The sequence below is a fragment of the Pinus tabuliformis genome, chromosome 7 (genome assembly GCF_031772625.1).
Source record: "Pinus tabuliformis cultivar Carrire ecotype Pingquan chromosome 7, CPIR1, whole genome shotgun sequence".
Classification (NCBI taxonomy): domain Eukaryota; kingdom Viridiplantae; phylum Streptophyta; class Pinopsida; order Pinales; family Pinaceae; genus Pinus; species Pinus tabuliformis.
Genome location: NC_142293.1, coordinates 865574378 through 865718556, shown reverse-complemented (window position 1 = coordinate 865718556; position 144179 = coordinate 865574378). Strand labels below are relative to the sequence as shown.

At 35.7% G+C, this 144179-nt stretch overlaps 1 protein-coding gene and 2 pseudogenes across 1 annotated transcript; 1 reads left to right on the top strand and 2 right to left on the bottom strand.

The window, feature by feature from the left end:
* Positions 1-87822: 87822 nt before the first annotated feature.
* LOC149250359 (abscisic acid receptor PYL3 pseudogene) lies at positions 87823-88191 on the bottom strand (annotated as a pseudogene).
* A 509-nt stretch (positions 88192-88700) lies between these two features.
* Positions 88701-89847, top strand: LOC149250358 (cysteine-rich repeat secretory protein 38-like). The gene is made up of 2 exons (XM_089453629.1): positions 88701-88783; positions 89019-89847. The coding sequence occupies exons 1-2, from the start codon at positions 88701-88703 to the stop codon at positions 89845-89847; spliced, it is 912 nt and encodes a 303-aa protein (XP_089309755.1).
* A 3414-nt stretch (positions 89848-93261) lies between these two features.
* Positions 93262-137115, bottom strand: LOC149250357 (glucan endo-1,3-beta-glucosidase 11 pseudogene; annotated as a pseudogene).
* Positions 137116-144179: the final 7064 nt, after the last annotated feature.

Here is a 144179-nt window from a genome sequence, read left to right as displayed (position 1 = left end):
TTCAAAACCTCTAAAGAGGGTAGTAATTTGTATAGATACTTTCATCATTATGACTTAAGAATCATCTTCTATACAATAACTTTCCTTTGGAAGGTTGCATCTGAGAAGAGGAAGAGGAATAGGAGGTATGAATGAGATAGTCATGCAATCATAGCATTTAAATTCACCACAACTAAGGTATATGGTGACAGAGGTGCAAGCTCATGTTACAAGTCTGTTGAGAGGGAAACACTAAACATAGAAACTTGGAAGAGAGTGGCCCAATACAACTCAAGCCCTGTTATTCCAGCCTCTTTGCTCTCCCCTACAAATTGGAAAAGCTGGCGTGTAATTTTCTCCAATGTTAACCTTTCTCTAGAAGATATAGTAAAATGAATAACATGCTCACGAAAATGGGTGTCGAAAACATGCCCAATCAAAATTCTGGCAAAGATCTTTTTAGCATGTGAAATTATCAATTCACGAGGTTCCCTAGGGTATTGAATGTGAAATTTATTTTTCTTTGTATAATATTTACTAGGATTAGCTGCCAGCTAGCAGAGGTATACCTATCTAATTTGTTTTGTTTCTATACTACAATATTTAGCACAAAGGGAAGCTACTGGGAAAGGTTATGACTTACATGAAACCTAGTGCAACAGACCTGTTGAAATGATAATTTTTCAAACTGCAGATCTTTTCTGCGATGCGATCTATGCGATGCGATTTATCGCATATCGCAGATTTCCCTTGTCACCCTTTGCTACATGCATGTATTGTATGCGATGCGATATTTGCGATGTGATCGCATATCGCAGATCGCATGATTTAAAGGTGATAGAGGCGGTGGCACATCCTCTCTTCCTGCGATGCGATGGTATGATAAGCCATGCATTAAATTCCAGCAAGATATTTTCAAACGTGTAATAAATGATATTTACTAGGGTTGGTAAATGTAGGTGAAATCTTAAATTTTATTATTTTTTTATTTTCACGGAAGCAAGGAAAAAGCAACACGTATTGTAAAGATATTATTGTGTTGTTCATTATATATAAACAAAATGCAAGAGCAGAGACGTATGTAGAGCGAGGAGAATATTTAAAAAGAAGAGTTCTTTCTTCTCTGCAACGCACAGCAGTGCTGAACCTTTTTTGTGATAAAATTAGTTTTTGGAACTGGAGCGTTCCTGATGTAAATCCCTCTGTAGAGGAAGACAATTCTGTAACAGTTTTTATTATTGTTTTATAATAAAGATCCTGTAGAAAAGCAGAGAGTTGTTCTCTGTGTTATTTATTTTTTGTGTGTTTAAAATCAACAGAAATTTCCAACATGGTATCGGAGCTAGTCTAGGCACTCGGTGATTCAAAAACAAGAGTTTGTTTTTTCACTGTAGGAGCTGTAAGAAGTTTGTTGAGCAGATTTTTCCCAGCAGAGAAAGTTTTTTGCTTGTTTTCAAAATACAGTCAGTATCTTTTCTTTACCAGTACAAGTTAAGATGGCAGATGCTGGAACTGGTTTGACAAATCCCCAACTGCCACAGTTTAATGGGAAAAACTACAGTTATTGGTCCATAACAATGAAAGCATTGTTTGCTTCTCAAGGAATATGGGAGCTGGTTGAAACTGGCTATGCTGAACCAGCATATGCAACAGCGTTGGCTGCTTTGACAGCAGCAGAAAGAGACCAGTTGAACAGCGACAAGAAGAAGGATGCGAAAGCCCTCTTTTTCCTCTTCCAATCAGTACATGAAAGTGTTTTTCCGCAGATTGCAGCAGCAACAAAATCCAAGGAGGCATGGGATATTCTCAAAACTGCCTATCAAGGCATGGAGAAAGTGAAGACTGCAAAGTTGCAGATGTTGAGGAGAGACTTTGAAAATCTCAGCATGAAGGAATCTGAAACAATAGATTCATTCTTCACTCAGGTTATTGGCCTAATAACCCAGATAAGATCTCATGGTGAGATACTTGAAGATAGAAGGATTGTAGAGAAAATCTTGAGATGTTTACCCTCAAGGTTTGAATCTATTGTGGTAGCAATAGAAGAGACAAAAGATCTCTCACAGTTCACGATAGATGAGCTGAGTGCTTCACTTTTGTCTCATGAACATAGACTAAGTAGAGGAACAGATTCCTCATTTGAGCAAGCATTCAAGACTCAGATGTCTTTTGGCCAAGGAAAAGGTCGAAGCAGAGCAAATAACAGAGGTCGTGGAAGAAGCCAAAACAGAGGCAGAAATTATCCTGCTAGCACAAGCGGAAGGAGCTGCAATCAAAACCAAGATGAAGGTTCAAGCAAACAGCAAGCTCATGGACAAAGGTATGACAAATCCCAGGTCCAATGTCATTATTGTAAGAAATATGGGCACTACGCCAATGAATGTAGGAAAAAGCAAAGTGACATGAATAATAGGCAAAATGCTAATTTTGCAAATGAAAAAGATAAGAACCCAAAGAATGTGTTGTTAACATGTAACATAGCACAAGACAAACAAGAAGATTTTTGGTTCTTAGACTCAGGTTGTAGTAATCACATGACTGGAAATATTGAAATGTTTGCCAATCTGGATGAAAATGTGAAATCTGAGGTAACAACAGGGACTGATGATACGATATCTGTCAAGGGTAAGGGCAGAGTCAGTATCCGAGCAAAAAATGGAGAACAGATGATTGTGCCAGATGTATACTATGTACCTGGTCTGAAATGTAATCTTTTGAGCATTGGACAGCTCATAAACAAAGGTTACAACGTGTTCTTCAAAGATGATTTGTGTACAATCAGAGACATACCTCCAAGTAAGAAGATCATTGCACAGGTGCAGATGACCAGCAATAGAATGTTTCCTCTCAAACTCAGGGCAGATTTGAACGAAGGCAGAACTATTGCGGCTGTAACACAAGAAGTCTTTCAAGAACAGGTGAAAGATGTGAATTGGTTATGGCATTTGAGATTTGGACATCTCAATTTCGGAGGCCTGAATCTGTTGCACAGAAAGGGAATGGTAAAGGGATTACCATTGATCGAGAAACCAGAGAGCCTTTGTGAAGGCTGCATCTTGGGCAAGCAACACAGAGAAAGCTTTCCAGCAGGAAAGAGTATAAGGGCAAAAGCACCATTGGAAATTGTTCACTCCGTTGTGTGTGGCCCGATGCAAACACCATCATTTTCAGGAAATAAATATGTCTTAACTTTCATTGATGATTACACCAGAAAGGCATGGGTGTATATGCTGAAACAGAAGAGTGAAGTGTTTGAGAAATTCCGCCACTTCAAAACTGTTGTTGAAAAGCAGAGTGGGCATTATATCAAAGTGCTCAGAACAGATAGAGGAGGAGAGTACATCTCCCAAAACTTTCTGCGTTTTTGCAGAGAGAATGGCATACGAAAGGAGTTTACCGCAAGGTATACACCTCAGCAGAACGGTGTTGCTGAAAGAAAGAATAGGACCATTCTTGACATGGTCAGAAGTATGCTAAAGGCAAAACACTTGCCGCATGAGTATTGGGCAGAAGCTGTTACTTGCGCAGTTTACATCTTGAATAGGTGCCCAACTAAAGTTGTCATGAACAGAATACCAGAAGAAGCATGGAGTGGTCAAAAGCAAACAGTCACTCACATGAGAGTATTCGGTTGTGTGGCATATGCACATGTACCGGATCAGCTAAGGAAGAAGCTTGATAGTAAGGGGGAGAAGTGTGTCTTTATTGGCTATTGTGATGAGTCAAAAGCATACAAACTCTATAATCCATCCACCAAGAAACTAATAGTAAGCAGAGATGTGCAGTTCATTGAAGATGAAGCTTGGGATGGAAGCTTAGAGAAGACAGTGAATGTGAAGACAATTGTGTCTCACGAAGAAGAAGAGGAAGGGACAGCAGCAAATAATCCTTCCTTGGTGGCTCCTCTTACACCACAGCAAGTACAACAAACCACACCACAATCTGGAATCCGAACAGCCTTAAGAAGTCAAGGAAGTGCTTCTCCAAGCACACCACAGGGATCAGAAATACCCTCAAGTTCAGATGGAACTCCAAGCACACCAAGAAGACCAAGATTCAGAAATCTGAATGAGATTTATGAACAAGGAGAGGTAAGTAACAATACCGGTCTGAATTCATTATTCGCTTTATATTGTCATGTTGATGACCCAGTCCATTTTGAAGATGCTGTAAATGAAGATAAATGGATTGAAGCAATGAATGAAGAAATTGGTGCAATTGAAAAGAGTAAAACATGGGAGTTAGTGGATCTCCCTGTAGGCAAAGCTGCCATTGGAGTTAAGTGGGTCTATAAGACCAAAAGCAATGCTGAAGGCAAGATTGACAGGCACAAAGCAAGACTTGTTGTGAAAGGCTACAAGCAGCAACAAGGCAAAGACTATGATGAAACCTTTCCACCAGTAGCAAGAATGGAAACGGTCAGAACAGTGTTGTCTATTGTAGCACAACACAAATGGAAGATTTATCAGATGGATGTTAAGTCTGCATTCCTGAATGGAGTATTGAAAGAAGAGGTTTACGTTGAACAACCTCCAGGCTATGAAGTTGAAGGCCAAGAGCATAAAGTTTGTAAACTGAAAAAGGCTCTTTATGGGCTGAAGCAAGCTCCAAGAGCATGGTACAGCAGAATAGATGCTTACCTGATTGAGAATGGGTTTGACAAGTGTGATGGTGAACCCACACTCTACGTAAAACAGAATGACGGTAAGATTATTATTGTTGTTTTATATGTAGATGATCTGATTTTTACAAGCAATGATGCTTCTCTCATTGCTGATTTTAAAGCAGTCATGAAAAGTGAATTTGAAATGACTGACTTGGGTTTCTTAAGATATTTTCTTGGAACTGAAGTAGACCAAAGTGAAAATGGCATTTTCATTTCTCAAGGTAAATATGTAGAAGCAGTGTTGAAGAGATTCAACATGCAGAACAGCAAAGCAGCTGTGACTCCAACTGTAATGGGGTTGAAATTGACCAAAGAAGACGGCAGTAAGGATTTTGATCCAAAATTGTACAAGAGCATAGTTGGCAGCCTTATGTACTTAACTGCAACTAGGCCGGACATTATGCACGCTGTGAGTTTAATCTCCAGATTTATGGAAAGACCGAAAGAGACTCATTGGCAGGCAGCCAAGAGGATTCTAAGGTATGTGAATGGAACGAAGGGGTTTGGTATTTTATACTCCTCTTCTGAAAGTTTCATGTGGACAGGTTACACTGACAGTGATTGGGCTGGAAGTGTTGATGATAGAAAAAGCACATCGGGATATGTGTTTCATATGGGATCGGGAGCCATCTCATGGGCTTCCAAGAAGCAACCAGTTGTGGCTTTATCAACAGCAGAGGCAGAATATGTGGCAGCAACAGCAGCAGCATGCCAAGCAGTATGGCTGAGAAGAGTTCTCAGAGATTTGTGTCATGAACAGGAAAAGGGCACAACCATTTACTGTGACAATAGCTCGGCAATAGCATTGTCTAAAAATTCAGTTTTTCATAAAAGGACAAAGCACATTGACACCAAATTTCACTTCATACGTGAATTAGTTAACAATGGTGAGATTGTTTTACAGCACTGCAGAACAGAAGATCAGTTTGCTGATATCTTAACAAAACCATTGCCAAAGAAAAGTTTCGATCATTTCAGGAAATGCCTGGGTATGCAGAAAAACCCAGCAGTTGAAATTAAAGGGGAGTGTTGAAATGATAATTTTTCAAACTGCAGATCTTTTCTGCGATGCGATCTATGCGATGCGATTTATCGCATATCGCAGATTTCCCTTGTCACCCTTTGCTACATGCATGTATTGTATGCGATGCGATATTTGCGATGCGATCGCATATCGCAGATCGCATGATTTAAAGGTGATAGAGGCGGTGGCACATCCTCTCTTCCTGCGATGCGATGGTATGATAAGCCATGCATTAAATTCTAGCAAGATATTTTCAAACGTGTAATAAATGATATTTACTAGGGTTGGTAAATGTAGGTGAAATCTTAAATTTTATTATTTTTTTATTTTCACGGAAGCAAGGAAAAAGCAACACGTATTGTAAAGATATTATTGTGTTGTTCATTATATATAAACAAAATGCAAGAGCAGAGACGTATGTAGAGCGAGGAGAATATTTAAAAAGAAGAGTTCTTTCTTCTCTGCAACGCACAGCAGTGCTGAACCTTTTTTGTGATAAAATTAGTTTTTGGAACTGGAGCGTTCCTGATGTAAATCCCTCTGAAGAGGAAGACAATTCTGTAAGAGTTTTTATTATTGTTTTATAATAAAGATCCTGTAGAAAAGCAGAGAGTTGTTCTCTGTGTTATTTATTTTTTGTGTGTTTGAAATCAACAGAAATTTCCAACAAGACCAATATCCTTCATGTTAAATTCATTGGCCAATTTCTTCCTACACGATAAAGTGAGGTGGTCAGGTGGTCAGAGTTCCGTGTAATGATAAGATCATCTACATATAGGATCAATACAGGAGCAAGACAAGCAGAGATCAAATTTATCAAATAAAATATAGAGATTATACTCTACACAAGTCTTCGAACAACTTAACTTAAAAAATACTCCTTGATCCTCGAGTAGCATGCATGGGCATACAATCTGAGACATGGTATAGTCTCCACTATATTCAAACAAATCACTATAACTTTCCTTTCCTCGCACATTTGAACTAGAATCGCTAGCTTCCATATATTAACTATAATAAGAAGGTGGAGACAGTCCAGTGTTATTTCCCTCATATCTTCGTGGTGGTGTGTAGTTTGTGAGAAACTTGATTCCATTTCCATAATCGATTCCAGCTCCTTAACTACTTCCCGCATTGAGCGTCGCTCGGAACCTGATTCCTCAACTCAACTCAATGCCATGCCCAAGAATCGCTCAAAGCCTGGTAGAGGATTGATATCAACAGATTTTCTTAATAATGGATCCATTAACTCCTCCTGCAAACAACTTATTCCCGCTCTCTCTAGGGTCGCCCTCACCAATATGACCATGAATTTCCCGCCCTAAATGGGGGACCTTGCTGTAATGAGCTCCAGCAAAACAATATTGAAACTAAAGACGTCAGTCTTATCGTTGATCAGCAGTGCTGTGAAGTACTCTAGATCCAGGTACCCTTGCACATACACATACACTCTCAATGTTTTCCAGCAGAGATAGATCTACCAATTACATGGTATAAAAGTAGCATAAAATGATTACCATTGTCCCTTTAATTTGGGTTGAGACATAGCCTTTGCCTCCTGCCTCAGCTCCTCCATCAATAATGAGTTTGGAAAGACCAAAATCTGCTACCTTAGCAGTCAGATTCGCGTCCAACAATATGTTAGCCGATTTGATGTCTCTGTGTATTATGGGTGGATCTGCAAGCTCGTGCAGATATGTCAATCCCCGAGCAGACCCTAGTGCTATACAAACTCTTCTTTCCCAGTGAAGTCGAATACCCTTTTTACCTATTTTTCATTCTTGTAAGATCCAATGGAATATTGATTGTTTTACCTATTTTTCATTCTTGTAAGATCCAATGGAATGTTGATTGTTTGAATTTTGAGGTAATATATATGGTGCCCATAGTAGAAATCTTGTCATATATGTTGCCCATAGTAGAAATATTGTCATATTTCAGAATTGAGGTTTATGTGAGTTGAATTATGATGAAATTCATTATTTTTTATAAGGATCTTGAATGAAATTCATCATTATTATTATGCTGCTCCATCACGCAATTAGTTTTAGTGTCCATGTTTAGAACATAAACATCTGCACTAAAACTACTTGTGTGATGGATCAGTAAGAAGAAGTTCATCTTGTGATATTCTAAAAATAGGGATTTTCTGAAAGTTGTGATGTACTCGTCGACAACCATTTGTTCTTCTTTCTCAAAGCAAAAAATAATGAGCTCTGTCAGGTTCTTATGGTGAACTCGAGACAGGAGCTCGACCTCGGTTTTGAATTCGGATCCACCCTGCATCAACCATTGTTTATTCCTTTTGATGGCCACCGTTTCACCTCTGTCTAGCATTCCTTTGTACACCTACAAGTTCCATTGAAGAGGATAAGGACTCTCTCCATAATTATTTGAAGTTCAATCAACTATACTCTGTTTGTACTAAACAAATTCACTTCAAGGACTCCAATGCCCTTATAACGCTTTAGTCTAAGGTAATCCACTCCTATTTTCATTTCCCTTTTGAACCAAATAATTTATCTTTTTTAGAGAAGCATGGAATTGCTATGAAAGAAATAAGACTTATGCTGTTTTTTTTACATCGAGGCGTCTCTAGCTAGAAATTAATAAGAGAATCAAAAGAAGATTGATCACATCTTATATTAACAGATTCTCAGATTCCAAGTCTAAGAACAAGGATCATATGGGATTGTTCAACTTGGTTTACCCAAATGAGAAAGAAAATAAAATATCAATTATTTTGTAGGTACATTACTATGTATTACTAACAACAACATAAGTAATATTCAATGTCACTAGAATGGAATTTTCCTATTCACAAGTCCCTATTTCTATGGCATGTGACATATGCTTAATGTTTCTCTTGCTTCCTCTTTTTACCTAATAAATATATATCATGAGTAATAAGTCACCAGCTGTAAGTGTGGTTTTGATGGTTTTCGTTCTGTTTGTGGGCACTTGTTGTAAGTGTGATTTTTCTCGTGAAAAATCATTATAGAAATCATGGTTGTGGTAAAAGGTGGGCGCCAGTTTCCCGGCAGGGACTATCGTTGGACGCAACACTTGTTTTAGAAGCACTTGTTTTAGAAAAGTGGATGCTGGTGAGGAGTGGCATGCCTCTGCAAAATTCATTTTAGCGTTGATTTAGTTACGTAGTCTGGATCTAACAGCACGTGTAGTGTGTGCAGTTTTAGACTCATTTTGGATGTGTGAGGGAACAACGAAATTTTCAGCGGAAATGAAAATGAAGTACCTGGCGATGAATTGTTCCCAAGGGAGTAGCACAGATTTAGGGCCTACAATATAAAAATATTTTTCCTACAAGACTTTACACTAAGTCGTCGATAGCTTACACTACTTTACACTAAGTCGTCGATAGCATACACTATAGAACAAGACATGTAGATACTCCAATCCTTAATAAACTAATCGTCGAATTAATTGAGGGCCGGGTTTAAAGGAAATGGACTTCCACAGTTAAGATCAACTTTCTTTGAATTATTAGAGCTCACATCACTCACTAGCACAATCACATTTATCAATGTGATTGATATATATAGATAGACTTATATCAAACACATTAATAATTATTATGGATGTTTTTTTAAACACCAATTATTTATGATTATAACTGTATAGATAATAACAACCATATTATTTATATATATTATTATATTATTATATGATTATTATATTAATATTATATTATCGTTATATTTAATATGATAATATAATTATTATTATAATATTAATATAAAATTATAAAAATAATAATAACAATTATATTGTATTAAATTATAATAATAATATATATTTATTATTATTATTATTATTAGTTGTTTTTATAATTATATTATAATTATATTATATTATTATAATTATAATAATAATGCAGATGCAGAGCAGGGAGACTTCACTCAGACTCAAACTTCTCAGACTCTCTAAAACTCTCCAAAAACTCCTTGCCCAAATGAACTTACAATGCTAGTATTTATAATATCCTAGCAGGTCATCCGGTGAAAACTTTTACCGGGAACTTGAAACCAGAAGAATCAAACTTTCGGCTAGAACATCATGCAAGATGTCTATCACGAAAGGACTTTGTACAAAAAGTAATGAATAGTTCTAAAGATTCGGGCAAGTGGGGACAACCACTTGTTATCTCGTCCCTTGGAGGCTAAGCCATATGGGGACCGAATCATGACATATCTAAAATGAAAAGATGGCCGGAATCTAGGACATCGGCTCTTATATAAAAGTAATTACACAGTGGAGATTTTATTCGGACTAAATCCCACGGAAACCAGAGAACAATATATGTACAAATAAAGTAGGATATGAAAGGATTTCTTTTGATTGATCCTTATATAAAAGTAATTACACAGTGGAGATTTTATTCGGACTAAATCCCACGGAAACCAGAGAACAGTATATGTAGGATATGAAAGGATTTCTTTTGATTGATCCCTTCAATCAGTCGCTGTTAGCTCTGTCATCATAATCATGTGCATGAGTATCTGGGACAACTGGATTATTATGGCCAAGTCTGATTTGGTCCTGTTCTACCAATTCATCAATTAATTCTTCATTATTTGGAGCAAGCACTTCGTATGGGATAGATTCATCTAGCCAATATGGTGTTGTATCTCTGGTACAACAAAAGAATGGGAATGTGAACATGAATGTTGGCCTGTCTTGTTCGTCCACTGATATCAATCCTCTGAATCTGACAGAAAGCTTAAAGGACTCATCTTCTTCATTAGGAATGACAATTGTGTGTCGGTGGATGAACTCAAACTCTAAGACATAATCATTCTGGACAGCTACATGCATTTCCCAATGGAAAATTCTGACAAACTCAGCAAAAGTCCTATCAAAAATATTTTTAGCTCTAGGCAAATACCTAAACATAAATAGCTTAAACCATGGACTCCACCAATTGTTAGAGGGATCGATAGCTGCTGCATAAAATATGACCTTAACCGAACCATGTATCCTAGCTCTCTGGTGAATAGAAAAATAGTCTGACCATGTCCAGTCAGTATTTTGAATACATCCAAAATAAACAGGATCTGGTTCCCTAGACAATGCATAATAAACACGCCATGGCCTAATCCTATATGGTAACTCTTTTGTATATGACCATCTAGACTCCTCAGAGTCAAACCATTTTTGCAGAATGATTTGTCTCAGGCATAATGGTAAGACTTGGAACTGTTTTGATAGACATTCTAGACAAAACTCATAATGACAGTTACTACAGACTGTGACATACTTGACTCTTTTAGACTCGACATGACTGGACTGACTTGTAGAAGCTTCATGTTGATTAAGTGGTCTGAACATCTTGATTTCCTTGATTTCTTGAGCACCTTCTCTGGTAAGCATGTCAGCAAGATAATTTTCAATTCTTTTCTTCCATGCTTTTGTAACAAAACTGCAACCCAAGTGTGATCAGAAGCATCTATTTCAAGTATAAAAGGAAGATTAGTATCAGGAAGCTTAAGTTTTGGCAAATCATTAAGCTTACTCTTAATACTAATTACTGTTGCTGTCATTTCATCTGTCCAACTGACAACTTTCTTTTTTAGTCTGTTCAGCAGTATCTTTGTATCCTCTGATTGTTTGGCATAAAAATTCCTTATATAATTCAGACATCCAAGAAATCTCTGCAGTGTTTTCACATCAGTAATAATATCGGGAAATTTCAATAGATGGGTTAGCACATGTGGCTGAAGTTCTACATGTCCTTTTTCTATGTGTAGACCCAAGTAGTCAATCTTGACTTTCCCAATTTGAAATTTTTCTTCTGTATCTGAAAGTACCAAGCCATGCTTATATACAAGTTGGTAGAACTGTTCTAAATGGACCTTGTGCATATTTACATCTCTACTAAATACAAGAAAATCATCAATATATATAATAATCTACTCTACCCCACCAAAAATATCTTCCATTCTTTTTTGGAATTCAGATGCAGCATTTTTCAGACCAAAGGGCATCACAGTCCATTGATATTGGCTGTGAGGAACAGTAAAAGTTGTTTTATATCTGTCAGCAGGAATAATACCAATCTGCCAAAATCCACTTTTAAGATCAAACTTGCTAAACACATTAGCATTAGCAATCTTAGCAAGTAACAATTCCATGTTAGGCAGATGATATCTAATAGGAAGAACAACATCATTCAATGCTTTATAATTAATCACAAGTCTTTTCTTACCTATTATCTGCTCATTGTGCTTATTGACATAAAAAGAAGGGCAAGCCCAAGGGCTCTTACAGGGTTCAATAAGCTTCTGTTCTAACAGCTGTTCAATTTCTATTTTGCACAATTCTTGTTCTTTCAGACTCATATGATTTACACTAGCTTTTTGCAGCCTAGGAACATATCCTTCTTTGTAAGGTAGTGCGACAAAATACTTTTCCCGTACCCAAAAGGCATCTGGCCTGCTCGAAGTACAATCTGCATGAAGCCTATCAGAAATCTGTTGCAAAGTCTTGGGACCATGTAACTCTGCATTTTTGACAATCTTATTAATCTTGGTCAGATCTTGTAGACTATACTGGAGAGGATCCTCATCTTCAGGCTGCACATTGATTTTGTAGTCACTAGAAGCAGGGATTGTGATAGGACCAGCAGTGGTGGAGAATATACCATAATCTTGTCCAAAACTGACTGGAAAATATTTCTTCAGAAAATCTTTTCCTAACAGAACATCAGCACCAGTATCAAAACTATACAAAGTGACAAAAACCTGTACATCATTCAAGAAAATAGGAAATTCTGGAGCTATATGACTTATTTCCATTAAATCACCAATGATAGCCTTGAATTGGAGCTTAGTAGGTTTCCAATAATAATGGGGAATGGATTTATATTTGCAGCAGCTACTCATAGCACCAAAATCTATTTGAGCATCCAAAGTATAAGATTTAATGCTAGGGACCTTAATTCTTATTGGAATAACCACTCTATCTCCAATGCCCATAACATTAAACAGCTCAAGATTTTTCTTTGGGGATATCCCTTCAATAACTGAAACATTTTTTATCAGTAAACTTGTTAATTTAGAATTACAATCATCATAATCAGAAATAAGTATTTGAAGCTTGGATGACAACTGTATCATTTCTGACCTTGTATGATGAATCGAAGATTCCAAATCTGTGATCTTCTTTTTGAGAGTATCAATCTGATTCAATTTGAGAGTAATATAATAGTTATTATATTACTATTACTAATAATAATTATATTATTTTATTATTATTATATTATTATAACAATAATATAAAATAACCACAATTATATTGAACTATTATTATAATAATAATATTAAGTCATAATAACAACCACGATCCAATAATAATTAGAATTGTGATAAGGGAATTATTATGTGTAATTTTTTTATAGACAAACTATTTGTGGTTATTAAGAACTATATAAATAATAAAAACGATATTTTTATATATTTATATATTTATGACTATTATGATGATGATGATGGTTAACGTCCACTAAGACCCAACTTTGGTCTATCGGATGTAAAGAAACGAATTATTTAGTTTGATTTAAGATTTTATTCATATGCTCAAAAAGCTTGGAGAGAAGCCTCCCGAGCTCACTATAATTTTGACATCGTAAAAGGCTAGGAAGGTCAGTGTTGCAACAAATATTATGAAACTGAGATCTTATGTGGTTGTACGTGGGGCACTCTAAGAGGAAGTGATTTTCATCCTCGATGTTCATATTCTTTCAGAGATGGCAGATCCTTTCCATCCAGGGTGTTTTAGGAACTGCCCAACGACTCATTTCACTATGGAGCTCATGAGAGTTCGTTCTAATCTTGGCTCTATTAATTTTGTTCTTTGAGCTAGTTAAAACGGAGAGATACTTTTGATATTCTAGGGTGTGGTTGATGACCTCCTTATAATATCTTAATTTTCTTTTAGCAGCTAAATCTTTCTCACACCATAATTTTTATTTGAACTTAAAAATAACAATATTTTTAATGTTATTAACGTTTTGCAGTGCAACATTCTCGTCGATTCCCAATTGTTTAATTAGGCCCTGGTGTCTTTATACCAACCTCGTTTGAGCCTCAAGTGGTTTTGGCTAGAATTTAAAGCTAGCTTAGGAAGTCTATCGTCTCCTATGTTATTGAGTTTGTGCTTGTACAATAGAAGCCTATTCATAGCTAGGCTCTCGATAGGGGAAAGACCCACTTCTATAAGGAGAATAGGATAGGGTGTATTTCTTTTAATTTTGAGGTTACACGTTATAAAACGCTTCTAGATTTTATCAATCTTTCTCCAGGATTCTCTAGAGATGTTGTAACCCTAAACGTCACATCCATATAAGATAACATGAGTGACTAAGGTTTCAAAGAGGAACTTCTTTCTACCACACATTATGATGTTTTCCATTTTACAATTATTTTCAAGACCAAAATAAGCTTTCCACGCCCCATTAATCCTTTTCTCAATGCTATAGTTTCGGTTGAGCTTGTGATGAATATGAATTCCTAGGTACTTGTAAGAAGACATTTTGTCCAAGTTACTATTTTCATACATAAAATTAGCATAAGTGTCCTTCTTGGATTTGATAATCATAACTTTTGTTTTGTGAGTGTTAACAGTCATACCCATGGTAGAACAGAAATCCTGAAGAATTCTAAGTTGCTTTGCAAGATCAGATGGGCACTTTGCGAGAAGAAAATATCGGGAGCATAGAGAGGAAGGATGATGACTATCCTAGCTAAGATCGTGCCAGCACAACCTGCTTCCTCTAACCAACCTTCTAGCTTGTTGATGTAAATGCCAAATAGAGTTTATATTATTATTAATATTATTATAATAATATAAAATCATAATAATATTAGTAATATTAATTAATAATAATTATTATATTATAATTCTTAGGCTTTATTAATTCAACCATGTTTATTTTAGTATTTTTAATATTTATCTTAGGGTTTGTATACATTGGGTTTATAATATGAGTCCCTTTTGTTTAATATTATTCCCTCGTGTTCATAATCCCTTGGGTAATAATAATATAATATTATAATAATAATAATAATATAATAAATATATTATATAATAATAATAATAATAATAATTATTATTATTATTATTATTATTATTATTATAATAATAATATAATATATATTATATTATTATAATAATAATAACAATTATATTGTATTATTATTATAATAATATAATATATTTATTATATTATTACCTAAGGGATAAATATTAAAAGCCTAAGGGATCAAGAAGCGCAAGGGATTGATATTACAATCACAAGAGATTAGTAAAACTCACCATGATTGATACTATAAACCCAAGTTAATAATAAACCCAAAGGACTAATACTAAAACTGCAAGGGACTATGAACCCATGGAAATAATATTAAACCCAAGGGACTAAAAATTATAAACTCAACATTGGTAAACCGTAATATAAATATTAGAAAGACTAAAATAAGCATGGTTTATTTTCATGGTGAGACAATCCTTGTCACAATGTGACATTCAAACATGGCTGGCTATGATTGTCAATGGTTGACCATGATTGATATTATAAACCTAAGGGAATAATAAACCCAAGCGATTGATATTATAAACCCAAAGGAATAATAAACTCAAGGGATTAATACTAAAACCCCAAGGGATTATGAACCTCAGGGAATAATATTAAACCCAAGGGACTAATATTATAAACCCAACATATATAAACCCTAAGATAAATATTATAAACACTAAAATAAACATGATTGACCATCATTGATTTTCATATTGAGACAATCGTTATCACAATTCCATGTTGGACCATGGTTGACTATGGTTGACTTCATAATAAACCATGGTTGACTGCGGAATAATAATAATAATAATAATAATAATAATAATATAATAAATATATTATACTTTAATAAATTTTAGTTTAATAATAACAATTATATTGTATTATTATTATTATAATTTAATATATTTATTATTATATTATTATAATAATATTATTATATATTATTACCCAACGGATTATGAAGCTGAGGGATTAATATTAAACAAAAGGGACTAATATTATAAACCAAAGGAACCAATAAACCAAACCATTTAATATTATACACCCAAGGAATTAGTGAACCCAAGGGATAAGTATTAAAAACCTAAGGGATCAAGAATCGCAAGGGATCAATATTACAAACACAAGGGATTAATAAAGCTCACCATGATTGATATTATAAACCCAAGTTAATAATAAACCCAAAGGATTAATACTAAAACCCCAAGGGATTATGAACCCAAGGAAATAATATTAGACCCAAGGGACTAATATTATAAACCCAACATTGGTAAACCCTAATATAAATATTAGAAAAACTAAGAAAATAAACATGGTTTATTTTCACGATGAGACAATCTTTGTCACAATGTGACATTCAAACATGGCTAACCATGGTTGGCTATGATTTTCAATGGTTTACCATGATTGATATTATAAACCTAAGGGAATAATAAACCAAAGCAATTGATATTATAAACCCAAAGGAATAATAAGCCCGAGGGATTAATACTAAGAACATAAGGGATTATGAACCTCATGGAATAATATTAAACCCAAGGGACTAATATTATAAACCCAACGTATATAAACACTAAGATAAATATTATAAACACTAAAATAAACATGATTGACCATCATTGCTTTTCATATTGAGATAATCATTATCACAATTTCATGTTGGACCATGCTTGCCTATGGTTGACTTCATAATAAACCATGGTAGATTGCAGAATAATAAACCCAAGCGATTGATATTATAAACCCAAAGGAACAATAAACCCAAGGGATTAATACTAAAACCCCAAGGGATTATGAACCTAAGTGAATATTATTAAACTCAAGGGGATAATATTAAAACCCCAAGGTATATAAACCCTAAGTGGAGACAATTCATTTCATAATTTGAGATTAGACCATGATTGACCATAGTAGACCATGGTTGGTTATGGTTCACCATGATTGATATTATAAAAGAAGTTATTAATAAACCCAAGAGATTGATATTATGAACCCAAGGGAAACATAAACCCAAGGGATTATGAACCCAAGGGACTAATATTAGAAACCCAACATCGGTAAACCCAAATTTAAATATTACAATGACTAAAATAAACATGGTTTATTTTCATGGTGAGACAATCTTTGTCAATATGCGACATTCAACCAAGGTTGACCATGGTTGGCTATGATTGAAAATGGTTTACAATCATTGAAATTATAAACCTAAGGGAATAGTAAACCCAAGGGATTGATATTAATACTAAAACCCCAATGGGATTATGAACCCAAGGGAATAATATCAAACCCATGGGACTAATATTATAAACCCAACATTGGTAAACCCAAATATAAAAACTACAAACACTAAAATAAACATGGTTTATTTTGGTGGTGAGACAATCCTTATCACAATGCGACATTCAAAGATGGTTGACCATGGTTGGCTATGATTGAAAATGGTTGACCATGATTGATATTATAAACCTAAGAGAATAACATACCCAAACCCAACATTCATAAACCCAAATATAAATATTACAAACACTAAAATAAACATTGTTTATTTTCATGGTGAGACAAACCTTGTCACAATGTGACATTCAACGATGGTTGACCACAGTCAGCTATGATTAAAAATGGTTGACCATGATCGATATTATAAAACTAAGGGAATAATAAACCCAAGGGATTGATACTAGAAACCCAAAGGAGTAATAAACCCAACAGATTAACATTAAAACCCCAAGGGATTATGAACCCAAGGGAGTAATATTAAGCCCAAGGGACTAATATTATAAACCTAACGTATATAAACCCTAAGATAAATATTATAAACACTAAAATAAACATGATTGACAATTTTTTATTTTCATATTGAGTAAATGCTTATGACAACTCCATGCTGGACCATATTTGACATCATAATAAACCATGGTTAACTGGGAAATAATAAACCCAAGCGTTCGATATTATAAACCCAAAGAACAATAAGCCCAAGGGATTAATACTAAAATCCCAAGGGATTATCAACCCGAGGGAATAATATTAAACAAAAGGGACTAATATTAGTAACCCAAGGTATAAAAACCCTAAGATAAATATTGAAAATACTAAATTGAACATTGTTGAATTAATAAACCCTAAGAATTAATATATTAAACTCAAGGGATAAATAAACCAAAGGGATTATTAATATTATAAACACAAGGAGAAATAAACCCAAGGCATTAATACTAACGCCCCAATGGATTATGGACCTAAGGGAATAATATTAAATCCAAGGGAATAATATTATAAACCCAAGGTATATAAATACTAAGTGGAGATAATGTTTTCCATAATGTGAGTTTGAACCATGATTGGCCACAGTTGACCATGGTTGGTTATGGTTGACCATGATCGATATTATAAACCCAGGTTAATAATAAACCCAAGGGATTGACATTATGAACAATTGGGAAACATAAACCCAAGGGATTAGTATTAAAACTCAAGGAATTATGAACCCAAATGAATAATATTAAACCCAAGGGACTAATATTAAAAAGCCAACATTGGTAAACCCAGATATAAGTATTACAAACACTAAAATAAATAACGTTTATTTTCATGGTGAGAGAATCCTTGCCACAATGTGACATTCAAGCACGGTTGACAATGGTTGGCTATGATTGACAATGGTTGACCATGACTGATATTATAAACCTAACAGAATAATAAACCCAACAGATTAATACTAAATCTCCAAGGGATTATGAATCCAAGGGACTAATATTATAAACCCAACGTATATAAACCCTAAGATAAATATTATAAACACTAAGATAAACATCATTGACCATCGTTGATTTTCATATTGAGACAATCCTTATCACAATTCCATGCTCGACCATGGTTCACATCATAATAAACCATGGTTGACTAGGGAATAATAAACCCAAGGGATTAATACTAAAATCCAAAGGGATTATGAACCGAAGGGAATAATATTAAACAAAAGGGAGTAATATTATAAACCCAAGGTATAAAAACCCTAAGGTAAATATTAAAAATACTAAAATAAACATCGTTGAATTAATAAACCCTAAGAATTTATATATTAAATTCAAGGGATTAATAAACCAAAGAGATTATTAATATTATAAATGCAAGGAACAATAAACCCAAGGGATAATATTAAAGCCCCAATGGATTATGAACATAAGGGAATAATATTAAAGCCAAGGGGGTAATATTATAAACTGAAGGTATATAAACCCTAAGTGGAGATAATTTTTTCCATAATGTGAGATCGAGCCATGATTAAGCATAGTTGATCATGGTTGGTTATGGTTGACCATGATTGATATTATAAACCTAGGTTAATAATAAATCCAAGGGATTTATATTATGAACCCATGGGAAACATAAACCCAAGGGATTAGTACTAAAACTCAAGGGATTGTGAAACCAAGCGAATAATATTAAACCCAAGGGACTAATATTAAAAACCAAACATTGATAAACCCAAATATAAGTACTACAAACACTAAAATAAATTGGATTTATTTTCATCGTGAGACAATCCTTGTCACAATGCGACATTCAACCATGGTTGACCATGGTTGGCTATAATTAACAATGGTTGACTATCATTTATATTATAAACCTAAGGGAATAATAAACCCAAGGAATTTGTATTATAAATAGAAAGGAATGATAAACATAAGAGATTAATAGTAAAACCCTAAGCCATTATTGTAACGCCCTCCACACACATGTACCCAAGAAACTGGCCAACCCAGGTAAACATGCGACGAGAGGCCACTATGATAAGATTCAAAATCCTTCGTGACTTTAAGGAAATGAAATCTACGGAACATCACACATAGTCATCCAACATCATTTTCTCGCCTGAGGGGGTTTGACCCAGGTTCGGAGTTATTTAGGCAAACAAATCCATACACTACTGGCCCTTTCGGCATCAGGGCACAGAGCGTGGACTGAACTCTCACCTGAAGCAGTATGGGGGGATGATGCAACCAAGTTTCCACACCCTTGAGATGTATGAGATGTCGACTTAGTCCAACTAGATCTGTCTTCGCGCAGGTCGCTTCATGCACTTGTTCCAGCCTTCAATACCTTCGTGATCTATTATAATCATCTTCTGCGCAGTGCTAATCAGGGGCTGAGATGCTTCTGCACTGCTAGGGCAGCGAACTGCACTATCTCCCCAAACTACATTGCGTATCTTACTTATCTTCTTACATATGTTAGTTAACTTTGTGTAAGCAGCTATTCTATTTCGCATTCACTTAATCAACATAGTCATATATATTCGTGCACCATATAAATAGTAGAAGTGCAATTTATACCCAATATATTCAATGCATAAAACAGGAAATAAATACACAGAATTAATATGAAACTTCTCTTTAATAATACTTTCAACTGTTACATTCTTGACTCATGTTGCGCACTCAGCTGTAGGGTTCCACGCACTCAATTGCAGACTACTATCCTCTACGCACTCAGCGGCAGAGCCTTATCCTACTCTATGACCCAAAACTAGACTGTAGTCTACAGATACGACTCAAATCTTCATCCTTCTTCTGATCTGATTATATTAGATTTGATTAGATGCTTTAACTACTTAGAGGCTCACTTTTTTTATACAATCCCATGGTCCACGGACCATGGGTAGATCTCTACATCCAACATTACATTAACAAAATTGAGGGTAGAGAAACCTATGATTCTTTTACAAGTTATGTGCTCCGCACCCACAAAATGCAGAGTCTTTACATTGGAGTTACTATTTTTGACCAAAATCTGGGCTCTAAGCCCCAAAACTTCCCTTGGGGGATCTCGTGCCCAACAGGCCCCCAACACAAACTTCGTGACTCACCCTCAAGTCACTCTATCGGTGCAGAGATCTTTGCGTGAAGACCTTCCAATTCTACTTGGATAGCTGTAAGATCGGTTCGCACTGAGCGACTGCCTGATGTACTGCCTTGATGCATTGTTCAAAGACTGTTGTGGCTAAACTACTGCCCTGAACCTTTTCTTGTGTTGCTTGTAGTTGCGCGAGCTTTTCTTCAATGGAGGCGGTAATGATATATGCCTCATCAATCCATGGCTATAAGCACACCTTCAAAACTGCTTCCTTATGTCGAGCAACATCTACCTATTCCTTGAGTGCTTTCGCCTGCTGCATCCTTGCGAGCCTCTATGTAAGGGAAATCATCTGCGCAGTCCCTTTTACTTCGTCATATTTCTGTTGTAGCTTGTGTGCCTCTGTCTCTAGGTGATGTATGTTCGAGTCCTCCTGCAGGGTGGTGAGAACCTTGAACGACTGCTCGAACAACTTTGTGCAGTCTGTCACTACACTATTAACCTCAGCTACTGCTGCCGTAATCATGATGGAGTGTTGTTCCTTAACCTCCAGTGGAGTTGAAGGCAACGCCTTCAATTGTAGTTCAACTATCTTAAGGTTCAGCTCCAGCTGAATGTTGGCCATTTATTCCTTTGCCTCGCGCACCCCTGCTGCTAATTTGTAGACGCATGCGTCCACTGGTTCTTCTATTTCGATGGCCAACTCCGGGACCATCTAGTAGGCTTCCTCCACTACCTACATGATCTATCTGTTCTGTGCCACTACCTCATCATGTCACACGCTCAGTTATTCCATGTTGATTCGTTTCTCGCTAATTACCTTGAGTGCATGACCCGCCCTGGCTCATAGTTCTATAGTGATTCCATCCTCGAGAACATAGAGCGTCTCCCGAGGGAGCGCAGCCACATTTAACCTGATTCCCTTCAAGCCACTGACCATAGACCTGTTGGCCTCATTTTCTGTAACGAGTGCTCCATCTGGTAGCACTATGGTGTTGGTCATCCGGGTGCACAGCATTTCCTTGGCCACTGACGTGCCTACTATGAGGTTAGTTGATACAGTTCTAGCCCGTGGAGTGCGCACCTACAACTCCTATATATATGCCCTAATGGCCCCCAACAACCTCATCCACGTGACACTTCCGCACAACCTTTCCTACCAATATCTGCATCACGAGTTTGACGAAGGGTTGTTGATGCTGGAAATGGCGTACCCTCTCTTCTTTTTCCCCAGCTTAAACTTCTTCTTCATGGCCTCTGCAATGGCCAAGTCATCACTCTTGCCCTCAGAGATGTTCATTGGATCCTCCCCTTTGCAAGGGATCCGGGTAATTCTATGAATCAAATGGTCTGTGATGGGGATGGGCTCCCCTGACCACAAGCACCGAGCATGCACCAAGTAGAGCAGCTGCCTGATGGGAAAAATGGTCACTAGGGTGCGATGGTAATGCAGAACCCAGAGGAGGTTTAGCAACCCTACTTTCACAACTCCTCTAAGTCATTTACGCATCTCCAATTCTATGATTCCGACCGATGCATCTTTCTTCTAGCGCATGAGCTGTGCGGTTGTGAGATGCGGGAACTTCTCATGATCCATGAGATGCCTGTTTTCAAATTTTAGTACAAGCACTCACCCCAGGTGCGCTCCTTCAAAAATAATGTCATCAGGGAGTAGCAGAGTCTGCAGAGAGCTTTTTCTCTCATCTATATCTTTGGAGACCTTTGCGATCTGCGATGTTGCGATCACTGCGATATTACATCCTTGCGATTTGCGATGGTGCGATTTGCTATCACACGATATGCGAGGTTACGTAAGCAAATCATAAATCACTTCATTACGAATCCTTCGGGCACGCCATTCAAAGAAAAGCCACTTACCATAATCTGACTCGAAATCATGCGCTTTTAATGATAGCAAATGAATTAGTTGTCAGTTATTAAATGGATTAAAGACGCGTGCCTTGGTAGAGATTTACTTCACGTAAGGTGGCATATCTGATATATCTGTTGCATTTAAAACTCTCCCATCACCTTTCTGGATCAGTCATTTCCATTTCACTCGTAATCTGCAAGAACAAAGAGCTAAGACGATTCAAACACAAACGCAGGAAGAAATGGGAAAGAAAAACAAAGCTCAAAGCTCCGAAGCGAAGGAAAGGACGAAGGAGATGGCGTCTTTGTATACAAACACAGCCTGTAACAGAGATGCAGGGATATCAACATGGGAAAGCATGTACAGGCTGCTAGAAGAGGAAAATCCTAGAATAATGAAGGTTGCTGCTGTCGCGGGTGCACAACGCTCTTCTGAGGCGTCCCTAGAGGAGCTAGCATGTTCATTTCTTCACAGGATAGTGGCAAGACCCAAAATTCTACCATATACGGATATGATCAAGTGGATACTTGATGATGCAGACATGAACAACAGACAATTCAAAGTTCAAGGACACGGGCTCATCGGATCATTTGTTGCGCAAGATTTGAAGGTTATGTATCGTCTTCCTGAACCGCGGGCGACTTACAACGCACAATTCGTTAAGAAATTCGCGGCAGAGAACCCAGACCTATCAGAGACCACCAGAGATTGGTCTAGAAAAGAGGAGCCTCTCAAAAAGGACAAAAACGGTATGTACAGCACTGGTTACCTCACCTCTCCATATTTTTTTGCTGCGGCCATGCTTTGTAGGTTATTTGGGATGCCGGATATCAATAAGTTCTCGTCTGAATGGCTACCATTAATTGATGCTGCCACAAGCGCCGATATTATAGATTGGGCCAAGATCCTTTCTGATAATCTATACACGGCTGTTATCAATTACCGGTCTAAAAGATCCTCTTCTCAAAGGATCTATCCTCCTTTTTATCTGTCTGCATATGTTATGGATTCTATTTGTCTTGTGTCTAAATTCCCCACTATGGGTTGGAAATGGACTACCCAGGACCCATTGCCTATCCATGTTTATCATAAGGTGTTATGGGATTCTCAGTTCATCCCTCACTTCTACCAGATTTACCACGGGCTTATTTTGCCCTTGTATAGAATAATGTATGATAAAGACCCCCCGAGGTGCTCTTCCGAGGCACAAATTGACATCATCCCCATCACGAGATGGTTCGGGGAAGAATGGTTTACTTACGTTAGAGTTTTTGGAAGCACTGTACCTCCACATGTCCTACCTCTATATATCCCTGATAAACTTTTGGCTCGGGAAATTGCCTACCAAACCTGTTCAGAAGGGGGCCTGACCAAAGACCTAAAGGACAAGAAGAAGGCCATATGGCCTCAATTTCCTATAGCTTGTGGGGCCTTGTCATTCTTCGATGTAGGACACGCTTTCGCTGAAGTGGAGAATGTGACGTGTCTTCAATTATTTAAATTTCCAGCAAGGCCATTTGACCCAAATGATGTTGCCCAAGAGTTCACAACGAACGTCAAAATAAAAGTGTTCTCTGGGAAGAAAGATTTGTTTGATGATTTGTTTCAGAGTAGAAGCTCACTCCAAGAAATTTTGTGGGAAGCTCGGTCGAGGTTGTCTCCAGATGATCTTCAAAGATTCATGTTATACAGAGAAAGAAGGTTGGCCTGTATTCCTCTAGAGAAGCTGCGACTGCCTGCTAGAGAGCCAACTCCAAGCATTAGCCTCAGCGAAAACTCTAGCTCTTCCAGATCTAAGTCCAACGCTGCGCAAGGAGTACCTGAGCATCCTAAAGAGTCTGGATACGACCAAGGAGAAAACGAAGAAACAACTAATGATACAGCTCAGTCAAGTGCAATGTCTCAACAGCAAGTTATCGCCTCCCCGCCAAGAGATGTCCCCCCTCCTGTCATCGAAGCACCACTCATAACAACAGAACTGGACAAATAATGGGAAACCTTCAATGAATTGATCAATCTTGAAGGGCAAGCCCCGAAAACACCTGTGAACAATACACAGGTAGAGCAAGAAGTGGTTCCGACCATAGTCAGCAGTGTCACAGAAATGGAGCACATTGCTATCGCTCCACCTTCTGAGCTTCTACTTAATGTAGAAGAAATTCCCCCACTGGATGTATTCTATAGTCCCCAACACAAAGCAGTTGTAAGGAGACAGAGGAAGAAAAGAAAATTAGAAAATGCACTGTCACAAGATGCTGAACACTTGGACGTCTTATGGAAAGACCCCAATAATAACCCGACTGAAAATCTCACTAAGCTGTCTCAGATCGCAGGAGCATATGCTTCTGCAACTATTGACAAGGCATCGGAAGTTCAGCAACTATTGAAAGAACAAGAAGATCAGATACAGCTGCTACAACAACAGTTGCAACAAACCAATGCTAATATTGAAGCTTCCAAACAGCTCGAGAAGCTGCAGGAAGACTTTCAGCAGATGCAGGTAGGCTATCAAAGAAGTCTAGACGAGAAAGGAAAACAGTTGCAGACTTTACAAGAAATGCATAAAGATGAGCCTAAGCTGGCAGAATTTATTTCAGAATCTATTGGCTTAAATGAGCAACTACTGCAGCAACAGGAAGAGTTGGGACGTAAAATATCACAGTGGAGTCACTATTGCGAGCTGAGCGATAAAATCACCAATCAAGTGGTAGACTTGCGAAGTGACTATGAGCAGAGCGACAGAAGGGTGATGGAGTACTTAACTTGGCAGGATGATGATGAAGGGAAAAGAGTAGGTGCACCCAGGATAAATGAAAATCATAAAGAATTTCTCTTTAATAAATGGAACGATCAAATCAGGCCGGCGGAGCGAGCAGCGGAGACATCGGCTACATAGGCAAGCATTCTTATCGACTGTGTAAATGAGAATTTACACAAGGCCAATTTAATTGCAGAGACCACCCCGGGGTACCTACCAAATAAGTTACAACTGGAAGCAGAATGGAAGCAGAAAGCGCAGGCAAAGGGGAGAGCAATCCAAGCATTAGCCAGGTTGAATTGGGAATGTTACTAGACGTACTTGGTCAAGCCGCACAACCAATGGATGACGGTGAAATGCATCACAAACGCGGCCGAAAAAGTAGTGCCAGCTCTCGTAGATGCTGTTTTCGCAGCCCAGCTCAGCGCAGAAATCAGTCAGCCGACTCTCCTCAAGCCCATGTTGAACACTTGCAACTTTAAGGACCAAGTTCAGAAATAGCCTTATTTAGAATGTTGTTTTTTCTTTTAACTAGATTAGAAAAAGGACGGTCATTTGAAAACCGCATCCTAAATTTTGTAATAATACTATTATTAGAATTAGGAAGTAGTATTTTAACCCTTCTCATTGCATTTGGAGAAGGGTCCAGAAATTTGTCAAAAACTTGTCCTCGGAACATGCACTTCTGCACCCTCAGAGGAGGTTTTGATGAATGGATGGATCGAGATTTATTAATGTTTGCATTTTAATGTCTGCTACTGATGTTGCACTTTTGTACTCTTAGTAGATGTTAGAACAAGTAGAGATAAATCGTTGTTGCTTGAAGTTTATGGGTAGGATTAGTCATAAATGGTACTTTTATCTCTTGACCATTTCTGCTTATATTCTTAAAGTGATATGCAGTTTTCAGTTGTTTATATGTTAATGCATGAATGTGTGGGTTACCATTTGGCACTTCTGTATGGTGGAGTCATTTATTTGTGTTTGATATATGAATAAATTATTATGCGATATGCTGTTCACAACTGTTTTGCTTAACTTTTTATGCAGAATGGTTTATCTTAATTGATTTCTATTCTTATGATAGCTGAATGATCTTTATTACCAGTTATTGTTCGAAATCTCTTTAGATCGCATAATAGAAGAAATACACCCCGGGTTAGCGTAGATTAGATGTGTTGTTTCTCATTAGATTACAATAGCATAGAGTTAGTTTAGAAGTTTGAATTAGATTAGCTTTAAATACTCTTAGATCAACATCATCCAACTCTACACACACACACACCGCTTAGATTGGGAAACTGGTCCCATTATCCCCAGTCGGACCCGCTATACCAAACGGATAAGGAGCTGCCAACCAAGGTCCGGACCGGGTGGGTATCCCCCTTGTTGTCGACCCGACTTTCGGTGCTTCGGAAAATTTGGCGCTAGAAGGAGGGCCTGAACATAGTGTCTGTTGGAATGATTTTCAATTGTAAAATTTGAACCAGGATGGCTGCTCATAAAATTCCTATTTGGAGTTGCATCCATGTTCCTACCTCTTCCAACACTCCACCAGAAGTGGTAAGACTCTTGTCTCAGGTAAAATTCAATGGTAAGAATAATTCTTCTGCTTTTAATCATGCTCTTCAGTTTATTCAAAAAGTTTCAAGTTCTGATATTCAGAGAATTGATGAAGGCGTTTTGTGCAGGATTTTTACTCTTACATTCACGGCGGAAGCTAGAAAATGGTGCAGAACCCTCCCAGTTGCATCAATTCACAGCTGGGACCAATTCGTCAAGACTTTCATTTTTGAATTTGATTGTTATGACTATGACCAGGTATATGATGAAATTGATTATCTACGGAAACAAGATGAATCTGTTAGGGATTTTAATATGCGATTTCATCTTAATTGTCTAAAGTATGATCTTGAAAGTGAACTCATGGATGAAGAATTGTCAGATTATGCTGAGTATTCCCTGCCTCCTATGTCTGATCACGTAGAAATTAGTTCAACCTTTGTTTCATTTTCTTCTAATGTGAATGAGGATTCCAAGTTGAATATACAAATCAGCCATGATGAAGAAAGTCCACAAAGCCTAGGAGTCATGCATGCTCTAATGTAAGAAGACAAAAGCGAGAATGCTGGAGGAAAGCCTACCTTGGAACCAGGAGATGACTTTGATACAAGGTCAGATAATATCATCGCAAATCAACAAATACAGATGCCAAGGTTAGAACAACAAACTATTTCTCTTTCAAAAAGTATCAGTACACAAAGGTATGATCTAAAGCCCGATGTCTATGATGAATCTGATGAACAAAGATTTTTCCATGATGTTTTCAAATGCATTGTTCCAGATTCGCATTTTTCTCTTTATCTTGATGTTTTTAGTGATGATAATTCCTCCCCTCTCAATATTAAAGATATCTCAAAAAACACAGAGGGTTATTCAAACGACTCGTCATTAGGTTTTCAAGATAAAGAGACAGCTATAGAACATCCTTTGACCATTTTCAAACAAGAACCACTTGACCTTCCTTGTCTGAAAATATATGATGAAAAAGAGAAATCTAGGGAAACTTGTAAAATCATTTATGATAGTTACTTTGACAACGATGATGTTGTTGAGTTATCCCAAGTAACTCAACTAAGCTTAGATAATGAGAGTTATCCTAATTCAGAAATCATATCAGTCAATCCTCATTTCAAAGTAAGAGATCTTTTGCATGATTTTACTATCCAAGACAATACCCCGATCTATGATTCATATCATGAGGAAACCTCCATGCCTGTTCACAATCATAACTTGTCTTCTCATTCACAAGACGGAATTTGAAATTGCTCGGATCCCATAACTCTGGCCAGTTCTTGTGAGAAGCAAGATGTTACAAGTAACTCCTAGTTGTGCTGTAACACTATTTGTACAAATAATCATTCCTTTCTTTCTCACTTGCACTCATTTTGTACAAAATCGGATTTTGTTTTAAATTTTCAGACTTTTGATAGATTACTGTGGCATGTAGAGCATCTTATCGAAGAACATTCGAAAGATGTGCGACCATTTTGGAAAGCTAAGCTGTGTCAAGGAAGTAAAGAACTTTCCCAATTCCAAGATCAATCATTATCAGACTTTCTTAAGAAACTTCTTTGGCATCCAAAACACCATCAACCGAGGAAAGTACCTTTCGAAACTTGTTGGCAATTCGCGCCAATTGATAAAGATCTTTCCAGGAATTTCCATCTATTTAGTGATTTGTATATGGAAACTTTCCTTTTTAACGAAATCGCTAAAAGCTCAACTTTAACGAACAGTAGGTTACAAGCCATTGAGACTAAAAAATCATATTCACAACCTGGCTTGTCATCCTTCCTATTACGAGATCATCAATCCATAACAGAAATTCATCCTAATTTTTATGATCCAATAGGTACCCAGTTTGAAAGAAGTTTTTATGAGAAAGAAATATCAGACAGAATTCCAACTGATGTTACATATTCTTATTCTGCATCCAACATTAACAGTTCAGGAAAAGTTTTGTTCTTAATGATAATGTTTGGAAGTTACATACGTGTAGGAATAAAAATGAAGAGATGGTTCCACTGGAAATATCATTTCACCTAGCTAATTTTCTGTACATAGTTAGAATAGGAGTAGGAATAATTTAGCTAGGTTATTAGGTTTACTTTTAATAATTGGTAGGCAAAATAAGAGAAGAGATTATCCCTATTCTGTACATAACCCTAGAGAATGTCTACCTCTCATTGCGTTAAATATTTTTTTCCATAATAAAATTTGCTATGGTTAACAACATTTGACATTTACTAAAGACACCTTTTCTCTATCAAAGATTTTGAACTTTTGCTTCTATGAACAGCAAATCTTTTGGAAACTTGATCTTTATTATCAACAGAACTTTAACCCAGATATGATGCTAGTTTCAACTCCAAGAAATTTGAAGAAAGCTATCTTGGCGAAGAAATTGTTTTAGGTCAGTACAATGAAAGGTATCAATAATAAAATAAAGATTCTCTATAGAAACAGCCATTTCCAAACAACTCTATCATTGTCGTCCAGATCTTTCTTAAGGAAAGAAAATTTGACTTCCTCCCTGCTAAAGGAAATCGCAAAATTCAGAGGAACAATCCGAAAAAACACTATATCTCAAAGAATAAGAGGTCTCATCATGAGCCGGCTTATCATGATCACAGATATTATAACTTGCTGACTTTGTCGATACTGTCTACCAAAATAGGGCAACGACTCAAGATTGTTGGAATCAAGAGACAAGGGGTCTCATCACGAGCCAGCTTCTTCAGCAAAAGTGTAAATCAAGTGAATGACTGTGTCATAATTTGGCCACCAAACCAAGACATTGTTCTTTAGAGAATAAAAAAGGAAAAAGTGTCAAAATGGGTTTTTCTCTGAAAAAGTTGTAAATAACCTTAAGCAGGATAAAGGATCATTACTGAGTAATAGGTAACCTTGTCGAGGCTATGGACGCCTGCTGGCAGCAGAGGCTCTACCTGCGACAAAGGAGCATATTTAAAAGGCTGCTACACAGGGGAAAATTTATTTTATGTTTTACAAGACCAAGTAATGGCTGATATAAATGCAAGGACAAGCTGAGGATGCAAGTAATTAAAATAGAAAGAGGTTGAAACGAAATATCATTGACAGTTTGAAGTATAATATGCTTTATCTTTTTATAATAAAGTTTAAGTTCTCTGAGAAAAAAAAATTCAGGAGTTTGAAAACGTCAATAGAAGATCAGAGATAACTGGTTCTCCCAAGTGAATCGCCAATTGTTGTGGCCGGCAACAACCCCCCTTTGTTCATTTAAGTATTGACCAAAATACTAAATGAATGGGGACCCTTAGTTAATTTTTAGGAAAAGCAAGAATTTCCTTTCTTCAAAATAAGGTTACCATCATAAGCTTAGGTAAAGCCTTTTGAATATTTTAAACCTAAGTCTATGATAAGGAGAAAATCTTTAAAGTCGCGTTGCAAAAAAGATAAGAAATACCTCCATTTCTCTTTAAAATCAGTATGCGCAAGACCCTCGTGTTAAGAATAACGTCGCGTCGCAACGAAGTAATACTCATAAAGAAAAACTTAAAGATTCACCGATCTGCGATAACGCCGATCGCAAGATCGCATATCACAGAAATGAGCCGGCAAGATTTGGCAAACATCAAACTTCTGCGATCTGCGATGTTGCGATCGCTGCGATATTACATCCTTGCGATTTGCGATGGTGCGATTTGCTATCGCGCGATATGTGAGGTTACGTAAGCAAATCATAAATCACTTCATTACGAATCCTTCGGGCACGCCATTCAAAGAAAAGCCACTTACCATAATCTGACTCGAAATCATGCGCTTTTAATGATAGTAAATGAATTAGTTGTCAGTTATTAAATGGATTAAAGACGCGTGCCTTGGTAGAGATTTACTTCACGTAAGGTGGAATATCTGATACATTTGTTGCATTTAAAACTCTCCCATCACCTTTCTGGATCAGTCATTTCCACTTCACTCGTAATCTGCAGGAACGAAGAGCTAAGACGATTCAAACACAAACGCAGGAAGAAATGGGAAAGAAAAAAAAAGCTCAAAGCTCTCAAGCGAAGGAAAGGACGAAGGAGATGGCGCCTTTGTATACAGACACAGCCTATAACAGAGATGCAGGGATATCAACATGGGAAAGCATGTACAGGCTACTAGAAGAGGAAAATCCTAGAATAATGAAGGTTGTTGCTGTCGCGGGTGCACAACGCTCTTCTGAGGCGTCCTTAGAGGAGCTAGCATGTTCATTTCTTCACAGGATAGCGGCAAGACCCAAAATTCTACCATATATCGATATGATCAAGTGGATACTTGATGATGCAGACATGAACAACAGACAATTCAAAGTTCAAGGACACGGGCTCATCGGATCGTTTGCTGCGCAAGATTTGAAGCTTATGTATCATCTTCCTGAACCGCAGGCAACTTACAACGCACAATTTGTTAAGAAATTCGCGGCAGAGAACCCAGACCTATCAGAGACCACCAGAGATTGGTCTAGAAAAGAGGAGCCGCTCAAAAAGGACAAAAACGGTATGTACAGCACTGGTTCCCTCACCTCTCCATATTGTTTTGCTGCGGCCATGCTTTGTAGGTTATTTGGGATGCCGGATATCAATAAGTTCTCATCTGAATGGCTACCATTAATTGATGCTGCCACAAGCGCCGATATTATAGATTGGGCCAAGATCCTTTCTGATAATCTATACACGGCTGTTATCAATTACCGGTCTAAAAGATCCTCTTCTCAAAGGATCTATCCTCCTTTTTATCTGTCTGCATATGTTATGGATTCCATTTGTCTTCTGTCTAAATTCCCCACTATGGGTTGGAAATGGACTACCCAGGACCCATTGCCTATCCATGTTTATCATAAGGTGTTATGGGATTCTCAGTTCATCCCTCACTTCTACCAGATTTGCCACGAGCTTATTTTGCCCTTGTATAGAATAATGTATGATAAAGACCCCCGGAGGTGCTCTCCCGAGGCACAAATTGATATCATCCCCATCGCGAGATGGTTCGGGGAAGAATGGTTTACTTACATTAGAGTTTTTGGAAGCACTGTACCTCCACATGTACTACCTCTATATATCCCTTATAAAATTTTGGCTCGGGAAATTGCCTAACAAACCTGTTCAGAAGGCGGCCTGACCAAAGACCTAAAGGACAAGAAGAAGGCCATATGGCCTCAATTTCCTGTAGCTTGTGGGGCCTTCTCATTGTTCCATGTAGGACACGCTTTCGCCGAAGTGGAGAATGTGACATGTCTTCAATTATTTAAATTCCCAGCAAGGCCATTTGACCCAAATGATGTTGCCCAAGAGTTCACAACGAACGTCAAAATAAAAGTGTTCTCTGGGAAGAAAGATTTGTTTGATGATTTGTTTCAGAGTAGAAGCTCGCTCCAAGAAATTTTGCGGGAAGCTCGGTCGAGGTTGTCTCCAAATGATCTTCAAAGATTCATGTTATACAGAGAAAGAAGGCTGGCCAGTATTCCTCTAGAGAAGCTGTGACTGCCTGCTAGAGAGCCAACTCCAAGCATTAGCCTCAGCGAAAACTCTAGCACTTCCAGATCTGAGTCCAACGCTGCGGAAGGAGTACCTGAGCATCCTAAAGAGTCTGGATACGACCAAGAAAAAAACGAAGAAACAACTAAAGATACAGCTCAGTCAAGTGCAATGTCTCAACAGCAAGTTATCGCCTCCCCGCCAAGAGATGTCCCCCCTCCTGTCATCGAAGCACCACTCGTAACAACAGAACTGGACAAAGAATGGGAAACCTTCAATGAATTGATCAATCTTGAAGGTCAAGCCCCGAAAACACCTGTGAACAATACACAGGTAGTGCAAGAAGTGGTTCCGACCATAGTCAGCAGTGTCACAGAAACGGAGCACATTCCTATCGCTCCACCTTCTGAGCTTCTACTTAATGTAGAAGAAATTCCCCCACTGGATGTATTCTATAGTCCCCAACACAAAGCAGTTGTAAGGAGACAGAGGAAGAAAAGAAAATTTGAAAATGCACTATCACAAGATGCTGAACACTCGGACGTCTTATGGAAAGACCCCAATAATAACTCGACTAAAAATCTCACTAAGCTGTCTCAGATCACAGGAGCATATGCTTCTGCAACTATTGACAAGGCATCGGAAGTTCAACAACTATTGAAAGAACAAGAAGACCAAATACAGCTACTACAGCAACAGTTGCAACAAACCAATGCTAATATTGAAGCTTCCAAACAGCTCGAGAAGCTGCAGGAAGACTTTCAGCAGATGCAGATAGGCTATCAAAGAAGTCTAGACGAGAAAGGAAAACAGTTGCAGACTTTACAGGAAATGCATTAAGATGAGCCTAAGCTGGCAGAATTTATTTCAAAATCTATTGGCTTAAATGAGCAACTACTGCAGCAACAGGAAGAGTTGGGACGTAAAATATCACAGTGGAGTCACTATTGCGAGCTGAGCGATAAAATCAGCAATCAAGTGGTAGAGTTGCGAAGTGACTATGAGCAGAGCGACAAAAGGGTGACGGAGTACTTAACTTGGCAGGATGATGATGAAGGGAAAAGAGCAGGTGCACCCAAGGTAAACGAAAATCATAAAGAATTGCTCTTTAATAAATGGAACGATCAAATCAGGCAGGCGGAGCGAGCAGCGGAGACAGCGGCTACACAGGCAAGCATTCTTATCGACTGTGTAAATGAGAATTTACACAGGGCCAATTTAATTGCAGAGACCACCCCGGGGTACCTACCAAATAAGTTACAACTGGAAGCAGAATGGAAGCAGAAAGCGCAGGCAAAGGGGAGAGCAATCCAAGCATTAGCCAGGTTGAATTGGGAATGTTACTGGACGTACTTGGTCAAGCTGCACAGCCAATGGATGACAGTGAAATGCATCACAAACACGGCCGAAAAAGTAGTGCCAGCTCTCGTAGATGCTTTTTTCGCAGCCCAGCTGAGCGCAGAAATCAGTCAGCCGACTCTCCTCAATCCCATGCTGAACACTTGCAACTTTAAAGACCAAGTTCAGAAATAGCCTTATTTAGAATGTTGTTTTTTCTTTTAACTAGATTAGAAAAAGGACGGTCATTTGAAAACTGCATCCTAAATTTTGTAATAATACTATTATTAGAATTAGGAAGTAGTATTTTAACCCTTCTCATTGCATTTGGAGAAGGGTCCAGAAATTTGTCAAAAACTTGTCCTCGGAACATGCACTTCTGCACCCTCAGAGGAGGTTTTGATGAATGGATGGATCGAGATTTATTAATGTTTGCATTTTAATGTCTGCTACTGATGTTGCACTTTTGTACTCTTAGTAGATGTTAGAACAAGTAGAGATAAATCGTTGTTGCTTGAATTTTATGGGTAGGATTAGTCATAAATGGTACTTTTATCTCTTGACCATTTCTGCTTATATTCTTAAAGTGATATGCAGTTTTCAGATGTTTATATGTTAATGCATGAATGTGTGGGTTACCATTTGGAACTTCTGTATGGTGGAGTCATTTATTTTTGTTTTATATATGAATAACTTATTATGCGATATGCTGTTCACAACTGTTTTGCTTAACTTTTTATGCAGAATGGTTTATCTTAATTGATTTCTATTCTTATGATAGCTGAATGATCTTTATTACTAGTTATTGTTCGAAACCTCTTTAGATCGCATAATAGAAGAAATACACCCCTGGTTAGCGTAGATTAGATGTGTTGTTTCTCATTAGATTACAATAGCATAGAGTTAGTTTAGAAGTTTGAATTAGATTAGCTTTAAATACTCCTAGATCAGCATCATCCAACTCTACACACACACACACCCCTTAGATTGGGAAACTGGTCCCATTATCCCCAGTCCGACCCGCTATACCAAATGGATAAGAAGCTGCCAACCAAGCTCCGGACCGGGTGGGTATCCCCCTTGTTGTCGACCCGACTTTCGGGGCTTCAAAACTACCCTCACGTTGTCGTGGACCCTGTGACACTTCACTACCGCGCACAGTCCTGACATCCCGCAGCTCTCGAGCAGAGTAGTTTATAGTCTCGTGCCTCCTTTCACCTGCCTGGAGTGCTAAGACTGTGCTTATGTCAACCAATCAAATGGTCGAGCCGCCTGTGTATGTCTTCAAATGACTGCCATTGACTTTCCCTGGGAAGAGTTCTCCATTTAACTTTACCAACTGCACCGCAAAACTATCTGTGATCTCCTTAATAACATACGGTCCTAGCCAATACTTTCTGAGCTTCCCTTGGAATTAATCAAACTTACTATCATATAAAAACACCAAATAATTGACTTTAAAGGTGCGAAAATTAATATTTTGATCGTGCCAGGCCCTTTTGCGCTGGTTTTGTACCTGGTGGTGGAATCTAGCCAAAAACTGTTCTTCTTCGAGCTCCCCCAACTGTGTGAGCCTCTCCTCCAGGGCTCCGCAATATGTCATACCTGTGAGTGTTGCTATGCGCATACTAGGCACGATGTATTCCATAGGCATTATGACTTCCACTCCATAGACAAGCCTAAAAGGTGTCTATCCCATCAGGTTTTTGCATGTCATCCTATAAGCCCATAATACTGTAGGTATGCAAGGGTGCCAATCACTTTGCTGCACATTTCATACCTTGTTCAATGCCTTTCATACCTTGTTGAATGCTTTCGCGTGGAGAACCTTCTACGTGACTGTTCTTCCTACATAATGTCTCCCCAACATTAAGAGCCATTTTCACATTTGTCCCCCCAACACATGCTTATTGACCATACATTTCAGCACCGAGTTCATGTGCATCCACATAGGTTGTTTTCGATATCCCTCTGCCCACCTGGCCAGATGCGCCCACGGATAATTCCGTCCATTGTACTTATCTGTCAATCGCACCCTAGGCTTCCCAAATCACGTGCTCATCATTCTCCTACATTCGCGCCAGTCGTCAAGGGTCCCTTTGTGCGTACCCCACCATCTCGCGGGCGTAGCGCAGTACCCAGACCAAGGCTTGGAGTCGTTTCTTTTCTGGCACCTACCTTTCAAACTTATTCAAGAAGGTATCTACCTCACATAGACCATCATAAGTAAGCAGGTTTCTTACTTATGTCAGTACGCACTGCAACAACCTTGTCATCATATTACAATTCAATGTAGTTACCTCATGTAATCGATTCTTCCATCGCTCCATTTCCTCATCCAAATCTAAAGTATAGGAGCTTTTGCGCTCCCATGAAATCTGCCCATCCGCGGTGGGATTCACCCAATCCTGGTTTCACGCTGTTATCTTATAGATGCAATCCAAATCATCATCACTTTCATAGTTGCGCACCGTCTTTGTACAACACGGTCCTTTAGTAGGGTCCAGGCGTACAACTACGCGTAGTGACTTCTTTTCAAAAATTAATTTTCACTTTTCCATATTGATCACACCGTTCATCTTAGTGGCCCAATCAATTCCTAAAATCGCGGGGTAGGGATTGTTGTCATCAACAATCTCTATCACTTCAAATTCTGCCAGTGCACTCGCTCCCTCAATATCCACAGTTATTCCCTCCAATTACCCTACGGGTATTATTTTTTGTTGGTTTCTGTGGAGTACTAAATAAGGTATGTTTTTGGTGATTATTTCAGTATCTTTTCATCGAAATTTACAAACCTTTTGCATCACGAATTAGGAAAATGATAAATAATTATAATAGACCATGTGAGATTAATATGCAAGACGAAAACGCTGACAATGGTCATTTCCTTATGCAGAAAGGAGGGAAAACGAGAAGTTGTCGTTCCAAAGGAAAGGACAAGGACGGGTTAACCGCTGTCCCTTTGATGGGAGACCGAATGCAAACAAGGCAAAGAAAATCAAAGTGAATCAGCCCGGGAAAGGAGGTGGAGATATCAGCTCGGCGCAGGAGAGAAAAGAAATGATTGAGGACTAACGGTTTGGCGAATCCCTCAGGATCCTTGATCCTGAGGGATCACTGTTTTATCTATTTCTGCACCTAGATATCTCCGTCGTCACCCTTATAAAAGGGGCAACACTGTTAGCTCGGGAGAGGGTTAGAAACGATGATGCTTTTATGTAATTTCCTTTAAGATCAAAACTTTGATCATCGAGTCTCGTTAAGAATTGGTTTACTGTAATTCTGCTCTATGCATTAATACAAACTTGGTTATTATTTCATCTCTTAGCCTGGAATAACTTGAAGTAGTGTACCCCTGGAGGCTAAAGGCCCGGCCCTGGAGGACACTTGCTCCTGTATTATTACGTTTGGTTCATGCATGGTTTTCCTATTGACGTCATTTGGTAATCTGGTGTGTTTTATAAGTTTACATCACATGCTTTGTTATGTTTAATTAATTAAGGTTTCTACAGACATAATGATTGTATTGACTCTGCATCATAATACTGTTCTTTTAAGAGTTGATCTAATACTGCTAGTCTTTATAGAATACTGTTACTGTTCCATTACAAAGCTTTTGTGTTTTGCACCTGTTCATTAACGTTACATAATTCATATTGGAAGTTATGTTCTTTGTGACTGTTGGATTTACGAACAATGCTATTCTATTTTGAAATGCAGTCGTATTCTTTCTAACTGAGATCGATACTTGGATCAGATTACTATTTAAGTGTGTTGCATGCATATATGGTTTTCAAGTGATGTTCCATAACTTATCAGTAATCAGTGTTGTTCCATTCGTGTGTGTTATTCAATCTGCCCTTAAGAGTGAAAGATTTTCGTTTGATTCCTGTAGATTACGATTAATGCATTTCTATTTGCATTAACGCATTTGTGAGACTTAGTTGCTGTTCTATTTCTTAGCTGCTGTTCCATTTCAAGTTTGCTGTTCCATTTCGGATTTGCTGTTCCATTTCAGACTTGCTGATCGATTTCTTAACTGCTGTTCCATTTCTATTTGCCGTTCCAATTCCTAGTATTGGCGTGAAGAATGATTGCAGACTGTAGTGAGCATTGACATCTACTGTCTGGCTCCCAAATCCATGATCTGTTATCTAATTTCCTTTTCCATCAGTTTCCAAAGGGATGGGTTATTGCTACCGAACCCTTGACTAATAAGTTGCTTAGTCTTTTGAAGGTGTGATTTAATATTTTGAAGTGGTTAAGCTGTAGACAATCATCCATTTACTCTTGTATTTCTGAACAATGTACTACTAGCATTACTCTGGCAAATGATGGCCTCAGGCTGAGACACTCTTTGAAATAAAGAAACGTTCCCGGATTGACATATTAATGTGAGGTAATTAGAGGTGAAAGAGACCCTTTCTATAGCTCTAGAGTTTCCTATCCTTAGCTGAATTTCATAACACTGCAGCACAGGTTTCCCCATTCGCTCCCATGTCTGTTTCGGCAGAACATTCACATCCGATCCTAAATGTAGGATGACTTGATCCATCTCATATTCTCTGATCTATGTGGTTAGTCTCATCTCTCTTCTCGTTCTTGTCTTATGTTTTCTAATCTTTCTGACTATGCGCGGTTCTCCTGGCATGGTCCCAATGCATCTGTTAATGAGTTCTTGTAACCATTTCATCGGCTTACTGTCGCTCGGTAGCTTCATAAATGTTTCCAAGAACATTTTGAGCATATATGGGTCCATCTTTGACTCCAATTTATCTTTTCTTCCTGAAGTGGAGGCATTAGCGAAGCTCTTCTTAGCTTCCATCAAGGTTTCCTGAGTGTGCTCCAAATCAAACTCTGCTTCTTTCGCAGGAGATTTGCGAACCCAAGTAATATCTTCTGGTTGTTTTCCTTTATCATCTCCCATTTTGATTCCACTTCGGAGCACAATGTTCACATTCGGATCTTCCTCACGCGGCTCAGACCTCATCATCTACAGGTTCTGAGTTAGGGGAGGTGGTAGCGCTCCTTTGTCGTGTATCCTAGCTATAAGTGGAGGACAATCTTCTGTCTCATGATCAAACAAGGTGTAATACAAACACGATGGGCACATTGGGTTCATGCAATAATGATAATAATTTCCTTTCCCTCCTCAATTATAGCATACCAACTGTCCGCAACCTCTTCTAGGTCCTACTAAGCCTCGGCCTCATCCGCGCCCCTGAAATCTTGTCGTGTCATTCCTGCATTTTGGTTAAAGGGCCGCGTTTTGGCCTGAACTCTGTAGGTGGGAGTTTTATCCATCATTAACTCATAACTTCTACAAGTACGCTCATCATGTCCCACTGACCTATGAAAGTTTCAGAACAATTGTTGCAAAATTTCCGTATACTTTTGTAACAAGTGACAATTGTTCTGGCATGTTTTCCTGCTATTTGAAAAATCGCACACCACAAAGCAAGTGATGTGCTAGATCCTGCTTAAACTTCTGTTCTTAAGGGCATCAGTCTTCCTCTTATGAGGTAATTTGTGAAAATCGGGCAATGGCCCTTGTCATGACCCTCACCCTTGCATTTTACGCACCATACCTCTTCGCGCGCTTCTGGTTGAGTTGTCATGTCCTGTTTCAGACTCTACATCTCAAGGAATAAATTCTTCAGCTGCGCGTGGATCTACTAAACTCCTAAGTTATGATCCTACATCGGGGTCTCATGTAGCCTCATAGTAATCTCTAAAGCCTTCGCCTGAGTCATTATCTTCTGCTGTGATAGTGCACTCCTTAAATGTGGCATTAGTGAAGGTACAAACCACTCGCGATGTTGTCCATCCGTCAGACTCATATTAGCTTCGTGAATCATACATTTCAGCCTTTGATCCACCTTCCAAGGAGTCTCTCTTGGTAGCATCATGATCTATTTGAATCCAATGATTAACTGTGCTTCAGACTTCAGCTTGCTAAATTCTCTATTTAGCGCTGCTTGGATATCTGTGATTCCTGCATTTGGATTATCATTGGAGTCCTTAATATACCAGGTCAGCACTCAGTCCTGCAGGGTTCTAATCAGTATTCTTTCTTTATATTTTCATCTATAACTCCTTGCGCTTCCCATACAGCCCTTACCATGAACCAGAATTGGTCCGAATCCTCATTTCCCAAACCTTTAAACACAAGAAACTTCACTGTGCTTGCCATATTGAATTGTGGTGGTGGTGGAGGTGGTATGGGTGAAGATGGAGGTGTTAGTGGTGAAGCTGGTGGCAGTGTGGGTGTGGGTGGTATTCACGGAATTATTTGCCTTATCATATTGATCGCACTTTACGGTGAGAGCTTCACGAGTTCTTCCTCATCCCCTCGTGGAGGTGAAATCAAGGGGCTATTTTTTGGTCCCTTATTTCCTTCATTTCTATATTTTTTTCCACTTAGTGTAGCCCCAAACATCAAGGTAGCTACATAACCCTCTTTTCGCATAGTAGTATCCAAGTATTCAAAGACTTTACGTACTTACCTTGCGGTCCTTTGAGAAAGCGTCACTATGCCTCACTATAGCTAACTATGGTGTCAACCACAAACTCAGTAATGAATCCTCCTATAATATGATCAAGCCAATGACCAACAGCACGTGCGATCTTATCCTCTGACACTTCCAACCTTCGCACTAACTCTAGGGTCCAAACAATAGGACCGTCAAGTTTCAACCTTCCTTAGCTATCTGCTAGCTTCGTGATCCACTCGTATAGCTTAGTAGGGAAGGATTCGAAGAAGATTTCATGGATCTCCGTGTATAGGTAGCAGTCTAACCACTCTTCTTTTGACAGTTGCGAGTTTTTGTTCTCCTGTGATGCGAACTCATGAATTCTTCTATCCAACTAGCCTTTAATTTCCTTCTTAGTTGGATTCTAATGATACGACATCAGACATCTTTATCCAGATTCTGGTGCCAGCAATGGAACCATTTGTTGGCTTGAGGGCATTAGCCTGCAGAGCGTGGAATGAACTCTCACTCGATGCAGTATGAGGGGATGCTGGAACCAAGTTTCCACACCCTTGAGATGTCTGAGATGTCGACTTAGTCCACTAGATCTGTCTTCACACAAGTCACTTCACGCACTTGTTCCAATCTTCAATACCTTCATGATCTATTATAATCGTCTTCTATGTAGCCCTAATCAGGGGCTGAGATGCTTCTGCGCTGCTAGGGCAACGAACTGCACTATCTCCCCAGACTACACTGCATATCTTACTTATCTTCTTACAGATGTTAGTTAACTTCACGTAAGCAGCTATTCTATCTCACATTCACTTAATCAACATAGTCATATATATTCATGCATCATATAAATAGTAGAAGTGCAATTTATACCCAATATATTCAATGCATAAAATAGGAAATAAATACACATAATTAATATGAAACTTCTATTTATTAATACTTCCAACTATTACAGACTCAACTCACTATGCGCACTTAATTGTAGGGGTTCGTGCACTCAGCTGCGGACTACTAGGCCTCTGCGCACTCAGCTGCAGAGCTTTCTCCTACTCTATGACCCAAAAATAGACTTTACTCTATAGATACGACTCAATTCTTCATCCTTCTTTTGATCTGATTAGATTAGATTCGATTAGATGCCTTAAATACTTAGAGCCTCGCTCTATTTATACAATCCAATGGTCTGCAGACCATGGGTAGATCTCTATAGCCAACATTACATTAACAAAATTGAGGGTGGACAACCCTATGACTCTCTTTCAAGCTACACGCTCCGTGCCCACAAAACACAGAGTCTTTACATTGGAGTTACAATTTTTGACCAAAATCTAGGCTCTAAGCCCCAAAAATTCCCTTGGGGGAACCCGTGCCCAACATCATCCAAATAACATTTAGGAGACAAGTCAACCACTCAGATTTCTTGTCCTTGGGTCCTAGTGTTGTTTGAGAAAACTTAGGGCAGGGTAATGCTCCATAGACATTGCCTAGGCGAGTTAGTTTTAGGACTAACGCTCCCTAGACACTGGTAGGGTGCTTTATAACGCTCCCCAAACACTGCCCAGGTGAGTTAGTCTCAACACTAATGCTAGCATTCCGGGATTTGAGCCACCTTTTTCGGTCTAGAGCCCAAGACATTGCCCAGAATGGAATGATCATTTAGAATTGGTAAGCATACAAGGTAACAAGGATACAAAAGCAATAATATGAACAAAATCATAACCAAACCCCCAATAGCCATGACAGACATTTCGTCAAACATATCATCAACATGTAACCTATAGGTGTAAATAACATAATTAAGAGTATGGATCTCATACTTATCTGAGAATTGCTATGAACCATTGTTTCCTCATGTCTTTTGCTACCTTATCACTTATTGGGTCATAAATACAATATCCATTCAAACACAATTAAAAACATGCTGAGAGCCAAACGTAGTTGCTGCCATAAAATGTACATATAAGCAACATCATAAGAAGAAAAATACAATGGACATATCAGCCATCACAATCCATATATACATCAGTAAATTTGTGCATGAAAATCAAGGGAATTAATTTTTCATTAATAATGCAATGAGCCAAACAGTGATGGGATTACCACATTCCACCCAACCATAGATTGGCCAAGCCAAGTCTCTCTTCAGCCAATCACCCCTATGCCATATTCCAAGCATGAACGTGGGACTCATAGAACACATAAAAAACACCAATCAATGTCGATGCCACCAGATTTCTCCACCTACACCATGAGGAATTTTGAGTGCCCCCTAGTCTCTTAGGCTTTACTGTGTATCTGCAGTTTGATCTAGGGAAGACTAGGCCCTACACCGAGACATACTCTCCAGTCTTTATCGTGCATTTTATCCTAGAATCAATAGGCTCAACGGAGAGAAAATCCACCTCTTAGCTTTACCATATATCCCGCCATTCATCGACAATGATTCCTACGCCCACCGAGGAACACAATCTGGTGTTACCACAACCCACAGTCTGGTTTAGGGGTTACTAGGCCATTGGCTTCATGCATCCTCAGTTTGGTTCAGGGACTACTACCACCATGTGTTTGTTAATTTGGAGATACACCCCACATAGCTTCGAATCCAATCCGACCATCCCCCACAAAATGCATGAGATAACCTATCTCATCAAAGCTATCAGGAAATGGCAAGGCTAGGCTGAAAATACTGGCACACCTAGAAAAACCCATGCCATGGTAGAAAATAAGCACATGCAATCCCATGCATGCCAAATCTAGCAATGAAAATACACATGCACCTTGATATCTGCAATGAAGCTTGTTATAACTACTTGATCCTGCCTTTCCATGCTTGATCTTTGCTTCCTCTTGCCTTCTTTGGCTTTCTTTCTCAAATGCCAAAGTGCTCCAAGAAAACTCTAAGTATCCAAGAGTATGAGAGAGAAAGAGAATAATGAGAGAGCTCCAAATATAAACTGACCAAATCTTCTCAACCGATCCTCATAATCCTTTTTATTAATGAGGCCTTTATTTTATTCATTTTCCATTATTTTCCCTCAATTTCGTCCTCACATGCAACTTGTGACCTTTCACCTTCCTTCTCTCCTAATTTCCATTATTTTCATAAATAAATGTGCCAAAACACCTTTTTGCCTCTTTAATACTTTAGCCATTGCCTTTGCCAATTTCCTTAGCCATAAACAATTAAATGAACACCCCCTAAGATGTCTTTCCCACCATTCATCTTCGAATACGTGTCCCATCATCCATGGTATTTATACATTTTTACATGAAATTTTCACCAGGGCTATTACAATTATGAACCCAAGGGATTAATATTAAACCCAAGGGCCAAATATTATAAACCCAACATTGGTAAACCCAAATATAAATACTACAAACACTAAAATAAACATGGTTTATTTTCATGGTGAGACAATCCTTGTCACAATACAACATTCAACCATGGTTGACAATGGTTGGATATGATTGACAATGGTTGACCATGATTGATATTATAAATCTAAGGGAATAATAAACCCAAGGGATTGACATTATAAACCCAAAACAATAATAAACCCAAGGGATTAATATTAATATCCCAAGAGATTATAAACACAAGGGAATAATAATAAACCCATTGGACTAATACTATATACATAACATTGGTAAGTCCAAATACAAATATTACAAACACTAAAATAAACATGGTTTATTTTCATGGTGAGACAATCATTGTCACAATGTGACATTCAACCATTGTTGACCATTGTTGGTTATGATTGAAAATGGTGGACCATTATTGATATTATAATCCTAAGCGAATAATAAAACCAAGGGATTAATATGAGAATCACAAAGAAATAATAAAACGAAGGGATTAATACTAAAACCCTAAGGGATTATGAATCCAAGGGAAAATATTAAACCCAAGGTACTAATACTATAAACCCAACTTATATAAACCCTAAGATAAATATTATAAACACTAAAACAAACATGATTGACCATTGTTTATTCTCATATTGAGATGATGCTTATCACAATTCCATGTTGAACCATGGTCGACATCATAATAAACCATGTTTGACTTGGGAATAATAAACCCAAGCGATTGATATTATAAACACAAAGGAACAATAAACCCAAGGGATTAATACTAAATCCCCAAGGGATTATGAACCTAAGGTAATAATATTAAACAAAAGTTACTAATAGTATAAACCCAAGGTATACAAACCCTAAGATAAATATTAAAAGTACTAAAATAAACATGGTTGAATTAATAAACCCTAAGAATTAAAATTTTAAACTCAAGTGATTAATAAACCAAAGGGATTATTAATACTATAAACCAAAGGAACTAATAAAACCAATCATTTAATATTAAAAACCTAACGAATTAGTGAACCCAAGGGATAAATATTAAAAACCTAAGGGGTCAAAAAGCGCAAGGGATTGATATTACAAACATAAGAGTTTAATCAAGATGACCATGATTAATATTATAAACCCAACCTAATAATAAACCAAAGGGATTATGAACCCAAGGGAATAATATTAAACCCAAGATATTAATATTATAAACCCAACATTGGTAAACCCAATATACATATTACAAACAATAAAATAAACATGGTTTATCTTCATGGTGAGACAATCCTTGTCACAATGTGACATTCAACCATGGTTGGCCATTGTTGGGTATGATTGATAATGGTTGACCATATTGTAAACCTAAGGGAATAATAAACCCAAGGAATTGATATTATAAACCCAAAGGAATAATAAACCCAAGGGATTAACACTAAAACCTTAAGGGATTATGAACCCAAGGAAATAATATTAAACCCAAGGGACTAATATTATTAACCCAACATATATAAACCTTAAGAAAAATACTATAAACACTAAAATAAACATGACTGACCATCATTGCTTTTCATATTGATACAGTCCTTATCACAATTCCATGTTGGACCATGGTTGACCATAGTTGACATCATAATAAACCATCGTTGACGAGGGAATAATAAACCCAAGTGATTGATGTTGGACAATGGTTGATCATGGTCGAACATGGTTGTTTATTGTTAACCATTTTTGAATAATATTAAACCCTAGGAATATGAACCCTTAGATCAATAAACCGAAAGGATTGATATTATAAACCCAAGGGAATAATAAACCTAAGGGATAAAAATTATAAACCCAATGCATATAAACCTTAACATGACTATTATAAACCCTAAAATAAACATGGTTGACCATGGTTGATTTCCATATTAGATTAATCTATTGTGATATTGACATAATCATAAATAGTTGGACAAATATTTAACCCTTAATACTGGGGTTTTATAAAACTAAGGGACTATTAATATTACAAACCCAAGGCATTAATAAATGCAAGGGATCAATACACCCAAGGAATCAATAAACAAAATGAGCTAATATTAAAAACACAAACAATTAATAAAACCTGGACATTAATATTTTAAGGTCACGGGATTAATAAAACCAAGGGATTAAATTATAATCCAAAGGAATTATTAACATTAAAAACTTGAAGAACGAAGAAACCCAAGCATTTGATATTATAAACCTAAGGAATTAAAGAAGAACAACATAATAGGACATTTTAAGACCAAAGATATACATTTTTCTACATAAAAACAATAACAAGAAAAAAAATTCAATTTCACCAACATTGCAACCACAGAAAGAACATTGAGTCTTAACATATATTTTTTGTTTTCTTCACATAAAATAATTACACTACAAAATTGAACTTCAAACACTTCATCAAAAGTTGTCTATGGAATGGCCTCTTTCAAAACACAACCAGACCGATGACAAAAGCAACACCAATTCAAATCAACAAGATAATGATCATGATACTTAACGCTTTCCAACCAATTCCTTATTTTTCTCCTCCCAGACTTCCTTTGGTGCGCATGTAATAGGTATTTTACATGTGTTTTCGTTTCATCTAGCACACGAATATGATCACCAATAAAAGTAGGATGGAACCCATGTTTTTTATCAAACTTGTTCCGAAGATATGAAAGAAAACTTATAGCTCCAGCAATATTGTGCACTGTTCTAGAATTATAATAGATGAGATCATTATTGTCCATATATGCATTTGAAAGACAAAAAAACAAAATCAAGATCAATAAGAACATGCACAAATAAATAAGCGCACACACACACACACATATATACAACATAACACCCCATTTTTATTTATGTTATAAAACTTAATATTATAATGTTACATGAAAAAAAACAATCTAGTGTTACATGAACCAAATGATATAAAAAATTCTACAAATATAAGCCTCATTTGACAATACAATAGAATAAAAATATGGCCAATATTCAAAACCTCCTTTTTTGAATTTCATGATGTAATATGAATCCACAATATTAATATCAATATGAAATAGTTGTAAAAATTATTTTGAATGATTGGTTCATATAACTCGTTGTTTATGTCTAAATGGTTTGTTACAAAGAAATGAACAATATGCACTTTAGAAAAAAGAGTAAATTGAACAACATGAAAAACAATGTAAACAACTTTCTCAAATATTACTATGAATATGATGAATTTATTAATCTCATAAATATATGAAAATGATTATTATATTAAAAGAAAATCAAAAGGATAATAAAATAAATTCAAAAAAATACTATAAATAAGGTCACAATCTTATTATTTGTATGTCATAGTGATATGCACTTCAATCGCTCCTCTTCTTTCTTCCTGATTATAACATATGCACTATCTTTCATCTTGGCATAACGTTGAAAAGAGAAAGGCGGTGCAATGCGTAAACCATCTATTGCTTTCATGCTTGATATGGCTTTGAAGGTAAGGCCTTGCTGCTCTTTATTCCTGATATCAATTGACGCTCGTTCTAAAGACAATCCCTGTGACTTGTGGATTGTAAGAGCCCATGCCATACTCAACGTATTTTTTTTTTCAATTCCCTCTTATCGATGGTGTGATAGGCACAATGTTTGGATATCTTGCATCAAATGGAACACCAACATACTTATCAAAAACAATAGTTGTGAACATTGGAAGTTGAGGTGGCTTAGAGGTAGGCGTATAAAATATGTCCTTAACATAACTAAGTGCACCATTCACCAAGCCAACTTCAAGCCATAAATTACATGTCAACATAACACACTGACCATGACATAACAAAACATCATGGTCCAATTGATCATCATCAACACCAATGATTTCTGAACACCTTGAATGCTCAGTAATACATTGTGAAATTGGAGAATTTAATGATTTTAACATATGCCTATTATGGAAGGAACCAAATTATTTGTTGGAAACATGTGAGGTGCTGCAGTAAATAAATCTCTTTCTCTAGGATGAAACCTCATATCAACGCATGACATAAGAAACTCCCAATCTTCAAGAACATGTTCTACATTTCTTATGTTATTGAGGACTCTACGAAAACAAGATTGTTTCTCATTATTCCCTTGTTGGAGAAATATTGTGTCAAGAGGGAAAACAATGTTCAATTTGTTCCAGAAGAATTTCCCTGTTGTATTACTTGCATACAAAGGCTTATCTCTCACGGGAAGAAGTTTGCCAAGGTCACCCACAAAGATGATGGATCTTCCACCAAAATGACATTTCTTTTTCTCTGGAAATGCTTCTCGTAATCGAGCATCTATTTCCATAAACAACCTTGATCCTAGAAAGCTCATTTCATCAATCAATATATATCTAACATGTCGGATTTATTCTTGGAATACTGCAAGTGATTTCCCCTTTAGTAGCTGCATATCTTTAATTGAAATTTTTAGAGTTGAGTGTATTTTTTTTGCATGTATATTAAAAGCATCTATTCTTATTGGGGCAAGAAGAAGCAACAAGCTTCCACCATTACTTGATGAATTATAAAGAGCTTCAAAAATGAAATGGATAAGGAAAGACTTCCCAGTGCCCGTAGTGCCCTGAATAATCATAAGAAGAGCTTCATGAATCTCATATTAAGCAAAGTGCCTTAAAACAATTTCAGAAGCAAGTAGGTGTTTTTTCGACAAAGAATCTAGAGATGCAAATGTTTTGTTTGAAATTTCAACAATATCACGCCCTGATTTTGCATTGCTTATAAAATTAATAGCTTCTTCTGCAACATCATCAGAAATAGTTGTACTTTCCAAGTCAAAGGATATATCGAAGTCCCTTCGACCAGGGTGTGAATATCAAAATTATTCACATCATTTGGTGAAACCAAGCGAGAGAAAATATGCCAATCTCGAAAATCATCTTTAAGATTCATTTCCTGGTTAGAAAAATCACCATCTTCTTCATCTTCAATATTTTCTATAATTGATAGATTTCGATCAACATACCATGCTCGATATCGAAAATTCCTCCAATTTTTAATAATAATTTCAGGTGAGAGGCCAATTTCTGCAAGAATGTCACGAAATGGCTTGTACAAGAGTAATGATGTCCAACAAAAGGCTTCAAATTCCTCTGAAGACTCACCAAGAAAAGAATAAAATCGTGGAAAACCTCGAACAATATCATGAACATCTCTAGGCTTCCATGGATCTTTTTTATGCTTGCTATCAAATGTCCAAGATCTTGCTATTTCTATCAAAGATAGATGTTCAAGGAAAAAAAGTCTCTCCTGATAATGTTGAACAAAAGTATTCTTAGATGAAAATTACAAGCCATCCCTTAAGATTTTCCTAAAAATCTTTCTTCCAACATTTAAGGAAACAAATTTCCTACTACAAACAACAAGAGGTATCTTAAGTAACATATGGAACTTTTCTTGTGCTCCAATGTCACAGTCAATAATTGTTTCCGCAAGAAACCTTCTATATGCACATAAATCATGATCCTCAGAGCCAATAGAACTTGAAATTATTGTTAACATATGATGATAACTTTTAGACCTTTCTTCTACTTTTGATGCATACTTAGCAATATATTTCAAGACAAGATAGCAAGAAAGCACTAGTTGACAATCAACATTTGCATGCCACATTGTTAGAAGGTCAATGTTATGTACATTAATTCTATCCTCATTTCTTGCTGGCTCATTTTCTCTTCTTCCATGATCATCTATGAACAATATTGATTCATCACAAATATCCCATGGAGCATTGTACCAACATGTCAGAATATTGCCCTTTTTGCACAGCCAAGAATCTACAGTACACTCTGTGTTCCTATGGACATGGTTTAATAATTCTTCGTAATCATTATGAGGATTACAAGAGAAAATCTTAGCAATATTCAATAGGCAAGGGTCATCATTAAGGCTTCGTTGAACCATTATGTTGCGAAAATGTATGTCATGTGGATTCCATGCAGTTAAATATTTTTCAAAGAATCTCTTTGCAAGATGTACATCAGAAACCATTTGACCAATCAAGTCTTTCCATTTCAGGAGTGCCTTCTAACCATAGGAAACCATGGATATGTGTTGAACCTCTATGTTGCCACTCATATCTAAAAAAAATGAATATATAGTTACTACAAACAATATAAAAAGAATCATAATAAAAGTTGACAAAGTACAGAAAATGAATTCAACATCACAAACCTATACCAGAAGTCTTTAGCTTTAAGATATTTTTGGATAAATTTCTCTCGAAAAATATTGAATCTATGGTGCATAAATGCCGCAAAACTATGAGGGTACTAGATAACATTATAAATTTTCATATGATGCTCATTTAAAGAACGAGAATGTGAATGTATTGGCATGAGGTTATGCAACTCTGGCCACTTTGTGTCAGTTGCACTCAAAGTATAAAATAAAGATGGACATCCTAATTGAATAATCATGTCAATCAATTCAGCTCGACACTTAGTCTAGTATGCCCTTGTACCTCTCAGAGAAGAACCAGACTACATAAGATGCTCAACCAAATTATTATATGGTAAATCCGATAATTGGTGATGCAACCCTTTAATTGTTGTAGGTTAGTTATCATGTAAATGTTTATTTACAAAAAATGTAGCAATTTCTTAGCTCAGATGCCTCATTATCATGTTCAATAGGTAATATCAAAAGAGAGGATGGCTTCCAAATCTATGATCATAGTGCCTAAGAATATGTAATGCATACTCATGAAGTTGAACAGTACAAATACATGGTTGCAACCAATTAACATCACTAGAGGGGAAGAATGTTGGGAACACCATATCTAATAGCCCCTGTATATCATATTCATTTACTGGAGAGGTTCCAATACTAGGCCAATCCATGTATTGAACATGTGAAGAATCAAGATTATCATGAAATGCTCTAATTTCTTCCACTTCTCTTCGTTCATTTGGGATGCGAGCAACAAAAGAAGACGAATGAGAGGGAAAATGCTTAGTAGGAAACCCTCCTTTATTAGTTTCATTCATCTCAGATTCTTCAATATCACAATCAACAAATTAAAGCCTAGATGAGACATCTGTTGATCTTTCGGGAAAAGCATTCTATGAATCATAGTCAATTACAACATCTCGATAATATTTATCATGTTGGATTTTGAAAATCAATGCAGCCATCACTCCAGATATTTTGACATAAAATTCATAATATTTAGATTGAGAAACATGTCTCCTCACAATTAGAAAGTGAATATCTTCAACATGTTGGGAAGGCTTTGTACAATTGTAGAAATATCTTGAGGAAAGCTAATTGTATGACCACTATACTTATATTACCCACCTCGAGCATGTGTCACTTGAAAAATAGGATTCACACGTGCTATTAGCATTTATTCAAATTGAGTAAGGACTCTTAAAATATGTGGTTTCTCACCAGGATCCATGTTATTAAATCAACAGAAACAATGGGCTCCTCTTCCACTCTTACATCGTCTGCAAACAGGTCCTTTAGAAAGTCCCAAAACTTGGATTTCGGGATATGATTCTTGGCAAATGTGGCACATTTGGATAACTGAAAAGCTATATATCTTTTCTCGAAACATTTTATGCACTGAAATCATGTTTTCATCACAATGAATATGATATCTATTGGCCGAACCATGTTGAAAACCATTTGGAAGAGTAAAATTTCTTCTGAAATGTACTTCATCTCCAGGAACATGAGATTCCCTTCGCAAATTTGAAGCATGTGGAATGGATCTATGACAATGTATTTCCAAATTTATGGTCTGCATTTTGTGAACCTAAGAGGATATAAAGGTCTCTTTATCCTAAAATATTTTGAAATTTAACTTCCAACTAATTATAAATGAAGAAAATGAAAAATAATTAAATGCATTCAAAATTTACATTTTTGTCTTGATGTGAATGAGGGTTATGAGATGGTTTCTATTGGTTGCTAACATCAGTGAATGGAACATTTTGGGAGTTAGTTTATATGCCTCTATTCAAATGAGTTGTTTCCTATTTCAAAAAAATAAAATACATTATAGAACTAAATTTCCAAGAAATAAAGATTCAAAAATGGAAAATAATTAAAATACATTGAACATCTACATTATTTTTACGATTTGATGTTTTGGATTCCAATTCTCCAACCTAATGAGACGAAATCATGTTTTCTCCATAAAAGGTTACAAAATACAATTTCCAATAAGAAATGAATGTAAAAGTGAGAAAAATATCAAATGCACTCAACATTTACATTTGTTTGGGAATGTCGATGAACACTATGAGATGGTTCCTCTTCACTTCTAACATAAGTAGATGGAACATATACGATTTTAATTTGTATGCCTCTATTGAAATGAGTTGTGTCATGTCCGAAGAAAATAAAATACGCCATAAAATTCAATGTCCAACCAAACTAGAAATTTGAAAAATGAAAAGAAAATCAAAAACATTGAAAATTTACATTAGTTTGGAAATTTGATCATCGAGGATAATGCACAGGAAGTTTATGAAATGCTTCATCTTCACTTCTCATATTAGTAGATGGAACAATTTGGGAATTAATTTCTAGGCCTCTATTAAAACGAGTTGTATCATATTCCAAGAGAATCAAATAACTTATAAGTTTAGTAAACAAAACTTTGTAAATGTAGGAATGTAATAAAACAACCACTATTGCAGCAAAAATAAAAATATCATTGTGGTACCTCCATTGTTCCATGTGAAATGCTATAAGGGATGACTAATTCTATTGGTGGGACCACATTACTTTGAGAAGCGGGATTGGAAGATTCGATGTTTCATGTAACTGCCTCCAAATTATCAAACAAATGGCCAAGTAAACTATCATCGAAATCATCACACACAATGTCATCATTACATCCACCATGGACGTTTTGCAACCTTTGGCCATCAAAACATGCAATTAGACACATGGAAGGGTTATGGTGGACATTTGCATCCACATTATCGATATGGAATTCTTCCTGATTTCAAGATGTTTCCCCAATGTCATAAACATTTTGAAGGGAGCATTTAACAACAAGATTATGCTGATGAGGATCATATCTTGATAATGAACTATCAACAGGAAATATTCTTTCCATTATATCATCCATAGTACGATATTTACAAGGAATTATAAAATCATTCTCAAGAGTGGCTTCACTTGTTTTTCTATGATATGTAGCTCTCCTATGCTCATTTTTGGCATTCGTATTTTGTTGATAGCATAAACGACGACTTTCACTAGACCTCTCACGTGATTCTGGTGACAAATTTCTTTTTCTTGTACGCTTTCTTGTGCCTTCGGATGACATGTCTACAATTAATAATAAGATATTCGTTATGGAATCATAAACATGGAACAAACAAATATCTAATATAAACAAACACAAAAGAATGAAAAAGGCACAAGTTTTTTTTTCTTGAGATCATAAGAAAACACAAAAAGTGTATATGTTATTTTTTCCAACCGTATAAACTTATCAAAATGTATAAGGCTTTTTCCAAATGGCTAAAAACAAAAATAAATTTTTCAAAATGACTAAAAACATAAATGAATTCTTAGAAATCGCTTAAACAAAAAAGTATAAATTTCCATGTATCATATTAGAATCAAAACAAAACCCATACTATTGGGACACAGTACTCTAAGAATTATATGATTTGGAAGTATATCTAAAAATTTGGAACTATATACTATCAAAATATAAATGAAAATATTAAAATGTACATAAACATATAACATTGTTTGAGAATCAACGACAAAAACCAATACACATAACATGTATAACATAACTCATAGAAATTATAATTATACAAACAAATAAAAATGCATAACATTGAGAAACATTTACATGTAATTAAGAAAAATTAGGAAAGGAACTGCACTACAGTTGCACATAAGAACCAGACCAAGATTGTTCAAAATGGAAGATAACTAGGACATTTTCTAGTTATATCTGTAGAAATTTATTTCAACAACTTCCATGTGAAACCCCAATCATCTTCAAAGTAGTCAATTCTTCGTTCAACACATGGTTGACCATATTGGAAATGATCTAATTCTTCAATTGACCATACAGAAGTGGACCCATCATTGATAAGGCATATCAACTTATACATCTATATTGCTAATGACATACATTATATGTCACTAATTGGAACAAACGAAAAACCCCATTCATATTTTATTGCATCAAACCAGTATATTGTATACCCATACTGAGGATAATATTCATACTCCTTGTACAAATATAGGCAAAACAATTTACACTACATTCGTAGGGGGTGAAGTGCCACCAAATAGAAGAACAACCCTTTTCCATACCTTATCAAGACTTCTGCAAACATAAAATTTAGATTGCATTATGTCATACATATGTTTTAGAACAATCTAGTCATATTTTCTATTGGTTACATTTTCCAATAATGAAAAGAATCCTGAGTCTCCAATTCATATTGGCCCTATGTTTTTGAATGCCTTTGTAAATGGATTCATTACAAAATACTTGTGTGTATGGGAGCATTTTGTTGTTAAGGATAAAATCACCATTGGTCCTACAATAGACTCTACTCTGTATTTCGAATCTATGAATCACAAATGAAATTGAGATATATGCCCGTTCTTATTAAGGTATTGAGAAACAAAACAATTGTCTTCACTATTGAGGAAAGGAACCAGAAATCCAAATTCATTCATAGAGACATGCTTGCAACCTAACAAGAAAGAAGGGTTTTGCAAAACATTCTTCCATTTCTTACAAATAGTGCTAAAATTTATGACAACTGATAAAGGGAGCCAGAGGAAGACAATTTCAAGAATTTCGAATGGAAGACAACTCCAAATAGTTGGATCCATGATCAAACAATGAAATCACCTAATAGTAAAATAAAAACAAATTTTATATCAAGAAAATAATTTAATTTTGAATAAAATTAAAAGTAACATACATACATAATTTACCATTTACACATACAGAAAAACTTCACATATACACATTGTATAAAATCAAATGTGCAATCATAACATTATTACAACACCGAACACAATTCAACAATTTTTTAAACCTAATATCTATAATCCACGATTATTAATGTTAGTAAACCTATAATTATGTTTATATTAAGGTCTATGTTTAATATTGATGCTATAATGTTTCTACAAATATATTTGTAATATCAAATAAGAACAACTCATTAGGTATGTTCCCATCAAGGACAACACCTAATTCATAATGCCAACAACAAATTGCCTAGAAAACACAACGTTATCTTTTTGTTGGACTACACAATTTCCCATTGCGTTAACGATAAAAAATGTTAATGGTAGTGTAAGAGTGAAATTTTAACTAATAAAAGATACTTGGGGAACAACTTAGTTTTTTTTTGGAAATTCAACATCACATGGCTACTTGTTTTGTATAGTAGTGAATTTATTTTAGTTATATGTTTTAATTATGTTTGTAATGTGAATCATAATTAACTATTGCCAATTGTGATTAGGTGTAATAACCACCTAAATAATTTTTGGTTGGAATTTGACAAAAAGAATTGATTCAATCATAATGAATCAAGAAATATCAAATTAAAATTATAATATTAAATTTCTAAAACAACACATTCTTATATATTAATTTTTTTCATATTTAGAATTAATCTAAATTCATTTTACTTATTTATTAACAAAACAATAGATTATTAATATCATCAGATAATCCTTGTAATGCACTGCATTAATATCACAACTTAATCATTCTAATGGACTGCATTAACATCTACGTGATTATGATTATGTAGTATATGGAAGTTCAATTAATAAATATTAGGAAATTTAAATAATAAAAAATGTAGTCTGTTTTAAGTTTGTGAGATTTTTCAACATAATTTTATATATTTATAACTTTTTTTAATTATTTGAATTTCTTAATATTTACTAAGATAGTCTTTCTTATTTAATAATGTAAATTTTAATCATACAATAATCATAATAATTATAATTTAAATGTTCTTAACCATTAAGAAAATGTGTTTCTAAAATAATTAATTCTATATGTCTCCATTGTTTTAAAAAAATAATGATATATAGGTCGATATTAATCTTAAGAATGAATTATTATTTTTATTTTATGTATTTATAAATATTTTTAATGGGTTGTCTAAAACCTATATGTTTAGGAATTTTTGGGTGGAATTTGACAATTTTTTGTTGAATCAATCTTAATTTTTATTGTTTAAGAGGTTTTTTGAGTCCATACACATCGATTGTGAAGAGTTTACAATTCAAATTTACTTGTAATTCCAAACAATCTTTGCCAAATTATAAACAATAGAAAATCTAACAACACATGAATTTAAACATATATTAAGTAAGGTATTTAAAGTTTATTTAAAAAAAAATGAAAAGATTTTTTTACATAATTAATCTATTCTTATACATATTTTTATTATACAATGTTTTATTTGTAATTATAATTTATGCAACAACTAAAAAAAGGTAACACTAAGAGATTTAATATAGCTTTTTATAATATAATTTTATAAAATCCATATCTATTTTTCTAACATATTATAATATGTATGTAATATAATGAGAAGAGTTTTTTCATTATTCTCTTATATAATTATATAATTATATTTCTTTCAAAAAAGTTAAAAAAATTGTTTAAACCGTTCTCAATAACATATTAAATACATTTAATTATTTAAATTAATACATTCCAACTAAACACATATATATTATCCAAATTCCTATAATATTAATAACAACCAATTACATTTAAAACACATATTACACATATACATTATTTGAATTTATTTTAGTTATATGCTTAATTATAAATGTTATGTGAATCATAATTAACTATTGCCAATTGTGATTAGGTGTAATAACCACCTAAATAAGGAGTAGACTTTAAGGTGTAATAACCATCTAAATCATTTTTGGTTGGAATTTGACAAATTTTTGTTGACTCAATCAAAATGAATCCAGAAATATCAAATTAAAATTATATTATTAAATTTCTAAAACAACATGTTCTTATATATTAATTTTTTTTCATATTTATAATTAATCTAAAATCAATTTACTTATTTATTAATAAAACAATATATTGTTAATATCATAAGATAATCCTTGTAATGGACTGCATTAATATCACAAATTAATCATTCTAATGGACTACATTAATATCCACATGATTATGATTATGTGGTATATGGAAGTTAAATTAATAAATATTAGGAAATTTAAATCATAAAAAATGTAGTTTGTTTTAAGTTTGTGAGATTTTTCAACATAATTTTATATATTTCTAACTTTTTTTAATTATTTGAATTTCTTAATATTTATTAAGATAGTCTTTCATGTTTAATAATATAATTTCTAATCATAAAGTAATCATAATAATTATAATTTAAATGTTATTAACCATTAAGAAAATGTGTTTCTAAAACAATTAATTCTATATGTCTCCATTGTTTTAAAAAATAATGATATATAAGTTGATCTTAATCTTAAAACTGAATTATTATTTTTATTTTATATATTTATAAATATTTTTAATGGGTTGTCTAAAACTTAGATGTTTAGGAATTTTTGGTTGGAATTTGACAATTTTTTGTTGACTCAATCTTAATTTTTATTGTTTAAAATGGTTTTTTTGAGTGCATACACTCTAATTGTGAAGAGTTTACGACTTATATTTACTTGTAGTTGCAAACAATCTTTTCCAAATTATAAACAATAGAAAATCTAAGAACACATGAATTTAGACATATATTAAGTAAGGTATTTAAAGTTTATTTAAAAAAAAATTAAAAGAATTTTTTTATTTAATTAATCTATTCCTATACATATTTTTATTATACAATGCTTTTTTTGTAATTATAATTTATGCAACAATTAAAAAAAGGTTACACTAAGAGATTTAATATAACTTTTTATAATATAATTTTATAAAATCCATATCTTATTTTGCTAACATATTGTAATATGTATGTAATATAATGAGAACATTTTTTTCAATATTCTCTTATAAAATTATGTAATTCTATTTCTTTCAAAAAAAATTTAAAAAATGTTTAAACAATTCTCAATAACATAATATGATTCTTTAAATTATGATTCTTTAAATTGATACATTTCAGCGAAACACATATACATTATCCAATTTCCTGTAATATTAATAAAAACCAATTACATGTAACAAACTAACCCACGAAACGAAACTATAAATATATATACAAATAAAAAAATTTCTTATTAACATTACACTATTCACATTAGGGTGGTACTCTCGGGTTAGCTGGTGGGTAGTTGTTAATGAGCAGTCACCCCTACGCATTAAAATCTACCTAACTTGCATACATCCGAAAAAACATCACCATTAAAGTGGAGAGAACCCGAGGTGTGTACACTGACACAACAGTAATGCTGATGAGACTGGATGGGATAGTCTCGACGTCATCAACTGGTCCCATCCTCACTGTTAGATTGGAGAAGATCCACGGTCTCGATGACTTGAGGATTATACTGCAGATTAATGCACTTCGTGGCAAGGTTAGGGTCATTTGGGTTATGCGATGATATTGGGGTTTGGCTCTACGACAGAGAGCAACCCGGATGGTTGTATGTCACCATATCCTGCTAGCACCACTTCTACAGGCTTCATAGGTATGGCGGAACTGACCTGGACACCCAGTCTCATCTGATAGATTTTCTTCAAACCTTCTTCATTTGATACACAAATTTGATTCATTCTCCTCATCCAATGTAGCAGGTTGAATCGCTAATGGCTGGAATCTCTACACCGGAAGGACGTGTTGGTTCACTCTAGAACCAGAGGTAACTTATTAAGATGTTAAGGATGATCTCTCGTGGTTTTATTTTTTTTTTGAAGAAACCCTGATGACAACGTTGTGCTCTTTCAGGTATACTTTTCATTCCATTGCTTGGTAACCTCTCTCAGGTAATTTATTCTCTTCTTAGTACTTTGCTACTAATTTCTTCCTTCCGATTTGACTTCTGTGTTTAATCCACTGCATCTCTCGTTCGTAGGTACTTTCATGTTGTGGTATGAGTATTTATGTTCAAGGAGGATTCAGAATGAAACTCCTCTCTTACAACAGTCTGCATTTAATTTTCAGTTCGGTAGTCTTTTAGGTTGATCTTGGCGATTGTGTTTTAAGGCGACATGCCTCATTACTTGAGGGGTTGTTCCATTTTAATGCATTCGGATATTTGGGTTTAATGCTGACTAGAAAGCTACGGATGCACTTGTATTACTGAAGAATTAATGAGTAATTGAAGAACCTATCATAAACACGATGTTATAAAACTTTTAATAGTCGATAAGGGTTTTTTTGTGGAGTTCTGCGAATACACAGTTTTAAATTAATGACTTGTATATTTATTTTGTCCTCATGCCATTTTCAACAGTTATTTGTTTCATGTTTATGAAGTTTTTGCGGTTAGGGTTTGATCCTTATGGTTGGGTTGGCTGCCTGAAATCCTGTATTCGTCTCACGAATACTTGATATCTAACTTTTATGTTAAATTACGATTATCTCGGATCATTCCGCTACAGTTCCACAGTAGCAATCTTTGTATGATTGATATGTGGTTTATCATGGTAATAGGCTTGCAGGGGTTCTCCCAAAACCCGTCCGAGAGCCATACCACCTTCACAGGTTATTTATTTTTTTGTTTCTCTTACTGTTTGAATGAAATTTCAATTTTTCTGCCACTTATTTTGGTGTTTTCCTAATACTATTAGAATAGAGAAATTCTTAGGAATTTCTATGAATTGACAGAAAGCCTACACCAGTTTCATTATTCAATGAGATATTAATTTAATTAAGACAATCTGTATTCAAAAGTAAAAAGGAACATTACTCTTTCTATTGTAATTCATTCTTATATTATTGCTTTAGATAGATGGTGCAGTTTTCTGTTATTCTGCAGTGGTTAAAGATTCCCTAATGTCATTACTTCTATTATGCATCGATGTCTGCAATAATTTGGATATGCTAGGAATATAGCAAGAAGTAGTATATACTTATTAACTTTCAATGACAGTCTTCCAGTAATTAAATTGCATGCTATACATGATACAAAAACAATTAATCTTTTCTCACTAGTGATTACTTATCTGTTTTTCCTATTGTAAAAATAAACATGTAATTATTTCCTCTGTTTGAAATATCTCACCACCCAACCATGGATCTGGCCATTACGTCCAGAATCCCCCTCCGAGCTCTTTCAATTCCTCTGAGTGGATAAAGGCAATCTGGTACATTAGGCGTCAGGACTATGTCCAGCCTCAAGTCTTATACCTTCTTATACCCTTAGACTATTTTCCACAACCTCTTCCCACTAATTCATCCAGCTCAAGGAAGTTTATCCACAACAAACCCCTTCTTCCCTTTTTCCAACCCCTCAAGGGTTCTATCATTTTCCTTTTTGAAGGACAAGATGGGCAACTTCTTGTAACTATTTTAGGAGTTATTTAACTCATTGTTCAGTTCTTTTACAAATTGGTCAATTTCTTTTGATTAATAATTAACAAAATAAGTTATTGCTTTTTAGCCTAATTCTTTAACAATCCAGGTTACAACATAATAAAAAGAAAACTTGACGGTAATTAGTAAGACTTGGTAATAAGTAAATATTGGTGCATCATTGGGTGTTACAACTCCCTCCCCTTGAGAGGAACACCATCCCTAGTGGTGCTTTCAGGACAACAGTGTCAGATAGGCTTTCTGCATAACTTCCTTCTCTTCCCAAATAGCCTCATCGAGGCTGAAGTTCTTCCACTGCACTTTAACTTGGGGGATAGCTTGTTTCCACAAGATGGTTTCTCTTCGATCGAGGATACAAAGAGGCTCTGCCAGAAATTCTCCCTCAGGTTCGACCTGCACAAATATAACCTACGGTTAGAAATTTTCAAAGCAATAATTTATAAGTTACTGATTCTATTCTCTTATTATCCATATATTCTCTCAATTAATAACATGTCGAGGCTCGTACACATATTTTTTAATCAAAGCGACATGAAAAATGGTGTGGACTCGAATATGGCCTCAGAGTGCTAGCTTGTATGCTACGGATCCAATCTGTTCCAGGATTTGAAATGGTCCACAGTATCGGGGTGCCAATTTAGCACAACCTTTCCACTCCAGGGTACTTTTCCGGGGTTTGACTTTTAGATATACATGATCCCCCAACTGAAATTCCTTGTGCGATCTCTTCTTATCTGCATAAATATTTTATCTATCTTGGGTGTCTTTTAAATTCTTATGGACATCTTTAATTATGTCCTCCATTTCAGTGTTAATCTATTATCAGGGCTTTTCCAAATTGTTGGTACTCTGCACTTTCTCCCATATAACACTTCAAAAGGGTTGATGCCTAGGAAGTCGTGGTAACCATTGTTGTAGACAAACTCCACCAGGTGGCGGTAGTCCTCCCACTTCTGCGGTTTTCGCATAACAAACATTCTTAACATGTACTCCAAAACCTGATTTACCCTCTTAGTTTGGCCATTTGTCTGTGGGTGGTAAGTTGTGCTAAACTGAATTTGGGTACCCAATCTGGAGAAGAGGGTTTTCCAGAACGTGGATGTGAATTTTACATCCTTGCCAGATATTACTACCCGGGGTATCTCGTGCAGCCGGAAGATCTCCCTCATGAATATGTCTACGATCTCCAACGTCTTTTAGGTGGACTTCATGGGTATGAAATGAGCGGTTTCGCTCAGCTTATCCACCACTACCATGATTAAGTCATGTTGCTTCTTAGTACGAGGTAACCCGATGATAAATTCTACATTCATTTTCTCCCATTTCCACTCAAGAATGGGTAGTGGTTGCAAAAGACCAGTGGGATGTTCATGTTCTACCTTCACCAACTAGAATTCTAAGCATTTGGATAGATACTCGGCCACATCCTTCCTTAAAACTGACCAAAACTAACTCTTTTTGATAGCAGAAAATATTTCCTGGTATTTTGGGTGAGCGACGTAAGGTTTCCACTGGACTAACCAAGGTTTCTTAAATTTTTTGCTCTGCGACTGGCATTTCTATACCACTGTAGGACTTACATAGCTTAAGGTAGCACCCAGATCAAACAAAACAGAAAAAGGTTGATCAATAATCATACCATCACATTCAATCATGGTAGGCTGGTGTTTTGCTTGATGATCATCCAGAGCAACGTTAATTCTAGGCATGCTTCTTGCTACGTCTCCAACTGTGGAGGCCTCTTGCATATTTGAAAGTTTTTATGTTCTAACCCTGTGTAGGAAATTTTTATAATAATCGCGTTCTCCACATCCCCAACATTGTTTTGGTTGTTGGTCATTTACAGGTTTAGTCACTCCCTCTGGTTGTCTATTCTCAGTGTATGCTGGGACTTTTGGCTGGTTCCGTGGGAATTTGTTGAATGTCCTTTGTTGAATATTCTTGCCATTAGCGTTCTTTACTGGTCTCCTTAAGGGTAAATTCTTTCCTGTTCTTCTTAATACCGCTTTGGACCCTTCATTCTTCTATCTCATTTGCTAGTAACAGATGTGGGCTTTTCGAACTGCATCATCCATTGTCCTCAGATAGTCAAATTCTATTTTTTCCTTCATAAAATTAGGCAGATTGCTAATAAATTGTTGAGTTTTGGCTTTTTCTTCTTACATATATGAAACATATCACTATAAGGAAGTAAATGACTTCATGTACTCATCCATGGTCAAGGTGCCCAACATGGAAAATTTTAGGGGCTAATGTTCACCTAGTGGGATAATTTTCCATGCCTTTTCCACAAAAAAGATTCGCCAATTTCCGATTTTTATAGGGACGATTCACCCAAATTTTACAATATAAAATTATTTTACCTTAAAAATCCCCAACATTATATAGAGACTATATATAAAATCATTATAAATTTGAATAATTTTACAAATATATCAATAAACATTTTATAGTTTTCATATTAGGGATTAGTGAGATTCGCCAATGTTTTTAAACTTCAAGAAAATTTTGCATCCTTAAAATTTTCCTTGGTGCCCAACCTTAGTTCATGGAATTCCTTTGCCTTCTCATCATAGTACCGCTCCGTTAGATACTTATCTTGAAATGCTTTATGTAACCTATTCCTCATCAAATTTTCACACAGTTTTGATTTCCTCCCACCAAAGGGTGGCCTTACCCCTTAGTTGATAAACTTCCAGCCAAACTTTAAGTTTCTCAGTGTAGTCATAAATCTGGAAATACTTGCTCATTTCGATTAACCAGGCTTCCACTGCTTCTTTAGATTCTCCTTCAAAGAGTGATGGTTTTATCTTTCCAAATTCACCCTGTAATTCCATTTTCGGTTTCTTGGTTTTACATTGGTCGCAAACTTTATCCAAACATCCTTTCTCGTCTTATCCGTGGTCATCGGCCGATTCTATGTTATCTTCACCATGGTGGGCTGTTGGAATCCTTTCCCTATCCTCTACGCTGGGATCTGGTCCTCATTGATTTTGTCGATCAAATAGACTTTTGAGGATTATTTCTTGTTCCCACCTTAGTCGTTCATTATCCATCCTTAAATTGGTCATATCTATGTGTAATTATTGAACTGTTTGTAATTGAGCAGCATTGGCTTAGCGAGACTCTTCTCCGAGTTGTATGCATATGTCTGGGTTAGTCCCTACATATGTTGCTTCTGGCTTGTTTAATGTTTCAGAACTCCTCTACATTTCTACCTTTAAGGTGTAGATCTCTATCTCTATGCACATTCACACTTACTTGGTTATGTGTTATAGATTTATATACAAACATATTATATATATATATATATATTTTTGTTCATATATGTTATGTTTATATTGATCCCAAAAGACTCTGTGTATAAACCTGTTGCTTTGATACCATTTGTAACAAACTAACGTAAAAAACGAAACTATAAATATATATAAAAATAACAAAAAATTCGTATTAACATTACACTATTCACATTAGGGTGGTACTTTGGGGGTTAGCTGGCATGTAGGTGTTAGTGAGCAGTCACCCCTACACATTAAAATCTACCTGGATGGCATGCATCTGAAAACACATCATTATTAAAGCGAAGGGAAACCAAGGTCTGTACATTAACACACCAATATTCATTTTAATGCTGATGAGATTGGATGGAATAGTCTCGACCCCGACAGGGGTGGTACTTTGGGGTTAGCTGGCGGGTAGGTGTTAATGAGCAATCACCCCTACACATTAAAATCTACCTAGATGGCATGCATCTTAAAACACATCACTATTAAAGCGAAGGGAAACCAAGGTTTGTACATTAACACACCAATATTCATTTTAATGCTGATGAGATTGGATGGAATAGTCTCAACCCCGACAGTTGGTCCCATCCTCATTGTTGGATCAAAGAAGATCCATGGTCTCAGTGACTTAAGGACTACCCTACAGATTAATGCACTTCACGGAAAGGTTAGGGTCATTTGAGTTATGCAATGATATTGAGGTTCAGATCTACGACAAATAGCAACACTGATGGTTGTATAGCACCACCTCCCTCCGGAACCACTTCTGTAGGCTTCACAGGTATGGCAGAATTGACCTAGACACCCAAGTCTCGTCTGATAGATTTTCTTTAAACCTTCTTCATTTTATGCACAAATCTGATTCATTCTCCTCCTCCCATGTAAGAGGTAACTTATTAAGATGTTATGGATGATCTCTCCACGTTTTATTTTCTCTGACGAAAGCCTAATGAGAATGTTGTGCTCTATGAGGTATACTTTTCATTCCATTGCTCGGCAACCTCTCTCAGGTAATTTATTCTCTACTAAGGACTTTACTACTAATTTATTCCTTCCAATTTGACTTCCATGTTTAATCCATTACGTCTCTGGTTCGCAGGTACTTTCAGGTTGTTGTATGAATATTTATGTTCAAGGAGGATTTGGAATGAAACCCCTCTCTTACCACAATCGTTGCATTCGATTTTCATGTTGGTACTCTTTCTGGATGATCCTGGTGACTGTGTTTTCAGGCGACAAGCCTCATTACTTGAGGGACTGTGCCATTTTAATGCATTAGGATTTTTGGGTTTAACGCCGGCTAGAAAGCTATGACTGCATTTGTGTTACTGAAGATTTAATGGGTAATTGAAGAACCCATCGTAAACACAACGTCATCAAACTTTGAACAGTTGATAAGGGTTTTTCTGTGGAGTTCTATGGATACACAGTTTTAAATTAATGTCTTATATATTTATTTTGTCATCATGCCATTTTCAACAGTTCTATGTTTCATGTTTGTGAATTTTTTTCGGTTAAGGTTTGATCCCTAGGGTTGGGTTGGCCACCTAAAATCCTGTATTTGTCTCACGGATATTCGATATCAGACTTTTATGTTAAATTATGATTATTGATGAAATTGTAATTTCAACTGTAGTGACAGCTGAACAGCAGCGGGATATTTTACTTAAGCAAAAACAGTTAGTTTCTTTTTTCCATGCAATGCAATCAGATCGCAGATCGCAAGTATCGCCCTGTGCGCGTTATGCCCTTGTCTTTTGCATTGCGATATGTTTTTGTGATGCGATAATTATCGCATATCGTAGATCGCACTAATGTGTGTGTGCTCCATTTTTTTGTGTTCCGCCAAATGCAATTTCGCGATGCAATCAAATCGCAAATCGTAAATCGCACCAACATAATAATGTTCCATTTTTTCCTTCTGCAGTTTGTGATTCTGCGATGCGATCCAATTGAAGTCAATGGTTGAAGTACACGCCAACAGCAAATGAATTTGATGTGAAGTAAAAGTTTCTTTACCACCAGTTTTGTCAGTAAAACAGTAAATGTAATTTACTGTGGGTTGGTAAGTTTTGGTAAAGATTTTAATTTTATTTCAGCGGGAGTATGGGCACAAGTAAAAGTTGGTAAAACCATTTAATTTTATTGTTTCTTTTACGAAAGCATGGCAAGTGAAAACGTATGTAAGTTTTTTTTTTTTTTTTGTTGTCATATATATGTAATGTTTTTTTACTATGTAATTAAAAAAAGAGAGGCATAGCAATGCGTATGTATAGTTCTGAATATGCAAAAAGGAACACGCAGCAGCGTGAGAAAAATCAATGTATGTAATTCTTCACAGCAGTGTGTTAATTTAAAAAAGCTGAGACAGAGTATTTCTCAGGAGAGACAGTGAGTGTTTATTGGAAACTGGAACTGAAGTGTTCCTGGTGTAATCCCTCTGTGAGAGAGGAAGAACCATATTTTGTAACAACAGTTTTTATTAATGAATAGAAATGTGTGGTGTGTGAAAACTCTGTCTTCTGCAAATAAATTTTCAGCTTTCCGCTGTGTTAAGATCCTGTGTGGAAAAACAGAGAATTATTCTTTGTTCTGTGATTTTGTTTTTGGAATTTTACCAAAAAAATTCCCAACAGTGGTATCGGAGCTTGTCCAGGCTCTTTGAAGGTGTCAAAGAAGCTGAAGGAAGGATTTTTGCTACAGTAGCTTCTCCAACAAACTGAAGACTTAGTCAAAAATCTAAGGTATTCCTCAAGCCAGTTATTTAAATACCTTAGTGTATATTTGAAGCATAGTTTAGAGGTGCAAAGATGGCCAGCACCAACACCAGCACCAGCATGGATATTTTTAATACTCAGCTCCCACAGTTTAATGGGAAAAACTATGACTATTGGGCAATAACCATGAGAGCCCTGTTTGCCTCACAAGACTTATGGGAAATAGTTGAAGATGGTTTTAAAGAACCAGCAGATGAAATGAGTTTAATAATTTAACTCAGGCAGAGAAAGATTTGTTGAAGAGTTATAAGAAGAAGGATTCAAAAGCCCTTGTATTTTTGTATCAAGCAGTGGACCAGAGTGTGTTTCCAAGGATAGAAGTAGCTAAGACATCCAAAGAAGCATGGCGAACCCTCAAGACAGCTTATCAAGGCATGAATAAAGTGAAGACAACAAAACTATAGTTGTTGAGGAGAGATTTTGAGAACCTGTGCATGAAGGAGTCAGACAATATTGACTCATTCTTCACACATGTGATTAGTCTAGTCACACAAATAAGATCTCATGGAGAAACTCTTGAAGAAAGGAGGATCGTGGAGAAACTATTGAGGAGCCTACCTTCAAAGTTCCATGTGATTTTCACGACCATAGAAGAGACAAAGGATCTCTCAAACTTTTCAGTTGATGAACTTCATGCATCACTAATAACACATGAGCAGAGGTTGAGTAGAAATGAAAACTCATCTCTAGAGCAAGCCTTCAAGACCCAGATGTCCTTTGGAAGAGGAAGAGGTCAAGGCAAAGGAAACAAGAGAGGAAGAGGCAGAAGCCAAAACAGAGGTGGAAGAAACAATCCAGCAAATCCTCAAGGAAGAGGCAGCAATCCAAATCAGAACCAAGGCCAAGGCAGCAGTCAACAAAGTGGACATCATCATGCTCAAGGACAAAGGTATGAAAAATCCAATGTCCAATGTTATTACTGTAAAAAATATGGGCATTATGCCAATGAATGTAGGAAGAAGCAGCATGATATGACTAATAGATCTAGTGAAAATATCACTAGAGAAAATATCAGCCAAGATAATGTGCTATTAGCTTGTAATATGGCTGAAACAAACAATGAAGATATATGGTTTCTAGACTCCGGTTGCAGTAACCATATGACAAGAAGCATAGCTTTGTTTTCTGCTTTAGATCAAAGTGTGCAGTCACAAGTCACACTTGGAACTGATAGCAAAATTTCTATTATGGGTAAAGGAGAAGTTAAAATATTTACAAAGCAAGGTGAAAAGAAAACCATAGCAGATGTCTATTATGTTCCAGGAATGAGATGTAACCTCTTAAGTATTGGACAGCTTGTTCAAAAGGGTTACAATGTTTTCTTTGAGAATGATGTATGCACCATCATGGATAGAGCACCTAGCAAACGATGTATTGCTGAAGTAAAGATGACAAGGAATAGAATGTTCCCTCTCAGAATAAGGGTAGATTTGAAAAACAAAGAAGAAATTGCAGCAGTGACCCAAGAGGCTTTCCAAAGCCAACCAAAGGATGAAAATTGGTTGTGGCACTTGAGATTTGGACATCTCAACTTTGGAGGTCTTAAATTGCTGAGCAGAAAAGGAATGGTAAGAGGATTACCATTGATAGAGAAACCGGACAACCTTTGTGAAGGTTGCATATTGGGGAAACAACATAGAGAAAGTTTTCCATCAGGGAAAAGCATAAGGGCAAAAACACCCTTAGAGATTGTCCACTCAGACTTATGTGGACCGATGCAAACTCCATCATTAGCAAGCAGCCAATATTTCCTAACATCCATTGATGATTTCACTAGAAAAACTTGGGTTTATTTCTTGAAGAACAAAAGTGAAGTGTTTGAAAAATTTCGAAATTTCAAAGCACTTGTGGAAAACCAAAGCGGGCTGCATATCAAAGTTCTAAGAACTGACAGAGGAGGTGAGTATATCTCCAAAGAATTCCTATGGTTTTGTAGAGAAAATGGAATTCACAAGCAGTTTACCACAAGGTACACTCCGCAGCAAAATGGAGTTGCTGAAAGGAAGAATAGGACAATCATGGATATGGCGAGGAGCATGTTGAAGGCAAAGCATTTGCCAAATGATTATTGGGCTGAAGATATATACTATGCAGTATCTATTTTGAATAGGTGTCCTACAAAAGTAGTGATGAATAAAGTGCCAGAAGAAGCATGGAGTGGGAGAAAGCAAGGAGTCACCCACATGAAAGTTTTTGGATGTGTGGCTTATGCACACATTCTAGATCAGCTAAGGAGGAAGTTGGACAGCAAAGGGGAGAAATTATCTTCATTGGATACAATGAGGAATCCAAAGCTTACAGGTTGTATATCCCATCTACCATGAAGTTTTTTGTGAGAAAAGATGTTTAGTTCATTGAGGAGGAAGCTTGGGATGGAAGCATAGAGAAAACAGTTAATGTTAAAAACTGTTTGTCTCATGATGAAGATGATGAGGAGATGGCTGAAATACATCCCCAAACAGCAGCGCCAACACAAGGACAGCAAGAGACACCCTTGAGGAGAAATGAGAGTGCTTCTCCAAGCACACCACAAGGAGGAAATTCAAGTGCTTCTTCAAGCACTTGCACACTGAGTGAAAGAGGTAAGAAATTCAGAAATTTAAGTGACATTTATGATGAAGGAATGAATTCCTTGTTTGCTTTGTATTGTCATGTTGATGACCCTATTCATTTCGAAGATGCAATTAAAGATAAGAAATGGATAGAAGCTATGGATGAGGAGATGAATGCCATAGAAAGAAACATGACATGGGATTTGGTTGAGCTACCAAAAGGTAAAGAAGTCATTGGATTTAAATGGGTCTATAAGACCAAGAGTAATGCTGAAGGCAAGATAAAAAGGCACAAGGCAAGACTCGTTGTCAAGGGATACAAGCAGTAGTATGGAAGAGACTATGAAGAGACTTTCGCACCAGTTGCTAGAATGGAAACTGTAAGAGCAGTGTTGTCCATAGCAGCACAAAACAAGTGGAAAGTTTACCAAATGGACGTGAAGTCAGCATTCTTGAATGGAGTATTAATGGAAGAGGTTTACATTGAACAACCTCCAGGCTATGAGAAGAAATGCCAAGAGCACAAAGTATGCAGATTGAAGAAAGCTCTTTATGGGCTAAAGCAAGCACCGAGAGCATGGTACAGTAGGATAGATTCCTATCTACTGGAAAATAAATTTGCAAAGTGTGAGGGAGAACCCACCATTTACATCAAAGAAAAGGATGGTAAAATTTTAATTGTAGTGTTGTATATTGATGACGTGATTTTTACAGGTAATGATGACTACCTCATTAAAAATTTCAAATCAGTCATGAAAGAAGAATTTGAGATGACTAACATGGGTTTGCTGAGATACTTATTAGGAATAGAAGTAGATCAAAATGAAAATGGGATTTTTATCTCACAGGCAAAATATGTTAATGAAGTATTGGAAAGATTTAATATGCAAGAGTGCAAGGCACCAATCACCCCCACAGTGATGGGATTAAAACTCAGCAAAGAGGACAGCAGCAAGGATTTTGATCCTAGCGTGTACAAGAGCATAGTTGGCAGCCTTATGTATTTAACTGCAACTAGGCCAGACATAATGTTTGCTGTTAGCTTAATTTCCATATTCATGGAGAAGCCAAAAGAAGCACATTGGCAGGCAGCAAAAAGAATTCTCAGGTATGTTAAAGGTACAAAAATGTTCGGCATTTTATATACTGTCTCAGAACATTTAGATTTAATTGGGTACACTGATAGTGATTGGGTTAGAAGTGTAGATGATCAGAAAAACACTTCCGGTTATGTTTTTGACATGGGTTCAGGAGCCATTTCATGGGCTTCTAAGAAACAGCCAATTGTGGCATTGTCTACAGCAGAAGCAGAATACGTTGCAGCTACAACAGCAGCGTGTCAAGCGGTTTGGATGAGAAGGATGCTAAGAAGTCTATGCCAAGAGCAGGCAACAACAACGGTGATTTTCTATGACAATAGTTCAGCTATTGCGTTGTCCAAGAATTCAGTGTTTCACAAACAAACGAAACACATTGATACAAGGTTCCATTACATCAGAGAATTGGTGAACAATGGAGAAATTGTCTTAAAACATTGCAGAACTCGGGAGCAGGTTGCGGATATTCTGACTAAGCCTTTGGACCAGAAAAGTTTTAAGTTTTTGAGGAAACGTCTGGGTATGATTGATAACCTAGCAGTTGAAATTAAAGGGGAGTGTTGAAAGTGTAATTTCAACTGCAGTGACAGCTGAACAGCAGCGGGATATTTTACTTCAGCAAAAACAGTTAGTTTCTTTTTTCCCTGCGATGCGATCAGATCGCAGATCGCAAGTATCGCCTTGCGCACGTTATGCCCCTGTCTTTTGCATTGCGATATGTTTTTGCAATGCGATAATTATCACATATCGCAGATCGCACTAATGTGTGTGTGCTCCATTTTTTCTGTGTTCCACCAAATGCTATTTCGCGATGCGATCAAATTGCAAATCGCAACTCGCACCAACATAATAATGTTCCATTTTCTCCTTCCGTAGTTTGTGATTCTGCGATGTGATCCAACTGAAGTCAATGGTTGAAGTACAGGCCAGCAACAAATGAATTTGACGTGAAGTAAAAGTTTCTTTACCGCCAGTTTTGTGAGTAAAACAATAAATGTAATTTACTGTGGGTTGGTAAGTTTTGGTAAAGATTTTAATTTTATTTCAGCGGGAGTATGGGCACAAGTAAAAGTTGGTAAAACCATTTAATTTTATTGTTTCTTTTACGGAAGCATGGCAAGTGAAAAAGTATGTAAGTTTTTTTTGTTTTGTTGTCATATATATGTAATGTTTTTTTTACTATGTAATTAAAAAAAGAGAGGCACAACAGTGCGTATGTATAGTTTTGAATATGCAAAAAGGAACATGCAGCAGCGTGAGAAAAATCAATGTATGTAATTCTTCACAATAGTGTGTTAATTTAAAAAAGCTGAGACAGAGTATTTCTCAGGAGAGACAGTGAGTGTTTATTGGAAACTGGAACTGAAGTGTTCCTCGTGTAATCCCTCTGTGAGAGAGGAAGAACCATATTTTGTAACAACAATTTTTATTAATAAATAGAAATCTGTAGTGTGTGAAAACTCTGTCTTCTCCAAATAAATTTTCAACTTTCCGCTGTGTTAAGATCCTGTGTGGAAAAACAGAGCATTGTTCTCTGTTCTGTGATTTTGTTTTTGGAATTTTACCAAAAAAATTCCCAACAATTATCTTTAATCATTTCGCTATAGTTCCATAGTATAAACCTTTGTATGCTTAATATGTGGTTTATCGTGGTAATAGGCTTGCGGGGGTTCTCCGAGAACTCGACAGCCATACCACCTTCACAGGTTATTTATTTTTTTGTTTCTCTTACTGTTTGAATAAAATTTCAATGTTTCTGCCACTTGTTTTTGTGTTTTCCTAATACTATTATAATAGAGAAATGCTTAGGAATTTCTATGAATTGACAGAGCCTACTCTGCTTTCACTATTCAATGAGCTCTTCATTTTAGTAAGACAATTTGTATTCAAAAACTAAAAAGGAACATTACTCTTTCTACAGTAATTCATTCATATATGATTGCTTTAGATAGCTGGGGCATTTTTCTGTTACTCTAAAGTGGTTAAAGATTCCCTAATGTCATTACCTCTGTTATGCATCAATGCAGTAATCTAACTATGTTAGGAATATAGCAACAAGCACTATATACTCATTAACTTTCAATGAAAATCTTCCAGTAATTAAATTACATGCTAACTATTTAACTACATGATATAAAAAAAATTAATCTTTTCTTACTAGTGATTACTTATATGTTTTTCTTGCTGTAAATATAAACATGCATTTATTTCCTTTATCTAGAAGTCTCACCACCTAACCATTGATCTGGCAATTACATCCAGAATCCCCCTCCGAGCTATTCCAACCCCTGTAAGTGGATGAAGGAAGTCTGGTACATTACTGTGTCCATTCTCAACTCAACTCTTGTATCCTTGGACTGTTATCCACAACCTCTTCCCACTGGCTAATTACTGTGTCCATTCTCAACTCAACTCTTGTATCCTTGGACTGTTATCCACAACCTCTTCCCACTGGCTAATTCGTCCAGCTCAAGGAAGTTTATCCATATCAAACCCCTTCTTCCCTTTTTCCAAACCCCAGGGTTCTGTCATTTTCCTTTTTGAAGGACAAGATGGGCAACTTCTTGTAACTGTTTTAGGAGTTATTTAACTGATTCTTCAGTGCTTTTACAAACTGATCAATTTCTTTTAATTAATAATTAACCAAATAAGTTCTGTATTTTCAGCCTAATTCTTTAACAATCCAGATTACAACAAAATAAAAAGAAAACTTGATAATAATTAGTAAAAATTGGTAATAAGTAAATATCAGTGCATCATTGAGTGTTACATTAAATTTCAAACCCATATTTGTTTATTAGTCAATGAGTTTCTTATTCAGCAATATAAATGTACAAATACTATTTAGCAATATTCAGCCATACACAACAATATACAAATTTCATTCAGCAATATACGAATTTTTATTTGGGAATAAACCAATTTAGCAATATACAATTTTTTATTCAGCAATAAACACTATATAAAGAGTTCTTAATATCTAGCAATAAACACTATATAAAGAGTTCTTAAAATCTGGCAAATAAAGTAGCAATATCAAACGCTGTATAGATTGTGCCTGTGAAGTTTAACAACCGAAATGTCTGTAGAAAAACTTGTGTACCACAGACCAATGGGATGATGCCTCGGTCCCTGCATATATGCCATGTAAAGAATCGCCCGAGGTGGAATTGAGAGACCCTCTTTTGATAGAACATCGGCATATTTGTTGAATGCACTATGGTAAAAGTCTCTGAGAATTTCTATTTACGTTTATCAGAAATTTTATTTGTGTTTATGAATGGAAATTTGATAGTAAATTTTTCTTAATTTTTTTTGCTTCCTGAAAACTCTTTACTACGACATGTACAATCAATTTTATATTCAGTGAACATAGCAGTGAATGGAAATTTGAGAGCAAATATTTTTTTTTCTTCCTAAAAACTATTTACTATGACACGTACCAAGGGCAGGCACAACATAAATGTATGTGTTAGTTTTTGTAATTTAATAATTTGAAAATATATGTAAAATTTGGGGATATATTGAGAAATTTGGTTTGCTAGTACTAATGAGCCCTAATTAATGTATTAATGCACTAACGAGCCCTAATTAATTTATTAAAATTAATATGTATATTGTAATTAATATTATATGTATTCACATATCAAAACTCTTAAATCACACTTCCATCTTTTTCTTTCCTTCGTTTGCTCGAATCGACAGACAAAGTTACTCCATGGCAGAGTTACTTCATACAAGACTCTTTGAGTGAAACTATGATTCTTCACCACCTCCCCCTATCACCATCTACTCGTGTAGCTCCTCTCTTAGGATATGGCTCTTTTCAGCGATACAACTTTGGACGCCTCGACATTCACGTGTTTGGAACGCATTTGAGTGATTGACATGCCCCTCGTCGTAGACATGGATTCAGAACTTGTTGTAAGAGGAGGTCAACATGTGTCACTGCAGCAACAACATGTTATTATTCTATACAGTCTCTTTTATATTATAATGAGACCATAAGTTCCTTTTATATTATTGTAATGAGACCATAAGTTTTTATGTATATAGTGAGTTAGGGCTGGGCTATGAAGTCCTCTCATTTCGAATTTGAATGTACTATCCACTTCCCTAAATATGAAGCCCTGATTTTTAGCGTAAAGAAAGCCATAGATTTGAAAGTGGAATCTCTCAAGGTAATAAGTAATAAGTAAGTAATACTAACATGCATTTTCTTAGACATATTAGGATCTACATACTTATGACACCAAAATGATTCAGTGTGTGATATTGATCACAGAAGTTATCAAACCATTTCAACAAAAGATAAGAAAGGTAAGTTTAACTTTAGAGCCATTTTCTTTAAATTGAAATATTCTAATGGCTATACCAACAAAGACAATACATATATTCAAGAAATCTCATGATAAATGAATTTTACTTCTTGCTGCTGCCATTACCATTTTGAACCCAAAAGGTTCCTTGATGGCCCAGCCCTTCGGTGACGTGGACACACAACCACGTGGTCACTCCTCAGGTCCTCGGCGGTCACTGTTGTGTTAAAAGTCAATCCTCCGTAGATTTGATCTGCCTCCAATCTGCAGTTCATTAATGTGCCCTTCTGCCGGTTGATAGGGCCAGCTGCCGGTTCACCCGGTCGATGTGTTTCCCGCTTTTGTTAAACCCTAAAAGGTTATGCCTCGGTTCATTTTCCACTTGGTCACTCTGCTGAGTTTTGCTCTGCGTTCTTATGGCGTTGCTCCCGGACTCGAACCTGGTCCGCTCCTCCGTCTGTTCAATGGTTACTATTCTCTGTCTATGACTACGGGTTCTGGTGATATGCTGTTTTCTCTGCCTTCGCTGCTGGTTGTTGAGGTGTTTGGGCTCGCATGGCTCAGTTGCTCTTCACTGTGTTTAATGGTAAGTATTTTGTGTTTACATGAGGTCTCTGTCGCCTGGTTCTTTTCGATTTCTGTTACTGAGCTATGGTTCTGTACAGATGGCCTGCAACTTTGGCGCTGCCGCTCTGCCGAGTTCCTATCCGCCCTCGAAGGTATGTTATTATTCTATGATTTACTCTGCTCTGGTTTCCTGCTACAGCCACTCACAGTTCTTGTGCCTTTTCAGTTATGGTTATTGGGTTTTGTCTCAGCGGCCTCCTGTCAACTTATTGGTGAGTTCTTCGACTCCCTTACGCTACACCTTCTCTGTTCTTAACCCTCTGGCTTCAATGATGACCCTGGTTTCTATTCTCGGACTAACTTTGCTTTGCTCTGCGCGCAGGTTGGTCTGGTGGCTTGCTAACGAGGGTTTTGGGTTCGTGCAACCTTCGGCTCCATTCGACCCTGGTTCTCTTCGCAAACTGGTAGGGTTTGCTCCTACTCCAATATGTCTGTAAATTTGTTCGATATGGCTGTAGGTTTAGGAGTCACCTTATGTCGGTTGTTTGGGTTCAGCCGTGCCTTTTTCCGGCGTTTGTAGCCTCTATGTCTTTGCTTCTTTTGCGTCAAGTTACAGTCTCGGTCTTGTGAAGGCGTCCAGCACTTCTGTAATAGCAAGGGTTTTGTAACTTTATCTCAGCGTTGATGTTGCGGGTTTGGCTGTGCCTCTTTCCGGCGTTTGCAACTTCTCTGTCACTGTTCCTTGGCAACAGATTTATGTTTTTGGCCTTGGAAAGGCGTGGGATAACTTGTAGCAGTAAGGGTTTATAGTTGTATGGTACTGTGATAGCGAGGGTTTATTATATGTTACTGTAATGCTTCCTAATTTTGAGGCGGACTCTTTTCAGTTAGCTCCTTCCTGTGTGCAATGGCTATGCTATATTTTAATAAAATTAATTGAAACAGAGTTTGTATTGTTCGGTACCTTTTGCCTTGTAAGATTCTGTTAGCTTGTATGCTGGTGATGTGTGACCGCGTTGCTCTTTCGTGCTTGGCGTATTGATTCTGTGCAATACGGGTTGTAATCTTGATTTCATTTGATGCCTGTAACGTTCTTCATTATTTAAATTCTTGCTACAATTAGACTCTTTCTATTCCAATTCGCTCTTAAAATACAGTAAATACTTGTGTGCATTATGTGGGAAAATGTCAGCAATAGATTATCTCTGTCAAAAATAAATTAGTTCTGTTACAAAGGGTTTTTGATCTTGCTATCTATTTCTCTTTTTCACGAGGGGAAAAGTCCCCCGTTACATTCTTCTTTTGCTTTTTAAATTACATGGAAGCATAACTGCTTATCGAACTGTTCTACATGAATCCTGTAACTGTCATTTAGTTTCTTTTAACAAAATTTAACTAAACAGTTTTCCTTTCCTAAGCTAAACAACTTGTAATTGAAAGTGTTCTGAAATAAAAGAAAACAAACAATAATTAAATAAAGACAACAACCAACTTGGTGACCTGTCCACCCAATCCTGGAGTCTATGTCTTGTTTCTGTTCTCCCGTGAGTCAGTCAATGGTCATTCGTCTCCTCGGAGCTGGATGCTCCTGCATCAGGCTCCCGGGGTGGTAAAAAGTCATGGCTCTGTTCCATGAGGTCATCAACAGAATAGCCCGCCTTTTGTATCTGCGTTGCGTTGAGCCACGAACTGTCCTCTATTGGACGGTTCCGCCACTTGACTAAATACCGCAGATACTCCTTCCTGCGTGTGCGTCTAGCTACCTGTGTATCCAGAATTCTTTCGATCTCAAGGGGTGGTGCCGTTGGCAACTGTCTTGTCCAAGAATCCTCTCCGTAGCTAGTGTTCCGTGGTGTTGTTGCGGTTGCATCATTCTCCGAATCAGCGACATAGGGAAACAGATCTGCCACGTTAAAAATGGGAGAAATACCAATCCCGGGTGGCAACTGTATCTCATAAGCGTTCGCAGAAAATTTTCGGATGATTTTGCAGGGACCGATCTTCTTGAATTTTAGTTTATTGTACTCCCGTTTTGGAAACCTCTCCTTACGTAAGTACGCCAGGACTTCATCCCCAACGTTAAACTGAACTTCCCGACGCCTTGTATCAGCTCGGTGTTTATACCTTTGACTGTTGTCCTGCAACTTCAGCTTGACCTGTTCGTGTAAATTGCTCATCGCTTGAGCGAATTCTTCCCCATCAGTGCTCTGTTTCTCGAGTTTCCCCAAATCTCGTAATTCATGCACTCCTCGCGGATGCATGTTGTACAAAATCTGGAACGGACTGTAACCGGTGCTGCGGTTAGGTGAATCGTTGTATGCGAATTTCGCCTGAGCAAGTACACGGTCCCACGTCCGGGAATTTTCCCCTGTTAAACTTCGAAGTAAGTTCCCCAGGCTTCTGTTTACTACCTCCGTTTGACCATCAGTCTGCGGATGATAAGCGGAGCTGAACTGCAATTGAGTATTCAACTTTTTCCACAGAGTTCTCCAAAAGTGACCAGTAAACTTTACATCCCTGTCAGATATAATGGATTTCGGGAGTCCATGCAACCGAACGATTTCAGTAAAGAAAATGTGTGCTATATAAGTGGCATCGCTGGTTTTCTTGCAAGGTACAAAATGTGCCATTTTTTAAAATCGGTCAACTACAACCATTACTGAATCAAAACCTCGTTGTGTCTTCGGCAAACCCAGAACGAAGTCCATGCTCACTGAATCCCATGGTTGACTTGGAATCGGCAATGGCAAATAAAGACCAGTATTTTGACTGTGACCCTTTGCTAGTTGACAAACTTTGCATCTACTCACGTACCTCTGCACATCCCGCTGCAGTTTCGGCCAGAAATAGAAATGTCGTACCTGAGCAATCGTTTTGTCTATACCAAAGTGTCCAGCCAGTCCTCCACTGTGTTTCTCCTGTATAATATTTTCCCGCATAGAACAGTTGGGTATACACAGCTGTCCTCCCTTAAAGAGCAATCCTTCCTGTAGATTATAGTCTAACCACATGATGTTATTTCTTAACAGAGGGTTTTGGCAAGCTTCATATGCCTCCTTAAATTCGGTATCAGTCTGATACAGCTCTTTCAAATGCTCAAAACCCAAGACCTGCATCGTGCTTTCCTGTAGAAGCAACGTTCTTCTACTCAGTGCATCTGCCACCTTGTTCGCTTGTCCACTAATGTGTTTTAGTACGAACGTAAAATTCTGCAGATACTCAACCCAAGCTGCATGTTTGTGGTTCAATTTATGCTGCTGCATAATGTACTGCAACGCAGAATTATCTGTAAATAAAACAAACTCATTTCCCAGCAAATAATGCCGCCAATGCTTCAAAGCTTGTACGATTGCGTAAAATTCTTTGTCGTAGGTTGAGTATTTCTGCCTACTCTCGTTTAGCTTTTCACTGAAGAAAGCGACCGGTCTGTCCTCCTGACTAAGGACTACCCCAATGGTTGTCCCACTGGCATCGCAACGAACTTGAAAAAGCTTGTTGAAATCAGGCAGCCTCAATATCGGTCTTTCAGTAATCTTCTTTTTCAAAATCTGAAAACTACTTTCTGCTGCTTCAGTCCAGTGAAAAGGCTGATTCACCTTCTTGATCGTATCCAACATAGGTGCGCAGATCTCACTGAAGTTTCTGATAAACTTTCTATAAAAACTGGCTAGTCCATGGAAACTTCGGACTTCAAATAAACTTTTTGGAGAAGGCCAGCTAACTATAGCTGCCACATTTTCCGGGTCCATTTTTAATTCATTTTCTGCAATGAGAAATCCCAGATATACTAATTCTCACTGAAAAAAGGTACACTTTTTCAGATTAATCAGCAGCTTGTTTTGCTGCAGCTTCCTCAACACACTCTGTAAATGCCTGAAATGCTCCTCTTTAGTCCTGCTAAAAATCAAAATATCGTCCAGGTAAACTATTACAAACTTACCATTAAATTCCTTCAGTACCTCATTCATCAAGCGCATGAATGTGCTGGGAGCATTGCTCAACCCAAATGGCATCACCAGCCACTCATATAAGCCTTCGTTTGTCTTGAAAGCTGTCTTCCACTCGTCGCCTTCTCGAATTCGAATCTGGTGATATCCACTCTTCAGGTCAATTTTCGAGAAATAGGCTGCCCCGCTCAAACAATCCATCATATCGTCCATCCTTGGCAAGGGAAACCTGTACCTAATAGTAATCTTGTTTATGGCTCTGGAGTCTGTGCACATTCGCCATTCTCCTCCCTTCTTTGGAGCCAAAACGGTCGGTACCGCACAAGGGCTCATGCTTTCTCGAATCAACCCTTTGTCTAGTAATTCCTGGACTTGCTTCCTAATTTCCTCATGGTCTTTAGGACTCATACGATAAGCTGCTTTATTTGGCAGGCTTGCCCCTGGTATAAAGTCAATACAGTGACTAATACCCCTCTTTGGTGGTAATTCATCTGGAAGGTCATCCACCACAATGTCCCCAAATTCTTGCAGCAACTTCTGAACTTCCTCAGGCAAATCTGATATCTGTGTATGTAGTACCACTGCCTTTGGTCTTCATATGACAGCAAAATTTATTTCGCTGTCCTCAATCTGTTTCACAAACTCCTTTCCGCCCATCAGCAATGCCTTCACTCCACTGGCTTCTGCTGTATTTTCCTCCTTGATGGGTGCAAGCGTGTGCTTGATCCCATCTTTAACAAACTTATAGCAATTCGTTTTTCCGTCATGAACTGCACTTCTATCAAACTGCCAAGGTCGTCCCAACAGTAAGTGACAGACATCCATTGGCATGACATCACAAAGGATCTTATCCTTGTACTTACCAATCTGAAATTCCACCTCACATTGTTCGTCAACTAACAGCTGATGTCCTTTCTGCAGCCATGACACTTTGTAGGGAGTAGGGTGCTTCAATTTTTTTAATCCCAGCTTCTCTACCATCTCCACAGCTACTAGATTGTCAGTACTTACACTGTCAATGATCAGTTTGCAGCACCTGCCCCGCGACTTGCAGACAGTGCGGAACAAAGCTTTTTGCTGATCTGGTTCTGCAACCTCTTTTGCTGGTTTCAACAGCACTTTATTCAACACCAAGGCTTCACCTGTCTCTGGTGCATTTTCCGCTTCTTGAGGTGCTGCCTCAGCATCCTCTGGCTGAGCAACATAAGCTCCTCTTCCACCTGCTGGTTCACCTTCAGGACAGTCATACGACTTATGTCCCAATTTGTGGCAGCGATAACACTGGATAGTTCCCCTGCCCCGACCATTCCCTCGCCCTCGCTGAGGTGGTCGTCCTCCTCTAGTGCTATTGTCTTTTTCTGTTGTTCTAGCAGACTTAGAGCTGCTTCCTTCTTCACTTGAACCTGTACCTCGGCCTCTTCCAAACATCTTACCTTTCCCTCTGCAAGTTCCACCTCTTCTGGCATTCTACTTCCGGTTAATTTTCTCCTCTGCCTTCAGCGCAAACTGATAGGCTTCATCCAACGTCCGAGGTGAAAGGATACCGATTTCATCCAAGATTTCCCCCCTTAAGCCATTCACAAATCTGGTTGTTTTCTCCGGGGTGTCTTCCACATATCCTGCCCGCAAATTTAACTTGTAGAACTCCTCTGTAAATTCTTTTACAGTCATTCCCCTCTGCTTCAGGTTCTGTACCTGCCTGTACAGCATAATCTGGTAATCCTTCGGCAGAAATTTCTCCTTCAGTTTGGCCTCCATTCGGGACCACTTCTTTATAGGTTGTTTTTGAAGCCTCTTCCGCTCCACCTGAATGCTGTCCCACCACAAGGAAGCATGTCCCTTCAGCTTGGTGGTGGCGAACTTCACCTGTTTATCCTCACTGGTTTCCTCAAATTTGAAGTATTTGTTGACTTCACTTAGCCAATCCAATAACACGTCTGCGGACAGACTTCCGTCGTAAGTTGACAGCTCATGTTTTGGTTTATGACTTGACAGCAAAACCGACTTCAACAGTCTGAATTCCGGTGTCACCCCCTCCAATTCATCCTCTGGTTCTGCCACATCTTCATCACTGTCATCTGCTGGGTTTCTTCTTCCCCCAGCTTCTACTGCTTCTAAACGTTCTCGCAAGACACGGATCTCCTCACGGAGTCCCTCTTCTGCTACCCTCCGGACCCTTCCTCTTCCCCTTCCTCTTCTGCCAACCTCCATTTTCTTTTACTCAAAACCTGCTCTGATACCACTTTTGATGGCCCAGCCCTTTGGTGACATGGACACACAACCACGTGGTCACTCCTCAGGTCCTCGACGGTCACTTGGTTTGTTAAAAGTCAATCCTCCGTAGATTTGCTCTGCCCCCAATCTACAGTTCATTAATGTGCCCTGCTGCCGGTTGATAGGGCCAGCTGCCGGTTCACCCGGTGGATGTTTTTTTCCCGCTTTTGTTAAACCCTAAAAGGGTTATGCCCGGTTCATTTCCCACTTTGTCACTGCTGGTTTTTGCTCTGCGTTCCTATGGCGCTGCTTCCGGACTCGAACCTGGTCCGCTCCTCCGTCCGTTCAATGGTCACTGTTCTCTGTCGATGACTACGGATTCTAGTGAAATGCTGTTTCCTCTGCCTTCGCTGCTGTTTGTTGGGGTGTTTGGGCTTGCATGGCTCAGTTGTTCTTCACTGTGGTTTATGGTAAGTATTTTATGTTCTCATGAGGTCTCTGTCATAAGGTTCTTTTCGATTCCTGCTACTGAGCTATGGTCCTGTACAGATGTCTGCAACTATGGTGCTGCCGCTCTTCCGAGTTCCTATCCACCCTCGAAGGTAAGTTATCACTCTATGATTTACTCTTCTTTGGTTTCCTGTTACAGCCACTCACAATTTCTGTGCATTTTCAGTTATGGTTGTTGGATTTTGTCTCAGCGGCCTCCTGTCAACTTGTTGGTGAGTCCCACGATTCCTTTACGCTTGCACCTTCACTGTTCTTAACCCTCTGACTTCAATGATGACTCTGGGTTCCATTTTCGGACTAACTTTACTTTGCTTTGCGTGCAAGTTGGTCTGGTGGCTCGCTCACGAGGGTTTTGGGTTCGTGCAACCTTCGGCTCCTTTCGACCCTGGTTCTCTTCGCAAACGAGTAGGGTTTGCTCCTGCTCTAATATGTCTGTAAATTTGTTCGATATGGCTGTAGGTTTAGGAGTCACCTTGCATCGGTTGTTTGGGTTCGGCCGTGCCTTTTTCCGGCGTTTGTAGTCTCTATGTCTCTGCTTCTTTTGCAACAAGTTGCAGTCTCGGTCTTGGGAAGGCGTTTAGCACTTCTGTAGTAGCAAGGGTTTTGTAACTTTATCTCAGCGTTGATGTTGCGGGTTCGGCTGTGCCTCTTTCCGGCGTTTGCAACTTCTCTGTCACTGTTCCTTGGCAACAGATTTATGTTTTTGGCCTTGGAAAGGCGTGGGATAACTTGTAGCAGTAAGGGTTTATAGTTGTATGGTACTGTGATAGCGAGGGTTTATTATATGTTACTGTAACGCTTCCTAATTTTGAGGCGGACTCTTTTCAGTTAGCCTCCTTCCTGTGTGCAATGGCTATGCTATATTTTAATAAAATTAATTGAAACAGAGTTTGTATTGTTCGGTACCTGTTTGCCTTGTAAGATTCTATAAGCTTGTATGCTGGTGATGTGTGACCGCGTTGCTCTTTCGTGCTTGGCGTATTGATTCTGTGCAATACGGGTTGTAATCTTGATTTCATTTGATGCTTGTAACGTTCTTCATTATTTAAATTCTTGCTACAGTTAGACTCTTTCTATTCCAATTCGCTCTTAAAATACAGTAAATACACAGTAAATACTTGTGTGCATTATGTGGGAAAATGTCAGCAATAGATTATCTCTGTCAAAAATAAATTAGTTCTGTTACAGAGGGTTTTTGGTCTTGCTATCTATTTCTCTTTTTCACGAGGGGAAAAGTCCCCCGTTACATTCTTCTTTTTCTTTTTAAATTACATGGAAGCATAACTGCTTATCGAACTGTTCTACCTGAATCCTGTAACTGTCATTTAGTTTCTTTTAACAAAATTTAACTAAACAGTTTTCCTTTCCTAAGCTAAACAACTTGTAATTGAAAGTGTTCTGAAATAAAAGAAAACAAACAATAATTAAAGAAAGACAACAACCAACTTGGTGACCTGTCCACCCAATCCTGGAGTCTCTGTCTTGTTTCTATTCTCCCGTGAGTCAGTCAATGGTCATTCGTCTCCTCGGAGCTGGATGCTCCTGCATCATTCCTCCAATGCATCTTGAAGGAAACCCCTGAAAAAACACTAGGTAGAGAAAAGGAAGGATATGAAAGATTTTGCACCTTTGTTAGCAAATAGAAGATGAGAGATGCCCCTTCAAATTAATCCTTCCAGCAATCGTTCCAGTAATTCTTAAACAATTCATACAACCCAAGAACTAAGATATGCATGCATCCATGGAGCCTTTGGTTATAATAGATGGAATGGTGATGAATAACAGGTACAATAAATATTTAATGACAATTTGAAATGCTCAAGTTGCTATTATTCCTCCACATTACAATCTCAGATGGAGTGGTAGAGTTATTCTATTATTCCTCTAGGTTACAATCTGAGATGGAGTGGTGGAGTTATTCTATTATTCCTCCACATTAAAATTAGAGATGGAGTGGCGAAGTTATTATTAAGAGCATGAAATGGCGAAATTGATGCACAAGTTAATGAAACTACAGAAGCTTGTTGAGTTATTGTTAAAAGAATGAAAGGGTGAAATTGATGTATAATTTAATGAAACTGTCCACACCTGTTATTTAGAATTGGACACACTTTACCAATGGTTTGAAATGAGTGATCATCTTATTTGGAAATACAACTTTCCACTACCATGACAAGTGTATGTATAAGGTGTGTGTTACATTTTGTAGTATTCCCATTATGGTTAGTCATGATAGGTGTCAATTAACCAAAGAGAAAAATAACATTACTCAAAATATGAACAATTATTTGATTCCTAAAAAAATATGAACAATTATAACATTATAGTGATCCTTAAAATAATTATGATATTTCATGTAGTTCTCAATTTCATACAATGCTCCCTTTAAAGAACTTTGACCTTTTAAAATATGAAATCCATCCCTTTTCTTCATTGGTCCATGTAGAGTGATGCCATCGTTGCATAAGAAATCTCAAACATAATTCTTTTGGTGGGAAAATTTTAGGTTTAAATGGTATATATTTAATCATAATAATTCTAATTTATAAATAAATGGATGACATTCGTTTTCCAAAGTTTATAATATTGCAATAAAACTATTTAAAATTTCAAATACATTATTTATAATTAGATAGGTGAACTATTGTTTCGTTATCTTTTATATACCTAATTTTGATTTTTTTTTGCATAGGTTTTAAGATAAAGTTATCAAAGAAGCTCAAAGAGATAATGGTTTTTCTGAGTTGAGAGTTGATGTTAAACTTAGGACTACTAAGGGTTGGTTGGAAGAAATTAAATGCTATACAGGAGTCAAGTAAGGGTGTCTCTTATACCTTATTTTTTTTGGCATATACATTGATAAGGTAGAAGAATGTCTAAAAGATGTGGGTTGTGTTGGCCCCAATGCTATTATTATTTTGGAAAAGAGCTATTAATAAATTTTGAAGTAACTTATAATCCTCCAATTTTTTTGCTCCAATACGAATATGACTATTAATAATAGCAAAATTAAAATCATGATAATTAAATCCAAGAAAACATATACTATACTTTCATATCTAAATTTCAAATTGATAAAAAAACAAAATTTCATCACTATCACTATCACTATCACTATCCCTCTTATCAGTCAAAATTTTTAAATAGTTAATAATATACACATTATCCCTCTTATCACTAAAATTTTCTAAATGATTAAAAATATACACACTATTACCTTTAACCTTTGTTTTCTTTCAATCTTACCCTAAATAAAAATCCCTTATCATTTTTTTATTAATATATTAGTTCATCCATAAACTCAAAAATTAATTTCAAAAATTAATTTGTCCTTCCTTTAAATTAAATTTTTTAACATGTTAAAAACTTCATAATCATTAAATTATTATATATTGACATCTCATTATATATCAGTATCTACATATGCATATTCAACACATTTCTTCATTATTTAACTCCAATATCTACATGTTCACAAAATTTCATAATTAGTTTATCTCAATATCTAATTATATTTTATATTATATTTGAAGTAATTTAATAATTACATAATTTATATGCTACAAATCTACATATTATTTTCACAAGAACCATTCAGAATAAGTCTAATGAACTATGCAGGTTCCCATGGAGAGAGAAAGTGTAATTGATATAAATTAATATTTGGAGTGTTTTAATAGTGTGTCTAATTATTGTTTATCTAAAGTTTTCTAGACTCTTTGTATATAGTACAAAGTGATTATATTTCTTGGAAAATAATATAAGAGAATATTTAATTAAATGGGAAATTTAGTAATGAGGGATCGAGGACTATTTGTATATAGTATAAAGTGATTATATTTATTGGAAAATAATAGAAGGGAATATTTAATTAAACCATAAATTTAATAATTAGGGATAATTTTTTCAAATTTCTATAAATGTTAAAAAAAAAAATTAAACATAAATGAAACAAAAAATAGTTACTAGAAACATTATATATAAAGTAAATTATGGAAAAATAGTGATATTTACCTATGTGTAAATATATGCAATTTTATGAAATCTTTTGATATGGATAAAGAAAGAATGCTTTCAAGATAGGTACAAAAATATACAATAAGATAGTTTGTAATAATTGGTACAATGAAAACTATAAATCAACACAAAAGAAATTATTAAACCTCAATTGAAATGAGGAGATTCATAAAATGAGTGAATGCCAAAAAACTTATCCATACTCGAAATAATCATTCTTAAAAAAATACAAATTAATTGGCAGTGTAACTTGTCATCCTAAAAGAATGTGAATATGGTTAGAACCACAAAGTTTATTGCTAGGGAAAAAATAAAGATTAACTGAAGTTTTCGAGCTTAATAAAAAAGAGGTTACGGGAAATTTCTCCTTTCTAAGTAAATGTATAACAGGTTATTTTACAAGGCAATTTAAAGAAGTGTTAAACATCTTGTTAAGATAAAAGGCTTTTACCTTCCTAAGTTAGTTTTTAACTTACTCACACCTGTTATTTAGAATTATACACATGTTATCAATGGTTTGAAAGGGATGATCATCTTATTTGAAAATACACCTTTCCACTACTATGACAAGTGTATGTGTAACATGTGTGTTACATTTTGTAGTCTTCCCATTATGGTTAATCCTTATAGGTGTCAATTAACAAATGGCATAGTAAATTTTTAGTGAAGCTTTGTAAAAAAATAATTTAAAAAGTTTAATCATGCGATTTAAATATGCAGGGAAGTTAGTGGTGTGAATTCAATCCATTGATATTGTGGCAACAACAAGAATATACTTGCATCTTTAAATTTAAATAATTTTTTTAATTAGTCAAATGATTAAAATACTCAATTCTAATAAAAGAGACACCTATGACGTAACAAGTGAAGTCGGCGTAGTCTGAGAGTGTTAGGAGTTGGGAAATTGTAGGCAAACCGCTCAAGAAACAGGGCCGACCTCCCACTTACTCTCTCTTGGGACCCACAGCACGAAAATTTTCAAAGGGCCAATATAATATAATCTCCAAAGGTTTTTTTAATTTGTCAAATGAAATTTCAAAGGAATCAAGAAGATTGAAAGACAATGCGTGAAGTTATTTGGAAATGGTGGAAGGAAGAAAGGAGGGCCTACATTATTTAGAGGGCAAGTGCCATGTGTAGATTTGGAGTTGTAAGCGAGAATCTTGGGCAATCATTGCAGGCCACTGAAGGGGCCTGCTATCGAATTATAAATTGAAAATTTACAAAAACTTCTATGGAGAGAGATTTGAAAGTTATGAAATTAAAACACAGATTTAGATAAAAAATAAAAAGGTTTTTTTTCTTATGCTAATATATTATTGAGTTTGAGTTTAGAGTTTTATTTTACAACTCAGTATGATGTGTAAAGTGTCTCTCAATTATTAAAGTTGAAATTTTGTTAATGTCAGCTAAAGTAAAAAATAAATAAATAACTATATAAAATATTTAAATAATATCTATTCAAAAAAAATTACACCAAAAAAAAATTAAATCCTCTCAACTCATATTATATTCATATTTAAAATAGATATATAATAGTCATATAATACATTCCCTCAAAAAAGTAAACTTAGAAAATTGCCTAACATAAATGTTCCGCTTTTGTCTAACACTATCGCTTTAGTCATCACGCTAAGATTGCCTTAATCACCAAAGTTAATAGCTGCTTCAAACTTCCCTTGAATTCAGTGACTGAAAATATTTCTTGAAGCAGGCTATAATACTTCATCCTCTTTGGGATCGATGGGGTCTACAACAGGTGATTAAATTGGTGGACAAAGCTATTTTCTGTAACATTGGTTTCAATTCTATCAGGATAACATCTACTTTCTTGTTCAGTTTTGGATATCTCGACATCCAATTCTAGAATTTAACCTATTGTGTGTGTGTTGATGGGACTTAAATCTTAATAAATCCTAATAAAGTACAATACTAAGGATGTTGTAGAGACATTGGAGCATGTGCAGAATTATTGAAAATCAAAGTAGCATAAATACAAGAAATTTTGCAGGATCTGTGGAGGCATCTATATCTCTACTTTTCCTTTCATTTTCAATGGATGGAAGGAATGTTAGGCTCTAACTATTTTGGGCCAAGGCCATTGCCAAAAAAAATTATTGTTATATTCGTTTAAGAAATAGTCAATTTTATAAAACAAATTGTAACAAAATGTTTATGGATCACAAAAACTTGAATTTTTATAAAACAAAATATTTATGTTTCACAAAAACTTGAATTGAATTTTTATAAAACAAAATGTTTATGGATCACGAAAACTTGAATTAAAAACAAAATTGTTGTTCAATTTTATATTTTTCAACTTAATAATGTACTCAATTACTCAACTACCCTCTAACACTTTCGGAATGAATGCAATTAGGCATGGTTTCTGCAATAACAATTATATCTCAGAGAGTGCAAATTTCCCGTAAAAACAATTATTTATTAATATGTTGAGACGTGGGTCGTGGGAATAACTTTGACGACGACTATAGGTTGCATCTGAGGATGGTATCTATGAAGGTGCATGTATCTTTTATAGAATTCCCCTCTAGAATATTTTTCATATAGCATTCCACAACATTAGTCCAAACACTTCCCTCTTCCACGAACTCGTTCAATGTCATCACGGATTGATAATTCTGAAGGCGGTGCTCTCCTCCCAACACCCTAAAACTGAGAATGTGCTTCTCCTCATCCAGAATCTCGAGGTGCTCAATGTTGTTCTTTGCTGGAAGCCCCAATACGACTTTGACTTCCGTGACGCATCCCACCTTGACATTGGCAAGAGCTCTTTCAACCTCTATAGCTCCATTAATACACCCCCTACAGACCACAGGGCACGAACACTCTGACATCTATTTAATTTTCAAGCAACACTTTCTGGTTAATAGTGATGGACATATGCATGATGCGATCATCCATCTCGTTGTTTGTATTGATGCCCATTGAAACGAGCGGCATGTGTATCATCGCATGTCGTGTATCGTATGCTATCCATTCCCCATACCATCTGATATTAATTTCCATGGAATGTTATCATACGAAATAAAATACATGAGCTCGATCGCTGATAAATACAAAATGGTGTATCAGGTGGAATACGTATCAATATTGTAACCATTAATGTCGTGTTATATGAATTTGAAAAAACACTCAATATTCAAGTTTGAACTTGTAAATGCGCTCAATATTCAAGTTTCATCTCTAAGCCAGTGGTTTCACTTCACCAAAATTTGAATTGTATAATGGCGCTCCAGATTGGAATTTTGAATTTCAGAACCCGCGCTGCCATATTTTGTTGCCCTAATCGATTGGGTTAAGTTCCACTTTTTTTTGTTTGAAGGGAGACAGATCTCTGAGCACCATGGCAGTAGACACCATACAAATGGTGAGAGTGGGAATGAAGATAAGATCGGAAGAGGCAGCTCTGAAGATGAGGCGTCGTCAGCAAATATGAAGGAAATACATTTTAGAGGCGTGAGGAAAACGCCATGGGGGAGATTCACAGTCCAGATCGGAGACCCCTGGAAGAAAAGAAGAGTCTAGCTCGCCACTTTTGACACCGCAGAGGAGGCTGCCCGAGCCTACGATAACGCTGCTAGATACATCAGTCATTCAGATATATTATTAGATCACTCGCCAATATTAACAGAACTCTCGATTGGCGAAATTCTCTAAACAGGCGGGGCTTGGCTTTGAAAGAATCGGTGTTTCATAATATGGGGAGGTTTAATGGCTACAATACCATATCATTACACTTCGTTTTCTTAATCTGCTTGCTATTCATTAGTTTTCCTTTGGGAATTTCGGAGTTACGAGCTGGCGATTGCAAGAACGATACTGGTTATGCTCATGGAGGTAGGTTTGAGAGCAATTTGCACAGAGTTATGTATGATCTAGCTAACAATGCAGCAAATACGGGGTTTAACACCTTTTGGCATGGCCAGAACGCAGAAGACAAGGTGTATGGTCTCGTCCAGTGCAGAGACGACGCATCGCTAGAAGAATGCTCTAGCTGTGCACAGGAAGCGAGCATCATACTTCAACAACTTTGCGAGAATGACATAGGCGGCCTAGTGTGGTTCGATGTGTGTTTCTTGCGCTATGATAATTTCAGTTTCTTTTCAGTCTTAGATGCCCATGTCGTTTCTATTCTCCAAAATCCCCAGAGAGCGAAGGACAATCCGGCTGTTTTTCAGAATGAGGTCATGAATCTACTTCGTCCTCTGACTGGTGAAAATTCTGATCTCGCAAGCAAGGGATTAGCTGCAGAATTCGCTACCTCCTCTTTCTCTGAAACGCACAGGGTTTTCGGTTTGGTGGAATGCTGGAGAGATTTGCCCATAGAACAGTGCAAATCGTGTTTGTTAATAGCGCTCAAAAATCTGTATCCTTTTATGGAAAAAGAAGGGGGCGAAGCGTTGTTAGGAAGTTGCAGAATTCGGTTTGAGACATACCCCTTCTCCACGTTATTTCCCAGCAACGCTACAGCGCATCAGAGTAATGTTTAATTATATGTATTTTTCTTTATTGTCGAAGTTCTGATTATCTCGGTTTGAGAACAACTTGAGTGCCCTGATTTCTCAGAAACATAAATGATCGTTTACGCTACAGGAAATTCTCCGAGAAATGTGGTCATTCTGTGCGGGTCTATTGCAGGCGTTTATTTTATATGTTAATGGTTTCCTAAAATCTCTAGATATTCAATTTACATTAAAAAGTTGGGTATGAGTTAAAAAAAATCTGGTTTCAAGAGAAAGAAAGTTCGACTTTTACTTCTAATTACTTAAAATTATTATTCATAAACAAAAATTCACAAATTTATTTTATATTATAAATATTTTAAAATTATTATTTATAAACAAAAACTCACAAATTTTATTTTATATTATAAGTTTCTTAAAATTATTGTTCATAAATAAAAACTCACCAATTTTATTTTATTTTATATTAAAAGTAGTTCCTAAAATCATTGTTTCATTAACAAAAAAAAAAAAAATATTCTTTTATATTAATTAATTTGTTATATATAATATATTTTTACTCAAGTTTAAAATTTTATCATTTTATTTTTTATTTTATTTTTTTGGTTCATATAATTAAAAGTTAGTTTTTTTTTTTAATTTATGAAAAACAAATATCCATATTAATATCCATATTGAATTTTATTTTAATCTTAAAAAGACATTTCCTGTATAGAAATTCACAAAACTTACTTTATATTAAAAGGATAAGTTATAAATAAGATAATCTTGTTAAGTGGTTAAAATTTTATTTATTTTGTTTATATAATTAGATTTAGTTTTCTTGAATTTGGAAAAATAACCATTTAAAATAGAGTTTATTTTATCTCCCAAAAAAACATTAATCAAAATAAATACTTATATTTATTTATTAATTTATTTTCCAAAACTTTACAAACCCCATTGCACATCAAAACTACATGTAAATAACAAAACCTGAAATAGAAGTTCAAACTTATCATTGTTTCATAGTTTTTCCACAAACCTTATTTTATATTAAAAAGTTAAGTGCGAATAAAAAGTTAAATGTGAATAAGTAATGTACGGTTTCAAATTATTATTTGTTAAGAATGTTTCAATTTATTAGTCGTTAAAATTTTAGTATTTAAATGTTTTAGTTTTTACATTATAGGTTCGTTAAAAAAATTAAAATTAAAATATTACTTTATTTAAAAAAATAACTAAAATATTAATATATTTATTTAGCTATTAATTTATTTAATCAGTCAAAACTTTATTTTAATTTAAAAAGGTATATATATTAAATAAAAAAATAATATTTGAAGTTCAAACTTTTGATTCATATAATTTTCAAAAATCATTTGTGCTCACGAGGCCCGATTTTTAGTAAAATTAGTCATATAGAAATCATTTATGGATGAACAAAATCTCGCTAGCCCGATTTACATTAAGATATTACTTGTACAAAAATGATAGAGAATTTAAATATATTATTGATTATAATTTTCTAAAATTATTAATCATATAAATAAATATAGAATATATTATTTCTTAAATCGATTTTGCTAAAATATATATTTATATGGTAAATATAAGGAATTTTAGAAATAGCCTAATGATGAAAATCCTATCTTGGAATTGCAGGGGTATAGGGCACCCCTCCAAAGTGGCAGCCCTGAAAGATCTTATTTATTGTGAAAAACTAGGGATCTTTTTATTACAGGAAACAAAGCAAATCCTGCAAGATACGACTAAAATCATTGAACAGAACAAGCAGTACAATGGAAGCATTAGTGAATCTAGGGGAGCTTCCAGAGGAATCACTACAATCTGGAATCAAAACATTTGGAATTATAAGTCAGAAATTATTAACCAGCATTGGATCCAAACAGTGTTAGAAAACAAAGAATATCAGCAGACTCTAGTTATATAAAACATTTATGTGCCTAACCACTTCAGGGATAAGGAGTGTTGTTGGGAGGAAATCAAAGTCGAAATGAATGCAGAGGAGAATACCAATGTCATACTAGGAGGAGATCTAAATATTGTTCTCCATGCTAATGAGAAAAGAGGAGGTATTTTCTCCCCGGATCCTTTCAGAACTCAGCTAGAAGACATTATGCATGACCACGATCTAGTTGATATCATTGCAAAAAATAGGAGATACACTTGGAGCAACTGCAGACCGAGGAGGTCTTATAATTAGATCCCCTAAATTTCTCAATTTAGCCTTTGGAGGCAAAATTGTCTGGAGACTCATTACTGGACACCAACATGGTGGAAAAAAGTTTTGGAAATTAAATATCTTAATTTTCCTAGATAGCAGCTTCTTGATCGAGATATTCCCAATAGAGACTCCTCCAAAATTTGGCGATTATGCAAGAGAGAAATTCCACTAATCGCTCAAAATACTTCAAAAATCCCTAAGGGAGGTGCAAGCATCAATATTAGAGCTGACAGAATCATGGGTCAGCAGCTAATAAATAGACATGGGGGAGTCCACCCTATCCTTTCTTTTTTTGAAAGAACATGCATACATTTCCTGGACCAGATCTCCCAATGGGATCCTCACACCCTTCATCGGTCAGGTTGGGCCTTCCCAACCATACCCAATGGCCTTAACGCAATTCTTTCTGCCCTTTAATCCCATTTGCACAGTATAGCCCCTGTCAAAAAGAATGATATTGATGGGTTTCATTGGGACCCATCCGGATCCTCTTACACCATCCACGCTACTCACCATTACATTTGCAACACCAGCTTCTCCATGCCATGTTGGAACCACTGGAAGGTGGTTTGGAAATCCAAGGCAATTCCAGAAATTAAATTTTTTCTCTGGACCCTCCTCAAAGGGAAAGTCCTCACAGCCGAAAATTTGCAAAAGAGGGGAATCAATGGCCCCTCTCGATGTCCTAACTGCTTAGCTGTTGAAGAATCAATGCATCATCTCTTTATTGAATGCCATTTTTCCATCGACTATTGGAGGAATTTATCTCATAACAATCAAATCCCATGGAACACCCAAAACACCATAGGAGAAATTATTTACAAATGAAAAAAAAACTACCCCTAGCAGCACAGAAAAAATAACACAGTGAAGAGAGTCTGGGATATTCTTCCCCGAAATATGTTATGGAATATTTGGTTGACACGAAACCAGAAGGTTTTTAAGGATAAGGATTCCACTGTTAGAAGTCTTTATACCAAGGCAATGAGTCTTGCCCTTGAGATCATCTAAGTTAAGAATCCGAGAAGTATAAATGTCAGTGAACTCAGCATAGAAGAACACATATTCATTGGACACCCATTAGACCAAAACACAAGCAATCAGAAGGGCAACGCTACTAGCAACAAAAACAACAATGTTTCCCCTAACTGGAAGACCAAGCTAAAAGAGGAAGAATTTGTAGGTTGGCTTCATAACAGCAATAGGCATTATCTCTATTTCGATGGGGCCTCAAAGACAAATCCCGGGGTAGCAGGGGCAGGAGGAGTCATTTTTAATGCTAATGGGGATAAAATACTCTCATACGAGTGGGTCTTGGCCATACTTCCAATAACAGACCAGAAGCCCTGACCCTTTACCAAGGTCTTATCCAACTTGGGAAGCTTGGTATAGACACAGTCATAATATTGGGAGACTCGGCGATAGTCGTCAGTGCAATGGTTCAAAATAGGGATCTTCCCAATGCTCTCCTTCAACAGATTATCAAACGGTGCCAAATCTTAGGACACACCATAAAATACGTGTGCTATTATCATGTTCTGTGATCACTCAATAAAATTGCTGACAGTCAAGCCAACAAAGCTTGTGGCAGACCATTGGGTTGCCTCATCTGCAATGGCATGGAATCATTTCAGCATATTCCATGATGAAGAGACCTCCAGGATCAGATTAACACCTCAGATCATTTCATATGATATCTTGGTCAAAGATTGTCCTCATTCCTCCTGTGACTAAGATCCGCATAGGGATCTGGTAGTTTATTGGAATCATCACTCCCTCACCTCTCGTCAGTGGACTGACTGTCCTTCTACCTCCCAACCATCCCTCCTCTGCGCTTCCGAATCGCTCTTCCAGGAACAGTAGAAAAAATGGAACAACATAAAATACAATAGAAAAGGAACAACATGAAAGAAAAACATAGCTCCAACAAGTTCGTCAAGCTTGAAGCAAGTCAGTATCGACGACAAACCTGAAGAGTCCACTGCTTGACACATCAGCCACAGTAATATAGATTGATATGCTTTGTAAATGTTGTTATTTACTACTGCAGTTTGTTAGGATTTACCTCTGGTCTTTAGTTTTTAGAAGCCCAAAAGGCAGGATTAAGGAGGAATTTTGTTTAAGCTATAACTCCTTCTTCCCTAGCTCTTCTTGGCACCTCAGCATGTATTTCAGGAGCTCAGTCTCCCTCTTTTTTTCAGATTTATAATAGCAACCAAATTTGTAAAAAAAGAAGGAATATTAGAAATAGGAAAGTGTTAGATTTAGGTATGATGTTGGATTGGAAACAACCTATGTTGAGATTTTTGTTAGATAATTTTTATGAATTTGAGTTTGTTAGATGTAACACTATATTTTAATATTCAATCAATATCAAGATTATTCTGTAAATTGTCATGCTTAGGCTTTGAAGTCCAATTCTAGGCAATTCAGTATAAAATTGCATGGAGATGGTTGTTTCTAATAAAGTTGGAGAAAATAAGAAAGTAAAATTTATTTGTCACTTGCGGGAGAGCAGTGGCCAATCATGCTAACCTGCAGTGTTTTAATCACAACTTCTTTGTTTTTCATCCAAATTGAGTGATTCCAAAGCCAAATGAGAGCTAATTCAAAGCTATATCTCCAATAAAAATAGGTTTTAAAAATTCAATGGTATGATATGTCAATTTTAGTTAGAACAACCTGCATAACAGAGTCATTTTTTATTACCCCACTTAGAACAACAATGAATATTTTAAGCATAGATTCTTCGTTTGATGTCGAATTCGAATGATTCAAATTGGAAATGAAAGTAGATTCATTTATTTATCTCCAATAGAAACAGGTTTTGAAGACAAGAATAATTGATAGGTCAAATACTCTAAGGAACAGCCAGAAAGAGAGTTTTAGGAGTGCTGATTTACGATAGACAGTCAGTATTTTGATCATAACTTCCTCATACGATATCGAAAATGAGTGATTCCAATTGCCTTGTAAACTAGATTCATAGAGGAATCTACCATAGAAATAGGTTTTAAAAATATGGTCATTTAGTCCTCCAAAAACCGACTGTCCCAATTCCACGGATGAGATTTATGATTCTCCACCAATTATTAACCAAAGATTCCTCCCACATTTTCTTATTTCACTCACATTTGATGGATATGGTGCATAAAATACACGAATTAAATTATTTTCTCACCTCATATTGAGTTTTAATGCCTTATGTACTTGTCATTAAGTGTTGATGATGCTTTGAGTTAGATAATGGATCGTGATGATCTAAATTTGTGCCTTTTGCCTTGTTTTACCTTGGTGATGATCAAAATCTTCTAGATAAGTGTTGTCACTATTAGTTTCAGTTATACTATTAGGGGTAGCATGCCCATATCACAATCCATACTTAACACTTTCCATATTTCCCATTTCCCATTGTCGCTTTCATGGTTGTTGTCACCTGTCACAAAAAGGTTCAGGCATCATAATCCCATGAGAAGGAATTATAAGGTGAAGGTCAATTTAACTAAATAAAAAAAAATGGGGGAGGAAGAGAAAGATGCAAAGTAAAACGAAAATAAAATAAAATAAGAAATAAAAAGCCAAGGCAAAGCTTGAGTAATTACCCCCTCATAATGAGGTCATTACGCTAAGTCCTATGCGAGGAAATGCATCACTTATAAAAGGACTAAATGAAATTATTTGAAGTTTTATCTAATGAAACTCATATGGATAAAAAATGACTCAATCAAATGAAGTTTGAAAAAAAGCCAAATAAAGTGGTCATAAGAAATAGTGCCACGGAAAGGGTATATCAAAGCATATGTGCTCCTCCATTTCCAAATGTGATGATGTTAATGAATATCTTAAATAACCTTGCTTGATTGTGTAATGCAACTTATGAAGTCACATGCCAAACCATACTATATATCACTACACCTACTATTTAATGGCCTTTCTTGGTAACCACTTCTCTTCTTGGGCATTAACACATGTAATATGTACTAATAATGAACCTCCCATACATAAAGGTGGCAAATAGCATGAATTATATGAGTTATTTTGAAGTTTGAAGATGATGTAAGTAGTGGCTTCTACATATGACATGACCCATTTTTTTTATATTGCATTGGACTTGTGTGCATGCTTCCAAATAAATGACTATGTTGGGTCACTTCACCTCACATTAGAGAAATTTTGAGGTCTAAAATGAGCCTCCTAATGAATATTATAATATAATAGTGGAAATAATAAAATAAAATTAGATTACATCATCAAATTTTAGAGGGAAAAAAGAAAAACTATTTTTTCAACTCGTATTCTCAACTTATTTCTATATGTTTTTGATCAAATTCAAGTGGGGGAACTCTTTGTATGCGGAATTTGATTCCTCGTCCAAGAAGTACCCTTGTTGTGTACTTTCAATTCACTCTGCTACACGAAAAATGAGAAGTACATGAAAAAATGTTATTGCAGTCACATTTTTCCATGTATTTCTCGTTTTTCGTGTAACAGGGTCCCTAACTTTCTTATATGTGCATATCTTCTATGCGCATATACGGAAATTGTGCATATATGGAAGATATGCGCATATCTTCTGTATATCCCTAACTTTCTTATATGTGCATATCTTCCATATATGCACGTCGTTTATGTATCTGCATCGTATATGTGCAAATTCCATATACAGAAATTGCGCATATACGAAAATTGTGCATATACAGAAGATATGTGCATATCTTCCTTGATATGTGCATATCAAGCTAGAAATATCCATGATCAAGTCTTCATCTAGAGGAGAGATTTATTCTTCACCACCTGGGACTTAACCATTTGTAGGGGGATGTGGAGGTGGACTGACGATCTTCTCTGTACTAGGAATGAGGTAAACATTTTGGTTCTTCTTCCCTTATTCTATGTCCATGTCATGGGCTAATATCTACTCCTCAATCTCTTGAACAAGCTCATGATCTTACTTTTTTCTACTCCCTTCTTCTTATGGTTGTTTATGCCTTTCTTCTTCTACCTGCTTAAGTCTATATTCTTCTTCTTCCTTTCTCTTTATTTCTTCTTGTGCCTGCATTTCCTCCAAATTCTTCCTTTCCCTCTCTTCCATCTTCTTATCTTCTTCCTCCTGCATCCTTTCTATTTTCCATTGCTTCCTCTTCCTTTCTACTACAATAGATGATTTTAGAATAGCTAGATCTACCTTGAACTTTCAACTTTTATCCTCTGCTGGGTTTTGGGAAACCTTCCTCTTATACTTAGTACTTATTCGAGTGTTCTCTTCCGACTTCTTTCTTCTTGGGTGGTAATTTTTTTTGGAAATTGCGTTGGAAGGGCCTACTTGATTGCCTAGTGCATGTGAGCGAGAGGCATTATAGCAATTCTTCATATTTTCTTCCTTTGACCTAGCATAGGTCCCATATGGTCATTCAAAGTACAACTTGGCATAATGTTTCTTGCAAACTTCCATTGGATTGTACTGATGGAAATCTAGTGTACCAAGCTTGAGGCTCCCCAATTATGTGACTTGAGCATCTGTGACCTTCAAGTTCTTGATCTCGTAAGATCCCACCTACAAGGAAGAGAAGTCCATAGTGCCTTCTTATTCCTTTGTAGTATTGTAGTTAGAACTATGACATGTTGATATGCAACCTCTTGCATGACTGCATTGTCCGTGGCATACCTCGACAAGAGATGAGATAGTTTCTAGGAGCCAAACACTGAGCTATTTTCCATCTGGTGAGGGAAACCAATCCACAACTTTTGATACTGAATGCATTGCCTCATGAGACATGCAAGGGGATTCTACTTCAAATATCATCTGTTATAAGACCCTGAAGAAGTGATCAACTAGTTTTTCAAACACTCCTTTGTAGTTGCACTCTGCTAACAATTTGCAATAAATATGGATAAGAGACTTTCTTAGTGTCCATTTCCAATCCCTGTGAGGGAAAGAATTGTAAGCACTTATCTCATCTAACAGGTAGGCAGATATGTAGAACTATTTATGCTTGCCTTTTGGTGGTTTTTTTCACCTTGTTCATGTTTATCTTTAGCCGTTGAGGTAGAAGATCAAACCAATTAAATATATTCCTTCTGGAACAATATGATATAACATGTAAACCCATCCTTCTAGGAAGGATTCATTATTATTGAGTTCATAAACTTGGCACCAAAACACTATTGAAACACCTTTTCGAGTGATTTACTCTTATAATTATCATTTGGAGTTTGGAAAAACTTTGTCAGTTCCTTCACTCACACCTTGACCATTTCCTTGGTGTTGAGATAGCCTTTTGTTGCATAGAAATGAGAGTCAATATGTTGCTCAGGCTTCGAAAAGTGGTAGATCAAGTGTATATCATATGGGTAGTATGAGGCAAGATGATGCCCACTAGTGTTTTTTAAATACATGCTCTTGGTATCTAATCATTGCAGGAACCATTTGATGACATCTACACATGATAAGACTGGGAATCTACAAGCAACCTTGTGAAGATTTGGTCATTGGATGTTGATGTATACCCGCCTATATTTTATATCTGCCTTAAATTTTGTAACAGTGAATTCATCCTTAATGATATTCCTTATGATATTAGAGACCTTCTCAATGTACAACTGTGTGTCAGGTAGAATGGGAACTAATGTTGAGGAGCTTTCAATAACTTCCTCGATACTTCCTATTGTAGCCTCCTTTGATGCTGATATCTTGGGAGGCATGATGCTATATGCTGATGAGAGAGAAATATGTTCAAGACTTATAGTACCAGTGGCAAGAGATACACGCATGGCGATAACAAGTTAGCTCTAGCAGATTAGTGCAACAATCAATATTAAAGCAAAAAAACAGTGATTGAGGAGACATATTCTGACATACTGTGCTACATGAGGGCACACTAGGCTATGCAATTATACAATGCATAGTGATAAGTGGGATTTCGCAGTCTTGATTGACAGAGGTTTGGTTTGAGGCTTGGAATTGTGCAATGTGCAGTCTCATCTGGCAGAGGAGCAAGAGGATTGCATATTGTGCAATCTCCGTGGCTAGTTTGGACCACTGATGGCTGAGATTACATATTGCATTACTGGAGGAGGCCAGTAACTACACATTGCAAAGTGGTAGTTGACAAGGAGGTGGTTGTCTACTTGGGATTGCACAATGCACAGTTGGAGAAGACATCAGGCATTAAAGATGATGTAGTTCATCTGGAGAAGGAATCAAGCTTTAGATCTAGGTATAAGAAAAGGACAAGTGTAGATCCACCATAGAATGAGTTAGATAAATCACTATCAATGACCATAAATGATCATGTAAAGGGTAGAACATGGATGCATAAAAAGACCCAGTAGCAGTAACTGTTGGTAGGCAAAATGACTTGGGAGGGATGCGACACTTGTACAAAAAAAAGACAGACTGAAAAAACACTTATAGAAGGTGGTAATAGTAAGAACACTAGTAAATACAATAATAAATGGGAAAAGAGCCTCTTGCAAACACAAAAGCAACAAAACAGTGATTGAGTAGACATATTCTGACATACTGTGCTACATGAGGGCACACTAGGCTATGCAATTATACAATGCATAGTGATAAGTGGGATTTCACAGTCTTGATTGATAGAGGTTTGGTTTGAGGCTTGGAATTGTGCAATGTGCAGTCTCATCTGGCAGAGGAGCAAGAGGATTGCGTATTGTGCAATTTCCGTGGCTAGTTTGGACCACTGATGGCTGAGATTACACAATACATTACTGGAGGAGGCCAGTAACTACACATTGCAAAGTGGTAGTTGATAAGGAGGTGGTTCTCTACTTGGGATTGCACAATGCACAGTTGGAGAAGACATCAGGCCTTAAAGATGATGTAGTTCATCCGGAGAAGGAATCAAGCTTTAGATTTTGGTATAAGGAAAGGACAAGTGTAGATCCACCATAGAATGAGTTAGATAAATCACTATCAATGACCATAAATGATCATGTAAAGGGCAGAACATGGATGCATAAAAAGACCCAGTAGCAGTAATTGTTGGTAGGCAAAATGACTTGGGAGGGATGCAACACTTGTACAAAAAAAAGACAGACTGAAAAAACACTTATAGAAGGTGGTAATAGTAAGAACACTAGTAAATACAATAATAAATGGGAAAAGAGCCTCTTGCAAACACAAAAGCAACACTTTAAAACTTACTCGTAAAAGAGTTGCAAACCAAATACAAAGCTCCTTGAACTGATGGGTATGGATAGAGATCCAATGTCGAATGTGAAAATGTTCTCTACAAGTCTCTATGATATATATTTACCACCATGGGATTAGGGTTAGGGTTTTTGACACTCATGCCTAAAATCAAGGAGAAAGTGACACTTGTCCATAGACCAAATATCGAAACTTATGCCACATGGTCAAAGAGGAATGCACATTCCACATTTTCTAGGGACATGTAGTTGGATTGTTCTGGAAGACTGCCCTATCCACTGGAAGAAAGGACTACACAATTCCCAGTGACAAAGTATTTCACATTTCTAACTGTCAGAGAAGGATTGCACATTTTGTTTGCTCAGTGACTTCCTGACTCAGAGGATTTCACAGTTCACTTCCTTAAGGAATTGCATAATGTTCAACGACAAAGGATTGCATAGTTCCAAGAATCACGAAATAAGAGACAAGAAATTGTCTTTGAAAAAAGCTAAAGGATCCTATTTGATTTGGCCTAGATGCCTACCTCTTACTTCAAGGATAATGAGAAGCTAGGTGACTCATCTAACTTTGTTTCTTGGAATATCAAGTTGAGAGTCATATCGGATGACAACGATGTCTTGGAATATGTGCAAGGAAAGCTACTTGAACCTCCGGTGAATGCTTCTACTACTATCAAACCCAGGTACAAGAAAGGTGACCTCAAAGCTAAGAAACTTCTCATTCATGGTTTGCAAGATCATTTACTTGTTTATGTTGGTAATTTGAAGAGTTCTAAAGACATTTATGATAAGTTGGTCGGGATGCATGACAAGTCAAAAATTTGAATCATATCCTCTCCTTAATAATAAGCTCAAGGAATTTAATATGAATAAGGGGGAATCTTTGCAATCCTATATCACCGAGGTATCTCAACTAAGGGATCAAATACAGATTGCTGGTGAGACTATATCTGATAGAGAGTTGGTAATGATCTCTCTTTAAGGTCTTCCTCTAATCTAGGAACCCTCCATCACTGCTATAAGCAATAACAATAGACTCCCAACATTTTATGAGCTCGTTGGACAATGAACTCAAGAAGAAACCAGGATCATTTCCCGAGGACAATTTCCGTATATGCGCAATTTCCGTATATGCGCATATCTTCCGTATATGCACAATTTCCGTATATGCGCAATTTCTGTATATGGAATTTGCACATATACGATGTAGATACATGAATGAAGATATGTACAAATTCCATATATAGAAATTTCGCATAAATGGAAATTGTGCATATATGAAAGATATGTGCATATACGGAAATTGCGCATATACGAAAGATATGCGCATATCTTCCGTATATCCCTAAATTTCCTGTATGTGCATATCTTCCGTATATGCACCTCGTTTATGTATCTGCATTGTATATGCGCAAATTTCATATACAAAAATTTCACATATACGGAAATTGTGCATATACGAAAGATAAGCGCATATATTCCATATATCCACAATTTCCGTATATGCGCAATTTCTGTATATGGAATTTGTGCATATACGATGCAGATACATAAATGACGTGCATATACGGAAGATACGCACATACAGGAAAGTTAGGGATATAGGGAAGATATGTGCATATCTTCCGTATAAGCACAATTTCCGTATATGCGCAATTTCTGTATATGGAATTTGCGCATATATGATGCAGATACATAAATGATGTGCATATATGGAAGATATGCACATACAGGAAAGTTAGGGATACACGGAAGATATGCGCATATCTTCCGTATATGTGCAATTTCTGTATATGCGCATACCTTCCGTATATGCACAATTTACATATATGTGAAATTTCTGTATATGAAATTTGCGCATATACGATGTAGATACATAAACAATGTACATATACGGAAGATATGCACATACAAGAAAGTTAGGGATATAAGGAAGATATGTGTATATCTTCCGTATATACACAATTTCCGTATATGCGCATATCTTCTGTATATGTATAATTTTCGTATATGCGCAATTTCTGTATATGGAATTTGTGCATATATGATGCAGATACATGAACGAAGATATGTACAAATTCCATATACAAAAATTTCGCATATACGAAAATTGTGCATATACGGAAGATATGAGCATATACGGAAATTGCGCATATACGGAATATATGCGCATATCTTCCATATATCCCTAACTTTTGTGTATGCGCATATCCTCTGTATATGCATGTCGTTCATATATTTGCATCGTATATGCACAAATTCCATATACAAAAATTCTGCATATACAGAAATTGTATATATACGGAAGATATGCGCATATCTTCCGTATATGCACAATTTCCATATATACGCAATTTCTGTATATAGAATTTCCGCATATACGATGCAGATACGTGAATGACGTGCATATATGGAAGATATGCACATACAGGAAAGTTAGGGATATACAGAAGATATGCGCGTATATTTCATATATGCGCAATTTCCGTATATTTACATATCTTCCATATATGCACAATTTCCATATATGTGCAATTTCTGTATATGGAATTTGTGCATATATGATGTAGATACATGAACGAAGATATATACAAATTTCATATACAGAAATTTCGCGTATACAGAAATTGTGCATATACGGAAGATATGTGAATATCTTCCTTATATCCCTAACTTTCCTGTATGTGCATATCTTTTGTATATGCACGTCGTTTATGTATCTGCATTGTATATGCGCAAATTCCATATATAGAAATTGCGTATATACGGAAATTGTGCCTATACGGAAGATATGCGCATATTCCACTTTATTGGTTATCATTAGAAAAGATTCCCATCGCCATCCTTACATCCATTAGACAGTTAATGTTTAGATTTATGTGGACCGGGAAAAATAGAAAAGAAAGTTTTCATTTGGTAAGTTGGACCTCCTTATCAATCTCAGAAAGTCTTGGAGGTTGGGGGTTCAAAAATTTGAACTAGTTTGCAAAAGTCTTAGCACTGAAAAATATGTGGAGAGGCCTATTTGGTGAAGTTCTTTGAAGTTTGGTTTTAAAAGAAAAATATTTAAATAAGTAGTGAATGGTTGATTGGCTCAAAAAACAGGCAGGAAAATCTATTAAAAGAGGCTTTGTTGTTGGGAAAGCTCTCATGGATTCCTTTCCCACTCTCTTCAACTCGTTAGCATGGAATGTAGGGGATGGAAAACAAATTGTGCTTAGAAAATATCCCTTCATAGGGGGAGCTGGTGTCTACAAACTATCCCCCAATTTGATTCAAATCTTACGCTCCAAAGGGCTTTTCTACCTATCAAATATTAAAAGAGTGCATCCTCACCAGACCTCCTCAAGTTATTGGATGACCTAAATAGAGCTTGGATTGGTGGGTCCTTTAGCTTTGCAATGGAGCTCTTTCATAAATGTGATGAATCTTAATGGAGTGAGACTTAGTAATACAAAAGAAAAAGTTGCTCTAGAGCTTGGATGCCAAATTGGGCAAGGTAAACAATCGGCTTTCTTATGAAGAAATATCACATACAAAGGTCATTCCAATATTTATATGGTGGAACAATCTCGTATGGAAGTGGCACATTCCGAACAATTTAAGGTGTTTCACTTGGTTGATCCTCCATAATACAATTTTAACTTGCGATAGCTTTAAGAAAAGAGGTTTCATGGGGCAAAATGGTTGATGCCTCTGCAAATATAACGAACAGTCTATAAATAATATTTTTGTGAAATGTATTTTTGGTTAGGAAATATGGACTATTGTTCTTTGAGTCATGAACATTAGAGAAAATATGATTGAGAACACCTTTGCATATATGCTCCATTTATGAGTGAATAAATATCAATATATCCAAGCACTCCCTATCTTTGTGGCATGGGGCCTAAAGTTGCAGTCTTCCTCTAGATGATTGCACATGGAAAGCTCGTAACTTGGGATAGGATCAGAAAGAAAGGCTTCGAAGGTCCATTTCGTTGCCCCCTCTGTATGACAGAAGAAGAGACAACATATCATCTCTTGGATTCACAGCTGGCCATCACCTTCATATCTAAATTGATCAATGGTTCCCCTCTAGAGAAAGTGGTAAAGAGTTGGAATTTGGAATACATCTGTGAATGGATTCATGCCTATTTACCCTCCTTTGACTACATAATCACGGAACACATTAGGCGGCAAGGAAACAAAGCAGCCGACAAGTTAGCTAACTGGGGTTGTGATCACAACAACCAAGGGCTTCTCTTTGACGTGTCGCCTCCACATCACTCATTGACGATGGACGAGCTCAACCACATCATCGATAGAGAATAGGGCTCCCCTATGGGGATGTTGGACAAGGTTAGCCACCTGCCACGTGATGGATGCCAAGTGTAAAGAGTTTAAGGCGAGGGAGGGCAGGGAAACATCCCCTCCACCACACCATAGTAAATACGCTTGCATTTGCATGTGCGAACATTTTTGGCCCTCCGGTCTGCATTTGTTCCGAGGCGATGACATCGTTCCTCCTTTAGCTATATCCCGTTGATGCACGTCGTTTATGTATCTGCATCGTATATGCGCAAATTCCATATACAGAAATTGTGCATGTACAAAAATTGTGCATATATGGAAGATATGTGCATATATGGAAATTGTTCATATACGGAAGATATGTGCATATCTTCTGTATGTCCCTAACTTTCTTGTATGTGGATATCTTATGCATATGCACGTCATTTATGTATCTACATCGTATATGCGCAAATTTCATATACAAAAATTTCGCAAATACGGAAATTGTGTATATACGAAAGATATGCGCATATCTTCCGTATATGCGCAATTTCCATATATGCGCATATTTTCTGTATATGCACAATTTCTGTATATAGAATTTGTGCATATACGATGTAGATACATGAATGAAGATATGTACAAATTCCATATACAGAAATTTCACATATACGGAAATTGTGCATATACAGAAGATATGCGCATATACAGAAATTGCGCATATACGGAAGATATGCGTATATACGGAAATTGCGCATATCTTCCACATATCCTTAAGTTTCCTATATGTTCATATGTTCTGTATATACTCGTCATTTTTGTATCTGCATCGTATATGCGCAAATTCCATATATATAAATTTCGCATATACAGAAATTGCCTATATCTTCCATATATGCACAATTTCCGTATATGCGCATATTTTCTGTATATGCACAATTTCTGTATATGTGAAATCGATGTATTTGGAATTTGTACATATCTTCATTCATGTATCTGCATCGTATATGCACAAATTCCATATACAGAAATTGCGCATATATGGAAATTGTGCATATACAAAAGATATGCGCATATACGGAAGATATGCGCATATCTTTCATATATCCCTAGTATTCATGTATGTGCATATATTCCGTATATACACGTCATTTATGTATCTTCATCGTATATGCACAAATTCCATATACAAAAATTTAGGATATACAGAAATTGTGCATATACGAAAGATATGCACATATCTTCTCTATATGCACAATTTTCATATATGCGTAATTTCTGTATTTTGAATTTGCGCATATACGATGTAAATACATGAACGACATCCATACACAAAAGATATGCACATATAGGAAAGTTAGGGATATACGAAATATATGGGCATATCTTCCGTATATGCGCAGTTTCCGTATATGCGCATATCTTCTGTATATGCACAATTTCCGTATATGCGCAATTTATGTATATGGAATTTGTATATATCTTTGTTCATGTATCTACATCGTATATGCACAAATTCCATATATAGAAATTTTGCATATTCAGAAATTGTGCATATATGGAAGATATGGGCATATACGGAAGATATGCGTATATCTTTCGTATATCCCTAACTTCCCTATATGTGCATATCTTCCGTATATATAGGTCGCTCATGTATCTGTATCGTATATACACAAATTCCATATACAGAAATTGCGTATATACAAAAGTTGTGCATATACGGAAAATATGCGCATATTTTCCGTATATGCACAATTTTCGTATATATGCAATTTCTATATATGTACAATTTGTACATATCCTCGTTCATGTATCTACATTGTATATGCGTAAGTTCCATATACAGAAATTTCACATATATGGAAATTGTGCATATATGGAAGATATGCGCATATTCGGAAATTATGCATATACGGAAGATATGCCCACATCTTCCGTATATCCCTAACTTTCCTATATGTGCATATCCTCCGTATATGCATGTCGTTCATGTATTTGAATCGTATATGCGCAAATTCCATATACAGAGATTGCGCATATACAGAAGTTGTGCATATACGGAACATATGTGCAAATTCCATATACAAAAATTGCGCATATACGATGCAGATACATGAACGTTGTGCATATATGGAAGATATGCACATATAAGAAAGTTAGGGGTATACAGAAGATATGAGCATATATTTAGTATCTGCGCATATCTTCCATATATGCATAATTTCCGTATATGCGCAATTTCTGTATATTGAGTTTGTACATATCTTTGTTCATGTATCTACATCGTATATGCGCAAATTCCATATACAAAAATTTCGCATATGCGAAGTTGGGCATATACGGAAGATATGCGCATATACGGAATATATCCGCATATCTTCCGTATATACCTAATTTTCATGTATGTATATCTTTTCCGTATATACGCATCGCTTATGTATCTATATCATATATGCGCAAATTCCATATACGGAAATTGCGCATATACGGAAGATATGCGCATATCTTCCATATACCCCTAACTTTCCTATATGTTCCATATATGATGTCGTTTATGTATCTGCATCGTATATGCGCAAATTGCATATACGGAAATTGTGCATATACAGAATATATGCACAATTTTTGTATATGGAATTTACGCATATACGATGCAGATACATAAACGACGTGCACATATGGAAGATATGAAAATATAAGAAAATTAGGGATATACGAAAGATACGCGCATATCTTCCGTATATATGCAATTTCCGTATATACGCATATAGGGAATTTCCGTATATGTGTAATTTCTATATATGAAATTTGCGCACATACGATGTAGATACATGAATGCAGATATGTACAAATTCCATATACAGAAATTTCGCATATACAGAAATTGTGCATATACAGAATATATGCGGGTATACGAAAATTGTGCATATACGGAAAATATGCGGATATCTTCTGTATATCCCTAACTTTCATGTATGTGCATATCTTCCGTATATGCACGTTGTTTATGTATCTACATCGTATATGTGCAAATTCCATATACAGAAATTACGCATATCTTCCGTATATGCACAATTTTCGTATGTGTAATTTCTGTATATGAAATTTGAGCATATACGATGTAAATACATAAACGACGTCCATATATGGAACATATGCATATACAGGAAAGTTAGGGATATACGGAAAATATGCGCATATCTTCCATATATGCGCAATTTCCGTATATGCACAATTTTTGTATATGGGATTTGCGCATATACGATGCAGATACATGAATGACGTGTATATACAGAAAATATGCATATACATGAAAATTAGGGATATACGGAAGACATGCGGATATATTCTGTATATGCACAATTTTCGTATATGCGCATAAATTCCGTATATGCATAATTTTCGTATATGCTCAAATTTTTGTATATGGAATTTATACATATCTTCGTTCATGTACCTGAATCGTATATGCAAAAATTATAGAGAAATTGCGCATGTACGGAAATTGTGCATATATGGAAGATATACGCATATACGTAAATTGCGCATGTACGGAAGATATGTGGATATCTTCTGTATATCCGTAACCTTTCTGTATGTCCATATATTCTGTATATGCACGTTGTTAATGTATCTACATCGTATATGTGCAAATTCCATATACATAAATTTCGCATATACGGAAATTGTGCATATACGGAAGATATGCACATATATTCCGTATATGCACAATTTTTGTATATGCACAATTTCTATATATGGAATTTGCACATATACAATGCAGATATATGAACGACGTGCATATACGGAAGATATCCACATACAGGAAAGTTTACGGAAGATATGTGCGATATCCACATACAGGAAAGTTAGGGATATACGGAAGATATGCACATATCTTCCGTATATGCGCATATCTTCCGTATATGGGCAATTTCTGTATCTACATCGCATATGCGCAAATTCCATATACAGAAATTTCACATATACGAAAATTGTGCATATATGGAAGATATGCGCATATCTTTTGTATATCCATAACTTTCCTATATGTGCATATCTTATATATATACAGGTTGTTCATGTATCTACATCGTATATGCACAAATTCCATATACAGAAATTGCGCATATACAGAAATTGTGCATATACGGAAATAAGCGCATATATTCCATATATGCACAATTTCCGTATATGCGCAATTTTTGTATATGGAATTTGTACTTCTATTCGTTCATGTATTTACATCGTATATCTGCAAAATCCATATACAAAAATTTCGCATTTACGGAAATTGTGCATATACGAAAGATATGCGCATATAAGGAAATTTCGCATATACGGAAGATATGCGCATATCTTCCGTATATCCCTAACTTTCCTATATGTGCATATGTTTCGTATATACACGTCGTTCTTATATCTGCATCGTATATGCGGAAATTACATATATACAGAAATTCCACATATACGGAAATTGTGCATATACGAAAGATATGCGCAAATTCCATATACAAAAATTACGCATATACGTAAATTGTGCTTATACGGAAAACATGTGCATATCTTCTGTATATGCACAATTTCCGTATCTGCGCAATTTCAGTATATGGAAGATTTGCGCATATACGATGCAGATACATGAACGATGTGCATATACAGAAGATATGCGCAATTTCCGTATATGCGCATATCTTCCATATATGCACAACTTCCTTATATGCGCAATTTCTAAATATGAAATTTTTATATATCTTCATTCATGTATTTACATCGTATATGCGCAAATTCCATATACAGAAATTTCACATATACGGAAATTGTGCATATAGGGAAGATATGCGCATATTCGGAAATTCCACATATACGGAAGATATGCTCATATCTTCTGTATATCCCTAACTTTCCTATATGTGCATATCATCTGTATATGCACGTCGTTCATGAATCTACATCGTATATGTGCAAATTCCATATACAGAAATAGCGCATATACGGAAATTGTACATATACGGAAGATATGTGCATATTCCATATACATAAATTACGCATATACGAAAATTGTGCATATACAGAAGACATACGCATATCTTCCGTATATGCATAATTTCCGTATATGAGCAATTTCTGTATATGGAATTTGCGCATATACGATGCAGATACATGAACATATATATATATGGAAGATATGCGCATATAGGAAAGTTAGGGATATACGGAAGATATGCGCATATCTTCAATATATGAGCATATCTTCTATATATGCATAATTTACGTATATGGACAATTTCTGTATACGGAATTTGTACATATTTTCGTTCATGTATCTACATCGTATATGCGCAAATTCCATATACAAAAATTTCGCATATACGAAGTTGGACATATACGGAAGATATGCGGATATACAGAAATTCCGCATATACGGAATATATGCGCATATCTTCCGTATATCCCTACCTTTTCTATATGTGCATATCTTACATATATACACGTCGTTCATATATCTGGATCATATATGGGAAAATTCCATATACAAAAATTGCGCATATACGGGAATTGCGCATATACGGAAGATATACGCATATCTTCCGTATATCCCTAACTTTCCTAGATGTGCATATGTTCTATATATGCACGTCGTTTATGTATCTGCATTGTATATGCGCAAATTCCATATATGGAAATTGTGTATATATGAAAATTGTGCATATACGGAATATATGCAAAATTTCTGCCCAATTTTTGCATATGGAATATATGCACAATTTCTATATATGGAATTTGCGCATATACAATTCATATACATAAACCAGCTGTATATATGGAAGATATGCACATATAAGAAAATTAAGGATATACAGAAGATATGCGCATATCTTCCGTATATGTGCAATTTCCGTATATACGCATATCTTCCGTATATGCACAATTTCTGTATATGGAATTTGTCATATATGATGTAGATACATGAATGCAGATATGTACAAATTCTATATACAAAAATTTCGCATATACGGAAATTGTGCATATACGAAAGATATGCATATATACGCAAATTCCATATATAGAAATTTCTCATATATGGAAATTGTGCATATACGGAAGATATGCGTATATATGAAAATTGCACATATATGGAAAATATGCGCATATCTTCTGTATATCTCTAACTTTCTTGTATGTGCGTATCTTCGGTATATGCAGGTTGTTTATGTATCTGCAACGTATATGTGCAAATTCCATATACAGAAACTGCACATATACAGAAATTGCCGATATCTTCCGTATATGCACAATTTCCGTATATGCGCAATTTCTGTATATGAAATTTGAGCATATGCGATGGAGATACATAAACGACATGCATATATGAAACATACGCACATACAGGAAAGTTAGCGATATACGAAAGATATGCACATACATGAAAGTTAGGGATATACGGAAAATATGCGCATATATTCCGTATATGCACAATTTACGTATATGCGCATATCTTCCGTATATGCACAATTTCTGTATATGCACAATTTTTGTATATGAAATTTATACATATCTTCATTCATGTATCTGCATCGTATATGCGCAAATTACATATACAGAAATTGTGTATGTACGGAAATTGTGCATACACGGAAAATATGTGCATATACGGAACATATGTACATATTTTCTGTATATCTCTAACTTTCGTGTATGTTCATATATTCCATATTTGCACGTTGTTTATGTATCTGTATCGTATATGTGCCAATTCCATATACATAAATTTCTTATATATGAAAATTGTGCATATACGTAAGATATGCGCATATCTTCCGTATATGCACAATTTCTGTATATCCGCAATTTTTGTATATGGAATTTGCAGATATACGATGCAGATACATGAACGACGTGCACATACGGAAGATATCCACTTACAAGAAAGTTAGGAGTATATGGAAGATATGCGTATATCTTCCGTATATACGCATATCTTCCATCTATGCGCAATTTCTGTATATGGAATTTGTATATATCTTCGTTCATGTATCTACATCGTATATGCGCAAATTTCATATACAGAAATTTCGCATATACGAAAGATATGTGCATATACGGAAACTGCGCATATATGGAAGATATGCGCATATCTTCTGTATATACGTAACTTTCCTATATGTTCATATCTTATGCATATAAAAGTCGTTCATGTATTTACATCGTATATGTGCAAATTCCATACACAGAAATTGCACATATACGGAAATTGTGCATATATGGAAATATGCGCATATCTTCCGTATATGCACAATTTCCTTATATGTGCAATTTCTGTATATGTAATTTGTAAATCTATTCGTTCATGTATCTACATCGTATATGCGCAAATTCTATATACAGAATTTTCGCATATACGGAAATTGTGCATATACGAAAGATATGCGCATATATAGAAATGTCGCACATACAGAAGATATACGGATATCTTCCGTATATCCCTAACTTTTCAAAATGTGTATATGTTCCGTATATACACGTCGTTCATATATCTGCATCGTATATGCGCAAATTACATATACAGAAATTGCGCATATACGGAAATTGTGCATATGCGGAAGATATGCGCATATACGATATAGATACATGAACGAAGATATGTACAAATTTCATATACAGAAATTTTGCATATACGGAAATTGTGCATATACCGAAGATATGCGCATATACGAAAATTGCGCATATACAGAATATATACGTATATCTTCCGTATATCACTAACTTTCCTGTATGTACATATCTTCTGTATATACAGGTCGTTCGTGTATCTGCATCGTATATGTGCAAATTATATATACAGAATTTGCGCATATACGGAAATTGCGCATATACGAAATATATGCGCATATCTTCCGTATATTCCTAGCTTTCTTATATATGCATATGTTCAATATATGTACATCGTTTATGTATCTACATCGTATATGCACAAATTCCATATACAGGAATTGCGCATATACGGAAATTATGCATATACAGAAAACATGCACATATCTTCCGTATATGCACAATTTCCGTATGTGCGCAATTTCTATATATGGAATTTGTGCATATATGATGCAGATACATGAACAACGTGCATATACCGAAGATATGCACATATAGGGAAGTTAGGGATATACTGAAGATATGTGCATATCTTCCGTATATGCGCATATCTTCCATATATGCGCAATTTATGTATATGGAATTTGTACATGTCTTCGTTCATTTATCTACATCGTATATACGCAAATTCCTTATACAGAAATTTCTCATATATGAAAATTGTACATATACGGAAAATATGCGTATATATGGAAATTGCGCATATATGAAATATATGTGCATATCTTCCGTATATCCATAACTTTCTTGTATGTGTGTAACCTCCATATATACATGTCGTTGATGTATCTACATCGTATATGCACAAATTCCATATATAGAAATTGCGCATATACGGAAGATATGCGCATATTTTCTGTATATCCCTAACTTTTATATATGTGTATATGTTCTATATATGTACATCGTTTATGTATCTGCATCGTACATATGCAAATCCATATACAGAAATTGCGCAAACATGGAAATTATGCATATACGGAAGATATGCACAATTTTCATGTATGCGTAATTTTTGTATATGAATTTGCATATATATGATGCAGATACATAAACGAAATGCATATACGAAACATATGCACATATAGGAAAGTTAAGGATATACGAAAGATATGTGCATATCTTACTTATATGCGCAATTTTCGTATATGTGCATATCTTTTGTATATGCACATATCTTACGTATATGTACAATTTCTGTATATGGAATTTGCGCATGTACGATGTAGATACATAAATGAAGATATGGACAAATTCCATATACAGAAATTTAGCATATACAGAAATTGTGCATATACAGAGTATATGTGCATATACAGAAATTGCACATATATAGAAATTGTGCATATCTTCCGTATATGTGCAATTTCTGTATATGAAATTTGTGCATATATAATGCAGATACATAAACAACATGCATATACGAAACATATGCATATATAAGACAATTAGGGATAGACGGAATATATGCGCATATATTTGGCATATGCATAATTTCTGCATATGGAATTTGCACATATACGATGTAGATACATGAACGACGTGCATATACGGAAGATATGCATATACAGGAAAGTTAGGGATATATGGAAGATATGCGCATATATTCCGTATATGCACAATTTCCTTATATGCGAAATTTCTGTATATGGAATTTGTACATATCTTCGTTCATGTATCTGTATCGTATATGCGCAAATTCCATATACAAAAATTGCGCATATATGTAAATTGTGAATATACGGAAGATATGCACATATACGGAAATTGCGCATATACAGAAGATATGCACATATCTTCTGTATATACCTAACTTTCCTGTATATGCATATATTCCGTATATGGACGTCGTTTATGTATCTGCGTCGTATATGCGCAAATTTCATATACAGAAATTTCGCATATACGGAAGATATGCGCAGATCTTCTCTATATGCACAATTTCTGTATATGAAATTTGCACATATACGACACAGATACATGAACGTGAATATACGGAAGATATGCACCTACAGAAAAGTTAGGGATATATGGAAAATATGCGCATATCTTCCATATATGCACAATTTCCGTATATTTGCAATTTCTGTATATGAAATTTGTACATATCTTCGTTCATGTATCTACATCGTATATGCGTAAATTTCATATATAAAAATTTCGCATATACGAAAATTGTGCATATATGGAACATATGCGCATATACGGAATACGTATATGCGTATATCTTTTGTATATCCATAACATTTCTAAATGTGCACATGTTCTTTATATACACGTCATTCATGTATCTGCATCGTATATGTAAAAATTCCATATACAGAAATTGCGCATATACGGAAATTATGCATATACGAAAGATATGCACATATCTTCCATATATGTACAATTTCTGTATATGCACAATCTTTTTGTATGGAATTTGTACATATCTTCATTCATGTATCTATTGTATATGCACAAATTCTATATATAGAAATTTCGCATATAAGGAAATTGTGCATATACGGAAGATATGCGCATATACGGAAATTGTGCATATACGAAAGATATGCGCATATCTTCCGTATATCCCTAACTTTCCTATATGTGCGTATCTCCCATATATACATGTTGTTCATGTATCTGCCTCGTATTTGCACAAATTCCATATACAGAAATTGCGCATATACGGAAATTTTGCATAATTCCACATATACGGAAATTGTGCATATACGGAAGATATGCACATATTTTTCGTATATACACAATTTCCGTATATGTGCAATTTCTGTCTATCGAATTTATGCATATACCATTCAGATACTTGAACGATGTGCATATACGGAAGATATGCACATATAGGAAAGTTAGGGATATACGGAAGATATGCACATATCTTTTTTATATGCGCAATTTCCGTATATGTGCATATCTTCCATATATGCATAATTTCCGTATATTCACAATCTCTGTATATGGTATTTGTACATGTCTTTGTTCATGTATCTACATCGTATATGCGCAAATTCCATATACAGAAATTTCGAATATAGGGAAGATATGTGCACATACAGAAAATATGCACATATACAGAAACTGCGCCTATACGGAAGATATGCACATATCTATTGTATATCCGTAACTTTCCTATATGTGCATATCTTATGCATATACAGGTCGTTCATGTATCTACATCGTATATGTGCAAATTCCATATACAGAAATTGCGCATATATAGAAATTTTGCATATATGGAAATATGCGCATATCTTCCGTATATACACAATTTCTTTATATGCGCAATTTCCGTATATGGAATTTTTAAATCTATTTGTTCATGTATCTATATCGTATATGCGCAAATTCCATATACGGAAATTATACATATACAAAATATATGCGCATATATGGAAATTTCGCATATACGGAAGATATACGGATATCTTCCATATATCCCTAACTTTCTTATATGTGCATATGTTCCGTATATATACGTCGTTCATATATCTGCATCGTATATGCGCAAATTACATATACATAAATTGCGCATATACGAAAATTGTGCATATATGGAAGATATGCGCATATACGATACAGATACATGAACGAAGATATATACAAATTCCATATACAAAAATTTCGCATATACGGAAATTGTACATATACAAAAATTGTGCATATACAGAAATTGTGCATATACGCAATATATGCGCATATCTTCCGTATATCTTAACCTTCTTATATATGTATATGTTCCGTATATGCACGTCGTTTATGTATCTGCATCGTATATGCACAAATTCCATATACAGAAATTGCGCATATACGGAAACTGTGCATATACAGAAAATCAGCACATATCTTCTGTATATGCACAATTTCCGTATGTGCGCAATTTTTGTATATGAAATTTGCTCATATACAATGCAGATACATGAATGACGTACATATATAGAAGATATGCACACATATGAAAGTTACGGATATACTGAAGATATTTTCAAATCATCCGTATATACGCAATTCTGTATATGCACATATCTTCGATATATGCACAACTTTCATATATGCGCAATTTATGTATATGGAATTTGTACATATCTTCGTTTATGTATCTACATCGTATATACGAAAATTCCATATACAGAAATTTTGCATATATGAAAGTTGTGCATATACGGAAGATATGCGTATATATGGAAATTGCGCATATACAGAATATATATGCATATCTTCCGTATATCTATAACTTTTTTGTATGTGCATATCTTCCATATATACACATCGCTGATGTATCTACATCGTATATGCGCAAATTCCATATACGGAAGATGTGCGCATATCTCCGTATATGCGCAATTTCTGTATATGGAATTTGCGCATATACGGAGATATGCGCACATCTTCCGTATATCCCTAACTTTCCTATATGTGTATATGTTCCGTATATGCACATCGTTTATGTATCTGCATCGTATATATGAAAATCCATATACAGAAATTGCGCATATATGGAAATTGTGCATATAAGGAAGATATGCACAATTTACAAGTATGCGTAATCTCTATATATGAATTTGCATATATACGATGCAGATACATAAACGACGTGCATATACGAAACATATGCACATATAAGAAAGTTAGGGATATACGGAAGATATGTGCATATCTTTCTTATATGCGCAATTTCCGTATATGCGCATATCTTTTGTATATGTGCATATCTTCCATTTATGCGCAATTTCTGTATATGAAATTTTCGTATGTACGATGTAAATATATGAATAAAGATATGTACAAATTCCATATACAGAAATTTAGCATATACAGAAATTGTGCATATACAAAAATTGCACATATACAGAAATTGTGCATATCTTCCGTATATGCACAATTTCCATATATGTACAATTTCTGTATATGGAATTTGGGCATATACGATGCAGATACATAAACGACGTGCATATACGGAACATATGTATATATAAGAAAGTTAAGGATATACAGAAGATATGCGCATATATTCCGTATATGCACAATTTCTGCATGTGGAATTTGCACATATACGATGCAGATAGATGAACGACATACATATACAGAAGAGATGCACATACAGTAACGTTAGGGATATACGGAAGATATGCGCATATATTCCGTATATGCACAATTTCCATATATGCGCATATATTCGGTATATGCACAATTTCTGTATATGCGAAATTTATGTATATGCAATTTGTAAATATCTTCGTTCATGCATCTGTATTGTATGTGTGCAAATTCCATATACAAAAATTTCACATATACGTAAATTGTGAATATACAGAAGATATGCACATATGTGGAATATATGGACATATCTTCCGTATATCCCTAACTTCCCTGTATGTACATATATTCCGTATATGCACGTCGTTTATGTATCTGTGTCGTATATGCACAAATTCCATATACGTAAATTTCTCATATACAGAAGATATGCGCATATCTTCCATATATGCATAATTTCCGTATATGCGCAATTTCTGTATATGGAATTTGCATATGTACGACATAGATACATGAACGACGTGCATATACAGAAGATATGCACATACATAAAAGTTAGGGATATACGGAAGATATGCACATATCTTCCATATATGCACAATTTCCATATATACGCAATTTCTATATACAGAATTTGTCCATATCTTCGTTCATGTATCTATATCGTATATGCGTAAATTTTATATAAAGAAATTTCTCATATACGAAAGTTGTACATGTATGGAAGATATGCGCATATAAGGAAACTGCGCATATACAAAACATGCGCATATCTTCTGTATATCCATAACTTTCCTATATGTGTACATCTTTTGTATATATACGTCGTTCATGTATATGCATCGTATATGCGCAAATTCCATATACAGAAATTGCGCATATACGGAAATTATGCATATACGAAAGATATGCGCATATCTTCCGTATATGCACAATTTCTGTATATCTGCAATTTTTGTATATGGAATTTGTACAAATCTTCATTCATGTATCTACATTGTATATGCATAAATTTCATATATAGAAATTTCGCATATACGGAAATTGTGCATATACGGAAGATATGTGCATATCTTCCGTATATCCCTAACTTCCCTATATGTACATATCTTCCGTGTATACATGTCGTTCATGTATCTGCATCGTATATGCGCAAATTCTATATACATAAATTGTACATATACGAAAATTGTGCATATACGGAAGATATGCACATATCTTCCGTATATGCATAATTTCAATATATCGAATTTGTGCATATACCATGCAGATACATGAATGACATGCATATACGGAAGATATGCACATATAGGAAAGTTAGGTATATACGGAAGATATGCGCATATCTTCCTTATATGCGCAATTTCCGTATATGCGCATATCTTCAATATATGCACAAGCGCAACATCTTTATATGGGATTTGTACGTATCTTCGTTCATGTATCTACATCGTATATGCGCAAATTCCATATACTTAAATTTCGCATATATTGAAGATATGTGCATATACGGAATATATGCGCATATATGGAAATTGCGCATATACGGAAGATTTGCGCATATCTTCTGTCTATCCATAACTTTCCTATATGTGCATATCTTATGCATATACAGGTCGTTCATGTATCTCCATCGTATATGTGTAAATTCCATATACAGAAATTGCGCATATATGGAAATTGTGCAGATATGGAAATATGCGCATATCTTCCGTATATGCACAATTTCCTTATATGCGCAACTTCTGTATATGGAATTTGTAAATCTATTCGTTCATGTATCTACAACGTATATGTACAAATTCCATATAAAGAAATTTCGCATATACGGAAATTGTGCATATACAAAATATATGCGCATATACGGAAATTTCGCATATACAGAAGATATACAGATATCTTCCGTATATCTCTAACTTTCCTATATGTGGATATGTTCCGTATATACACGTCGTACATATAGGTACATCGTATATGCGCAAACTATATATACAGAAATTGTGCATATACGGAAGATATGTGCATATACGATAGAGATACACGAACGAAGATATGTACAAATTCCATATACAGAAATTTCGCATATACGGAAATTGTGCATATACCGAAGATATGCGCATATACGAAATATATGCGCATATCTTCCCTATATCGTTAACTTTCCTGTATGTGCATATCTTATGTATATACATGTCGTTCGTGTATCTGCATCGTATAGGTGCAAATTCCATATACGGAAATTGCGCATATAGGGAATATATGCGCATATCTTCCCTATATCCCTAACTTTCTTATATATGCATATGTTCCGTATGTGCACATCTTTTATGTATCTGCATCGTATATGCACAAATTCCATATACAAAAATTTCACATATACGGAAATTGTGCACATACAGAAAACATGTACATATCTTTCGTATATGCACAATTTCCGTATGTGTGCAATTTCTGTATATGGAATTTGCGCATATACGATGCATATACATGAATGACATACATATACAGAAGATATGCACATATAGGAAAGTTAGGGATATACTGAAGATATGTGCATATCTTCCGTATATGCGCAATTTCGTATATGCGCATATCTTCCATATATGCACAATTTCTGTATATGCACAATTTATGTATATCAAATTTTTACATATCTTCGTTCATGTATCTACATCGTATATATGAAAATTTCATATACAGAAATTTCGCATATAGAAATTGTGCATATACAGAAGATATGCGTATATATGGAAATTGCACATATACGAAATATATGTCCATATCTTCCGTATATCCATAACCTTCTTATATGTGCATATTTTCCATATATACACGTTGCTAATGTATTTACATCGTATATGCGCCAATTCCATATACAGAAATTGCGCATATAAGGAAATTGCGCATATACAGAAGATATGCGCATATCTTCCATATATCCTTAACTTTCCTATATGTGTATATGTTCCGTATATGCACATCATTTATGTATCTGCATCGTATATATGCAAATCCATATACAGAAATTGCGCATACACGGAAATTGTGCATATACGAAAGATATGCACAATTTCCATGTATGCGTAATTTCTGCATATGAGTTTGCATATATACGATGCAGATACATAAACGACGTGCATATACGAAACATATGCACATATAGGAAAGTTAGGGATATACGAAAGATATGTGTATATCTTCCTTATATGCGCAATTTTCGTATATGCGCATATCTTCTGTATATGCGCATATCTTCCGTATATGTGCAATTCCTGTATATGGAATTTGCGCATGTACGATGTAGATACATGAATGAAGATATGTACAAATTCCATATACAAAAATTTAGCATATATGGAAATTGCGCATATACAGAAATTGTGCATATCTTTGGTATATGCACAATTTCCATATATGCGCAATTTCTGTATATGGAATTTTCGCATATACGATGTAGATACATAAACGACGTGCATATACGGAACATATGCATATATAAGAAAGTTAAGGATATACGGAAGATATGCGCATATTTCTGCATATGGAATTTGCACATATACGATGCAGATACATGAATGACATGCATATACGGAAGATATGCACATACAGGAAAGTTAGGGATATACGGAAGATATGCGCATATATTTCGTATATGTACAATTTCCGTATATGCGCATATATTCGGTATATGCACAATTTCTGTATATGCGAAATTTATGTATATGGAATTTGTACATATCTTCGTTCATGTATCCGTATCGTATATGCACAAATTCCATATATAAAAATTGCACATATACGTAAATTGTGAATATACAGAAGATATGCACATATACGGAAATTGCGGATATACGAAATATATGCACATATCTTCCGTATATCCTTAACTTTCCTGTATGTGAATATATTCTGTATATAAAGGTCGTTTATGTATTTACGTCGTATATGCGCAAATTCCATATACAGAAATTTCGCATATACGGAAGATATGCGCATATCTTTTGTATATGCACAATTTCCGTATATGCACAATTTCTGTATATGGAATTTGCACATATACGACGCAGATACATAAATGACGTGCATATACAGAAGATATGCACATACAGAAAAGTTAGGGATATACGGAAGATATGCGAAATTTCTGTATATGAGATTTGTACATATCTTCGTTCATGTATCTACATCGTATATGCGTAAATTTCATATACAGAAATTTCGCATATACGGAAATTGTGCATATATGGAAGATATGCGCATATAAGGAAACTACGCATATACGAAAGATATGCGCATATCTTCTATATATCCATAACTTCCCTATATCTGCACATCATCCGTATATACACGTCGTTCATGTATCTGCATCGTATATGCGCAAATTCCATATACAGAAATTGCGCATATACGGAAATTTTGCATATACGAAAGATATGCGCATATCTTCCATATATGCGCAATCTTTGTATATGGAATTTGTACATATCTTCATTCATGTATCTACATTGTATATGCACAAATTCCATATATAAAATTTTCGCATATACGGAAATTGTGTATATATGGAAGATATGCGCATATACGGAAATTGTCCATATACGGAAGATATGCGCGTATATTCCGTATATCCCTAGCTTTCCTATATGTGCATATCTTCCGTATATACATGTCGTTCATGTATCTACATCGTATTTGCGCAAATTCCATATACAGAAATTGTGCATATACGGAAATTGTGCATAATTGCGCATATACGGAAATTCGGCATATATGGAAGATATGCACATATCTTCCGTATATGCAAAATTTGCATATATGCGCAATTTCTGTATATCAAATTTGTGCAGATAACATGCAGATACATGAACGACGTGTATATATGGAAGATATGCATATATAGGGAAGTTAGGGATATACGGAAGATATGTGCATATCTTCCTTATATGCGCAATTTCCGTATATGCGCAAATCTTCCATATATGCACAATTTCCGTATATGCGCAATCTCTGTATATGGGATTTGTACATATCTTCGTTCATGTATCTACATCGTATATGCGTAAATTCCATATACAGAAATTTCACATATATGGAAATTGTGCATATAGGGAAGATATGCGCATATACAGAAATTGCGTATATACGGAAGATATACGCATATCTTCTGTATATCCCTAACTTTCCTATATGTGCATATTTTCTGTATATGCAGGTCGTTCATGTATCTGCCTCGTATATGCGCAAATTCCATATACAGAAATTGCGCATATACTGGAATTGTGCATATACGGAAGATATGCGCATATCTTCCGTATATGCACAATTTCCGTATATCCGCAATTTCTGTATATGCAATTTGCGCATATACGATGTAGATACATAAATGATGTGCAGATACGTAAGATATGCATATACAGGAAAGTTGGGGATATGGAAGATATGCGCATTTATTCCGTATATACGCAATTTCCGTATATGCGCATGTCTTCCTTATATGCACAATTTCTGTATATGCGTAATTTCTGTATATGGAATTTGTACATATCTTCGTTCATGTATCTACATCGTATATGCGCAAATTTCATTTACAGAAATTGCGGATATGCGGAAATTGTGCATATACGGAAGATATGCACATATACAGAAACTGAGCATATCTTCTATATATGCACATATCTTCCGTATATGCGTATATCTTCTGTATATGCACAATTTCCGTATATGCGCAATTTCGGTATATGGAATTTGCGCATATACGATGTAGATACATAAACAACATGCATATACGCAAGATATGCACATATAAGAAAGTTATGGATATACGGAAGATACGTGCATATCTTACATATATGTACAATTTTTGTATATGCGCATATCTTCCATATATGCACAGTTTCCGTATATATTCATAGAAGATATGCACATATAAGAAAGTTAGAGACCCTGCTACACGAAAAACGAGAAATACATGGAGAAATGTGACTGCAATAACATTTTTTCATGTACTTCTCATTGTTCATGTAGCAAAGTGTTTTGGAAGTACACAACAAGGGTACTCCTTGGATAAGGAACTAAATTCTGCATACAAAGAGTGCCCCCACTTGAAATTTGAGCAAAAACATATAGAAATAAATTGAAAATATGAGTTGAAAAAATAGTTTTTCCTTTTTCCCTCTAAAATTTGATGATGTAATCTGATTTTATTTTATTATTTCCACTATTATATTATAATATTCATTAGGAGGCTCATTTTAGACCTCAAAATTTCTGTAATGTGAGGTGAAGTGACCCAACATAGTCATTTATTTGGAAGCATGCACACAAGTCCAATGCAACATAAAAAAATGGGGTCATGTCATATCTAGAAGCCACTACTTACATCACCTTCAAAATTCAAAATAACTCATATAATTCATGCTATTTGCCACCTTTATGTATGGGAGGGTCATTATTAGTACATATTACATATGTCAATGCCCAAGAAGAGAAGTGGTTACGAAGAAAGGCCATTAAGGAGTAGGTGTAGTGATATATAGTATGGTTTGGCATGTGACTTCATAAGTTGCATTACACAATCAAGTGAAGTTATTTAAGATATTCATTAACATGAGCACGTTTGAAAATGGAGGAGAACATATTCTTTGATATACCCTTTCCTTGGCACTATTTCTTACGACCACTTTATTTGGCTTTTTTTCAAACTTCATTTCATTGAGTCATTTTTTATCCATATGAGTTTCATTAGATAAAAATTCAAATAATTTCATTTAGTCCTTTTATAAGTGATGCATTTCGTCGCATTGGACTTATGGTAATGGCCTCATTATGAGGGGGCAATTACTCAAGCTTTGCCTTGGCTTTTTATTTTTTATTTGATTTTATTTTCGTTTTACTTTGCATCTTTCTCTTCCTCCCACTTTTTTTGTTTTATTCAGTTAAATTGACCTTCACCGTATAATTCCTTCTCATGGGATTATGATGCCTGAACGTTTTTGTGACAGGTGACAACAACCATGAAAGCGACAATGGGAAATGGGAAATATGGAAAGTGTTAAGTATGGATCGTGATATGGGCATGCTACCCCTTTGAAATCCCCTTAATAGTATACCTCAAACTAATAGTGACAACACTTATCTAGAAGATGTTGATCATCACCAAGGTAAAACAAAGCAAAAGGCACAAATTTAGAGCATCACGATCCATTATCTAACTCAAAGAATCATCAACACTTAATGAAAAGTACATAAGGCATTAAAACTCAATATGAGGCGAGAAAATAATGTAATTCATGTATGTTATGCACCATATCCATCAAATGCGAGTGAACTAAGAAAATGTGGGAGGAATCTTTGGTTAACAATTGGTGGAGAATCATAAATCTCATCCGTGGAACTATTATTTGAGATAAGAGTCACTTGAGAAAAATATCGTCTAGTTACCACTAGATGTCAAGGGATAACATATAGCTCCAAAATGGGGGCACATGCTCATGGTAAAGTGCATGAGAACACCTACAATCTATGGAACTCCAAAACTTGCATTCTATATCAATAAACTAATCATGCTATATCTCACCATAAAACCATTAGTAAAAAGAGGCAAGGTAATATGATCATAATGGTATATGAAAAATGAAAGGAAATAAAACAAAAATGTTAGATGTAAGTAAGAGTTAATGAAATCAAACAATAATTGAAAATAACTCTCAAACAAGCCATGTGTTCCACTCCCGTATTGGCACTACCCGACTTCACCAAATATTTTGTGATTGAATGTGATGCTTCAGGTACAGGTATTGGGGTTGTCTTAATGCAGGAACGTCGACCCTTGGCCTTCAGTAACAAACAAATAAGTGGGACAAATCTGGGACAATCTACCTATGAGAAGGAGATGATGGCCATCTTACATGTAGTGGATACTTGGCGACCATACTTATTAGGGTGGCGTTTCCAAATGCGCACAGACAATAAAAGCCTTAAATATTTTTTGGAGCAATGCCTATCCTCACCACAACAAAATAAATGTGTAGCCAAAATGTTGAGATATGATTATGAGATAATTTACAAGAAAGGGCGAGAAAATGTCGTAGCGGATGCTTTATCACACCAATTTGAGGAGGAAAGCACCTTGCTAGCCATCTCTCCTCCCATTCCAGAGTGGATTGAAGAGGCTTGCAAGGAATGGTTTTCACATCCTTTTCTCTCCCAACTCATTAATAAATTGTAGGCAGATCCAAATTCCACAGTAGCCTACTCTTGGCAGGATGAGATTCTTCACTACAAGGACAAAGTAGTGATATCACCAACAACCACCCTTAAAAGTCGCATTTTGCCAGAGTTGCACTCATCTCCCATTGTAGGCCATTCAGGCTTTCAGAAGACTTATGCTTGCACTTGATGTTCATTCTTTTGGACAAACATTAAAAATGAAATTCTTACTTTTGTATCTCAGTGTGATGTGTGTCAATGCCACAAAGGAGAAACAATCAAATCCCCATGCACATTACAACCGTTTCCCATCCCTACCTCAATATAGACGGAGGTTTCTATGGATTTCATTACAGGTCTTCCAAAGTCAGGCAACAAGTCAGTCATCATGGTGGTTATGGACAGACTTTCTATGTATGCTCATTTTTGCGCCCTACCCCACCCTTTTACCCCAGCTTTGGTGGCTCAACCTTTCATGGAGTAGATCTTCAAATTGCATGGCATGCCCACTTCCATTGTGTCTTATCGTGACCCAATCTTCACCAGTAACTTTTGGCAAGAACTCCTCTAGCTATAAGGTGCCCAACTACAACTTAGTACTACTTCCTATCATCCCCAAACTAATGGTCAAATTGAAGCAGTCAACAAATTCGAGTTTGTTGTGCAGGTGAAATCAAATTTGCAAGTTCATACTTCAGAGTCAGCGATATTTTATTCTAGGGGTTGCAACTTGAGTATGCCCTGGAGGGCAGCTCAAATTACATAGCTTGGAAGGATAGGATGGGGGCAGTGTTGGAAGACAATGGCCTCAAGGAATTCATAGATCATGATATTCCAAAGCCTCCAACATCAGATGCTAAAGATCTGGCTGAATAGAGAAAGTGTGTGGCAAAAGCGAGAAGGATTATCCTGGATGGAGTTCGAGATCAAATTGTCTCGAATCTCCATGCTAGGGACACTCCATTTGCAATGTGGAATGAATTGACAAACCTATTTCAAAATAGCAGTGACCATAGGAAGTTGGCACTGATGGACAAACTCAGAAAGATCAATATGGAGAAGGGAAACTCAATTCCGAAGTACTTGACCAAGTTCACCCAATGTCAGGATGAGCTTGGAAGTGTCAGGATTACTGTTGCCGAAGACGATCTGGTAAGCCTAGCACTTCTAGGACTTCCTAAGAGCTGGCATAGTTACCAGGACTCTGTTAATGGGAGGGAGAAGGTACTAGAATGGGAGCAGTTATGGCCTGACTTGGTACAGGAAGAGATTCGGTGAAACACCAAAGACAGATTCTCATCAAAGCATGATGATGAGGAGAATTGTGCCTTAGCGGGTAAGGCAAAGAAAGCGAATGGGAATTCATCATATTCTAGATCAAATTCTTGTCAATGCGGCAAGAAGAAGGACATGTCGAAAGTCAAATGCTTTCATTGTCACGAGCTGGGACATTTTGCCACAAAGTGTCTACTCAAGAAGGTCGGTAAGAATCCCTCAAGAGGAGCGGCAGGATGAGGCTCTTGCTTCACAATTCGAACTGGACTTTATCCTCATCGCTTGACATATGGTGTCATAGTGTGTGGTACCTAGACAATGGAGCTTTTTTCCACATTACCGGTAACAAAGAGCTCTTCAATAACTTGGAGGAGAAGGATCTTCAGATGCATATCAAGATGGGTGATGATGGGAGGTATAGTGCTACCGAGATCGGTACAGTTACCTTTCAGAGGGAGTCAGGTTCTCCCCTCACTTTCTGAGATGTTATGTATGTTCCTAGTTTGAAGAAGAACTTGGTATCTATTGCCATGTTCGAAGATAGAGGCTATGATTTGATATTTAGTAAGGGAAAGGAATTCCTTCATCACATAGCCATAGGACGGGTGAATGGGATAGGGGTTCGAGTGAATAACCTCTACAAGTTGGATGTAGAATATTGTGTTGCCTTGAGCATGAAAGCAGAGAAGGTGTAGAGCCCAGACATCAGTGAGTTGTGGCACAGGAGGTTGGGTCACTTACACCATGACGCTTTGAAGATCATGCAGAAAATTTGTACCAGTCTTCCCAAGGGTACACTAGAGCAGGTAGACACATGCAAAGGGTGTACATTGGGAAAATACACCAAAGATTCCTTTCATTACAACGACAATCGACCACAGGAGATCCTCAATCGAATTCACTTCGATGTGTTTGGACCGTTCTCGAAAGTATCTACGACTAAGCACATGTATTATGCTATATTTGTTAATGATTTTTCTTGTAATTGTTGGATCTTCTTCATGTAGAAGAAAGATAAAAGTTTTGAAAAGTTTTTTGAATTTAAAGCACTGGTCGAGAAAAATATTGGCAATAAAGTTAAAGCTCTCAGGAGTGATAACGGTGGAGAGTATGTGTCGAATGAGTTCAAAAAATTCTATGCATTAGAAGGCATTCAATGGGATTTGATAGCACCTCATAACCCACAACAGAATGGGGTGGCTGAAAGGAAGAACAGGGTTATTGTGGGAGTAGTGCAAATGATGTTGCATGATCAAGGCCTACCATTACACTTGTGGGTTGAAGCATGCAACACAATTGTTTATTTGCATAATAGAATCCCTCATCAAACTCTTAGGATGAGTACACCAGAAGAGGCTTTTTTAGGAAAGAAACCAGATGTGGCACACTTCAGGATTTTTGGTTCATCAGTCTACTGCCATGTAACCAAAGATGCATGGAAAAATCTTGAGCCAACAATAAAGTTGGGCATATATTTGGGGTACACTGATACACCTCACAATTATTGGGTGTAATTTCCAACCAACAAGATGACAGTGGTTCACAGTGATGTAAAATTTGATGAAGATAAGGCCATGAGATGTTACCTTGAGAGGGAGCTTCAACTACATGTGGTTGAGGAGCTTTTAACTCCTAAGGAGGAAGCTCAAGATGATGTGGAGAAACCACATGCAGAGGAGAAGGAAATGGAGACACCCACTCTTGCAGAGTCTTCCAAAGATGGGAGAAAGCACACCAGAGAGGCTGACAGGTTATTGCATGATGCTAGAGAGAATGTGGTAACACCCACATCAAAGTGCATACAGAGGAGGTCAACTGAGAGGTACACTGGCTACATGGCTGTGCTGAGCGGATGTGTACAAATTGAGCCATCCTCTTTTGAGGAAATAATGCAGCAACTAGTTTGGGTTGATGCCATGGTTGAGGAGTATGACTCCATTGTCAAGAAAAATGTTTGCGATGTGGTCCAAAGACCAGAAGATAAGTCAATGGTGAGTTCCAGATGGGTTTACAAGGTAAAGAAAGTAGCGGATGGTAGTGTGGAGAAACACAAAAGGCTAGGTTTTTTGCCAGAGGGTTTTCTCAGGTGGAGGGGATTGATTACTATGAGACTTTTGCTCCTGTAGCAAGGTACTCATCAATCAGATCCATTCTAGCACTATCAGCGCAGATGGGATGGAAGATACATCAAATGGATATAAAGACAATATTCCTTAATGACATGATTGAGGAAGAGGTGTATATTGAGTAGCCTGAAGGATTTGAGACCTTCAACAGAAACAAGCACCCCGTGCTTGGTACATTAGGATCGATAGATACTTCACCAGGTTGGGCTTCACCAAAAGTGAAGCAGATGTGAACCTTTACCATATTGTGGTTGAAGGTAAATTGTTGATTATTAGTTTATATGTTGATGATTTGATTCTGACAGGTGATGATAAGCTTATCAAGTCTTGCAAAGAGGATCTTGCAAGAGAATTTGAAATGAAGGACTTGGGGCTCATGAACTACCCAACCTCATTGACCCAACCCCTCATAGATTTTGACTATCATCTTAACCATACCTCCATTGTCTTATCCTTTGGGTAATTTAACCTTATGACCGAGCTCCTGTAACAACCCCTGGTTGATTTCCTATGCAAATAAATAAAACTAATAACCAAGGTCCATGTATGTGAAACTTTAGTATATATAACTTTACGCAATATTTTACGCAATAGTTCAAGTGTTGGAGAAGTGGAAAAATTATGTATTTCCAAAGGATTTGTTTTGTACTCTAACTGCTAATGTTTGAATTTTATTAACACCCAGGAGAAATTTAATCAAAACTACAAGAAGTGGGTTGAGTTTTGAAATCTATGAATTTGTATTGATCATAGAGGAAAAAAACCACTAGATTTGACAATGCATTGAGTCAAAGCACAAGGTTGATGACCAAAATGTCGAGAGAGGAAATTGCGTTTAGAATTTGTAATAGTTGTATGAAGGGGATGTGGATTTTAGTAAATCACTGAAGGCTTGTAAACAACCATGTAATGAAGAAATGAAAATGCATTCCAAGAGGATCTATTTTTTTTTATCAATAATTACTCTAGGAGGATCAATGAATGGAAAATTCATCAAAGAATTGCATAAAAGCATCGTAGGAGATCAATTTGTAGAGAGAAAGTATTTGACATGGAAATTTTACTATTGCCCCAAAGTTTCCATTAATGTGAAGAAATGGGTGGATGGTTGTTGAATTCGTGAACATGCAGAGGAAGCCAAAACAATGAATTGTATATGCCATTTTCATTACTAAATAGACTATGGGAGGAATTTAGTATGTATTATAATTTTGTATTTCCAAGAATGAAAAGAGATATTGACTTTATATTTATGGTTGTTATTTGATTTTCAAAGATGGTGCATTTCATCCCATGTAAGACCAATGATCACACAAACATTATCTATTTTTTTTAAGGAAGTCTTTTCTCCATTTGGTTTTTACATGTGGCATTACATGAATTCCATTGGAATGGTATTTTACACAATCCTTATCATTCCTGGTATAGAGATCAATGTTTTAAGTTTTCAACTTCTCTTTCTTCCTATTTTAATGCTTTCTCCTTCTATTATGGCTTTTATATATATATATATATAAAGGGAACCCCTATAAGGAGAAAATGATTGGAGGTCATTTTCTTACCCTAAAATTTACAAGTTAGCAATTTCAAAATTAATGGTTTCCTCTTGAGTACCATAGAAATAAAACTTTCAAGATAAGTAAAAACATTTAAATTGAAAATTAAAGTTAAGCAATATGAAGGAGGCAAATAATTCATTTCGTCCTCAACATGGAGATGATACATAGTACTTATAAAACTATAAATAATTACAATATCACAATAATACAAAGTTAAAATATACACATACTAATACATTTACTCAAAATTCGTGCCATTTACTCTAAATACATGCCATCAATCATTTAGGAGATGATAATACAATAAATCTATGTATTAAATGTGAACTATAATAATAATAATAAAATTTCATAGTGAGTAACCATGGACATCTATATATAATATTTATAACCAATAATTATGGTAACCAAATATAAATACGAATGGCAACAAAAAAATCTTAGAATGGAGAGAGATAAATTTAATATGTACACACAATAAAAAAATGATTATGTTGAAGTCCACAGGGCCTTGGATAGACGGTGATCAGGTGCTCTGATAAGGAACTCCTGAATGTGAAGTCACTGGTTCAATTCCCTACCCCTAATGGGGTATATTGTACATGATGAAGACGCGGGCCTGCAAAGCTTACAAAAAAATGATTATGTTCAAAATGATCAAATTTACATATAAAAAAAATATTATAGATTTAATATTTACTTAGAAATATTATAAAAAATTAAATATAATTATATAACAATATTCAAAATTACATTTTTACATAGTAATATTTACATAATTGTGATTTTTGAGTTCTCTCAAATTAAGTGAGATTACAACCAATCTAAATACATTTTTAATTATAAAAAGATGTATAATTCAAAACATTCAATCCCTCTTCATGCTTAATAAAATTATATTTAATATGGATTTATATTAGGAGTTTCATGTGCCATACATAAACTCAACTTGAAACTTAGAGTTTCATATTTCCCAAGTGCTCTTGTAATTAGAGAACTCATTCTACATCCCACTATAGAATAATTTGTAACATTGTCATCGTCTCCTTCTTAAAGCTTACTTATATCAATAAAAAGATTACAAGTAAATAAATAATATTCTCAATTGTCTTTGATAAATGAAATAATAATTGGAAACATGTGTGGTTGCACTCAAGGAGATATATTAATGATCTAGTAGCTCATCCACACATAAATAGATCAAAGTCCATGCTCACATCATTCTTTCAAAAAAGTAGAATCCCCTAATTGGATTTAGAGGGTTCCATTCTATAAATACACACACACATCCACCAACATAGATCCATCTTAACCTATAATGAAGCTAATCCATAAATGTAATCATTTCCTCAAATTATTACATTGTTAAAAAGGCTTGCATCTCAAAGGATTTGATCCTCTTGTTAAGATGGATCTAGGGAGATGTTATCCAAATTTCTCCTCCTTTTATTTGTGTGTAGCTTATATGTTTAACTTCACCCTTCTTTATTCATGTATTCAACCTATGAGTTGGAGGGCCGTCTAAATAACTCTACATAAAGAATGAACAAATCTTTGAAGTAATAAGCAACTATAGTTAGATGGTTATTAATTTATCTCGTGTCTTTTTATATTATCTACATATCAAATTTGATTCCTCCTTCAAGATAACCATCATTCTTCCCAACCACTCAAGTTAATATTTCTTCCCAACCACCCAAGTTAATGTTGAATAGGCATACTTATATACATACAAATATATATATTTGTTTTTAATTGTAAATTAAGGTTGACATTGTAATATTTTATTTAAGCAATTTAAATGTTGTTTGTCATTTATACTTAGAGCCCAACAGGATTACAAATCTCCCTCATGTCGACTTATGAAAAGTGGCTCTGGCTCTACTCTAGAGGCTAAGATATTTGATTTTGTTTCTTGCTTAGTAAATCCATAGTTAAGATGAATCTACTCAAATGGGTTTATCTCTAACTTGGATGAGTTTTATGTGTCCCAAAATGGGTCTGACTCTCTATGATGCAAAGAGAGACTCATTTTATAACCCATTACAAAAGATATTGTAATATCTATCTCCTATGTAATGTTCACTTGCATGAAGAAAAATAAAAATATTTCCTCTCATCATTGATAATTTAAAAAATAACAATAACATCTTATCAACCTAGTATAGAAGAGATTGTAACATCCATTTCCTATGTAGTGCTCACATGCATTAAGAAAAATAAAAATAAAAATATTTTCACTTCTTATTTGATAAGTTAAAAGTAAAGTTTCTCATGCATATGGAATGATGGAATTTTAAAGTCAGAAATTTTCTCCCAAGAGTTTATCTTATTTTAATACAATCCAAATACTCACTCATAATTTTGAAAAAATGAGTAGATAAAGGGGGAACATTGCCTCCACCAAAAAAAATAGATCCACTTAAAGGATGAGTTTGTCCACTTAGCTAACTAGTGAGAAGTGGAAATGCTTTTCTAAATGGATAATATTTTTGTTTAAAGTCATAATTTCATTTAATAGATGTAAACTTTGTACTTAACTATTTTGACTACTTATTAACTCACTCCAAAGAGTGAATTAACTAGTGAGAAGTGGAAATTCTTTTCTAAATGAATAAGAATTTTGTTTAAATAATATTTTTGTTTAAAGTCATAATTTCATTTAATAGATGTAAACTTTGTACTTAACTATTTTGACTACTTATTAACTCACTCCAAAGAGTGAATTAACTAGTGAGAAGTGGAAATTCTTTTCTAAATGGATAAGAATTTTGTTTAAAGTTATAATTTCTTTTAATAGATAAAAACTTTGTATTTTAGTAATTTGACAATTTATTATCTTACTCCATGAATGACTTTAATGAGAAGTGGAAATTCCTTTCTAAATAAGTAAAAATTTTGTTTAAAATTATAATTTCATTTAATAGAATAAAACTTTGTACTTGGACATTTATTAAGTCACTCAGGTGAGTGAATTAGCCTTATTTTCTAAATAAATAAAAATTTTGTTTAAAATTATAATTTTATTTAATAAACAAAAACTTTATATTTTAATCTATTCATTTGATTTAAGAAAATATATCTCTATATATATTACTTTTGAAAAATTTAACCCATTTTAAAATAACTATAAAAACTTGAGGTTATCCATAGATCCAATCCACTATTAAAACAATAAAAACTTTGTGGTTATGTCAAAATCAGGTGAGGACCAGAACACGCCAGCAACCTGTAGAACCGTTGCGGAACTGGAGATTTTGAGGCTTAGTTTTGAAGGTAGATTTTAGTATTTAATAGGTTTTTAACACAGTCACTTGTTATGTCATTATTTAGTTTTGAATATATAGATCAAATGTAGATTTTAATATTTAATAGATTCTAAACAAAATTAATTGTTATGTAATTAATTAGTTGTGCTTTGTTTAAAGATGTTTTGGAGTTTATGATTGGAATCAGGAAAAAAAATCGGTTAAGAATAGATCTTTGTTTCTTAAAATTAGTTTTGAAGGCATAATTTTTGAGATAATTTAATAATTGTATTGAGATTTTACATCACAGTCAGTGACACAGTTAGGAGTTCTTAAGTCAAAGAATTACATAAAAAAAGGTCGGGAGTTGTAAGTTAAAGGGTTACATAGAAAAAGGTTTATTTTAATTGATTAAATTTTTGTATTCATAAGCACCTCTAAGTATATAATCATGATGGAAATAAGTCAGAGAGTTACATAAAAAAATTTAGTTCAATTGATTGAGTTCCTATCCCTAAAACACACGACTCTAATGGAAAATCATGTGCCCTAATGGAAAATCAGTGTAAATTATCACATCAATGTCCTTGAAATCTAAAAAATATTGGTTAAGAATATAGATTTTTGTTATTTAAAACTGGTTTTGAATGTATTAAAAACAAAATTCTCTTTGTGTAGATTATGAAATATTAACAATTTAAATTTGTAGTTCCTCTCAAATTTATAATTCCAACAAAAATTTGTTGATTATGAAATATTCGCAACTCAAATTTGTAATTCCACTCAAATTTGTAATTCCAACAAAAATTTGTAAATCCTTCCTTTAGAGACTTTTTTTAAGAGAATTTTCCAAACTGAAATTTGTAATTCCAACCCAAACTTGTAAATCCAAAAATATGCTTGCAATATATTTAAGAAAAATACCAAATGACAAATCACAGATTCTTTAGAAAACCATTTCATACAGATTCCTTAGCAAACCATTTCATTACTTAAGGGTCAAAATGTTAAACAACCCCTTTAGATCTTATGAAATTTAATAAATTGAGTTAAAACCTGAAGTTTATGTTTAAGAAGAAAGAATATCCAGTGTTGGATATTTATCTATGCCCAGATGTCAATTGGAGAACACTATTTCAACCAAGGTGTTAAGCGAAAATCAAATTTAAACCATTTTGACAGCATGATTTTTTATAATCAAGAATATTGATTTCATAATAAGAATGATACGCCCCTTCATATACATACAAAACAGAACGAAATCGGGCACTCTAGAAAGTTCACAAGAGATTATTCTAAACTATAATACTACTAGGTACTACTGATCTTCTATGAACTAAAGTAGTAACCTGTCAGGAATTTGCAATCAGCATACTCTGCAACAACAAGATAAAAAGCACATCATAAAATTAATCATCAAAAGACCTTCAATAATGGTAGAACATATGTAGACAAAAATTAAGCTAGTCCTGGGATAATATATGAACTTACATGGACACTGGGTAACGACATAGGAAGTGCCCTGGAAGTCGCACGTTCCAGTCTTGCGGCTGTTCTTTTGATAGTAACTATTAAAATAATATGAAGCATGGGCTTCCAGCGTGTTAGGGTTGTAGTAAGACATCCCAGGCTGAATTTGCTTGCAATCCGCAGCTCCTCCACATGCATAGTCTAATGCCGCCTGGAGCTTACTAGTATCGATCTTGGAATTTGCAATGCACCACGTCTCGGATGCTCCTTCTGGGGTTGTCCTGCTGCTGCGATGATGCTGCACAGAGGTGGCCAGGGTGGAATAGGAATTGCTTCTAGAGGTGTGTGCTTCGTTGTTCATGGCTGCAGGTGTCAGAGAAATATTGTAGACGTGCTCAAGTTGTAGTTGTGCTCCGATGTGGGACTGGGCTTCCGGTTTTCATTAAAGAGAGAAAAAATGAAGGTGTCTAGAGAGGCATGGGGCCTAAGCGGAGTTTCAGAGTTGGAGAGGACATTCTTGATGAGGTTCCTATTGTAGGTCGCAGCGTTGTCAAGGTTAGGACCGGTTTCGCCCTCGTCGCCCTTAGATGACCACCCAGTCTTAGACACGACAATGTCGAGGTTCTTATACCCAAGGGCTGACATTGCAGAGAACACTACATCAAGCTGTGCGTCAAAGAGGTTCATGTACAGGAGCCCGGTGTTGCTGTCCCAGACTCTGGCACTGGGGCGAAAGAGTGCGTAGTCCAGAGAAATATCATTGGCATCGCCCTAGTAGGCAAAGAAAGGGTAGACATTGACCATGAGAGAGGACCCCGTTTGGCTTAGAAAATCGAGCATTAGCTTTATCGTGGTATCCACAAGGTTGCTCTTGAAAAGTCCGGTTGATGGCGGGAAAGCGTTTTGGAGCACACTGGTGGCAACGGGGCTTAACACTTTGATAATTCCGTCGAGGTTGTATTTGACGAAAGCCATGTGAATATTCTTCATGACAGGGACAATGTAGGAGGTGCAATCATTAGAATTGGCTACGACTTCATTACCGACAGCTATGGTCGTGATCTGGGTGCCCGGAATGTAAGCAACCACATTCTGTTGGACCCCAGGCATAGGCTCGCGAAAGACAATGAGCAACGTTGGAGAGTTGCTCATTGGGAAGGGCAATGGTGATTTTAATGTCGGTACCACTGAATGCATGTAGAGCTGCAGGGTCTGCGTCGTAGAGCTTCAACTTGTTTGATGCCTTAGCTCTTGATCAGCGGCACTATCTTGGAAGCCGGGGGAAGATTGTCTGCTTTGTGACCATAGTTGATACCCATAGTGCCAGCCCCTGCAAGCCAAAACAAAACAAAAAATGAAATTTACTCGGTCAATCACAGAAATCGAAGCTCAAAAAGAAATTTTGACGAACCAGATATGAAAATGCATTTTCTCAGTTGCAGAAGCAACGATAATCAGAGAAATTAAAGCTAAAATTGCTACAGAGGCAACTATAGTCGAAGAAATTATAGCAAAAACCCCAGACGAACAAGACAAGGAAATGCATTTTATCAGCTATATTAGCAACAATAATCAGAGAAATTAAAGTTAAAACCCCCGACGAACCAAATTATAAAATGCATTTTCTTTGTCTAGTTCTCAGCTGCAGAGGCACTATAGTCGAAGAAATTAAAGCTAAAACCCCTGACAAACCAAACAATAAATGCATTTTCATGTCTAGTTCTCAGCTACAGAGGCAACAATAATCGAACAAATTAAAGCTTAAACAGTTGATGAACCAAACGATAAAATGCATTTTCTTGTCTGGTTCTCAGCTGCAGAGGCAACGATAATTGAAAAAATTAAAGCTTAACCCTGGACGAACCAAACTATAAAATGCATTTTCTTGTCTGGTCCCCGGCTGCAGAGACAACGATAATCGAAGAAATTAAAGCTAAAGCCCTTACAAAACAAATGCTAAAATGAGTTTTCTCACCAGCAGAGGCAACGATAGCCAGAACCACCATAATCGCGATCAGCACCGAACTCGTCCGGAAGCTCATGCTGAGCAAAGAAACTATAACCAACCAAAGCTTCTTTCAAGTTCAATAAAATATGGCAGCGCGGGTTCTGAAATTCAAAATTCCAATCTGGAGCGCCATTATACAATTCAAAATTTGGTGAAACCACTGGTTTAGAGATGAAACTTGAATATTGAGCGCCTTTACAAGGTCAAACTTGAATATTGAGCGCGTTTTCAAATTCATATAACACGACATTAATGGTTACAATATTGATACGTATTCCACCTGATACACCATTTTGTATGTATCAGCAATCGAGCTCATGTATTTTATTTCGTATGATAACATTCCATGGCAATTAATATCAGATGGTATGGGGAATGGATAGCATATGATACACGACATGCCATGATACACATGCCGCTCATTTCAATGGGCATCGATACAAACAACGAGATGGGTGATCACATCATGCATATGTCCATCACTATTAACCAGAAAGTGTTGCCTGAAAATTAAATAGATGTCAGAGTGTCCGTGCCCTGTGGTACGTAGGGGGTGTATTAATGGAGCTATAGAGGTGGAAATAGCTCTTTCCCACCTTGACATCTCCCTTCATAGAGCAGCTGTTGATGAAGGACTTGCGCGTTTCAGGTTTATCGAACCTTTGAATAACCTTATACTAATCTGTAAACGTATTATTATATTTAAAATCTTTATGTTATCTTATATAATTTCTCAAATATATCTCATATCTCATTCTATTTTTTCTGTTGAAAATGTCTCTAGTGTATTGTATTAAATTTAAATAAATAAAAAGCAATTAAAACAAAAATATTTAATTTTAAAAAGCATTTCAATTTTTAGATATTTAAAATTCAAAGTTGTTGATATTGTATTGTATTTAATTTAATTTAAATAAATAAAAATCAATTAAAACAAAAATATTTAATTTTAAAAGCATTTCAATTTTTAGATATTTAAAATTTGAAGTTGTTGATACATGGTTGTTATATAACTTTGGTTTCGGAAATAGTAAAACTAAAACTTTTTTGAAATGATTTAAAAAAAAAAACTAATTTTTCAAGCTAAAGACTCGAGACAATAATTTTATTTTTAGTTAAATTGCAAAATGAAATTCAAAATTGAGATTCATAATATTACAAAAATGTATAAGATATTTGCAGTAAAAGAAATATCAATAAATACCATTCTTAAATATTTTTAGGATTCCAGAGTAAACAAATATTTTTAAGATTTCAGAGTAAACATAAAAACAATTAATACTTGAACACTATTAATCCCCATGTGAAGAAAGGCTAGGGCATTAAATACTTTGTAACTATAAAAAGAAAATGAGACTAATCACAACTATAAAAAGGTTAATATGTTAATATATTTTCTTATAATACATTCCTTGAGAGGAATGAACTTGGAACACTATTAATTAATATGTTAATTAATTACATGCAAAAAAAATAATTAAACAAAGCAAAACAAAAACGTTCAGCTTTTATCTAACACTAGTGCTTTAGTCATCACGCTAAGAATCAATAGCTCCTTCAAACTTCTCTTGAATTTGGTGATTGAAAATGTTTCCGTAGAGTAAACTTCTATGGAATGCCACATGTCACTATTTAAACCTTCCAACCTGAACATGGTATGATGAAACTATGATGTATGCAATTTCAGCCACTCTTTACAAAATTCAATTTGAATTCCTGAAACAAAAGTTATGACAATTTTCGCAGAGACATCTGTTTGAGGAAGAATTTTAGAGCATAAAAATACCCTAATTTCCTTGAATCACATCTCTAAGAATATATTGAACCAAGTTCTGAATTTTTTACAAGATGTTCACCATGATTTCTACTCCACGTGGTAGAATTTTTGGCTTATAAAACCTTGTAGAAAATAAGTTATAGCAAAAATTCCAGTATTTCCTATTTGAAGCAACGAAACATTAAGATCCAAATACCAAATGCTATGTAACCAGATAAAAAGTTAGAATAAAATATAAACCAACGACTTGAAAATGAGTCTCTTTGAGGGGGGAAACTTCGATGAAAATAGATATCACGATGATCTAAGATAAAATATCGAGATCCCTATACATAGAAATAAGAAACTTGAAAAAATACATTATGTACAAAATACCTACAAAAGCTCATCCATAATGATAGAAGAATACAACTTCATGCAAAGAACTCTGAAGTTGTGAACTCTGAAAAGAGTATACTAAATAACCAACTTATACTTTATATTGTTTAAAATTGTTATAATTTTACCATTATAGATGGATTCATAGACCCCTTTAAGGGGGTCGTTGAATCCATCTACCTAAAGTTTAACATTGCAGATAGATTTAGAGACACCTTTAAAGGGGTCTCTGAATTTTAACATTATAGGTGGATTCAAATAGTGCTTTATCTTCAAATTTTGAAATTGAGTGAAATATAACACTTCAGTATCAAAATTGCAAATTTTCATTTCCGGAGTGACACATTTAAAAATGAATAGTATAAATGACTAATTCATATACTTGTGGTACTTGTTAGTTTGTCATATTTTTATTCTTAGACTGTAATAGTCATTTACATTAATCATTTTAATTTTGTCACTTATTATCTAGTTATATATTTTAATGCTAAACTAAATTAGTCATTAAATTTAGTTGCTTTTAGTTGGGTCACTTATTATCTAGTCCTATATTTTATCTCTAGAATAAATAGTCATTTAAGTTAGTCTTTTTCAGTTGGGTAACTTAAAATTGATCAAATTTAGTAGTAATTCACTCGAAATGATTGTGGTGACTAACTTTTATAGTTGTGTAGTCACTAATCTCTCTTTTTGTACTAGCGAATGAATTAAAAATATTGATTGAAGGGCTTTAGAGCACAAGGGAACCATCACTAGTTTCATTAGTCACATCCCTTAATGAAAAATATTACATCCATTGACTATGCCTATGGTAAATTGAAAACAATAATTGAATATATAACCAAGACGAGAGAATTCTACTCACTGGTATCATTGAACAACAAGTTAAAAGATTGAATATCACCAAAAAAATGATTGTGGGGATATTTATTGACCCAAGATCCAAACAACCCATTGATCCTAGGAAGATATGTATTTCCACTGATTAATGCACATTTGATCCATGGAAAGTGAACACGATGAGTCAATGATTTTTGGTTTTTGATAAACCTCCTTATGATAACTAGGAGGTACCATTGTATTGTCTTTGAAAATTATAAGTCGAGTTCATGATTGACCTCCACGTGAACTATTTTAACATTAGTGAGTTCCAACAGGTTTGTATTGGCTCCTCTCACAATCAACTAAATGTTAAACATAATCCATCGAGAGGGCCAGCTGCTCTTTGGTGTATGCATAACCCCCCCATAGACACTTCAAATTTTGGATTGTATGGATGACACTAGAACTATGATAACATGTCTCACATGTAGTATAGTGTAATATAGTTCACTTGTGTAGCCTCCAAATGAGATACATCAAAGGATTATTTTAGACCTCAAGGTGTAGGGCCTTTAGGTGACACCTATAGCAGACGATCAACTCCACATATGTGGGTTGATGTTTCTAGTTTAATTCAAGTATAACAATATCTATGCTCTCATTGTAGGCATATTTGCAATGGCCCGATGGAGGATATTATACATGAAAGTTGTTTGGATGAGTTTAGTAAAAAATTAATTCATGTTAAATCAATCGTTATATATTTCACTGTACAATTGCCATATATAGATGATATGAGAGAATACTCTATGATCGAGGTGTGAATATTTCATTTCCTCCAATATTGATGCAGCCATGGCTACCACATTTGACATTGTGGCACCTTCCATGGGTATTTAAATGAATTTATGTGTGTCTTCTTAAACAATAACTTAGCAAGGTTATAAAAATTGTTTTACAAATGTCCAAGTGTTTTTTTTGTAAAATTAGATGTTTTATTATTTTATAAAAAAAGAATAACAAAGATAAGTAGTGCAAGCTATTGCTATGCCACTTGGGATACCATATTAGCAACATAAGTTAAATATTTTATAATTTCATAACTCATAGGCTACTAAACTATATTTTAAACTATAAAAAATACTAGGAAATAAAATAAACCACAAGGTAATAGACATGATGATGGAAGTGATATTAAAGAAAATTTTCTTGACACATCAAGCTCACATGGTCATTACTCTATTCGAGAGTCCATCAGGTTTGGTGGTTGTGGCACACTGTCATCATCCAAGGTGGACAAATCAATTTGTTCAAATTCCTTGGCAATTATAGAAAATCTCCTATTTAGCATACCCACTTTCTCCATTAGTTCAACCATGTAGATTATCATTTCATATTGAGTGTCCATTGATCTCCAAGTTCCTTTCCCATGGTATTTGACATGTAAATATAGGTTTATGGTTTTTGCGTGTTGAAGGAAGTGTAACTAGGTTCGATATTTACAAATGTAATTTTGCTTTTTGTGTAGAAACTATGGTGGTAGGTTAACCCAATAATGCAATATAAAACAATGAAGAATATTATAACCTACTTCTACTATCAATTTGTGGAAGCTTAAAGATCGAGCTTAACAATATAACCAGAAGAAGAAGAATCAATGGCACAATACACATGAAAATACTTTGGGGACAGCCTCAGCTAAAAACCCCACACTATTGTATTATCTTTTTTTTTCTAAAGCAAGAGTCGTACCTTCGTTATCATTAAATCAGAAAATAGTTTAAATAAAATACAACCATCCATGTGGACCTGTGGACCGAGTAAGAACTACTCTCTAAAAACTAAGGGAATTGAGTTAAGGGTAGAAACCCCAATCCCTACCAACAAAACAACCAAAACCTCAAATTCCAGGCAGTACAAAGGCCAAACATTCGACCCACCAAAATATCAATGGGGGAAATAACACTCGTACAAAGTAGCCTTAAAACGGAATAACATCCTTGAAATGGAAATCAGCCTTGAAGCCTTTAATCTCCACCGTCAAAACTTGTTTCCCAAGCCAACGGCCGAGGAGGACATCGCAATGCCATGAAGCCTGCCAATTAACATCATGGACCCACTTACATGTTCGATGATTCCTAACCGTAGATCCTCCAAGCTTGATCTGACGACTGAGGAAGATATCGCAATGCCTAAAAGCCCACCGATTAACTGCATGGACCCATTGACATGCTCGATGATTCTTGACCGTGGATGCTCCATGCTTGATCCTATGGCTGAGGATCATATTGCATCTAGGTCTAAATCACCGATATTTAGCATGCGATGAGGGCAGTATTCGTACCCACCCCTTGGCCACGTGTAGCTTGTTGAGTGGAATTGCTGCCAATTCAAAAAAACCGCTTCCAGCTTGAAAGGCTCGCGATAAACTAAAAACCACAGCGCAAGCAGAATTGTGTCCCTGTGAAATGAATCTAGGGTATTCTGGCCGCCACGAAAGCCCGAATTCCGGATTCCCGCTCCATCCCCTCTGCACCAGTTTATGAACCCATGTAAAGTAAAGCTCCATCCCTCTGATCAACTGCCCGAGAAGCCGAATCTGCTGAGCAACCCATGAAGGAACAGATTGAGGACAAAACAGAAACTCATAATGAAACCAAATTATCTGGACACAACCTCCAGGGCTTTATTTCGGTACACCATCATATCTTCATCTGCTTGGTAGTAATATTGTGCCTTAAGTTTGTTCTAAGGCAACCCTTGCCAACCCATTTCGATATACTAACGGTACAATTCACTCCTTAATTAGCCAAAAAATCGGCCAATTTGTTGGCCTTCCTTTGCACACGGTTAAAACTTACCATGCATAGGCCCAGGAGATGGAGCTGGATCCGATGAAAGACCTGGATCAACCTCCAATGTTTTGAAACCTTCTCCAGCTCCATACCACAACTAATTCTTTTGACCGAGTTAATAACTAACTCAGAGTCAGCTTCAATAATCACATTTTGAAGATTATCCTACACCAGGAGTTCTAAGCATTGCTCCATAGCCATTAATTCAGCCATATTGTTAGCGGCTCTCCCTAATTCGTAATGGAAGATGGAAATGATATTTCCATTTTTATCCCTTAACACCCCTCCAAAGCCAGCAGTGCCCGGGTTGCCCTTTAAGGCCCTATCAATGTTATATTTTAGAAAACCCTGAGGGGGAGGATACCAATAGTCTTGCTCAGTGTCCATTTTCCTAACCTTCCTGTCCATGCCCTGAGGAATAAGCCCCTGCATACCCAACTGTCGGAGAATCCTCATTTTAGCATCTGAAGGTGAATTCTTAGGGGGATTTCGCATTGTAGTACTAACTGTCTCCTTAAGTTGTTTCAAGATCTGCTCAAAAAGGCATTAGAAGGGTCTCTTTTCATTTTTGAAGATTCTGTTGTTCCTTTCTTTCCAAAAATTCCAAATAATGAAGCTTGGCATGAGAGCCCAAGCTGAGCCAAGAATTTCATAATAAAAAAAATTTCGCCTCCAGTTGTTTAGGGTATTGATAATACTCCCTCTATCCCTATCGGTCTTTTGGAAGATGGTGGCAAAGGAATCCCACAACCTGGAGGTGAAGATGAAATTATTGAGAAGGTGTTCCATAGTTTCCTCTTTGGCCTCACAAAACTAGCATCTGGAAGGCCCCAGAACACCCCTCTTCTGAATGTTATCCCAGCTCAGAATTTTCTTATGATGAACCAGCCACATGAAGATTTTAATCTTCACCCAGCCTTGATGCCTCTAGAGATTCTACCAAATTCTATCCGGAGCATGAGAATCTAGCTCAAGGAGTATGTGTTTTGCCTCCTTAAGATTAAAGGTACCCTCATTATTGTTGCCTCATCTTAATTGCTCATGCCCCCCTATTACTAGAATCTTCCTTTGTTCCAACATTTTCATAAGACCCTCTACTTTAGCTTTCAAGGGGCTATCTTCCCTGTAATCAATGTTCCTCTAGTTTCTCCATTTTCATACATTATTGGTTTGGTCCAAAAAGTCTTTTACCTTAGATAACCCTATGATGTCTGTCTCTATATTGAGGTCCACAAAATCCTCTTTTAACAGTGTTGGTTCTTGTTT

What these genes read in the sequence shown, in the direction of transcription:
- LOC149250358 (XM_089453629.1), top strand. Translation starts at nt 88,701, where the DNA reads ATGGCAGTAGACACCATACAAATGGTGAGAGTGGGAATGAAGATAAGA. An exon ending in CTGAAGATGAGGCGTCGTCA is followed by an intron (nt 88,784 to 89,018) that starts GCAAATATGAAG and finishes TTCTCTAAACAG; the next exon opens with GCGGGGCTTGGCTTTGAAAG.